Here is a 121,896-nt window from a genome sequence, read left to right as displayed (position 1 = left end):
TCAGTATACTGTTAGACATTTTATTGTATTTTTGCGGTAACTTACTGGCAGCACTATTGCCAGTAAGTTACTGTAATTGCCCCTTTACAGTAGCTTACCTGTAAATGTGTTTTACAGTATGATGCCCTTACCGTAATTTAATTTTACAGTATGATGCCCTTACCGTAATTTAATTTTACAGTATGATGCCCTTACCGTAATTTAATTTTACAGTATGATGCCCTTACCGTAATTTAATTTTACAGTATGATGCCCTTACTTCAATTTCATTTTACAGTATGATGCCCTTACTGCAATTTATTTTTACAGTATAATAATTTTTACAGTAATTTTACTGTAATTTATTTTACTTTTTATTTTACAAAATATGCATATGTTAATATGTTATTACTTTATTTTGAATATTTTACATGAATGCAATAAAATAAATAATACATTTAATAAATTCCAAATAAGAGACTTGAGTCCATGTACATCAGTATATTTTTTATTCACCGTCACAATCAATTACAAAAAACAGAAAAAAAATAGAGAACTGAATTCATTACAACAAATCAAAGCAGAGATCATGACGATATGGCAACAAAAAGTATGAACAAAATACCCCAGTTGGTCTTGGCTGGCCTCCCTACTGGTAAACTACTGATGGCTGATCTGAAACAAAACAGAGGGAAAATGTGTGAGAAATGGTTTATCTCATCTAAATTTGTTCATGGACAGATGAGGTAACAACTTGTGCAACAGCAGTTATTCATAGTTATACTTGTTATATTATTATTATTATTCATAGTTATACTTATATTATATATCTCTATCCCGAGGACAAGCGTGCGCGCTCTGGAGATTATCATGTGAAACGCAACAATACCCAATCAGAAAGCAAGCTGCTGACGGAAGACACCTCCCTCCAGCTCACGCTGGAACATGTAAAGGCCATGTTCACACCATCTCCATTACTTCATCTAAACATTTTCCTTTTCCCCCCCGCAAATTTTCTTTAAAAAGCATTCCATACACTATCAGGGTATATACAGAACTTCTTAAGTTGAATTTAATACCTTTTACTACCTTTTTTAATACCTTCAAAATATTTTTTAATACCAGCACGACTTCAAGCTGCAACTATAGTAGCGTAAATGAAATATCTTTCCAAATGGAATAACATATTGCATCACAATGTAACGAGGTCATTTTAACTTAACATCAACTGCCCACAGAGATGAGAATAGAAATAAAGACAGAAGAGGAAGGAGACATCTTCTTCATAGTTCGTGCAGTGTACAGAGGGAAACGACAAATTTTCACGGCGCAATATAGATTTTTTTTCTTTTTCGTTTTAAATCATGAAGGCGAGTCAGTGGATATCACACAAAAACGTAATGTGTGCGAGAGTCGGTGAAGTCTCAAACCTGGTCAATTATTCACTACTGAAAGTGAACGTAAAATCTGACAAGCTTTCGGCGCATATTCTCACAGAGACAAGAGATATCTCTTTATTTATATAAATCTGCTTTAACATATGCTGATAACGTATAGCCTATAACTGTCTGAATTTATATTCTTAATATTTCTCTTTTGGCCCATATTGTGAAACAAATTAGAAGAGAAGTATAGGCCCATTTAGTGTTAAACAAGTTTTTTTTTAAATAAAGCTGCTCTTACTTTCTGATAATACTGATATTATTGTAGTGTTCTGACATATTATAGACTGATAATCATTTTAATTATAGGCCTATAATTCCTTGTTTAATTGTGCAAAATGTATTTAAATAATGAGGAGTAAGCTAATCTATCTATTCTTTTATTATGCAGCATGTCGGTTGTGCATTGATGCATTATGAAATTATCACGGGGGCAAATTAAATGTATTATCAATTTAATAATAAAAGTAGGCCTACCCTAATAATAATAATAATCATTTATATTCATAAATAGTAAATGCTAAATCTTCACTCATACAGTGAGCAGACAAGTCGCGCTCGAGGATCCGAGCCATGGTGTGAGCACATAAACCGTGAGCTTTGGCTTTACATCGCATGCGATCGTACAGTGTGAGTAGGTAACCTTGCTGAAATCGCACAGAAATCGCACAGTGTATGCCAAGCTTTAAGCAACTTGCATATTTCGAAACAGCTCTTCAATGCCATAGATTCAAATTTAAAGAGTGGTGTTTAGTTGCAAGGTCTAAACACCACAGCACCTCAGCTCGCAATGTAGCGGTGGTGATAGGGCATAGCGTCTGCTGTCTGCCGTCTGTCACGCACTGTTGATGATGCTGCTAGACTAACGTTAGGCTACTGGCAGTGGTTTGAATCGGGAGAGCAGTCGGGGTTGAGGGCAAAGCAGTGGAGGTTGAGGTCGTTGATGCATCTGTAGCGCAGAACATTGGTATGGGAAGCTGCTCGCTACGTCCGCGCATCCTAGCTTGGTGGCTATTTGATTACATATGCGATTTGACGCCATTCACCCCCACCCAGGTTATATTAATTGTCTTCTTGCAGACGTGGCAATAAGCCTCGCGGCTGTTGCAAACTACTGGCCTAAGCCAGACTTTAAATCGTGAGTCCTCCAGCCAGAGGTCCGAAAACTTGCATTTCCCCATGCTTTAATTACTGAATGGAAGCGAGCTCGCGTACATGTTTGTCAGCAAGCCAGCCGCGGACCCAGTTTGTTTCAGCGCGCGCGAACGAACACCACCTCACACGATATCGCGCAGGTCCTACTCTAAACATATAAATAAATCCACGCGAATTTTAGAAAAAAAAGGCCTGTCCTTAACACAAATTGAAAATTTATCTAAAAAAAATTGGGCTCGAAAATTTAATACCTCGTCAGATGACGTTTAGTACTTTTTACTACTTTTTAATGCCCTTAATTTTGGCTAATTTCATTTACTACCTTTTACAACCCCGCGGACACCCTGACTATAAGAGCAATTTCATGATATGATATACTTCATATCACCTGTGGTGTGGTAGGCAAACGTCACCTCCTGCTCAACTGACATCTTATGCTGCCTTCACGTGCTATAGGAATTACTGAACTAGTTTCCTAGTTAAAAAATTGGACATGAACGCCCTCTCAAGTCAAAATCTGAATGTGATGAGCTCGTAATCACAACTTTAGAAGTAGGAAATTTCTAGCACATGAAGGCAGCATAAGACGAGGTTGGCTGAAAATTAAAAGATAAAAGTCTCTCAGAAATTGCAAATAATTAAATACTTGCACCTGTACATACTTGCATGATTAGTTTTTAGTTCAGGTTTTAGTTGTAGTCCAGCTTTGTCCGTTTCTCCGTCTATTCCTCAGTCTCTCTGTTTTCTGGTCACTGGTTGGATATGATCTGCATATAAAATAATGTATACATATTTTGGTAACACTTTACAATAAGGTTGTATTAGCTAACATTAGTTAAAGGGTTAGTTCACCCAAAAATGAAAATTCTGTCATTAATTACTCACCCTCATGTCGTTCGAGACCCGTGAGTCCTCCGTTCATATTTGGAACACAAATGAAGATATTTTAGTGTAAAGCTGATGCTGAGAAAGGCTTCAGATAGGCCTCCATTGGCATTCAGTACATTGACACTTCCAATATCCATGAAAGGCACTTAAAACGTTGTTACAAAGTCCATCTCACCACAGTGACTCTATAATAATTTTACGATGACGACAATAGTTTTTGTGCGCAAAAAAAAATCTAAATAACATCTTTATCCAACTTGTTCTCGACTTCCGTGTGTGCCTCCACGACGCATGCGCGAGAATATTACGCAGATCCGGCGTTCGGACACATGACCCAGAAGCGATTTGTTTACGAGCAGAGGAAGAAGCGCGTGTCTAAGATGTTGAATTCTACATTGATCGTGCTTTAGGTCTCGGCGTAGTTCTCAAAATGGGGCTTAAGTGTGTATTTCATGGATTCCCGAACGCCGGATCTACGTCATATTCTCGCGCATGCGTCGTGGAGGCACACACGGAAGTCGAGAACAAGTTGGATAAAGGTGTTATTTTGATTTTTTTTTTCACACAAAAACTATTGTCGTCGCATCGTAAAATTATTATAGAGTCACTGTGGTGAGATGGACTTTGTAACGACGTTTTAAGTGCCTTTCATGGATATTGGAAGTGTCAATGTACTGAATGCCAATGGAGGCCCATCTGAAGCCTTTCTCAGCATCAGCTTTACACTAAAATATCTTCATTTGTGTTCCGAATATGAACGGAGGTCTTACGGGTGTCCAACGACATGAGGGTGAGTAATTAATGACAGAATTTTCATTTTTGGGTGAACTAACCCTTTAAGGCATTAGTTAACATGAACTAACCATGAACAACACCTCAGTTCAGCATTAGTTAATCTTTGTTAACGTTAGTTCATAAAAATCCAGCTGTTCATATTAGTTCACAGTGCATTAACTAATGTTAGCAAGATTTTAATAATGCATTAGTAAATGTTGAAATTAACATTAACAAAGATAAATAAATGCTTTATAAGTGCAGTTCATTATTAGTTAATGTTAACTAATGTAGTTAACTAATGAACCGTATTGTAAAGTGTTACACAAATTTTTAAGTGCATACAATGAATCATTTTTAATTACTTTGTCATGTTATGCAGTGACATATCCCACATGAGACTAAACAGTCACAACAAGATAACAAATAGATGCCAAGTAGGAAATGTAGGCAACAAGTATTTTTGAAATAATAAAATGTTATGCATTAAAAGACGTTAATCACATAATGTTAGTCAAAATATATACTTACAAAGCCAAAGATGCTCAGTGCTGTGGCTCTTTCTGGGGTGTTGTTAGCTCCTGTTGACACAAGAGAGAAAAAGAAGAAATTTTCATTAATGTTTATTGACTAATGGTGCCTAAATGTTATGCACATGATAATTCACAGATATAGGATGACTGCTAGATTGACCACTTACACAATCAAATGACTATCAACACTGAAAAAAGAGAGAAGACAATAATAGAGCCTACAGTGGCATGTAAAAATGAATTCATATGAAATAATATAATAAATAAGAAGCCACAATGAACATACTTGAACTAATTATTATTTTACTTGAATATATATTAATCCTCTGGTGTATACACTGGCGTAAATGTTCTATTTTACGAGAGAGAGAGAGAGAGAGAGAGAGAGAGAGAGAGAGAGAGAGAGAGAGAGCGGGCGCGCGAGACAGCCTTTGACACCGCTCAGGCGCTAACGTTACTTCAAATGGCGTCACACACATTTAACTGTCAACGAAAATATGTAACTATAACTGGCCGTGAAAAGACGGAAACCATTGTTCGCGTAAATACAACATTTGGTACATAATGTACAATGCAGGTAACAGTTAGTCAATTGTATGCAAATTTAATGGGTTATGAAAGCGGTTCTTGAGGAAAACGAACAGTTCCCCGAGACTGTCATATAGTAATAGCAATTCGATATTATTATTTACTTTCTTCATGTATGTAGCTATATTTACTGGATATTGGTTTACGTTTTAAAAGTATCAAAGACATTTGTGATAAATTTGTCAAATAAAAACTTCTTACCTCAGGAAAGCTCGCAGCTGGTGTCTGGCGATCCGATCCACAGGCAGGGACGTCCGTTATGCGCGCACTCGACACAAACCTCATTTGCGCGGGCTTGGCACGCGAGTAAACAATTTAAATTGTGTGAGGTGTAAGCAAAGTTTATAAATATATTTTTTAAACATTTAAAAATTACATTTATATCACCACACTTGTACTGGTATTACTCTGGCATTAAAATAATAATAAATAAAATAAAATTACGGATCATGAGAAATAAAATGCTAACAGTAGGTGTGTGTGTGTGTGTGTGTGTGTGTGTGTGTGTGTGTGTGTGTGTGTGTGTGTGTGTAGCCTACCGTTAGCATTTTATATCTCATGATCCGTCATTTTATTTTGCAACGTACATTTATAGCCGAAAAATAAACAAGTAATGAAACTTAACTTTGCCCTCAGCCTAAACGATTTGCCAGGGAACAAATTATAGATCCATGAGAGCAAATATGGGCCGTTAAATCTCCACAAGACTAATTATAGCTGGAGACGCCACAGAGACATCAGAGCCAGCGGCAGACGTCAGAAGGACTGGCCGAGGAAAGTCTACTCTCGCCGGGTAAACAAGCGCTGAACGCCGCTGACTCACTGGAGCTCACATCTCCGAAAACACCAGATAAAATGTTAAAATAGGCACTCTTCTTATAAATAAACCACAGATTTGAGCTTTAAACAACTACATTACCGACTGAAAAAGTCTTAAAACTACGTTTTGTCACACATTAACAGTTTTAACACAAAAAGACGTGTAAACACAGCCCATGTCAGTCATTTCTCAACGAGACGAGCCGCTGGCAGAAGCTCCTCCCACTGCATGAAAACACTGAAATCCGGCACTATCCGGGCATGGTATACTCCTGTGTAATTTGATGTTTACCGGATGTATGTGGGAAAAAGCGGATCAGAGTAACACGGAACAGTATATTTCCAGAAAAACCCGGAAACCTCACGTATGCGGACGTATACAGGAATCCGTGAAATTTCACGGACATATACAGCTGAAACACTGCTGGGTGTGCTAGGACTGAAGACTGTTAGGTGTGAAGAAGACCTTTCATATGTTAATGACTGACACTTGTGCTGGCTGTTCTCAGAGGGAGGGGGGGCAGGGGAGGAATTCAGGATTGAAAATTATCTCTGGTCTACTGTAGGCTACAGCAAACAAGCTTTTTGCACAGAAAAAAGAATTCTTAAGGCCCTGAAACACTAAACTGAACTAGCAATGACTAAAGCCGACTGTGGGGTTGGTTCACGTTGCCTGGGTCTGGGCCAAACCATCAGAATGGTGTGTCAGGGCCTTAAAACCACTGCATGAAAAGAGTCTCTTAATCAAATATTTTTTATAAAAACAGTACAAAATAAAAACCCTGTCTGAACATATACGTTCACAAAAAAATCTGAATATGTAATGAAATAAACAAAGAAATGTAATGGAATTAACAAAGGATAATTAACCAAACATTTTAGACTATCCCCAAACAATTTTTGCAAAGTTTTACAAATTGTAGGCAATAATAGAATTAAATAAAGAGGAGATGAAATGTGGAAAATGAAAAAGTTTGTTTTAAAAACACCAAAAACTGATATGCTCAAAATAAAAATATGGAATAAAAAAGAGCAGGGATTCACTTGCTCAAGAAACACAGAAACACAAGCAGATCTTTCAGCTCTGCAACTGTTCACAAAAAGTGTCACTCCAAGATTCTTAACTTTAACACGCTGCAAAAGAGGGGCGTTTTGAGGTTTGAAATCCACCACTCACAATAGATGTAGGTGCAACCAATAAGGTTACCAATAAAAATAAGGCAACCAATAAAAATAATCCTAATTTTACAGAAAAAAACTTCAGTTTATTTACAGTATTTTCTTGTAATTTTGAATTATGTTTAAAACGATGTAAAATTACAAACAATATCTAAATAAACAACTTGACTGTTATTTTAAGGATTATATCATTAATGACAAACTACAGTAATTCTCATTTTTTTATACAGGAACATAACTGTATTATTTTTCTGTTTTCATAAATAACAAATTCATGCAAAATTACAAACAATATCTGTAAATTAACAACTGTAATACAATATTTAGCTCATTATATTAAAGATTTATGTTTATGTCCATACTAACAATTTAACATTATTCTTTGTCATTTTGAAGTAAATCTTATTAGTTTTATATTTACACTGTAAAAATAAAAACCTAAAAAAACAGCAGCTACAGCTGCAAAACAAAAACCGTAAAATTAAAGTCAAATATCTTAAGTCAAATAAAGTTAAAAAACTTCACAGAAATTTACATTAAACGTTTTAGAGAAAACACTATTAGTTTACAGATTTTTCCTTATTTAAATTAAGATATTTTAATTTAATTTTCTGTTTTACAGTGAAGGTGTATTTTTACATTCAATTCTGGATACAAATATAACAAAATATATAGCAAACTAAATATCAAACAATAATTGTTTTTAAAGAGTACAAATCTGCACTGCTCTCCAGGTTGAAACTTCTGCCCACACCACAAAACACCATTTGACCAATTAATTAAATATAACAGCAAATAAAAATAAATATACACATTTTCTAACTGTTGTTTAAAACAAGTTTTTTCTATATTTGCAAGGCTATTTGCTGTCTTTCCGTGTTCTTTTGAGCGTGATTGGTCAATCTGAACGTCATCCAGAAATCTGGCCAATGACAGTGCGCGCCTTCAGTTTGAATTATACACCCGTTGCCGTTGCCGTTGGAGTTGATCGTGGCTCGCGGGGACGCGACGCGATCGCGGCTTCTAATCTTCACGTCGGTCTATTAATGGCATTGCATGGACCATTTAAACCTGTTAAAATCTTATTTTGGACGAATTTTGATGGTGGGATGTCGACTGAGAACGAAAAAACATGAATACGAACAGACTAAGTTTCCAATGGCGGACAGCAGACGGCAGAAGGTAACGTAAATCCCTTTATATTGTTTCTACTGCTCATCAAGATATAACGTTAGTGCATTAAAGTCATATGCTAATCGTGATTAACTTACATATTCTGTTTCTGTGTTTTGTTTTGTTGTAATATTGTTAAGATAGGGCTGGGTGTTATGGCGATCTGATGATACTGACTATTGTTAGCGATTTTGCTGTAAACGTTAACATTACCTTTTTATATTGCGGAATGGGAATATAGCGTATATAACGCAGCACTGACTGTACTAAAACTTTTTGACATTTTGACAAGGAAACATGCATGAATGTAGAATAATGAACGGGACATGCATGTGTTTAAATAAGCCTCTCTCAGACAGCATGCGATCCCGAAATCAATTATCTTTCTGTAAAATGCACACAGTTATCTCAGTAAGCCTGTCATGTGAGGTATCCACTTGATTTAAACAGTCAGTTATGTCTTAAGTAAAGTCAAACAGTTCAAGTTAACTTGGGGAAACCCGGATGCGTGTCATTATGTGCATCCGTTCTTAAAGGGGCTGCAGCTTTGTCATCATTTTAATAAAACAAAAGAATAGAGAAGACCTTCTGCTTCTTTAAGAATCAAGTGATATTAATTAATTGAATATCATACAGTGAAGACTTTTAAAGCAGTATTATTCTGTAGCATTTTAATAAAATATCTATCAAAATAAATATATTGTGATATCGTTATTGTAAAATAAAATTTCTCATGTATGTATAATTATATGGTCATAATGCCCATCCCTACTGTCAGCTAGTTTTAAGATCAAGCTTGTCATAAAATGTAACAGAGTTTTGGAATGAGTAATCCGAAAACACTGTCATGTACACTTGTTCAACAGAGAGGACAGGAAACCACCATACTTGGACTCTGAAAAATTATAGGCAAACCAGGATTTTGGATCTACTGTGAAGTTTTTGTATGGGCCTGGTGAGTATGTTTTGCAAGTCCTTGTCCGTAAGTTGATAATTAATATTAATGTTTTATCAAACAAATTAATATTCATTTGTGTGTGTGCATGTTTCTTCCCCCCTCATGATCCAGAAGTTTTGGATCCATGATCCTGAAGAACTTTTACAGATGTTGACCCTGAATGTGTAAAAGGTAATCTTAAAAATTATTTTAATGTTCTCTGTTTTTTTCTGTAATGTAGACGCATGCATTTTCTGTGAAGTTGCTTTGAAACAATATCAGGGTTTTTCCTACATTGAAATTTTTTTGCCGGCCGCCAAAACAAATTTTTGTCCCGCCAAAGCCTTATTTGTTGAGTTATTGTGATTTATGATTGATGTAGTAGATGACTGCTGCGCTTGCGTTAACTGAGTGACAGAGAGAACGACCAGTGAGCTCATTCCTCGCTCGCACTCTCTCTGTCTTCAAAATAAGCATTCTTAGCTTTCTAATGTTTCACATATTACGTTAATCAAAATCAAAAGGTCGGAAGACCGAATCCATGTTGCACGTGGCGCTATCAGACGTCTTCCTTTAATTGCCGCTGGGTGTGAAATGCGCTCAAAAAACATTGACTGATGCTCTGACCAGCTGCATAAAGCATACTTTAAATAAACAGGAAACAAATCCTATCCGGTTATGTAGTGTTTTCTGTGTGTTGACAAATCTTTCGCGATGTTCTAAAGACGGGATTCACACACAACGCGTCTGCTAATGTCCGATTTTCCACCTAATGATTCCTTTGAACTGAATCATTTTAACAACTGGTTAGAACAACTGATCTGTCCAACACTGAACTCACGAATTAGTTTAATCATTTACTCAGAACAACACCTGAAATGAGAACACAAGTGTGCTTACCCACTTTAGCAAGAGTGGATAGTAAGAATTAGTTTTAATTATCAACAGTCTTTCAGCTTATTTATGTTTATAATGTGTAGTAAAATAAATCGCCTAAAATCATTTAGTTTAGACTGGAGTGAGGTGAACCCAGAACAAAGTTGTTGTTAGCTAGCTGATTGTATATGGCAGAAAATTAGGCTATTTGTTCATTTTTTTAATATTGATATGATTACCAAAACAAACAATTATCAGTAAATAGTGTAAAAATGAGGAAAACAAACAAACATCAAGGTATCAAAATAAGATAAGCAAAAGTTACAAACTTTCTTTGAATTTATTTCAAATTTATTGTCAGTTTTGTGCTTGCAGATCAAGTGGGTAGGGTATTTTTTTTTTAGTGTGTGTGTGTGTGTGTGTGTGTGTGTGTGTGTGTGTGTGTGTGTGTGTGTGTGTGTGTGTGTGTGTGTGTGTGTGTGTGTGTGTGTGTGTGTGTGTGTGTGTGTGTGTGTGTGTGTGTGTGTGTGTGTGTGTGTGTGTGTGTGTGTGTGTGTGTGTGTGTGTGTGGATGACCATGTCTGTCAGCCACCACCGAAGACCATTTTTGACCCAGGAAAAACCCTGAATATGTATTATGAAAAGCGCTATACAAATACATTTTAATTGAATTGTTTTACTTGCTTTTATTGGCATTAACTATATATTATTAATGTATTATTTGGCAGGTCGCAAGATGTATTTTATTTTGTGAGACTTTGCTGAGGAAGTATTCTTTGGCTCAGTCTGAAAAGGCCCAGAAAAGAAACACTATGAAGAACATCACACAGAACCGTCAGAGAAAGAGACGGGTAAGTTAAGAAACCGGTTAAGCTTTTTCCCTCCAGAATGTTACTATACTCCTCTCTGATTTTTAGTGGTTAATTTACTGTCATGTTTTGCAGTTGCTGGAGACCAGGTCCAGGGTTGCACAAACCAACACAGAACCTGTGGAAGACCGCAACTATAGACCTGATGTCTGAAGATGATGATGCTGTTGTTGATGGAAGGCCAGTGTGGATGGTTAGGCTAGCTACTACAAACCAGACTAGACTGACCCACGCTACGCATCACATCACCAGCCCATTATGCCAGTTTGAAAAAATGTTCAAAACTCAAACAACATTGTGTTAGAGTTGGTCACAATTATTTTATAATTATAATTTTAATATTCAATTGTTCCATTTTATATTTTCTTTATTCCTATGTTTATATACTTATACTTTTATTGGTTCCCATATATAGAACATTTACATATATTTTATATACACTTTTTAGTTTATAGATTTCTTTGTCTTGTTTTATAATGTATACTTTGTATGTTTGTTCCTTTTTAGATGTCCATGTTGCTTTTGATCTCCACGTTTTGTATTGTTGTTCCTCTTACGTCGCCTTCCTTTAGAAACATTTTGTTCACTTATCTTTTCCCCCATTCATTTGAATGTATGTTTATAATGCTCTTTGTTCTTTTTATTTGGTTATATTGTTTACTTGGAATATTTATGTGTATTTTATATACACTTTTTTTTGTCTTATAAATTTATTGTTCTCATTTTATATTGTTTAATTTGTATATTTATTCTTTTCCTTTTTATGTTCACTGTGTATTTTATTCCTTTACATCTGTCTTTTAAATGCATTTTGTTAATTTTTTTTCCCTTTTTGTTTCTTTACCAATTCAATTTAACGTATATTTATGTTCTTTGGACTGTTTATATTTTTACATTTGTTCCTTTACATTTTCATCCCTTTTAAATACATTTAGTTCACTTGTTTTTGTTTCACCATTGTTTTAATGTTCGTTTATAATGCTGTTAAGAATGTTTTTTTTTTTTTTTATATATATATACCTTTTTAATAAATATTTCAGACTTTCTCAAATTGTTTTGTGTGTATTTTTCTTTTGGGAGGGAGAGGGGATTATTTTTTATATATATATATTATATATTAATTAGCAAAATCTGCATAGCTGGCCTATAACCAATCAAGTCCCTATGCTACAAAACCTAGCCCACCCTTAGCCTTAGAAGTAACCAATAAAGTCACTTGACTGGGTTTTCAATGCGTCCTGTCCTCCAATAGCAGTCTGGGTTTTGGGAGTGGTTTTAAAAAAAACAACCAATCCAGTTTGAGATGAAGGACCAATAGGGGGTGGAAGGCAAAGCTGTTTAGAGGTGTGAAAATGTCTCCTGGGAAAAACTTGATGGGATTATTTGCCATGGCAACAAATGGCTGTAGCATGGGAGTATACGGCCACAACATACATCCGATTTGGTACCATTTCGGATGAATACGGACATATACGGATCCATGGAATTTGACCTATCCGGCCAGTATACTCCTGGATTCTTCCGAATTTCAGCAGTGTATACAGGAGTATCCTGGTCCGGATACACCTTTTTTCATGCAGTGTCCTATGAGGCGAATTCGAAATACATTTATAACACTAATACTTTACTCTATTTATTCTATACTCTATTTTTTCCTCTTTTTGAAAGTTGTGAAATCACTATTGTGGAGTTTTTCTTTTGCTATTTGAGCAATTGGGCACACAAAAAATATATAATTATTGTATTCTCTCATTCACCACTATACAATTTAAAGGGGCTATATGCAACTTTTCCCCCAAAATAAACGTAACAATAGCCTTTTTATTTTACCATTTATGACTCAAACATCTCCTGATGAGCATACTGACACCTTGTCCGCTCACAGTGGGTGCACCTATAAGCCTGTCTCCTATTTTTCCTATTTTCTGGCGGGTCGTCTTTTCCCGCGCTGTCTGCGGATGTGACGTCACCACCGCTGCGAGAGCGAGCAGAAAATGAGAGCAGTTCTGCTTTTTGGCCACAGGTGTCAGTCGCGAGTTTAAATTTCAGAAAAACGCATATAGCCCCTTTAACCCAACTATGACGACTTCCGCTCTGAGAAACCCGAAAATGTGAAAAGGGTAGGAGAAAATACTAAATATAAAAATTACTTCTTTGTCTCCCACAAAGAACTAATTTTACATCCTTCCATCCACATGTTTTTATTTAACTTTTAAACATCCAGTGTGTGTGTGTGTGTGTGTGTGTGTGTGTATTCTTTGTTTACAGTAGCACTACTGCTTTTACGTAAACAGTAAAATACTGCAAATTCCCATATACAGTAAGTTACTGTAAATTTCATTAAAAATACCCACAATGCAGTGCATATTACAGTAGCTAACCGTAAATAATATAAATGGTATTTTACTGGGCTTTTTTGCGGTAAGTAACTGTAAAATTGCGGTAAAGTCTAACAGTGTACATTAATCCTCCCAAGACCCAGAAAAGGCACTTAAAACGTTGTTACAAAGTCCATCTCACCACAGTGGCTCTACAATAATTTTATGATGCGACGACAATAGTTTTTGTGCGCAAAAAAAAATCAAAATACACATGACCCAGAAGCGATTTGTTTACAAGCAGAGGAAGACGCGCGTGTCTAAGCTGTTGAATTCTACATTGATCGTGCTTTAGGTCTCGGCGTAGTTCTCAAAATCGGGCTAAAGTGTGCATTTCATGGATTCCCGAACCCCGGCGCTACATCATATTCTCGCGCAGGCGTCGTGGAGGCACACACGGAAGACAATAACAAGTTGGATAAAGGTGTTATTTTGATTTTTTTTTGCACACAAAAACTATTGTCGTCGCATCCTGAAATTATTGTAGAGCCACTGTGAGATGGACTTTGTAACAACGTTTTAAGTGCCTTTTATGGGTCTTGGGAGTGTAAATGTACTGAATGCCAATGGAGGCCTATCTGAAGCCTTTCTCAGCCATCAGCTTTCAACAAAAATATCTTCATTTGTGTTCCGAATATGAACGGAGGTCTTGCGGGTGTCGAACAACATGAGGGTGAGTAATTAATGACAGAATTTTCATTTTTGGGTGAACTAACCCTTTAATGATTTAGTCAGAAATTAAGATCATCTTTTAAAATTAACCTATTTCCCTTTGTCATATAATGATCATTTACAATTGTATTGCTAACACTTACGTCATAGACACCTGTGGAAATTTTAATTGGGTTGACATAATCCCTCTATACTTGTAACAATATCTTGCAGCTGATCATGCTTGAGTCACACACAGACTTCAACATTCAGCATGCAAAACACAATGGTAACAACAATGGTAGCTATATTAAGTCAAGGGTAAACCTAAATTAAAAGATCAAGTACTCAAGTACTTCAAAGATCAAGTACTGGTCTTGTGTAAGTGAACTAACTAAGCATTTGTTAGCACAACATACTATTCCTATTTCACTTTACTTGTTTTTTTTAAGGCAATCGGTTTGCATGCTTTTTTCAAGTAAGTCTAAAGCAGCGTTTCCACCGCAGGAACTTTCCCCAGGAATTAGGAACTTTGGGATGGTACTCGGTGTGTTTCGACCGCAGGAACCAGGGTCTAAATGAAATTCCGGGTAAAGATTTCCCCCTCAAAAGGAACAATTTGTACCAGGAACTTTACAGGAACTTTTTTCCTCCCAGACCTGCTACTGTCTGCATTTTCACTGCGGTCTAAAGTACCGTGAAGATTAGGCAAATTAGTCCAGAGACGTGGGACTGCGCGTGACGGCTCCTCCCAGTCAGGGACGGACAATAATCATTTCTGTGCGATACTGTCTGCAACAATAACAAGTATGGAGGAGATGCAAGCAGCGGTGCTTTTACTAGTTATGTATTGGTTTACTAAAGATGTAATTAACAAAACGGCGGAAAAGAGACGAGCACTGATACTAAAGCGTATTCTGAAAGCTCGTAAAGCTAGATTTAAAATAAGACAACGTATGTTATTATCAGCTATTACAGACATTGACCGTGAGGTGGCTGAGACAACGTGTGCCATCGGACAGAAAGAGCAAGACTGATATTTACTGAATGCAGAACGAAAGACTTTCAAAAATGGCAGTTGAAATAAAATGCTGCGTGGAGTCAACCAATCCGCATGTTCAGCGCCCAAGTCCCACCCCTGAAAGTTCCGGAACTTTGAAAAAGTACAACCTCGGAGGCAGGGCCGTTTGGAGGGGGAAATATTTACCCAGAACTTCATTTAGACCCTGGTTCCTGCGGTCAAAACACACCGAGGACCACCCCAAAGTTCCTAGTTCCTGGGGAAAGTTCCTGCGGTGGAAATGCGGCTAAAACGGCCCTGCTCGTGAGGTAGTACTTTTTCAAAGTTCAGGAACTTTCGGGGGTGGGACTTGGGTGCTGAACATGCTGATTGGTTGAGCTCACGCAGCATTTTATTTCAACCGGCATTTTTAAAAGTATTTTGCGAGGTTCGTTCTGCGTTCAGTAAATAACATTCTTGCTCTTTCTGTCCGATGGTGCGCGTTGTCTCAGCCACCTCACGGTCAATGTCCGTAATAGCTGATAATAACATACGTTGTCTTATTTTAAATCTTTACAAGCTTTCAGAATACGCTTTAGTATCAGTGCGCGTCTCTATTCGGCCTCTTTAGTAAACCAATACATAACCAGCAAAAGCAGCGCTGCTTGAATCTCCTCCATACTTGTTATTGTTGCAGACAGTGTCACGCAAAAATGATTACTGTCCGTCGCTGACTGCGAGGAAAAAAAGTTCCTGGTACAAATTGTTCCGGGTAATTTCGGTGGAAACGGGGCTTAACTAATTAGATTTTACAGTGTATGTTGTTCTTTTGATGTTGTTGTTTTTTTAAAGTTTAGCTTTTTATTTGTTTTTTCCTGTTTTAACTCTTCCAGGTTTCCAAAAAACTTTTTCTCACGTATTTGTTGGCAAACTGGCGATCCTCGTCCCATCTTTGCTCCTAAAGGATTAGACCTTTCTTGGATGCTGCTTTTGTACCAAATCATAATTACAATCACCTGTTGACATCACCTGTTTCAAATCACATCATTATTTAATAATAATAAATAATAATATTATTATTATTACATCATTATTTAACCATTTTACCTCATTACTAGCCCTAAATTGCTCCTGTCCCAGCTTTTTTTGAAATGTGTTGCAGGTCTGAATGACAGGAAAGGATGCTGCATATTTACAAATGACATGAAGTTGACCAGACAAAACATGAAATATTTTGTGTTCATATTGTCTGCAATGAAATACAAGTCAAAGTAAATTTAGAAATCACTTTTTTTTTTTTTTTGCGTTTTCCATACTGTCCCAACTTTTTCTGATTTGGGGTTGTAAATACAATGTACTTCCCTTAGTTTTAAACAGATTCTTAAATTTGTAATCCCACAGGGACCTTGCATGGAGATTGTTGTCTTTTCACAGCGCCTGGGAATCCAGTTCACCTGAAAACGGTGACCGTGATTCTCGAGTTAACTGCTCACTGGAGAGGGAGATTATCAGTAAGTAAACATTGGTCTCTTACTCACAAAAAGCTACTAAATGACCAGAGAACACTTTGAATATAGTGTCATTTTTCACTGTTTTTATGGTCCTTTTGTGTCCTTTTTGAAAGCCTCAATCGATTCCCTGTCCCAAATCGAACCCTAAGTCCTTGCGATCCTCATCCAAGTCTACAATTACGTGACATAATGCCGCTTTGACTGTTGCTCACGGCCTTTGCAAAAGTGCGCGTTAAGGGCGCATCTCGGCCACAATGGGGGGGGGGGCCTTGTGAGCACTCTTCTAAAACCTAAAACCATAGCTTTCCTGTAGCTCAAACTGTAGAGCGTGGCGCTAGCAACGCCAAGGTCATGGGTTTGATTCCCAAGGAAAGCAAGAACTGACAAAATGTCAAATGTGTACTTTGAATGCAATGTAAGTCGCTTTGGATAAAAGCGTCTGCCAAATGTAAATGTAAAATGACAAATGGGACACTCTACGGTCTTCTCGACTTAACGAGCACTTAACGGTTTTGTAAGTGCACATGAAGTGTGCCATTTGGGACAGGCCCATTGTAATTGCATGGACTGACCAGACTTCACAGTTCCTCTATAGACCTCATGCGGCAGAGAAACAAGCATGTAGTCATCTTTCGAATTTCATGTTTGAATTTCTGTTTTTGCCTAGTTCTGTATATTTCTATGGCATCGCTGTCAAAGAGTAATTAGCTAGAAGTGGTTTTACTTATTGTAGAGTTAACAAAAGTTATCATGGGCATTGTAATGTTTGAAGCGGATGTCATAACAAATGTCAGTGTACCGGGGAGATTTTAAAATGAGCGGTTCGGTCATAGATCCGTAAGATCTTACCTTCATGCTGTGGAAATACAAACCGGAAGACCGAACACAACTAGCTCAGCGATGAAAAGGGGTGGGGCTACATAAGGTCCAGAGAGTATATGGATAGAGTAGATAAATAGATGGATAGATCCTTCCTTCCTTCCTTCCTTCCTTCCTTCCTTCCTTCCTTCCTTCCTTCCTTCCTTCATCTGCTAGGTAAATTCAAGTTTCCGGTAGCAACAATTAAAACAAACAAAACAAGACAAGCAGCCCAATATACATAAATAAATTAAGCCCTGCTCACAGGGATGACTTAAAAAGCTGTATCGCCTGAGGGACAAACAATGTCCTCAGTCTGTTATAATTTTTGCATGAACTATTTCTTTAGGAAGGTCTGAATATGCTGCTCTTAAGGCAGAGAGGCACAGCGGGCTCTGCGCTTGATGCCAGCTGACACAGTGTCACACCTAAACGTGTCCTCAGCGCCACAGGGTCTCTGTCCCTGAAGCTGACTCACACACAGGCTGTCCTTAATAAAATCCTGCACTTCTTGCACCATTCTCAGCCTGATTTTTTTATGTTAATAATTTGGTCATTAATTTAGTAATTTATTTAGCACTCAAAGCGCTTTACATATGGAAGCTGGAATCGCCTCAACCACCACCAATGTGCAGCATCCGCCTGGATGATGGGACGGCCCACCTTATTAGTGGAGAGGTGACGGAGTCAGTCAGTATATATGGGGATGATTAGGAGGCTATGATGATGGACAGATACCAATGGGCAAATTTGGCCAGGATGCAGGATGTTTAAACCCCTACTCTTTTTTCGAAGGACGTCCTGGGATTTTTAATGACCACAGAGAGTCGGGACCTCAGTATATCGTCTCATCCGAAGGACAGTGCTTTTTGATAGTATAGTGTCCCCATCACTATACTGGGGCGTTAGGACCCACACAGACCTCAGGGTGAGCACCCCCTGCTGGTCTCACTATCACCTCCTATTTTCCCAGGAGGTATCCCATCCAGGTACTGACCAGGTTTTACCCTGCTTAGCTTCAGTCTTGGGCTACAGGGTGAAATGGCTGCTGGCTTAATCAATCAAAACAAACCATTATTTTTTAAAAAAGCTATCAGGATTAGCCTATTATTGAAATTAGTGATATTTGCCTGATGCTTGGTATAAGAAGAAGTATTAGTATCGCCCATCCCTAACTCAGTTTCTGTTGTCATGCTATTAAGATGGCCTTGTTTTAACAAAGATACAGTGTGTCTTTAACACGTGTTGACACACACAGCGAGAGACCGGTAAAGCCTCAGTGAACAGAGCACCAGTTATTAACCAGTGTGTAATGGAGAGCTCAGAGACACACCTGTGTGTCATTTATCTTCTCTTCAGCCCAACACACGCCATATTCCATCCTTAGCTCAGACTTCCTTCCCTCGCAAATATTTTTATCCCTCAAATCCTTCAAAATAATACAATTTCCCTGTGAAAACGCAGCATGTTCCACCTGGTTGCCTTTAATTTTGCAGGGTATTAGCTTTGCATTATTTCCAGTGTTGGAAATGCTGTCATGAGTTTTGGGATATTGTGCATGAACAGTATGGCTAACTGGGTCAGCACTAGTAAATTTAAAGGGATAGTACATGATTTATTTAATCCACCTCGTGTCTTTCCAGACTGGCTAAGCTTTTGCTCCCTGTTCACTTTCATTGTATGGAAAAGAGCAGCAGGAACATTCTACAAAACATCTCTTTGTGCTCCTATCGCATACCTTTAAATATAAAGTTGGATATTTTGTATTAGCTTTGACATGCTGATTTTGAAAAGAAAAAAAGTTTCGTTTAACAACAGGCACTCTACATTTGTGTCTAAGTCTGCGCGCTAGCCGGAGCGTATCATGTTGCCCTACTTAGCTAATGAGAATGAATGAATCTCTTTTTTTAATTTCTTTCAAAGCATATTCACACACTCTGACACAGATTCACTTTGTGAAGCAAAATTGAGACGAGCGTTAAACCGGATAAAAATCTTCTCATCACTCTGCAGTTACTACATTTCCAGAGACAGGTAAAAAAAAAAAGCAAGTGTGTTTGGAACGGCTAACACTTCAGTAAATCTTCAATGCCGGTCTGACAGGAATAACACTGTGATTTCCTTATATCATAACCGGAGTCATTTTTCAGCTCCAATAAACTCTACCTTTAGCTGCTGTTTCCCAATTCAGCAGCGTAATATGACAGGTAATCCAGTATTAAAAATGTTCTCTCCATTTATGATTAGGATATCGCTAAAGTTTATGCTTTGCTTCGGAGGAAGTGCTTTTTCAAAGTGTCATCATCAATATCAGCCGGTTGTCAGGTTCATTTCGGGCTTAACTTTGAGGTCAGCTTATCCTGTGCTCGGCTTTGTGTGACTGATGTCTGGAGAAAAATCCCAGCATGCTCCACAAAGTGTGTGTGAGTCACTGATTCAGCCCCTGTGTGTGAGTCAGCTGGTGGAAGAATTTAGAGGACACTCAGGCCGAGAAATGAGGGGGATTTTAATTATCACATCATTATATCACTGTGTGTGCTGTGTGTGTGAGATCGAGTGAATTGGTTTCAGTTGCGTTGTGTTAGTTATGTGGTCCAATGTGATGGGTCATAACATGCTCAAGATGTTCACTGTGAAGAGGGAGCGTGCAGGGCTTAGAAATCTTTTGAACAGTCAGCTGACAATATCAGCTAATGGTAATTTTAAGCATAGATATGTATAGGTATAGGTGCCACATTCAACTGATCCAGACAGCTTGGCGCGCCCGCCATCTTGGAACGTCAGCATGTCACAGAATCAATAAGTGTGTTCGGCTTGAAGCGGCGCTGCGCAGACCGAACTGTGTAGGACATTAATGTACAACGAGAGCGTTTCGAAAGCATACAGAGCCGCCAGCTCTCTAAACACTTTGATGTCATACACCGATTGGCCTGTGCAGCGCCGCTTCAAGTTGAACACACCTAATGATGCCACAACTTTGCACAGCTTGTTGTTGTGAAACCACCAAGATTTAAATTCCCGAAGAAATGGGATAACTTTTAACATGTGAGAATGTGTTGGTTTGTGTTTATGTATTAACTCAATATTACAGGTTTTTATACTAGGGTGAATTCAGGGTGATTGGGACACTTTTTGCCATTGAGATCACTTAGAAATAGTATCCCAATCGCCCTGAATCAACCCTTTATGGTAACTTTTTAATGTTGTGTTAGCTGACGCCTTAGTCTTGTTGTATGGGTTAGTTTAGCAAAATCATCTGCTGATGTCTATTGCAGATATACACTCACCTAAAGGATTATTAGGAACACCTGTTCAATTTCTCATTAATGCATTAAGGTCAAGACAATCTCCTGAGCTCCAAACTAAATGTCAGAATGGGAAAGAAAGGTGATTTAAGCAATTTTGAGCGTGGCATGGTTGTTGGTGCCAGACGGGCCGGTCTGAGTATTTCACAATCTGCTCAGTTACTGGGATTTTCACGCACAACCATTTCTAGGGTTTACAAAGAATGGTGTGAAAAGGGAAAAACATCCAGTATGCGGCAGTCCTGTGGGCGAAAATGCCTTGTTGATGCTAGAGGTCAGAGGAGAATGGGCCGACTGATTCAAGCTGATAGAAGAGCAACTTTGACTGAAATAACCACTCGTTACAACCGAGGTATGCAGCAAAGCATTTGTGAAGCCACAACACGCACAACCTTGAGGCGGATGGGCTACAACAGCAGAAGACCCCACCGGGTACCACTCATCTCCACTACAAATAGGAAAAAGAGGCTACAATTTGCACAAGCTCACCAAAATTGGACAGTTGAAAACTGGAAAAATGTTTCGATTTCTGTTGAGACATTCAGATGGTAGAGTCAGAATTTGGCGTAAACAGAATGAGAACATGGATCCATCATGCCTTGTTACCACTGTGCAGGCTGTTGGTGGTGGTGTAATGGTGTGGGGGATCTTTTCTTGCCACACTTTAGGCCCCTTAGTGCCAATTGGGCATCATTTAAATGCCACGGCCTACATGAGCATTGTTTCTGACCATGTCCATCCCTTTATGACCACCATGTACCCATCCTCTGATGGCTACTTCCAGCAGGATAATGCACCATGTCACAAAGCTCGAATCGTTTCAAATTGGTTTCTTGAACATGACAATGAGTTCACTGTACTAAAATGGCCACCACAGTCACCAGATCTCAACCCAAAAGAGCATCTTTGGGATGTCGTGGAACGGGAGCTTCGATGTGCATCCCACAAATCTCCATCAACTGCAAGATGCTATCCTATCAATATGGGCCAACATTTCTAAAGAATGCTTTCAGCACCTTGTTGAATCAATGCCACGTAGAATTAAAGGGTTAGTTCACCCAAAAATGAAAATTCTGTCATTAATTACTCACCCTCATGTCGTTGGACACCCGTAAGACCTCCGTTCATATTCGGAACACAAATGAAGATATTTTAGTTGAAAGCTGATGGCTGAGAAAGGCTTCACACAGGCCTCCATTGGCATTCAGTACATTGACACTTCCAAGATCCATGAAAGGCACTTAAAACGTCGTTACAAAGTCTATCTCACCACAGTGGCTCTACAATAATCATACAATGCGACGACAATAGTTTTTGTGCGCAAAAAAAAATCAAAATAACACCTTTATCCAACTTGTTCTCGACTTCCGTGTATGCCTCCACGACGCATGCGCGAGAATATGACGCAGATCCGGCGTTCGGACATATGACCCAGAAGCGATTTGTTTACGAGCAGAGGAAGACGCGCGTGTCTAAGCTGTTGGATTCTACATTGATCGTGCTTTAGGTCTCGGCGTAGTGCTCAAAATGGGGCTTAAGTGTGTATTTCATCGATTCCCGAACACCGGCGCTACGTCATATTCTCGCGCATGCGTCGTGGAGGCACACACGGAAGTCGAGAACAAGTTGGATAAAGGTGTTATTTTGATTTTTTTTTTGCGCACAAAAACTATTGTCGTCGCATTGTATGATTATTGTAGAGCCACTGTGGTGAGATAGACTTTGTAACGACGTTTTAAGTGCCTTTCATGGATCTTGGAAGTGTCAATGTACTGAATGCCAATGGAGGCCTGTGTGAAGCCTTTCTCAGCCATCAGCTTTCAACTAAAATATCTTCATTTGTGTTCCGAATATGAACGGAGGTCTTACGGGTGTCCAACGACATGAGGGTGAGTAATTAATGACAGAATTTTCATTTTTGGGTGAACTAACCCTTTAAGGCAGTTCTGAAGGCGAAAGGGGGTCAAACACGGAATTAGTATGGTGTTCCTAATAATCCTTTAGGTGAGTGTAGATATTCATACATGCGTATAGCTATGGTTGCAGATGCTCAGTCAATTGCTTTCGAATGTTCACGGACCGGCTTTGATTGTTCCAATATGACGCCAGGCTTACGTATAGCATACGTATATGTTTATTTTATATAAGCACTTTTTAAAACTTTGTTTTAAAGTTGCCATGAACTGGAAATCCATACATTTTCAGAAAAAAAGGTACAGTGGAGGTACAATTTTGTTCCTTGGGGAACACAACGTATAACTGTACAACAACGTTTAAAGGTACACAATTGGTCCTTAGGGTACAATTATCCCTACAATTAATCATTGGCAGGCAAGTTCGGTCCTAGTGAGTCGCTGTCCTGCAGAGTTTGGCTCCAACCCTGAAAGACATCTATAGAAGCTCTTATTGAGAATTAACAGAGGTTTAGATGGTTGGTTTTATTGGAAATAATTGGTCACCATTATGGTGATCAGTGTTTCGTTTTGTTGGGCAGTTTGACTCTAGTTTGTGTTTTTTGTTACAGTGTTAACAAAACACATAATCTGTTCAAATCAAAAGAAGCCATAAACAAAAATTGTCATGAAGAAAAATGTTTGACTGAACTCATCACTGACTAAAACTATTAATAAAGAATATTCACCAACAATCCTTTCTTGCCACAGATCAGGCATTCTGAATTTTTTTAATTTTTTTTATACACATTCTAGGGGGGGGGGGGGGGAGTTTAGACGCACATAGATATCAAGAATCAGCATATGAATCTCAACAATGGTGACATACTTAATGCTGCAATGCATGCTGGGAGCCATGAGTTTTATACTGTGGTGGCTAAGTAGGGTTGGAGCTAAACTCTGCAGGACATCAGCTCTCTAGGACCGAACTTGCCTACCCCTGACTTGGAGGTACAAAAATGTACCCATAAGGGCACAGCCCCAGTGACAAGCCATTGTACCCCTAAAGGTACAATTGTGTACTTTATTTTCTGAGAGTGTATTATTGATCTTATTGTATTTCATCCATGCATAATTGCGTCATTGCATTTTTTTACTCGATCTTCAGTTGAAATCATTGATTTATCTCTGGTGACATAATCCAGACTCCTCCAATAATTTCATCCTCATAAACCCCGCCCTTTTCTTATAACTGACTGCAAGCTCACATTCAGATCTGGCTCCGTCCAATCAATAACCGATGGGTTTTATACAGGTCTCTGCTTTACTTTTTTTAATGCTTTACGTTTCAACTTGGATGTACGTCACAATACAGGAAAAAAGATCTGTCGCTATTTCAGTTACATTGTCATTTTAAAGGTGCTATGTAAATGAAGTTTTATCTTTTTACATTTATGCATGTAGCTACTGTAGCAGATGGTTTTATCCAAAGTGACTTACACCAGAGGAACAAAAGCAGTTTGTCACAGTGCTTCCACAGTTACTTGTAAATAATAGATGCACTACTTACTAGATGTTTAAAATTGTGATTTTTTCCAAAACTATGAGTGTTTTTCAAGCATGATCATTGTGTCTCAGGCTAACCATTCATTTTATCACGTCCGTGATTCAGAATCATGAAGCCCTCTTTTTGATTCATGAAAGTATACATGATCTCTGTGTGCTTTAATGAATGAATAGGCTCGCTTCTTTGTCAGTTTTCACCGAGTTATGCAGGTGTTCATATTGTGCTGATTGCTTTGCTGCTTACTGAAATGTTTTCCTGTGTGTTTGTGGTGGTGGTGTTCTCTGCCCATTTCCTTCTTTCTTATCACAACTCATTAAGTTTTCAGAGTTGAGGTGTGTGTTGGCTTTCCTCTTGTGCGCAAACATTTACATCTATCTTTGTGAGAACATTCATTGACACAATGTAATCTCTAGCTCCTTACCCTAACCCTAACCCTACCCCTAAACCTACCCATCATTTTTACATTTTCAAGCATTACTCGGTGATTTGTGAGCTGTTCTCTTAATGGGGTTCAATAAATGTCCCCACAAGGACAAGGATATTGACATCTTTGTGGAAGCCAACAGAGGCAGACAGTGTGGTGGATTAAGGGGTTGGTAAGACACTGGAAGTAGGAAAGACCGTAGCAAGCCGGGAAATTGCTACTAGTGTGTCTCATGACCCGAAGCTCTCTGACTCTTCCATTCAGACAGGGGCGAACTTAGTGTTATTTTTATTTCTTGTGCATGATATTTTTATTTCTTATGTTTATGATTATTCCTTTTCTATGTAAAGCACTTTGACATTTTGTCCCCAAAACTAGGGTTTACCAGGACCACACACACACAAGTACACACGTTGTGTTTTCATGTTTTATTGGGACTTTCCATAGACATAATGCTTTTTATACTGTACAATCTGTCAATTCTCCCCTACACTAACCCTACCCCTAAACCTACCCATCACAAAACAACTTTCTGCATTTTACATCCATGATATAGACCACCAAACCTTTGGATGTATAATGTAGAATTTAATATTATAATGCTAATGTAAGATTTTTTTTTTTCATGTGATTAATACAGGTTAGTGTGCATGTATATACAAAACAATAACATTTTCATACAACGAAAGGGTCTTTCTCTTGTCACTAAGTATCTATTAAATATTATTACTTGCATAGATGGATGGATTATTGGCTGATGGATTGGTGGATTGATGGATGCATGGATGGATAGATGCTTGGATTGCCACATGACCAGATGGATGGATGGACAAATAGGTGGATGGATGGATACATGGATGGATGGATGGATGGATGGATGGACAGATAGGTGGATGGATGGATGGATGCATGGATGGATTGATGGATGGATGCATGGTTGGACAGATAGGTGGATGGATGGATGCATAAATGCATGGATGGATTGATTATGGGCTAATGGATGGACAGCTAGGTAGATGGATGGATGCATGGTTGAACAGATAGGTGGATGGATGGATGCATAAATGCATGGATGGATGGATGCATAGATTGGTTATGGGCTGATGGATGGACAGATAAGTAGATGGATTGATGCATGGTTAAACAGATAGGTGGATGGATGGATGCATAAATGCATGGATGGATCAATGGATGGATGGATTCATAGATTGGTTATGGGCTGATGGATGGACAGATAGGCAGATGGATGGATGCATAGTTGGACAGATAGGTGGATGGATGGATGCATAAACGCATGGATGGATCAATGGATGGATACATGGATGGGTTATGGGCTGATGGATGGACAGATAGGTGGATGGATGGATGCATAAATGCATGGATGGATCAATGGATGGACGGATACATGGATGGGTTATGGGCTGATGGTTGGACAGACAGATAGATAGATGGATGGACGGTTGGATGGGCAGATAGATGGATGGATGCATCAGTGGGTTATGGGCTGATGGATGGGTGGATGGACAGATGGATTTACAGATAGTCAAGTCAAGTCAAGTCAACTTTATTTATATAGCGCTTTTAACAATGTAGATTGTTTCAAAGCAGCTTTACAGTGTTAAACAGGAAAATAATGCAGCATAATTTTATTCAGCTGTATAGCCATTCTGGAAAAATTTCAAGTATCATACAGTGACAGTGTGGGCTTTAGATTAATAATTTGATCAGTAATTTAGTTTAAATGGTTAATTTAGTTTATTATTTAGATGTATTTCGATGTTTAGTTGAAAAATTTAGTGTCCCCAACTGAGCACGCCAAGCCAGAGGCAACAGTGGCAAGGAAACCAAAACCCCATTAGGTGACCTAATGGAGAAAAATAAACCTTGGGAGAAACCAGGCTCAGTCGGGGTGCCAGTTCTCCTCTGGCCAATTAACAAACAGCGTATTATTATTATTATTCTGGCAGTTTTACAGCTCGGAGGTCATAATAGATCAGAATATTCGAGGGACCGGGGGCAACATGCTGGAGACAGGTTTATTGAGGATGATGTTGATTAAATAATTATTAAAGTGCAATATTCGAATGATCGGAGGCAACACGCAGGAGACGGGTTTATTGAGATGCCGTGTCGATGAGGCAGTTTCAGGGGGAGTCTAATCACGGTCTCCCAGACACTTCGGGGTCCTGTGTTGGTCTTCTCTGGGCGCAGGTCCACCATCTGATCTGGATACGGCCCGGATCCAGCTGACTGCAGTAAACCTCGGGATAAAACAGAGAGACTAACATTAGCGTAGATGCCATTCTTCTGATGATGTAACGAGTACATCAGGTGTTATGGGAAGTGTTCCCGGTTCCGGCTGACCTAGTTAATGCAGCCTAACAATCATTTCATTGAAAAAGTGTTTTATGTGTATGCCACAGTAAAGAGATGTGTTTTTAGTCTAGATTTAAACTGACAGAGTGTGTCTGCTTCCCGAACAATGTTAGGAAGACTGTTCCAGAGTTTAGGTGCTAAATAGGAAAACGATCGACCGCCTGCAGTTGATTTGGATATTCTCGGTATGATCAACTGGCCAGAATTTTGAGACCGCAGTAGACGTGATGGAGTATAATATGTTAAGAGCTCGCTCAAGTATTGGGGAGCTAAACCATTTAGTGCTTTGTAAGTAATAAGTAAGATTTTAAAATTTATGCGATGTTTAATAGGCAGCCAGTGCAGTGTTGACAGAACTGGGCTAATATGGTCATACTTCCTGGTTCTAGTAAGAACTCGAGCTGCTGCGTTTTGGACCAGCTGGAGTTTATTTATTAAGCGAGCAGGGCAACCACCCAGTAGAGCATTACAATAATCTAACCTTGAGGTCATGAACGCATGAACTAACTGTTCAGCATTTTGCATTGAGAGCATGTGCCGTAATTTAGATATATTTTTAAGATGGTAGAAAGCAGTTTTACAGATGCTAGAAACGTGGCTTTCAAACGAAAGATTGGTATCAAAGAGCACACCCAGGTTCCTCACTGACGACGAGGACTTGACAGAACAGCCATCAAGTGTTAGACAGTATTCTAGGTTACTACTTGTGGAGCTTTTTTGTCCAATAATTAAAAATTCAGTTTTTTCTGAATTGAGTTGCAGGAAATTACCAGTCATCCAATGTTTTATATCAGCTATGCATTCCGTTAATCTTGTGAATTGGTAAGTTTCTTTAGGGCGTGAAGAAATATAGAGCTGAGTATCGTCAGCATAACAATGAAAACTAACGCCATGCTTCCTAATGATATCTCCCAGTGGTAGCATGTACAGGGTGAAGAGTAGCGGTCCTAGCACTGAGCCTTGCGGTACTCCATACTGAACTTGCGATCGGTGTGACATATCTTCATTTACTACTACAAACTGATAACGGTCGCATAGGTATGATTTAAACCATGATAATGCAATTCCACTAATACCTACATAATTTTCGAGTCTATTCAAAAGAATGTTGTGGTCGATAGTATCAAATGCAGCGCTAAGATAGGAAGATCAATGGACGATTGGACGGGCAGATGGATGGATGGATGGATGAATTATGTGTTGATGGTTGGATGGGCAGATGGATGGATGGATGGATGGATGGATGGATGCATGGATGTTTGGATGGGGAATGAATGGATGGATGGATTTATGCATGAATGTTTGGATGGATGATTGATGCATTAATGTTTGGATGGTGAATGAATGGATGAATGAATGATTGATTGATGCATGAATGTATGTATGGATGTATGTATGGATGTATAGGTGGATGGATTATGAGCTGATGCATGGATGGGCAGATGGATAAATGTCTGAACAGATAGATAGAAAAGACAGACAGACAGACAGACAGACAGACAGACAGACAGACAGACAGACAGACAGACAGACAGACAGACAGACAGACAGACAGACAGACAGACAGACAGACAGACAGACAGACAGACAGACAGACAGACAGACAGACAGACAGATAGATAGATAGATAGATAGATAGATAGATAGATAGATAGATAGATAGATAGATAGATAGATAGATAGATAGATAGATAGATAGATAGATAGATAGATAGATAGATAGATAGATAGATAGATAGATAGATAGATAGATAGATAGATAGAAACTCTCATCATATGTAAAAATAGCAGACAGGTCGCATCCCTGCAATGAAATATTCCCCAACTCCACCTGATCCCAGCGCTCACCTGCGGGTGATTGACAGTATGAGCTGGTAGGCTGGACCCGCTGACTAATGACTCGAGCGCTCAGTCAGTCAGTGTGTGTTCAATGGGTTAATTCATCTTCTGTGAGGAATCTATCTGCTTCTTTCTCATAGGAACCTGCTAATTCTTGTTTTGTGGCCGTTAATGCCCGGCGACTGCTCGTGGACAACAATATCCAGCTGGACTGATGATTTGACAGCGATGTTTATTGATTGTTTTTCTGAGGCTCGTGCGTGTTTGTGTGTGGCAGTCGAAAATCTATGAGCAGCTTTTTGCGATGTGAATCAATTAAGGTCGGGAAACTATGAGCAGGAATTCGCTTAGATCATGGAAGTACTGAAACATCCAGGGGCTCATTAGAGCTGATTGGAGTTGGAGGAAAAGTCCAACTGGTTTTATTGCTTTTGGCTGGAAGTCGGACGCGTTTTTTTTTCGGATAACAACCAGGAAAAGGACCACTGTCCACTGCCATTCGCACCCGATGGCTACAAATAATTGTGCGTATAAGCGCGAATGAGATCTGGAGAATTTCCTCATAATTCAGCGACAATCTATGATCCAGATTTTAGCAGCGGGATAATCTGGATCCTGTAGCGACATCGGCTCGGATCATCAACCATCAAGATCTGAGGGATCACTTTCAAAGATCGCCCATCAGCACCACTAAAGGTAAGAGAGCTTGTGCTTGAGAGTTTATAAATCATGTCTGAAGTGGATTTGTGTGACACGGAGGCTTTGATGGGGAGCATATTTCATAAACTGCAGCATATTTCTACACTTTTGCACCTGTTGTCTTAATGGGTTTATACTGATCGATCGGACGGAAAATGTATGATTTATTTAGCCTACAGTCGAAATGGATAATGGCTTGCTTCATTTTTTGTTAACTTTTCTTTGAACATATATTGTTTAAATGATTAAAACATTATTATTATTATTATTATTATTATTATTATTGTTGTTGTTATTGATAATTGTATATGGCTCTTTACTTTTAAATATGTTTTTATTTAGAAATTATTATTTAATATAATAATAATAATAATAATAATAATAATAATAATAATAATAATAATAATAATATTTTTAAGCAACTTGTTTTAACATTTAAACAATAGGCTAGATGTTACAAATTATCTATCTATCTATCTATCTATCTATCTATCTATCTATCTATCTATCTATCTATCTATCTATCTATCTATCTATCTATCTATCTATGCATCATTATAATTTTATTATTATTATTTATTATTATTATTAAATTAGCATTTTAAATAAAGTTGTTATATATATATATATATATATATATATATATATATATATATATATATATATATATATATATATATATATATATATTTATTTATTTATATAAAATATGTGGATGTTTAGTTCTGCATTCCAAACAACACAAACAACATTATGTATAATTCATTGCTGGCAATCAGGTGGCAGTTTCTGGGCAAATTATCCACCCCTTAGTCTCATTTGACAAGTCAGGTGGTGCCCAGCCAACACCCCCTTCAGGGAAAAAAGTGATAGACATACTAATGATTAGAGAACCTGGAGGAGCGGTGTAGAGTGTGAGAGAGCAGGAGTGGCGCTGCGGTCCAGGGGGCTGGTCAGCTGTGTGTGTGTGTGTGTGTGTGTGTGTTCTCAACGGAGCTGCAGAGGCAGGACTACTTATGTCACCGAGCCACTATATGAGCCCACCGATGTCACCACTGCATCCCTCTCCAGAGTGTGACATGAGGGAGATGCTGACCTGCTGAAGGGATGTATGAACGGATGAATGAGTGACTACCTGCTCCAGGCTGCTGAAATATTAACTAGGGGTTTCTGGGCGCTCTATGCTGCTCGGAGAAAGGACCAGCGGTGGGACATAGTCAGGCTTTGGAACTGTGGGACAGCCTGCCCGCTGTGCTCCGAGCCGGGGTGTGCTGTCAGATGGAGGTCACTGAACTGGATCCGGACCCTCAGGCAGAGGGGTCTGAAGGAGGAGGGCTGTGCGTCCCGAGCAGTGGTGAAGGGAGTCCTGGGAAAGAGCCTGTTGGGCTTCAGTATCCTGTAGAGTTTGATCCGTACGGGTAAGCAACATAACTGCCATCCCTGGATCTTAACACTCTGGCATGCGGGAAACATGTTTGGCTTTTTATTTGTTGGTATATGTTCTGAATGTTAAACGTGTTTTCTTTGATGAGAGTATACGGTTAGAGATGTCCTGATTTGATGCTTCTGTTTTGGCTTGTGTGATCACTGGCTTGAAAGGAGTTGTATTGATTTTAATAACTTGAAATGTATTTATGCTCAGGTCTGTCCTTCGAACCATAGGTTGCCTTTGTAGGAGGGTAAGACGGAGAAAATTGAGTTATTTTGACATGATGTGGAATGACATTTTGACTTTTTTTCCCAGCGACTTTGTGAAGCACAGCTCGTTGTGATTTGATTTAAAGAATGACAACTTTTTCTTGTTCATTTAAAGTTTTCGACTCTTATGAACAACAAGATATGGCTAAACGCATCTCTTTTTTTGTAATTTAAGAAACGCATTTTATGCTTGTATTTCGAGGGAACTTAGAGGCACTGTTGGATTTGGAAAGTTTTGCCCACAGTTGAACACATTGTGATCAATGCTGCCTCCCCTTTACACTCTTCATGTCCATACACTCCATTATCCCTCATAAACATAACATCCTGTTTGTTTGTGATGGGTAGATGACATTTCAAACAGTGTCCCACAAGATGACACGTCGCACTCCACCCAAAACGATTTACTTAATCTATAAGATAAATTCTAATTCTTGTATAGTCATTATAAATGCAGGTTTTATGACCTTAATTTAGCGACTATATTGTACTTTTAACTATCTTCCATCACGTCAACGCATGCAGGACTATTTAACTGCATTAAATGGAGAGATGTGCTTTGATTGGTCACCATTTCTTTAACACAACTGTTAAAAAATGTGGGTCTTTAATTTTCATTTACAAGAATACTTTTATTTAATCAAAAATACAGTAAAAAACTGTAATATTGTTAAAAATTATAAAAATGTTCAGTTATATAATATATTTTAAAATGTCTTCTCTTCAGTGTCAGAAATCATTCTGATTTGTTGCTCAAGAAACTTCACATTTATTTATTAATGTTGAAATGAGTTGTGCTGCTTAATATTTTTGTGGAAACCATGATAGATTATTTTTTGATTAATAGAAAGATAAAAAAAAACAGCATTTATTTGAAATAGAAATATTTTGTAACATTGTTTTTACTGTCACTTTTGATCTATGTATGTATGAATGTATGTATGTATGTATGTATGCATGTATGTATGTATGTATTATTCACATCCATGCAGTTTTTCACATCCACGCAATATATATTGACATCCATGCAATTTTTCAGCTACCCATCTAAATTTCTTTAATCAAATCTTAGACAAACTACAGAGAAAGTTTTAGTCTTACAGAGTAAGATTAACTGATGCATTTAAAAAAAATTCTTCTACTTACTTTTGTCCCTTTGGCTTTATGCAGGTGTCATGTACACTTAACTTAACGTAATAGTGAGATTGCAGGTAAATTAGTCATACTTTCCCCCTGGACACACTCAGAATGTCAAGCTTTGTCCCAGTGAGTTGCACGGGTGTGGATCTAAAAAATGCATAGAGAGATGGAGACATGTTTTTGCAGACAAACTTTTTACACACCGTCGTAGAATGTTGTATGTAGTCAAAAGGAAACGGTTCATTTTGCTCAGCAATTTCTATACCACCATTTAAAGTGTGTATTCATAATTGGGATGTGTGTAGTAAGCCAGTAATAAAAATGAATTGCGTGTGTAGTATGAGTTTCCATGATTTATGAGTTATTTATTAGAAAGCAAAAAACGTGATTTGAGTGCTAATGAACCTGGAGGCAATGTGATAATTACTTTAATTAAAATTGCTCCCATAAACAGTTCATCTGTGATTATTTCCCTTTCAGGGACAATGATTTATTTGGCCAATTCAGCTCTACTTGTGCAAAGTGTTGACACATGGTGCTTTACAGCCTTTCACACAGTACCCTGTAAAGATGGAGAAATGGATTTCACTGGCATGAAACAACTCACCAAAGGCTCATTTAGAGTTGCATGATTAATTGTTAAAAGATCTCAATCTCGATTCAAACACCCATGCAATCTCATTCCTAAATGACAACGATTAGCCTGTTTAATTAACCAAAATCACAGCGGAACATTCAAATCTGTGTTTGCGCTGCCGCTGATCCAGAGAGAGCATATGAAACGGCTTCACAAACTGTCTTTTCAAACGCACTGTATCTTTATTTCTTGCTTACAGTAATTAAAATTATCACAGAAGTACCGGGATAAAAGTTTATAGTTCGTATATAAACACTGATGCTAATACAGTGATTCATCTTTTGAAATATTGTATCGCTTCAAATAACGATTGTGTCAATTACACCGTTACACCAGTAGGTGGCGACCAGTGAATGTATTTGTCATTGAATCATTTGTTCAAGAGATTCGTTCAAAAAAACGCTGATTCATCCAGTAATGAAAAATTAAGTATTTTTGAGTCGTTGAATCACTCATTCAAACCATAAAAAATGGATAAACTCAGAATTCAGAGTCATTCGACATTTTAAATAGACTGCCACAATTAACTAGCCTGACAAGCCAGACCCACATCAAGATGTTGGGTCTGGGAACACACCATTGGCAGGGTTTAATCGGAGTGGCGGGATAAACGGTTGTCTTTCAAATTCCCTCTGCACGCAATAGGATAGCGCTACAACCAACCAGAGCGCTATCAGTGGTGAGACAACAATCACAAGCGGGTTGTGGCTGAGTCCCATGCGTTTTCCCACCAGCGGAGCTAGTTGATAGATTAAACTTTTGCCGTATCTGGTCGGCAAAACTCCGAACACATCTTCCTTTTTTAAGAATGACTTCAGTGCCGTTCTTGGTTAGCAGGGAATTCACACGGAACCGTTGCAACTCTGCCATCATTATGTTAAGTCCGCCCACCGACTCTATACACGATGTGATTGGCCTGACCAGAATTTGGTTTTTCAAGTTCGCAAGCCAACGGAGAGTTGCTAGACGACCCTGGCTTTTTCTAGGCTTGCAATTAACTAGCCTGACGTCGTCATACTCAATTCTAGTCAGAATATGAGTCTGATGCTGCTCCGTTGGGCTGCGATTATGGGGCGTGTTTCAACCAAACCAGGAAAGACCTCAATTGGATAGACTTACAACCAATCAGAGCAGCAGAGCGACGCATAACGTTAGTTGTCAAATGTCAACAGAACTCAACTGCACAGTGTTGTCAAGTCCGTCTATTTTTCCATGTCTGCAGGTGTTGTAAATAAGAAGAGTACTTACCAACACAATCTTCATTTTTGAGAGAAATAGTGAAGGTGAATGCATATACTATAACAAGCTCTCTGTTTAGGATTAGAACAAATTCAACCCAAGCGCTCTTTGGTGACGTGGATGGTTACGTTACTGTTTATCATCTGTCCATCATCGTCTAAAGCCCGCCCTGACAATTTGATTGGTCCAAACAGCTTATGTTTGGGCATGGTTGCTCCACAACGGATCAAGTCCAGATCGAACTTCCCAAACTCAAATGTTGTGGGCGGGGCTAAGTTCGGATGGCATCCAGGCTAGCAATTAACATTTGTCTCTAGTAAATTACATTTTGTTTAGTTTAGTTTGTCTGATCAGAATCGCGATCTCTGTTTGAAAAAAAAGGTGATTCTCAATTGATCCAGAATCGTGCAGCTCTAGGCTAATTATATATATATATTATTCATAATTTCAGCCATTAATCTTTATTAAAGGTACACTATGTAACTTTTTGTTCAAAATTTAAAACAATACATTGTCAATCCTTCTTCCAAATCGTGTTACCCTGATTCACTGTGAGCCTGTTATAAGTGTTTTTATAACATGGTATGTCTGAATACTCGATTCTGATTGGCTGGAAGGTGTGCAATAAAACCGTTTAATACACATAATTGCCATTTTCACCCTTTATAAAAATATTATACTTTTTCTTTTTAAAGATTTTGTAATCATATGGCTTAGTTTTGCTTGTAGTCAATCATTTTATTTGTGATAGTGAAATTGTGTGGATATCATTTTTGGCCAGGCTGTCATGCAAAGAAATTATGAACCAACAAAATATTAAGAACTTATTGCTGTAGTCAATGCTTTTTGGTTGCTGCATAGTATAAAATCTGTAGCTGTAGTTTGCCTTTTTGCCAAATAATTCTGTCATTTTGATGTATACTTTTATTCAGCAAGAAGTACGCTTGGACATTTTGATTTAAAGTGAGAGTAAAGAGATTTATAATGTTACAAATGATTTCTTTTCCAAATAAATTGTTATATATATAAATATTTTTTGTTGAATAATTACAGATATTTATGCTGTAGCTGAAGTGTTAGAGTCCAATCTGAAGTGTTGAATTAAGGCATTTACATCTCCGCAATCGACAGAGAGATTCAGGACATGAACCAGACGCTCAGACCATTAAAGGCTTTGTATCCCAATCAGCTGCCCCATTAGAGCAAATCCCCTGTCTCCTACATTTGTCCTAAAGCAGCATTCATATTTTACAAGGGTCTGCCATCCATCATGGGCTATGTCCTTCAGCAGACTGCTACTACAGCCTCAAGCTGTATGTGTTTTCCTCTGCTTTGGTGACTGGCTGTAGCCCAGCACATACTGTGACTGTGGGCTCACATCCCAAAGCGTAGTCTGTGATCTGGAACCTCATGCCCCTTCATGCTGACTGCTACTTCAAGTGGCTTTTCTCTCTCTTGCTCTTTGCTGACGGTGTTGTGGTATTTAACCTGCTGGGTGACCACATTGTCCCCATGAGAGCTTTACGTTCCTGTACAGGACACCAGCAGTGCTGAAGGAAGGCCAACTTTTAGCTCTGCTGAAGGGAGGTCTGTCTGTAAATCAGCCGGAAAGAGACGAGAGAGAGATTTTAAAATTATTTTTAATGTCAACACAGTAACACATAAAGAAACGCATAACGAAAAAGTGTTTAAATCATCTACGCTCACATGAGATGAAGACTCCAGTTATAACATAAGGATGCTGAAAAGTCAGCCTTGCATCACAGGAATAAATTATAATTCAAATATAATAGTATTTCACAATATTGCTGATTTTACATGCAGGTAGTTATTACGGAACAGAAAAAAATACAACCTATATAGTTATTAGGGAAAGTCCATATACTTGCCATCAGTGTTGGGGTTAAAGGGATAGTTCACCCAAAAATGAAAATTAGCCCATAATTTACTCACCCTCAAGTCATCCTAGGTGTATATGACATTCTTCTTTCAGATGAATAAAATCTTCCAGGCTAGGCTAATCCAAGCATTAGAATTTGATTAATAGTTGCTCTGTTTTTGAAGTCCATAAAAAGTGCATCTGCCCATCATATAACTGCTCCATGCAGCTCTGGGGTGTTAATAAAGGCCTTCTGAAGCGAATCGATGTGTTTGTGTAAGAAAAATATCCATATTTAAATCTTTATAAAGTAAACTTTCAGTTAACGGGTGGGAAGTCACGGATTTGACTGCCGTTCCAGTGCACTTTCACTGGTAGAAGGTTGGAAAAACTGGTTACAGGTTGCCTGGAACGCGGCATTAACCGTCAGTCTTGCACATCTGCCATGTTTGTAGTTTTTTTTAAACATTTTTTATCCGTGTTTGTAGTTCTAATAGAATCCTCATACAACTCGCAATGGGTTGTGGGCAATATCAGCCGTTAGATCCAGGTATCTTTGGAAAACTCATTTCAACATGAGGGACGTACTACGGTAGGGGAGAACCGGGGTGAAAGTAACACGGGACGAAAGTAACAACGCGATTTTCTCCGAGCCCTGAATACATTTGCATTCCAAGCTATGACAGCACGTTCAGCACACAACCCATGACGGATCTGCCAAATATAATGTGATTCCGCCCTCGTTTCCCGCGGTTAGGTACGAAATACAGTTTTCAAGTACGGCAAGTAAATTAATGAAGCGTTACTTTTTTTTTTAATTACAAGTTGTGTTTCTTGTTTTATGTGTCACAGTAATGATCAATCTACGGGTTATTTAGTGCTGTTACACACCCTGAAGGTTTGTCTTTTCAGAGTTTTTCAGTATAAAAGTAAATCGTGTTTAAATCAGGACTTCCTGTCGGGACGAAAGTAACACTTGTCACTTTTGTCCCGCTATTATATATATATAATGCATATTATGCACATTTAATTTAATTTAATTTTTATATTGTTCATACTGTTGAAGAAAAAAACGTATCAAATAGATTGACATTGCAAATAAAAAATATTCTAAACAATTCAAGTTTGTACTGTCATATTTCATTTGAAACATTTGATGAACTTTAACATATAAAATGAAAATGTAATTTAATATTTTTTTTGCAAAGATAAAGGACAAAATATGTTTGCAGTTACATATTAACAAGGTCATAGTCAGGTATGTTTAATAAAAACAAGAGTAGCACCAAAAAATCTAGCTTGTATTGTTGTGTTACTTTCGTCCCACCTGATGGGGTCAAAAGTAACAATGTGCAGCTTATGTTCAAAGTGAAATTATACTGTAGTCGTTCTACATTTGTACAAAATACCACCTGCTATTGATAGACCACACTTGTGAGTTATTGACCACAGCAAAAATATATCTCGGTCTAAAACATTATCTTTTAAAATTACGATTTTCTGAAAAATTGTACTTTCGTCCCTGCTCTCCCCTACTATTTTTTCGAATACTATTTAGGATGGATCATATGTGAATTGGGAAGCATCGTTATTCTTCTGCAAATCAGAATGGCAGCACAGTTGATAGGTTTGAGCGGCGGCGCCCTCTACTGTACAGGTGTGAATTTGCATTTCCTTCTGCCTGAGGCTTATTCATTTAACTTATGGTGTGAAAGGGCAACAAAAAACAAGAAGCAAGCCCAGCCCACGTGAGAAAAAGTAACGCAAAAGTAACATAACAATTACTTTCCATAAAAAACAACTAAGCAATGCATTTAGTTACTTTTTAGGGAGTAACTCCATAGAGTAATTACTTTTAAAAGTAACTTTCCCCAACGCTGCTGGCCATGTACTGTATATCAGAATTAAATCGGGCACATTGCTCTCTAGATATCAGTAGCATCAGAAAAACACATATCAATTTCTTTTAAGGCTCAAGTTAAAAAGGTTTGTAAAGGGGTTAAATTTCATCTGTCAAATTTTAGATTTATACGATACTGTATGTCAACAGAGGCTGCTATGTTATATCTACATTCTATGATTATTTCTTATATCAAGCAAAAAGTTACGGACTGCAGCTTTTAAATGTAATCTAAGAAAATGGTTAGTTACTAATCAGCACTGTCAACATTAGTGTCTTACTAGTTTGCTCTTGTCGCTATCTTTCTCTTTTTACCTCCTTTTTTACATTTTAGACTTATTTAGCACAATATATGTTTAGACAAAAATGTCCTGTTAATGTTTCACGTGGGATCATGTACCTGTGCTTTTATGTGATACAACCCCAAATCAGAAAAAGTTGGGACAGTATGGAAAACGCAAAAAAAAAAAAGAAAAAAAGAAGTGATTTCTAAATTTACTTTGACTTGTATTTCATTGCAGACAATATGAACACAAAATATTTCATGTTTTGTCTGGTCAACTTCATGTCATTTGTAAATATGCATCCTTTCCTGTCATTCAGACCTGCAACACATTTCAAAAAAAGTTGGGACAGTAAAGCATTTACCACTTTGTAATGTTGCCATTCCTTTTCACAACACTTAAAAGAAGTTTAGGGACTGAAGACACCAAGTGATGAAGTGTTTCAGGTGTAATTTTGTCCCATTCTTCCTGTAAACAAGTCTTAAGGTGGGCAACAGTACGGGGTCTTCGTTGTCGCATACACATTCTCTATTGGAGACAGGTCGGGACTGCAGGCAGGCCAGTCAAGTACCCGTACCCTCTTCCTCCGCAGCCAGGACTTTGTAATGTGTGCAGAATGTGGTTTTGCATTGTCTTGTTGAAATATGCATGGACGTCTCTGGAAAAGATGTCTTCTTGAAGGCAGCATATTATGCTCCAAAATCTCTATGTACTTTTCAGCATTAATGGTGCCTTCACAGAAGTGCAAGTTACCTTTGCCAAGGGCACTGACACAACCCCATACCATGACAGACCCTGGCTTTTGGACTTGTTGCTGGTAACAGTCTGGATGATCCTTTTCTTCTTTGGTCCGGAGCACACGGCGTCAATTCCTCCCAAAAAATACCTGAAATACTGATTCATCTGACCACAGTACATGTTTCCACTGTGTGATGGTCCATCCCAGATGCCTCCGAGCCCAGAGAAGTCGACGGCGCTTCTGGACACTGTTAACATAGGGCTTCCTTTTGGCACAGTACAGTTTTAACTGGCATTTGTGGATGTAACTACGTATTGTGGTACTTGACAAAGGTTTGCCAAAGTAGTCTTGAGCCCATGTGGTGATATCGCTTATAGATGAATGACGATTCTTGATGCAGTGCCGCCTGAGGGATCGGAGATCACGGTTGTTCAGCTTAGGCTTGCGCCCTTGTCCTTTACGCACTGAAATTCCTCCAGATTTCTTGAATCTTTTAATTATGTTATGCACTGTTGAATGTGAAATATCCAAATCTCTTCCTATCTTTCTTTGAGGAACATAGTTTTTAAACATTTCAATAATTTTCTCACGTATTTGTTGGCAAACTGGCGATCCTCTGCCCATCTTTGCTCCTAAAGGATTAGACCTTTCTTGGATGCTGCTTTTGTACCAAATCATAATTACAATCACCTGTTGACATCACCTGTTTCAAATCACATCATTATTTAACCATTTTTCCTCATTACTAGCCCTAAATTGCTCCTGTCACAACTTTTTTTGAAATGTGTTGCAGGTCTGAATGACAGGAAAGGATGCATATTTACAAATGACATGAAGTTGACCAGACAAAACATTAAATATTTTGTGTTCATATTGTCTGCAATGAAATACAAGTCAAAGTAAATTTAGAAATCATTTTTTAATTTTTTTATTTGCGTTTTCCATACTGTCCCAACTTTTTCTGATTTGGGGTTGTATGTTTGTTCCAATTTTTGCTGTTTCTTTTTTCTCTCTCTTTCATTTTTCTCTTTTGTGTGTGTTATATATGATGCTCTGTTCTTGTTTTTAGGTTGACTTTTTAACATTTCTGTCAAGGGTCTACAGATGAAAAACATTTAGGCTAATTCTGGCACATTTACATTCATGTTTATTAATGTGCACATCTCCTGTAAACAAATAAAATAAAAAATGAACCAGTGCACTCAACCTCTTTAACTGGACTCAGTAGTGCTTTCTCTGGTACTTTAAATCTAAGGCTAATTTAGACAATCTTCTATTGTTGAAAGCTTGATTTATATTTATTTTTGGGTGTATTTTAATAATGGCTAGTGCATGGTTAGCGGCTGTCACATGGGCCATGAGCCAAAAACTACAGTAAAGCCTTCAGTGGGTTTGTTTGTGGGAGTACTTGGTATGCACCGAATCCATCTTGATCTCTGAAACGGCCTGCAGGATGAGTGCTGTGCATTTTGAGTGGGCTTTTGACACTCACGCCTTTTTTAAAACTCACGGTTTCGAAAGGCATTCACTTCATACTAATCAACATGGAGCCCAATTACAGAGAAACTCCGTCTCACATCTCTATCTGATGGAATTGTATTAAAATGATTCCCATGGCTTTGACTGTGCTGAATAATTAATAGAGAATTTTTGCTCATGCTAACCACGATATCTGAGAGATTTCCATATAAGGAGCAGTTCCAGTTTGATTTGTAATTATGTTGACTTCATGAACTCTGCATATTTTTGTTAAGTAAAATGACTGTTGCTTTGGGTATGCAGAATTGTTCTGTTTATTTGAGTGATATGATCAATATACTGTCCATTATTTAGCTATTTTGAGAATATTGCCTTGTAACTCTATCCGATTGAGTGATGAACAGAAAAGGCCATTCCACCTTGTGTCAGATACAAAATGTAATCTAGATTTATTTAATGATATATCATATTTCATTATTATTAATGTTTTCAAATATTTTTTCAGTTAATATTGTAAAAGTAATAAATGAATAATTAAGAAAATACATCTAAAAATCATACATCTTATTGGCTATATTACATTTTATTATACACTACCGTTCAGAAGTTTAGAGTTGGCAAGTCTTTTTCAATTTCAAATAAATACTTCAAATAAAAATAATATGAAGAAAAAATATGAAACAACTGTTTTCAACATTATTATTAATAATAATAAATGTTTCTTGAGCAGCTAATCATCATATTAGAATGATTTCTGAAGGATCATGTGACACTGAAGACTGGAGGAATGTTGGCTTTGCCATCACAGGAATACATTAAAATATATCAACATAGATATTTTAAATTGTAATATTTTAGATTAAATAAATGCAGCTTTGGTGAGTATAAGAAACTTTTAAAAGTATTTAAAAAAAATCTCACCTACCCCAAACTTTTGAACAGCAGTATATTATATATTTTATATCTGCATTAGATTGTCCATCATCCACTCTAGTCTCTCAATGTTGCTATCAGCCATTATACAGTGGGAAGAACAAGTATTTGATACACTGCCGATTTTGCAGGTTTGCCCACTTACAAAGCATGTAGAAGTCTGTCATTTTTATCATAGGTACTCTTCAACTGTGTGTGACGGAATCTAAAACAAAAATCCAGAAAATCACATTGTATGATTTTTAAGTAGTTAATTTGCATTTTATTGCATGACATAAGTATTTGATACATCAGAAAAGCAGAACTTAATATTTGGTACAGAAACCTTTGTTTGCAATTACAGAGATCATATGTTTCCTGTAGCTCTTGACCAGGTTTGCACACACTGCAGCAGGGATTTTGGCCCACTCCTCCATACAGACCTTCTCCAGATCCTTCAGGTTTCGGGGCTGTCGCTGGGCAATACGGACTTTCAGGTCCCTCCAAAGATTTTCTACACTCTTAAAAAAAAAGGTTCTATATGGCACCAAAAATGGTGCTTGACTCGTAATCATAGGGGAACCTTTTTAAGTGCTATATAGCACCAATTTTGTTTTTTCAGAGGTTCTTGACCGGTTCTTTGATTAAGGTGCTATATAGCACCGCTACCATATACAGAACATGTTAAGATATGGTGCTATATAGCACCAAAAGTGGTTCCTCTATGATTACGACGAAGAACAATTCTTGGTGCCATATAGAACCTTTTTTTTAGAGTGTATTGGGTTCAGGTCTGGAGACTGGCTAGGCCACTCCAGGACCTTGAGATGCTTCTAACGGAGCCACTCCTTAGTTGCCCTGGCTGTGTGTTTGGGGTCGTTGTCATGCTGGAAGACCCAGCCATGGCCCATCTTCAATGCTCTTACTGAGGGAAGGGGTTTGTTGGCCAAGATCTTGCGATACATGGCCCCATCCTCCCCTCAATACGGTGCAGTCGTCCTGTCTCCTTTGCAGAAAAGCATCCCCAAAGAATGATGTTTCCATCTCAATGCTTCACGGTTGGGATGGTGTTCTTGGGGTTGTACTCATCCTTCTTCTTCCTCCAAACAAGGCAGGTGGAGTTTAGACCAACAAGCTCTATTTTTGTCTCATCAGACCACATGACCTTCTCCCATTCCGCCTCTGGATCATCCAGATGGTCATTGGCAAACTTCAGACGGGGCTGGACATGCGCTGGCTTGAGCAGGGGGACCTTGCGATTTTAATCCATGACGGCGTAGTGTTACTAACGTTTTTTTTTTTGAGACTGTGGTCCCAGCTCTCTTCAGGTCATTGACCAGGTCTTGCATGGTGCCCCAGACCGAGGGAGATTGACCGTCATCTTGAACTTCTTCCGTTTTCTAATAATTGAACCAACAGTTGTTGCCTTCTCACCAAGCTGCTTACCTATTGTCCTGTAGCCCATCCCTGCCTTGTGCAGGTCTACAATTTTATCGCTGATGTCCTTACACAGCTCTCTGGTCTTGGCCATTGTGGAGAAGTTGGAGTCTGTTTGATTGAGTGTGTGGACAAGTGTCTTTTATACAGGAAACGAGTTCAAACAGGTGCAGTTAATACAGGTAATGATTGGAGAACAGGAGGGCTTCTTAACCCTCTGGTGCTCTTCGTTTAGGGGTTGCATTGGTTGTCTTCCCGGTCATAAGTGACCGGACACCTAAAAATTTAACTTCCTCCACCTCAGTAAAACCAATGCAATTTAGTTTTCTTCAATAATATTTTTTCTTTTTAATTTTGTATTTTGAGATTATTTGATGGTATTTTTTAATATCTATGCAATAATTATGGTCTATTTTTGCCATTGAAAATTATACAATTTTTTTTTTTTTTTTACTTTTTTTTTATTTTTATTATTGCAGTATTTCAGGTTAAAATAGAGAATAGGCCTTCAAAATATATATTTTTGAAGGCAAATTAGCACCCTCTTTTGGAATTATTTAAGAAATCATGTAACCATGGTTGTAATCACTAGAGGTCTCTATGGAGAATTCCCTAGTTCTGTTTTGAACACATTTAATGATTTTTTGTTGACGGATTTGAACATATATTTAAAAAATCTCAAAGACTTTTTATTATTAAGTTGTATTTTTTTGTTAGAAATATAGATTTTTTCTGTGAATTTGTGTTTTTGCAGATTTCCCATTCATTTCCTATGGTGTCATTTTTGTGGAAGTGGGAGTATATTTTTTTTACGACAACTTAGCATGCTCGAATCATGCCCTCAATTTTTTTGTGTGTTTACATACCTAATGCTAGAAAAGTAACCAAGATTCATATCATTTTGATGAAGCTGTGATTTTTTTAAATTCCAAATGTGGTTCATAGGTTCAGTTTTTACATAAATGTGTGTGTGTTTGTGTATAAGTGTGCGTGCGTGTGTGTGTGAGTGGATGTGTCAATATCACACTCTTGATGTTTTAGAGTGTCACCCCTTTACTGCTGTGTACTTTTTTCAGCATTTTGGCCGATTTGTAGATTGTACACAGTCTACACAAACAAATTCTGTGACTTTTTGTGTTTTTGCAGATTTCCCATTCATTTCCTATGGGTGTCATTTTTGACCAAAGAGCACAAGTGGGAGTCATTTTTTACGACCACTTAGCATGCTCGAATCATGCCCTCAATTTTTTTTTGTGTTAACATACCTAATGCTGGAAAAGTCACCAAGTTTCATATTTTTCCGATGAAGCTGTGATTTAAAAAAATTCCAAATGTGGTTCATAGGCTCAGTTTTTCATAGGTGTGTGTGTGTGAGCGGATGGGTCAATATCACACTCTTGATGTTTTAGAGTGTCATCCCTTTACAGCTGTGTACTTTTTTTCAGCATTGTGGCCGATTTGTAGATTGTACACACAAGTATTCTGTGAATTTTTGTGTTTTTGCCGATTTCCCATTAATTTCCTATGGTCGGTCATTGAACGACAATGAACGGTACTTTTTTTTTTACGACCAATTAACATGCTCGAATCATGACCCCAATTTGTTTGTGTGTTAACATACCTAATGCAAGAAAAGTCCAAATTTCACATCATTCCAATGAAGCTGTGATTTTTAACATTTCAAAACAGAAAATGTTCCTGTCAGAAATGACCAAAGAGCATCAGAGGGTTAAAGAAAAACTAACAGGTCTGTGAGAGCCGGAATTCTTACTGGTTGGTAGGTGATCAAATACTTATGTCATACAATAAATTGAAAAGTAATTATTTAAAAATCATACATTGCGATTTTCTGGATTTTTGTTTTAGATTCCGTGTCTCACAGTTGAAGTGTACCTATGATAAAATATTACAAACCTCTACCTGCTTTGTTCGTAGGAAAACCTGCAAAATTGGCAGTGTATCAAATACTTGTTCTCCCCACTGTAAAAGCACATATTGGTATAGACCACTATTTTATATGTGAGAAAATTCTGTTATTAAAGGGGAAATCTGCAACTGTCAGCAAGATTTTAATGACACTACAATAAACACCGGTGAACAATAACTGTTCTCTCATAGACACTGGAGACTCCACCCATATGTTCATAAACACAAGGGTAATTCAGAGGGACGGTGTACGCTTTCAGCTTTAATAGCTTGCCATTTTATGGCTATTTATTTCATTAATTATAATGCTTCATATGCATTGAAACTGCCTTCGCATCCTTTTATAACAAGTTTTTCACTTAATAGTGTAGCCGAACATATAAATATTCCAATGGTCTTTACTGAACAAAGTGATAACGAACGAGCCCTCTGTGGAGACATTTCCTGAGACATTACTGGTCATTTTCATATAATCATCTTAAGCATGCTCTATTATAGTTTAATATAGATCTTTAGCAATGTATGATTTGTAAAAACCATTGATGTGTCTTTTGGTCTGGTTGTTTCAGCATTTTCTTGTGCTCTCTCTCAGGGAGAAGATGCCGTTCCACCATGTGACGGCAGGATTGCTGTACAAGGGGAACTACTTGAGTCGCTCACTGTCCGAACACAGCAATAGCGAACAGCTCGCCAGCATCTCTGTGGAGGAGCTAGATGGTGAGTACTGACCTTACTGACAATATTTAATGAAGGTCAAACTTTTAAACATGGTTACTTCATAATTATTTTGATTAAAGGAATAGTTCACTCAAAAATGAATTGGCGTTCATCTTCGCACAGTTGTTTTTGTACAACAGCTCCAGAAATTAGGAAAGAAACACCATAAAAGGAGTCTACACAACTTGTGCATTATATTTTAAGTCTTCTGAAACTACATGATAGATTTTTTTTTGTGTGAGGAACAGACAGAAAAAAGAATAAATGGTAAGGGGGCCAAGGGGGAAAATTAATTTCAGAAGACTTTCTGTCTTACATCCATCCATCCATCCATCCACCTATCTGTCCAATCCAACCATCAGCCCATCCATCAGCCCATAATCCATCCATCAGCCCATAATCCATCCATCCACCTATTTGTCCAATCCATCCGCCCATTCATTCATCCATCTACCTATCTGTGCAATCCATCCTTCAGCCCATCCATCCATCCATTCACCTATCTGTCCGATCCATCTATCAGCCCATAATCCATCCATCCATCCATCCATCTGCCCATAATCCATCTGTCCGTCCATCCATCTGCCCATCCATCTGCCCATCCATCAGCCCATAACCCATCCATCCATCTATCTGTGCAATCCATCCTTCAGCCCATCCATCCATCCATTCACCTATCTGTCCGATCCATCCATCAGACCATAATCCATCCATCCATTCATCCATCTGCCCATCCATCCATCCATCTGCCCATCCATCAGCCCATAATTCATCTGTCCGTCCATCCATCCATCCATCTGCCCATCCATTAGCCCATAACCCATCCATCCATCTATCTGTCCAATCCATCCATCAGCCCATAATCCATCCATCTGCCCATCCATCCATCTGCCCATCCATCAGCCCATAATCCATCTGTCCGTCCATTCATCCATCCGTCCATCCGTCCATCTGCCCATCCATACATCAACCTATAACCCATCCATCCACCTATCTGTCCAATCCATCCGCCCATTCATTAATTCATCCATCTACCTATCTGTGCAGTCCATCCATCCATCCGTCCATCTGCCCACCCATCCATCCATCCATCAGCCAATAACCGATCCATGCATCCATCCATCTATCCATCCACCTATTTGTCCAATCCATCTGCCCATCCATCCATCTACCTATCTGTGCTATCCATCCGCCCATCCATCAATCAGCCCATAATCCACCCATCCATCTACCATTCTGTCCATCCATCCATCCGCCCATCCATCTGTCCAATCCATCCATCAGCCCATAATCCATCCATCAGCCCATAACCCATCCATCCTTGCATTTATGCATCCATCTATCCATATGCACATCCAACCAAAGTTTTTCCGTCCATCTTGGCAAATGTGCCAGCTATATTAATTATATTATATTATATTAATTCTATTAATTCTATTCTATTCTATTCTATTCTATTCTATTAATTCTATTATTTGTTTAATGGATAATAGTGTCATATAACTTAAATTCATATTATGTTCATGTTTATAAAATATTAATTTTTGAATGTGAATGAATTACGGATCCCTTAAGCATTATATATATAAATTTGTTATTAATAACTTTTTAATGAAGGCCTGAAGTGTTTTTGGCTTTTATGTATAAATCAGGCATTAAATCAAAATTTGAATAGAAATGAGGATCAAAGCAGCACACATCCCCCTAACACTTCATCATGATTCGGGGAGACAGATGCAGAGGGCTAATCAATTAAAGCTGCCTTTGTCAGCAGAAAGGAGCTCGTGAAGAGTAATACATTGAACCCTTGAGGCCTGAAAATGAATGTTTAAGTGACATATTAACACTGCGGGGCATCTGCAGATATACAGAGCTGCTACAAGTCATTGACTTTGTTGGTTTTGCTCTGAAACAGTCCAAACTGTGAATTACAGCTGCTGGAAGCCTGCTGATGTTGTATCAGGAGGGGTCAGCAAATATTCTGTATAGCATCTTAATCACAGAGATACTCTTGTGAAAGAGAAACACGGGAGACCCGCATGGAGGTTTCTGACTGTATTAAAATGCAGAACAAATCGAATTAAATTTGCATTTGATTTGGCAGCAAAAAGTTTCAGCAATAAGGTTTCCAATACACTAAGAGGAATGCTATGTTTATGCTCCCAGATGAAAAAAAAAATGTTTTTCAAAGTATCCATATGAAGAGCACATATAGATTTTTCTATTAACTATCTTAGCATTTAATCTCATCGCATCTTCAGGTGTCTTACCAGATCAAAAACATGATTATTATATCGATTGGATATGGCTGCCAGATTCATCTCTAAAATGAACAGTGCTTGTCAGACGAATAGTCAGAATTGAAAGGATGAAATGTTTTCAAAGAGGATTTACATCCATAACAGAATCCTTATGTATATATTCATGAGTTTGCCTCTACGCACGAAAACAAATCTAATGCCTTTACTGTGCACACATTTTGCTGCTTCCCCAAAATCTTTTTGCATGTGTGAGAGTGTGTTGAATAACAATTACGAGCCTCTTTTTCCTGGGACAGATGTTCTTAATTGGCTTTGAAACATAACTGTCAGTGCAAATAGCTGTTGATATAAATGCCATTTGTATGGCTATAATTGTGAGCTACAATGTGTGATAAATAGCTTTGTTTTGTGTTTTAATTTCCTCTTGACACTGATTGTTGTTACGTATCGGTACCTTCTTTGTGCTTGATTAATCTGATTTGGTTTGAGTTGTAGCTTGTCCATGTTTGACTAGCAACATGGTCAGACTCAGCGGGACGCTTTTAGCCAATAGATGGGGTTGAATTTTAATCCTATTAGCGGGTCCTCAGTCATGGAAAACCTGTTAATATAAGATAATTTTAATGTTTTCCACACCTGGAAAGGTCTTGGAAATGGATAAAAATTCAAAGGTCATGGAAAATAATAGGTGTTTCTATTTTCAGTATCGATTTTTCTCACTAGATATTGCATTTCATGAGCCCCCTTTTGTAGAGTGAAATTTGACAACCAATAACATCAGACTGTCTGTTGAGGATGACTGTTTCTGGGATTCATTGAGTGGCAGATATTACTAGTTAATTAGGTTTTTATATGGGACACAAAATGGTCTTAAGGACAAAGGAAGTACTGAACTGTCTACTGAGCAGCAATTCAATATCAGGGCCTTTTTTTGTCTTATCGGAGACATTTGTACTTCAGAAAGTACATTCGAAGAATGTACCTGGAATTTAAATGGAAATATTTCCCAGACATCTCTATAATATAGTCAGAAAACGGCTGAAAATATCATAGAAAATAAGGAAAACGAATTGTTTTTTTTTAACAAACAGTCACAACTCTCAATAGTCTTTAATCCACAATTAGATAAGAACAGGAGAATACAAACTCAAACCATGCTAAGGGGGCATTTACACGACACCTTTTTTAATGAGTTTTGGCTGTTCATTTACACGATATTTACGTTTTTTGGGCCTGAAAATGCAAAACAAGTTTCTTAGTGCAGGTTTTCAAAACGATACCATTATCGTCTCCGTGTAAATTACAAAACCACAAATTCATCATGCGCATGTGTATTACGTGTTCAGTCTATAGACCTTGTGTTGCCATGCCCATTTTTCCCGGTTTGTATTTCCACAGCATGAAAGCGAGAATTTACGGATTTACGATTAAACCGGTTGTTTTAAAATCTTCCCGGTTTACTGACATTCGTTATGACATCCGCTTCAAACATTACAATGCTCATAATAACTTTAGTTAACTCTACAATAAGTAAATCCACTTCATTAGCTAATTATTCTTTGACAGTGATGCCATAGAAATATACAGCTACAGCAAAAACAGAAGTTCAAAGACAGTATTCTAAAGATGGCACTTGTTTCTCTGGTGCATAAGGTCTATAGGCATGTGTGAGTACTTAACAACCAAAATAACAAAGTAACATCACCAACTACTGGCCTGGCATGCATAATACAGTGTTTTTACAGTTTTTTGCAGATCTGTGTGAACTGGGATCGTTTTGACAACATTGTCGTCTTTACACAGATCTTTTCAAAAATGCAAAGGAACATTTTTTTTAGCACAACTTTGTCATGTAAACTTTAACAGCGACGATAGCCGACGGAGGACTGAACTGAACAGGGAGTATATATGCAGGAGATAACCAGGGAACTAAACAAGACACAGGTGATTAAAGGGATAGTTCACCCAAAAATGAAAATTAGCCCATGATTTACTCACCTTCAAGTCATCCTAGGTGTATATGAAATTCTTCTTTCAGACGAATACAATCAGAGTTATATTTTAAAATGTTCTGGCTAATCCAAGCTATATAATAGCAGTAATAGTTGCTCTGTTTTTGAAGTCCATAAAAACTGCATCTGTCCGTCAAATAACTGCTCCACGCAGCTCTGAGGGGTTAATAGAGGCCTCCTGAAGCGAATCGATGCGTTCGTGTAAGAAAAAAATATTATAAAGTAAAGTTTCGGCCGACCACCAATTCAATTTATGAAAAAAGTGTTGAAAGTGCCTCTGCCGATCGAATGACAAACGCGACCAGGTACGCTCGTCATGACGTCACGTACGCATTTTGAATTGCGAGAAGGCACTTTCAACACTTTTCCAGGGAAGGCGATCAGCTGGAACTTTACTTGATAAAGTTTTAAATATGGATATTTTTCTTACACAAACGCATCAATTCGCTTCAGAAGGCCTTTATTAACACCCCAGAGCTGCGTGGAGCACGTTATTCGACGGACAGATGCATTTTTTTATGGACTTCAAAAACAGAGCAACTATTACTGTCATTATAAAGCTTGGATTAGCCTGGACTTTTTAAATATAACTCTGATTGTGTTCGTCTGAAAGAAGAATGTCATATACACTAGAGCCCTGCGCGGGACTGTTTTCTTAAACCCGCACCCGCCCGCTCCTGCTGAATTTAATTTATGACCAGGACCACCCGCTCCCGCAACCTATGTGTTCCACTCCCGCCCGCGCCCGCAATGTTTGTGTCCATTCCCGCCCGCCCTCTCACGCTGACTTTATCTCACAGCTTGTGAAAAATGTACACACTAAATAGGCTATTCGTTTAAGTTAACATCCAGAATAACAGACTTTAAACATGATTTCGTTTAAATAAGATGAAGTAACCAATGCTAAACCAAAGCACCACACACATGACAAAAACATTGGGTAGCCTATGTTTTTTTATTAGCGTTATAACATGAACCATTAAAACAAAACCGCAAATAGCGGCACCTCGGTTTTTAGGCTGCATACACACTCACCAAACGAGTAAGTTAACCCTAACCTAACACAGAGAACTTTGAAAAAAGGGCTATATAATTTTAACAAATTAAATACACAACGAAATAGATAAAATAAATAGAATTCTTCAACAACAAAAAAAGAAAATAATAGCCTTCTAAAAATAAAATAAAAATAACAGACTACTTAACAACCAAATTAATTTGATCACTGGGTTGATCACCTTGCTTTGTTTAGCCTACTCCATATTACTATGAAGGAAAAGTATATTGCTGACTGACTGCGGTCCCAGACTTGTGCGTCTTTCTTCGAAGATCCGCCCACACACACTGAATGCCCTCTCTGACGGCGCACTAGATGCGGGAATGCTCAAAATAAAACGCGCACATTTTGATAGGACAGGAAAGCGCTGTTTGCGGAACTTCCACCACTGAAGCACATTGTCTGGATCTGGTTTATCCGCAAGTCGGCTGCCAAGATATTCTGCCATTTCAGCGTCGATGGGCTTTGGTGCTGAAATGCAGAATACGTCTTCCCAGTCTGTGAATCGGTTAGCGTAGCTTTTTTTTCTACTACAGGCCAAATACCGCGGGTCTCCCGCTAAATTTTCTGACCGCCCACTCCCGCCTGCTCCCGCGAGATTTGCGTTGGGTCCCGCGGGAGCCCAAACCCAATGCAGCCCTCTAATATACACCTAGGATGACTTGAGGGTGAGTAAATCATGGGCTAATTTTCCTTTTTGGGTGAACTATCCCTTTAAGTAACCAACCATAGAAACAAACAAGGACATAATCATAAACCAAGGAAACCGAAGCTGAACAGAGTAGGGAAACAGGAACTAACTACAACAGAACTCAATGTCAAAATTAGAGCAAACATAACCGTGACAAGGATAAAGTATTGTTATAATTTATATATTTTTAATACTTTTCAGTTCAGTATCAATATTTTAACAGCACATTCTAATTTTAAAATAGCTTTTTATTTGATCAAATGAATAATTGAATATATGACACTGACAAAGAATTGGTACCCGAACATCAAGTGGAAATCTGCCACAGAAATCTCTGTAAAATGATGTTCAAAAATGTTATGGAAGTGTTATGGAACCCTAAATTATAAGATGACTCATATTTAAAAATATTATTATAATAGATAAAAAAACCACACAAAAAGAAAGTCAAAAAGAAAAGGCCAAATAATTGTCATTTATAAAATGTTGTTTTCAAATAGCTTTTTCCTCTTATCAAATGTATAAATTAATATATGACTGACAAAATTGCAGAACTTGTTGCATGAGTCTGTGCAGTCATAAGTCTTGATTTGGATGAGAATAGTGCAGCTTGTCGTCAAATCTCAGGAATCTTTTGTTTTCCCTGTGTTAATTCCCAGGTTGCTTGAATCCAACTGCCGTTAGTACATGGGCAAAATTACCCAATGTACTGATGTGTGCTCGAACATGCTGTGCCACCGTAGTGTTCTTAAGAGTTGTGACACTCAAGCTCTATTTTAAAACACGAATCCTTTGCTGCCGCGAGTTTTCTCCTCACAGAAGGATTGTTTATAAAATATGCATTTGATGGAGCTCGTCTCCGCAATTCGAGATATATATACATTTCAGAGGCAGAGTCCTCCTCTGTAGAGCAGATATCAAATGAATAAGCCAGGAAAAAGCCTGGCCTCAAGTCATGTTTCTGAGGCTGGTTAAAATTCAGACATTCACTGCTCTTTTTAGCTTTCCAAATGAACAGTAAAAAAAGAAGCTGACAAGCGTTTGAAGAGAAAACGGCGTAGCAGCGTGTGTCGCCACTGGTGTAATAGCAGGTGCAGAGAAGGTGGCAAATCACTGCAATCACTGCTCAGTGGAGGGCGACCAATGAGATGTCTTATGACGGGAAGCCACCTGAGGTGTTGAGTCGCGTGCTTGTTTGTCTTGGCAGAGATCCGTGAGGCGTTCAGGGTCCTGGATCGGGATGGCAATGGGTTCATCTCCAAGCAGGAGCTAGGCATGGCCATGCGCTCACTAGGGTACATGCCCAGTGAAGTGGAGCTGGCAATCATCATGCAGAGATTGGACATGGATGGTGAGTCCCCTTACTTACCGACACACACACATTTTTTCCTGATGGGAAGTGGCATTAACCGCACTAATGGTCTTTTCTATCCCTTATCCTTAAACCTCAAGGACAATATTTAGCATGTTTATTTAGCTGTTTTCCCATTGAGAACTGATAGCTGGACTCCACACTGTAGGAAAGACCTGACCCATACACATATACATAGATAGTATTCGTATTATTCTTGTTCACTCTACAATAAGTAAATAAGTAAGTCCCCTAGAGTTAAATAGTTCAGTTTTACCGTTTTTGAGTCCATTCAGCCGATCTTTGTATCTGGCGGTAGCACTTTTAGCATAGCTTAGCATACATTATTGATTCTAATCAGTCCATTAGCCTCTCATTCAAAAAATGACCAAAGACACTTTCAATATTTTTCCTATTTAAAACTTGACTCTTCTACAGTTACATTGTGTGCTAAGACCAACTGAAAATGAAAAGTTGCGATTTTCTACACCTATATGGCTAGGAACTACTTTCTCATTCCTGCGTAATAGTCGCGGATCTTCGCGGCAGTACCATGGCTGCAGCAGCACAATGATATTACAGCGCCTGAAAGTAGCCCCCAGCTAGGTAACTTTCAATGTGACTGGCACTAAGTTTGTGTAGTTGCAGAGAAAGTTTCAGGCTTGCAGCCGACAAATTGTGTTGTGGATTTACCGGTGTGATTAGCCATGGTTCTGTGTGTTGTAAAGGGCTGTGATAGTAAGTCGAAGGTGTATACTACCACCATGTTTCACAGAATACCAACGAATCATTGCACCGCTGCAGCCATGGTACGGCCGCGAAGATCCGCGACTATTACGCAGGAATGAGAAAGTAGTTCCTAGCCATATAGGTGTAGAAAATCGCAACTTTTCATTTTCAGTTGGTCTTAGCACACGAATTAACTGTAAAAGAGTCAAGTTTTAAATAGGAAAAATATTGAAAGTGTCTTTGGTCATTTTTTGAATGAGATGCTAATGGACTGATCAGAATCAATGATGTATGCTAAGCTATGCTAAAAGTGCTACCGACAGATACAAAGATCGGCTGAATGGATTCAAAAACGGTAAAACTCAACTATTTAACTCTAGGGGACTTGTAAAATGAGCCTATTTTCAAAAAAAGTGGAGTGTTCCTTTAATTACATTTACTAAAAGTTTGTAGTCTGTAAGATTTTGTAATGGTTTTTGAAAGAAATCTCATTTATTTGATCCAAAATACAGTAAAAATTTGTTCAAATAACTTTTTGAATTGTCATTTATTCCTGTGACGCAAAGCTGAATTTCAAAGCTGAATAAATTCAGCATCATTACTCATGAGTGTCACATGATCCTTCAGAAATTATTTTAATATATTTATAATACATTCTATATATTCACTGCTTAAGAAACATTTCTTATTATTTTTTTACTGCTTAAAGGATTAGTTCACTTTTAAATAAACTTTTGCTGATAATTTACTCACCCCCATGTCATCCAAGATGTCCATGTCTTTCTTTCTGCAGTCGAAAAGAAATTAAGGTTTTGGATGAAAACATTCCAGGGTTTTTCTCCATATAATGGACTTCAATGGGCTCCAAACGGTTCAGGGTGCAAATGACAGTTTCAGTACAGCAACAAAGGGCTTTAAACAATACCAAACGATACCAAGCGATGAATAAGGGTCTTATCTAGCGAAACGATCCGTTTCTGCGAGAAACCGAGCAGTATTTATGCTATTATTTTACTTCTTAACAGACAAGCGTGATCGTCTCTGAGCTCCTCCATAACTTCCGCTAAGTGAGGTCAAAATATGAGTGTGGTCATAGATGTATACGTAGATGCCTCATTAGCGCCTGCACGGATCAGTAGAATGAGGAATCTACGATTTTTTAAATCTATGACCACGCTCGTATTTTGACCTCACTTAGCGGAAGTTATGGCTGAGCTCAGAGATGATCACGTTTGTCTGTTAAGAGGTAAAATAATAACATAAATACTGCTCAGTTTCTCACAGAAACTGATCGTTTCGCTAGATAAGACCCTTATTCGTCGTCTGGTATGGTTTAAAGCTCTCTGAAGCTGTACTGAAACTGTCATTTGGACCTTGAACCGTTTGGAGCCCATTGAAGTCCATTATATGGAGAAAAACCCTGGAATGTTTTCATCCAAAATCTTAATTTCTTTTCGACTGCAGAAATAAAGACATGGACATCTTGGATGACATGGGGGTGAGTAAATTATCAGCAAAAGTTTATTTAAAAGTGAACTAATCCTTTAATATTTTTGTGGAAACTGATACATTTCTTATCAGGATTCTTTGATGAATATAAAGTTTGAAAGAACCGCATTTATTACATTATAATTTGGTTATGTGTGGGAATATAATCACAAATGTGACGATTTTTATGCTTGCAGATCTGATTATTTCAGTGAGTTGGACAGGAGTGTCCATGTGTATGTGGTGCTCTGATTGTAACTCATATTCATAAATTGAATTCAATTAATTGTAGGATCTGCTAGCTGTCAGTATGTTTATTTTACTGGGCTTATATTCTCAAAGCAATTTGCTTCACTTGCATCTCCTCTAAGCCAGCACAGCGGAACTAATCTACAGGCTTTTGGGCCTGACATATTATGTGTATCTTTAGAGAAGATTCTTTTTTGCATGAGGAGTTTAAGTGCAAATGGATTAATAAAGCTGTAATATTTTCCTGCTTCATTAGCATATGGTCATAAAACAGTTACTGGACATTACCTTTGAGCCATTTCAGGCTGTTCACCTTTGCTTAGATACTTTATGACTGCGAAATTCTGTTTTAATACAATTTTCATCACATTTTTATAGTTTTTTATTTTAATTTTCGTAAATCAGGGTCTTTGCCTAGTCGTCTTTATGCTGTTCAGCAAAAGACATCAGAAACACAAGACATTTCACCCCCCAATCCGGGAACTAGACTATTCTTCTTTGAACCTAAAGCCGTGAATCTGTAACATTAAACAGCATAAACCCAAGCTAAACATCAGTGACATATATAGTGTTTGAAAGATTGTTGAATAAAATAAAATGCATGTTGTTGTGAACTTCAGTTGTTTCTTGAAGTATGAAAACCAGGAGACGTCGGGATCAAACAGAAGTAATTCTTTTAATGAGAACTCTCTGTGCTGCAGGTCGCCCGAAAACAGTCTGATTTAACAGTACAAAATAAGGCAATTTATCTAGATGTTAGGGGGAGTGGTTATACAGCAGATGAGGAGACATTCAAACAAAGGAATGCATATGTTGTGTAGGTAAAGGACACACCCTACATAACTGTGTCCCTCGTCCAGATTCAAACAGCATAACAGTGCCATTCAACTGCATAGATGCTAATCCAATCACTCAGGCAGTATTGCTCTAAACTTGTCATGCTAAATAGTCAGGAAATTGCATAGAGACAAAAGACTTAATGTCTCAACCACTTACACAGCCTGAAATAATCTCCTTAGAATTTCCTCAAGTTTACTTCAAAATGTAAAACACAAATATAGATAATGTTTTCAGTTATATTCTATTACATTTGAACCTAGATATAACAATGTATAAATTTGTAATTCAACAATGTGCTCTTGGTTATGAGTACAAAGATATATACACAGTTGAACTATTGAGCTTGACAAGGCCAAGGTTAATAAAGGCCTTCTGAAGTGATCCATATTTAAAACTTTATAAACTAAAATAACTAGCTTACGACAGACAGCTGTACACATTGATTTTTCGGTGAACTATCCCTTTAATTGAGAATGTCACAGCATAACAGATTTGAACTACCTGTGCATTAAACGGTTTTATTGCACACCTTCCAGCCAATCAGAATAGAGTATTCAGACAGACCATGGTATACTTTTTTTGTGTGTTTAATTATGCAATTTTGGTTAATGGTGTCATCTGTAATTGGAGCGATTGGTGATTTGCCAAAAAGAAGTAAGCGGAGTAGCAGTCAGTGTTAAACTGTTACACTGGTGCCGGATGTCAAAGTATTTTACTGTCCGTTATTGTTTATTACGTTTTTGACCTTCTTTAGTATTCATAGCAAAAGGCTGCTTCTGAAGTTCATTAGATGCGACGGACTTCCATTTAAAAGCTGTGGGAAATAAAACCGTAATGACTCCAATTGACCTTCATCACTGTCAGCACATCTGTACATCCAAGGGCCACGATACCTGGCCATTGCTGCCTGACAGCAGATGGATTGCCAGCTGATATAATCAGATGAGCAGCAGCGCTTGATGATTCACATTAATGTTCAGAGTTCAGCTAAAGTTTGTCAGATTGAGTCATCTTCAGGAGTGCTACATTGTCTGAGGAAACCAATAAGTAGTTTTGCAAGCACAGGCCACGCTCATTCACTCATTGAAAGATGAAAACACATTGTGTTTGTTCATTTATAGGCTGATTGCTCATAACAGATGGTGTGTTTTGTGTTAGTGTGTGTGTCATATACAGGGAGTGCAGAATTATTAGGCACGTTGATTTTCTGATCATATTTTTTTTCCAGGCACATTTGACCAATTCCAAACCACAGTAATCCTAATAACTACTATTGATTTAGTATTTAATAATGTATAAGTGATATATAATTGTTCATGAAGGCTGGAAATGAAGGACCAGCACTCTTGAAGGACCAGCACCACATCCTCTAGTACCACTGTTTGAAGAATTCATCTTCCAGAATCTGGCAGTACGTTTTGGGAGTTCATTTTTAGTCCATCTCTGCAAAACGGACTTCAGGATGGACTAAAATGAACTCCCAAAACGTACTGCCAGATTCTGGAAGATGAATTCTTCAAACAGTGGTACTAGAGGATGTGGTGCTGGTCCTTCAAGAGTCATTCTCAACCTATCTGTCCATAAAGCCTATAAAAAAACCTTCTTCATGTATTTTACAACACTTCAGCTTGTGATTCTTATCTAGTGGGGGTCATTTTTTAGGATTCTTTACCTAACTGAAGTCTCTGAGATCCTGACACCTTGCACTTCTGGAGACTCCAGGTAGGTTGCAGCTCTGGAAAATGGTGGCGCTGGAGACTAAAGGGTTCCTGATGGTTTCACCCTTAATTCTTCACCTTAATTCTTAATTCTTTTGCAGTTAACAGGTGTCTTTTCTTCACCACCTGTTTTTGTCAGATCCTGCTGACCCAACGAGCATTTCACTGTCCAATGGTCATGCCTTAACTGCAATGTCTAGTATTGCATTAGTATTGCATCCTTCTCATGGGCATTTAATACTTTTTGACTTTTCAGTCTGAGTTAAATCTCTTTTTTGGCTCAATTTATCTGTAAAAGAAAACATGCCTAATAATTCTGCACACCTGAATATAAGGTGATTTTCATTTCCAGCCTTCATGAACAATTATATATCACTTATACATTATTAAATACTAAATCAATAGTAGTTATTAGGATTACTGTGGTTTGGAATTGGTCAAATGTGCCTGGAAAAAAATTATGATCAGAAAATCAACGTGCCTAATAATTCTGCACTCCCTGTATTTACTCTGTTAAAGGTGAAGTGACTAATTTTTGAATGTTCAAATATTTTCTCCATTCCAGTTTAATATGCTGAGACAACTATACGTAAGCCATATTTAGGTTGATGTGTGGCTCTGTGGTGTTCACAAAAGTCTGACATGTCAACTTCTGACTCAACCACTGTTTGGGCAAACAGGAACTATATTGGAAGAAGCAGTAGAAGTGTTTGGCAAGCATTTTTGTGGATAATCAATACCGATGATTGCTAGAACAACACCTACCAACTACGTTCGTATGCTATGTTCGTATACATTTTTTGTTAAAATGTTCTAAAGAAACTGAAAAATAGTCACACTTAGTTGTAAATTGAGAACTGTTTTTTTTAATGATTGATCTTTGCAATTGTATTGCTTACCATGTTTCATTCAGAGCTTGTTAATCCTGAATATAACTTTGTTAATAAAAATAAATCTTCATAATCATTTTTAAATACTGTTTAACAAATATTCTAACTATAAACAAAAAGCATAGTAACTCCAATTTTGGTTAAATGTAAAGTTCATGTATCTGCACAGCATGATAATTAGTTACCAAAAAAGTATGTTAAGAATCGTTTTGGGAATCGGATCGTTACTCACAGAATCGGAATCGGATCGGATCATTAAGTGCCTTAAGATTCCCACCCCTACTGTCTGTCATATTGGAGGAACATTCAAGAGGAAGTTGACTGTGCATCTGCAAAACGAAAATCTATATCTGCAATAGACTTCAGCAGATGATTTTGCTAAACTAACACAATAAAACAAAACGAAGGCGTCAGCTAACACAACATTAAAAAGTTACCTTAGTAAAAGTAAAAACATTAGAAAGTAGGCCTACCATAGTAAAAACGTATAATATTGAGTTAATACAAATAAAAACACAAACCAACACAGTCTCAAATGAGAAATGTTATCTTATTTCTTTGGGAATTTAAATCTCAGCGGTTTCACAACCAGAAGCTGCGCAATGTTGTGGCATCATTGATTCTTACTGTGAGTGACAGCACACTGACAGTTGCAGGAGCGTGTGCCGACGTGTCTAGACCATGTCTGGACGTGTATGAAATCTATGTATACGTATCTATGTTAGCAGCCACATACAGTAGCAATGTGCTAAAAACACTTTGGAGATCAACATGCTGGTTAGGTAGGCCTATGTTTTGAAGCATGGCAGCTGGTTTGAGCTGGTTTAAGCTGGTCTTTAGCTGGTCCTAAGAAACTAGCTCCAGCTCAGGACCAACTTATAACCAGCTCAGGACCAGCTTAAACCAGCTCAAACCAGCTGCCATGCTTCAAAACATACCTAAGCAGCATATGCTGTTTTTTTTTCAAAAGGGAACTGCATAGCACCTTGCTAAAAACCACATAGAACCCCTTAGCAACCACATACTGTTGCAACGACCCATAATATTCTGGTAAGTGCATTGCAACATGCTAAATAAGACACTTAGTAATACTTAAACTTTGTGGTCAAAGTTCAACTTTAGCAAACATGCTAAAACACGTCTTTGGTCATTGAATAGCTACATGCTAAACAGCCCTCAAAACATCTTAGCAAGTGCAAAGCAACATGCTAAAAAAAAACACTTGGTACTCCTTAGCAGTGGCAGTTGGCAGTTTTGTTTGGTAGCGCTAAAGGCACACCTTAAGGAAAATGTGCTTTTCATTACTTCCACAGTGTATGATTGCAGAAGAAAAAAATATATGTTTGTATTGAACATTGATGGAGCAACATATTTAGTGTGAAAATAAATCGTAAAAGTGGTTCATTTTGTTTAAAAATGTTATAAATGTATGAGGTGGCAAAGTTTTTATTTATTTTTTACCCCACGCACGGGGCAAAAGGCACAGTATTGAGACAAATACTTTAGCTAAAATAATGTTTTTAATAATGTCTAAGTTAATACTTGTTCTAAGCAATCACTTAAGCAAAGTTTGAACTATTTTCTGTTTATTTTGATAAATAAAATAATTTATTTTTGTTCAATATACAGTATATGCTGTCATTAAAATGTTAATATAGAAATATATTATAAAAATATAGAAACAAAATTATTTAAAAAAAGTAAAGATTCTGGGCCCCACTTTATATTAGGTGGCCTTAAGTACTATGTACTTACATCAAAAAATAAGTACAATGTACTTACTGTGTTCAAATTGTATTGCAAAACACCTTTGCTGATATCGAGGTGGGATACGGGTAGGGTTAGGGACAGGTGTGGTGGTATGGGTAAGTTTAAGGGTTGGGTTTGGTGTAAGGGAAGTGTCAACTGTGTAATTACAAATGTAACTACAGAACTTTGTACTTACATTCAAAAAAATACCTGCTTGTAATTAACTATGTAAAAACATGTATGTACACAATAAGTGCATTGTATCAAATGATTAATTAAAATGTCAGTACATAGTAGTTAAGGCCACCTAATATAAAGTGGGTCCATATGATTAATATCATATTTTTTAAATAGGATTGTTTCATTATAAATATAGTGATTATCTCTAAGGGGGACACGCAACTTAATATGATATTTCCCATCTGAATCTAATTTATCATGTGCCTTTTGCCTAAACAGCAGATGGCCTTTTTACCCCAAATACCATGCTTTTACATATTCTTCCGTTATTGATTCTCGATTATCATTTGCAACTTAAATGTACAACATTTTAAAAAACAAAAAATATTAGATCAAGTTAATGCAGAATCAACTTTGCTCAGATACATTTCCACGAGCATCCTGAAAAGCGGATGTTTTGGAAAGTGCCCCGTTGTACCCTACCAACAGTGGAGCAAATCTCACCTTTAATGCCTCCAGTCATAAAATAATTCCCTCAATTTTAAAATGAGCTTTTGGGATTTGTTCTGAGTCTGACTTTAATTTTTTTTACAGGTGATGGACAGGTGGACTTTGATGAGTTCATGACGATACTCGGACCTAAGCTCCTGTCCTCTGAAACACGAGAAGGCTTCCTTGGAAACACAATAGACAGCATATTCTGGCAGGTAAGAAGCCGTGGAGGAAAATTTACCGGTAGTTGTGCAGGACTAAGCTTCAAAGAGTCTTAAAATTGCAATATTACATAAGGCGTTTTATTTGTATGACAGGCTGAATAACAGGAATGGGAGACATCATTGAGTGTCTGAATGATGGTTTGTAAAGGGGTGCATTGTGTGGATAATGGTACATTAGTGAGATTTATGTGTTCAGGTTTGGATTCAGGTTTGTAAGAATCTTATTCAGCTGATTAGAGGTGAGTGATAGCAGTGTTTGGCATGGCCATGATCTGGCTGAGTGGAGAGGATCCCTGTGGGTTTAGTTAACTCTCAGGATTGTGATGGAGTGCTGTGTGATGAGGATGAAGCAGAGCCCATGCCAGCTCCACTTGGTTAAAGAGATAGTTCATCCAAAAATGAAAATTACCCCATGATTTACTCACCCTCAAGACATCCTAGGTGTATATGACATTCTTCTTTCAGACGAACACAATCAGAGTTATATTAAAAAATGCCCTGGCTCTTCCAAGCTTTATAATGGCAGTGAATGGAGCCCAAAAAAGTGCATCCATCCATAATAAAAGTAATCCACATGGCTCTGGGGGTTAATAAAAAGCTTCCACTACTCCTACATCCTACATAATACACTGCGTCAAGTGTTACTCTTTTGGCTTAAGTCGATTTGCGTTGGCCTTCTGCCAAAAGCCAGTTATTTTAGTTTATAAAGTTAAGTTTTTACAAAAACCCATCATTTCGCTTCAGAAGGCCTTTATTAACCCCCTGGAGTCGTGTGGGTTACTTTTATGATGGATGGACGCACTTTTTTGGACTTAAAAATCAGGACCGCCATTCACTACTAATATAACTGATTGTATTCGTCTGAAAGAAAAATGTCATATACACCTATATGGCTTGAGGATGAGTAAATAATGGGGTAATTTTCATTTTTGGGTGAACTAGTCAGGTGCTTGCGACCTTGGTTGGCATAGTTGGAGGGACTATCTCAGAGGATTCTGACATCTGAATGTTCACAGAGGGCAGATCACATACTCGCGGAACGATCAGGGAATTTTTTAATAGGCATTAACCCTAACCCTGACTTTTTATAAGCTATTATAAATGTCTGTGTGAAGAATTTGTCAGTAACTTGACAGGCATCTTTTCGGAATATTTTCAGAAACATTAAACAGCAACAAACACCTTCATAGCGTCACCTGTTTGTCATTATACACTGCAAAATTATTTGATATTAAATTTAAAAAATGCCGAAATATGTAGCTAGTGAGAATTGGAACGATCACAAGCCGTCAAAAGTTTGGCATCTGTAAGATTTTTAACATTTAAAAAGAAAAATAACTCTCTTTCTCACCAAGGCTGCATTTATTTAATCATAAATCAGCAAATTCATCAACAAATTAAAGGGCAACAGTGTTTATAAACTACAGCTCAGAAATGATAACCGCGTTGCACGTGAACATACGTTCAGCTGCGCATGCACGAAATGAAACACGCTTTCCAGCAGCAACATCTGTGGGGACCAGTAACACGACATTAAAGACCTTTTCATGTTATTATGAGAAGTTTATATATTTTCGGCCTGCCACAGTCTACTGAAATCTATTTGTGGTGCTCAATGCTGATATTGTGACAGGACGCCACAAATAAATAAATGTATGGGAAACACTAAGTTATTGGAGAGAGATTGATAGATTGCTTAAGCGTGTGTTAATTACTGTGTGTCTTTCAACAGTGTTTGGCAGCAGCGTCTCTACTAATAGCGAAGCTTTAAGTTTAACTGCTTCAGTTACAGGTAACAGTTACAGTATGTTACCACCTCAATACTGAGAAATGTCACATAGTTTTGCAGATGCTAATTTATTAATAAAGTTGTTGACAGCGCTGGGAACAAGTTTCTGTACGCATGTATGTTTGCATCTGTGTGTACTGTATGTGTATGTGTTTGTATGGGAGAGAGAGAAAGCTGAATAAAACAGCATGCTTTCCATAGACTGTTGTTTCTATAGATTATATTTATTTGCTTGGTCAGTGTGTTTGTGGGTTTTGGTTCTTTTGCGGTTGTAGACTGTAAGGACCTTTTGAAATAACTGAAATAATGTGGCGAAGGAATATGGAACTGTAATGCGGTCAAGAACTGCCTGGAGCTACTTTAACTGCGCGTTTAGCAAAAAATAATTGCACAGCTTACAAAGTTCATCAACCAATCAGAATCAAGCATTCACGACCCCGTAGTATTAATTGTGAGATAAATAGCCACTATGTTGGGTCTTCAGACTAAAAATACTCTTACATAGACACAAGTTGAATGCCCGAATGCCAATACATTTGTTTTGCACAGGTTTCCACACTACAGTTATTATATAGATCAATGTGTGAATATTTCTGTTCTGACATTGTAGCACATTAAACCATCGAAGGCTTAGTTTTAACATACTAAAACTAGTATAATACTGGAGTTCCTATGAAATATTGAGGTCATGAAATACCTAAAGTTATTAAGTAAACACAAAATTGCTGGTTAGTTTGAATATGTGTATAAGATAGGCTCAGTGTGACGATTCCTTTCACTGCTGATTTATGTGATACGTGTCCTTTTGTTGTTTGAGTGTTTGATCTTGCAGTGTTATCTGACTAAATTAATCTAGTCCCGAGAGTGGCTCATTCCCGCTGTGAGGGGAAAGAATCATTGAGACGCCCCATCCATCATCTGTGTGTGAAATAGGAGGAATCAACCTTCCTGTTATGAAGGACGTTTTCCCTGTTATATATCCAGTTCCAGCCAATTTCTGGTATAGGAGTGTCTTCCTGAGTGACTTCACTATTCCTGGTGTATGTCATTAGAGGACAGGACAGTTGCCCCGCAGCAGTGCGCCTCAAATGGTTTTTCTTTAGGACCAATGTTTTACATTGGACATGCAGTGACTAAAATATATGGGGAGTTTTTTCTTCTACCTATATATTATATATAAACTATCGTTCAAATGTTTGGGCTAAGTACGATTTAAAAAAAAAGCTATTAATAGTTTTATTCAACAATGATGCATTAAATTGATCAAAAGTGACAGTAGATATTTATAATAAAAAGAAAGATTTACATTTCAAATAAATGCTGCTCTTTTGAACTTTCTATTCATCAAAGAATCAACAAAGCAGATAGAGCAACCATTGACTACCATAGTATTTTTTTCCCTACTATGGTAGTCAATGGTTGCTCTTACAAACATTCTTCAAAATATCTTCTTTTGTGTTCAGCAGAACAAAGAAACTCATACAGGTTTGGAACAACTTGAGGGTGAGTAAATTATGACAGAACTTTCATTTTTGGGTGAACTATCCCTTTAATATATTCAAATAGAGAATAGTTATTTCCATTTTGATCAAATAAATGCAGCCTTGATGAGCATAAGAGACTTCTTTCAATACCATAAGAAAATCTGACCCACCCCAAATATTTGAATGGTAGTGTAAATATATATTTTTCTACCTGCCTATTTATTTTGCCATCTTAGCTTTGCGTGATAATTAGCAGCCTGTTATTTGCATTTAACTTTTTTACCATTGTTATTGACCTTATCAGAACAGACCTATGGTCCATTTTCAGGCCATGACCCACCGGTTGAGATCCACGTCTGTAAAGATGCTCCAAATATACCGTTCTGAGAATCCTGAGCTGGTCCCATCCTTGACTTTGGAAGGGGTTATTTCGGAGCATGCTGTTGCTGTCAGTGCTTTAATTATATTTTATGAATCATTCCCCAGACTACATGGAGGACTTTGCTCTAAAGTATTTATTTTCTGCTGCGCTGCGTCAGGCTTATTTCATCAATGCTACATCACTTCAGCGTTCTCGTGTGCTCAGAGTGGCTTTCCAGTCAAAGCTGGATCACACTTTACTTACCAGGGTCTCTTTTATAGCAGCTTGAAATAATATCAGTCCTACAGCAGCTTCTGTGCCTACAGCCCTTTGTTTTATTGTATGGATTTTTGTGTTTGTAATATGTGCTTTCTGATGTCCTTTCCAGAAAAAGGGTATACTTTTTTATTTTCTGGCATTGTGTCAGTGAAAATAGGTTCTTAAAAATACGGAGTGTCTATTTACACCAAGTGCAAATAGCGTGCCTTGTTGGCAAGTGCTATTCGCACTAACTCCGCCTTACAATGCTTGTTTGTGAAAAACAAGATGAATAAAATAACAGGCATATTTCAATGTTTTCAGTGGCGTAGTCAGTAAATCATAAGGCTTGAGGATCTAGGTTTTGCCTTAATCGACCCGGGTTTGAATCCGCCTTTTGCAGATTTGCTCTTCACCCTTTTCACCCATCACATATCACATCGGAAGGGCATTTACTTTCAATAAAAAATAAGAAAATGTTCTAAAAATGGAAATGAAGTGCCTAACGGAATTTTTTATAATAATAAAAGCATTTATTGGGTAGGGTTCGGGGTGTAGGGAGGGCTTTTATTGTCCCATTAAGGCGGCATCCATTTAATAATTTCAATATAATAATTTACACTATGTAATTATTGCATCCTGTTTATGTACAACAATACTGAGATGCAAATAGTATGTATCTGTCAAAATAAAGTATGAATAGCATCTAATTACTATTTACACATATTGCAAATAACTATTTTTACATGGTGTAAATAGAATATATCACTATTTTCACTTAGTAAATAGCATCTACAGCTATCTATCGCTTAGAACATATATTATTTTCACTTAGTGCTAATAGCCGCTGCCATAAAAAGATATATGAAAAAATATAAATATTGTATATATAAATGTGTGTATATTATACACACACGCGCACACATTTGGAAATGTAAACTTTTTTCATCCACTATTATGCAGTGATTTTGTTGAGGATATTCTGAAGATTATCTAAATAAGGTTTTTGACAACTTTGCACTAAGCAGACTATTTTTACTCTTTTTACATATAACACTGGATTGTACAATGGCATTGTATCAGACTTGGATAGCATATCCTCAGCAAATTCCTCAGTTTCCAGGCCACAGCTAAAAGCATCTAAAAAGGCAAATTGGCATAAATTGATATAAACACATGACTATTAATAAACTGATTCAGAGAGTAATAAAAACATTTGGAGAGTAAAAGAGTAAAACGCTTTTGTAGTACAGCGCCTACATTCTGCACTTCATCCAAATGTCCAAAATCTCCATCCAAATGTTGCACTTTGCATTTGACTGGATTAGTTAATCTAAAAATGGCAATTTTGTCAAAATGTACTCGCCCTCAAAGATTCTGTTTTCCATACAAGAAAAGTGTATAGTGACTTATACTGACAAGCAGTGTTAATTTTGACAGCAAATTTTGATTTAGTTTTAGTCATAGTCTTTTGACTAAAATGCCATTTAGTTTTAGTCATATTTTAGTCACCTGAATTGTTTTTAGTTTTAGTCTTGTTGTAGTCGACTAAATATCATAAGATTTTAGTTCAATTGTAATACATTAAGCATATAAGCCTTACATACAACCGACTGTCACTTGAACTGACATTGACATCATTTTGTTTTTTACATTAAAAATACACGAAACAGAGCTAAATTCACTTTTTTTTAATATTTTTTTTATATAGTTTTTATAACTTTGTATTTCTGCTTTAGTTATTAGGCCATATCAGTTTAAGCTAAAGCTTCAAATAAGTTTATTTATTTTTTTAATTTCAGTTAACATTTATTTAATTTCAAGTAATGAAGATTTTTAGTTAACTATTATAACCCTGATAATTTGATACTTTATTGAATATGTGTCAAATACTGGTCTTTCCTCCTGACTATGACTTAAATGGGAATTCAATTAAATACAGTTTATTGTGTAACCAAAAACGAATATATAATGCGTGACTTTTAATTACAAACGAGTTCAAAATACACATTGACTCTTATTTTGAAATGTCTGTGCCTTACAGTTGCAGGAGCTCATTCAAGTTCAGGAGATAAAATATTTGTTGTTACAACCGTCTAATATTACTATATAAACATGGTAAAGTAAACATTGTCATTATTCATCAGCATTAGTTCATAAACAATTGCCTGGCATAAAAGTGCGCTATTCATTGATTGTGAGCCGCTCTGGAGCGTTGTATTGGGGATGCGTGAGCATGTAGAGCGTGCAACAGTGGCGTGTTTTCCAGCGGTTAGATCAGCACATTCAAATCAAATGTGCGCATCTGTTACACAGGACATCAGTTCTGACTGGATCTCTTCCCTAATCGTCCCTCCCTAACATTTTCGTCTCGTTTTTATTTGTTGACGAAAATGACAGTTGATTTTCGTCATAGTTTTTGTCATCCAACACTAGTTTTTATTTAGTTATCGTCTCGTTTTCGTCAGTGAAAAAAGGTTGTAGACGAAAATTATGATAAATTATTCGTCAACGAAATTAACACTGCTGACAAGCTCAATTAAGACAAATAAAGCAACATAAAAGTAGTTCATATGACGCGTGTGCTATATTTCAAGTGTTCTGAAGTCAAATGATAACTTTAGTGAGAAACAAACTGAAATTTTATCTATATACCTCAAGTCCATGAGAAAAGTAGAGAATGAATGAGAATGAAAATGTACTCACCCTCAAGTCATCCTAGGTGTATATGGCATTCTTCTTTCAGACGAATACAATCAGAGTTATATTAAAAATGTCCTGGCTCTTCCAAGCTTTATAATGGCAGTGAATAGAGGATTTGATTTTGAAACCCCAAAAAGTTCATCCATCCATCATAAAAGTAACCCACACGGCTCTGGAGGGTTAATAAAGGCCTTCTGAAGTAAAGCGTTTGTGTAAGAAAAATATCCATATTTTAAACTTTAAAAACTAAAATAACTAGCTTTTGGCAGACGGCCTATGCAAGTCGACTTACGGCAGAAGAGTAACCCTGACACGATGTATGACGTAGGATGTAGGAGTATTGCAAACTTTGATCCCTCTCGCGGTTCAAACTAAAATGGCTGGGCAACGAACTCAAGCTTTTTGAAATCCTCCTACATTTCTCTTGAAAAATTCTAAATTTAGACTTCTAATTTTTGACTGGTGTTTTGTTTTGCTCTATTGTCTGCGCTTCCGCGTTCGTCAGTACATCATGTGTCAGGTCAGGGATCACTCTTTCGCCATAAATCGATGCGTAGGCCATCTGTCGGAAACTAGTTATTTTAGTTTATAACGTTTTAAATATGGATATTTTTCTCACACACACCCATTGCTGCGCTTCAGAAGGCCTTTATTAAACCCACAGATCCATGTGGAGCATTTTTATGATGGATGGATGCACTTTTTTTTTTTGCTTTAAAATCAAATCTCTATTCACTGCAATTATAAAGCTTGGAAGAGCCAGGACATTTTTTTTATAACTCTGATTGTATTCGTCTGAAAGAAGAATGTCATATACACCTAGGTTGGCTTGAGGTTGAGTAAATCATGGGGTAATTGTCAATTTTGGTTGGACTAACCCTTTAACTACGACTTTTTTTTTACCTCATAATAACCGCTTATTAATAGTTTAGTAAGGTAGTTGTTAAGTTTAGGTATTGGGTAGGATTAAGGGATGTAGAATATGGTCATGCAGAATAAGGCATTAATATGTGTTTTATGAGTATTAATAAACAGCCAATATCCTAGTAATATGCATGAGTTAATAGTGAGAATTGGACCCTAAAGTAAAGTGTTACCAATCATTCTTTTAAATCGGATTTGAATCTGGTTTTCAAGTTCAGCTCACTAACTCAGTGGTCCAGTTTGAACAGTTAACAGCTCACTGGAGGAGACAATTGTCAATAAAAAATAATTTAAATTTCAGTCCATTTCTCACACAAATCTATCATATGATTTCAGAGGACAATTGATGTATGATATTTCCCCTAGCGGAATTACAGAAATACAGCATATTTTGAAAACAGCCTTGCAAACGGCCTTTTCTGCCTAATGAACCCAGCATGCTGCCGTAGCCGCGCCCCAAACTCTTGTTATAGGTTGAGTTGGGAAGAGATTGACGGATATGAGCGGACCGCTCTCAATGTTTTGATGGTGCCTGGGGGCTCAATGTTTAATCTTTTGGGCGAAATAAACCCATGAATGGCATACTAATAGTAGTCAATGAACATTAAACTGAGTAAAGAAAATGTTCTAATATACAGTACTTCACCTTTAAAGCCAAAAACTTTGCTTTGTTCTCTGTACCTCTCTTTTCAATGGCATAAGAATCCTTTGCTTTGGAAGCATGAATGCAGACTCTGCTGTGTGACACAGCTTGACGCCTCAGAAGCTGAGGACATCTATCGAGACGAGAGTCTGAACTCAACCCCTTTATTCCTCACAGATCTGAGAGGATGAAACTGATATTCGCTCAGGGCTCACTCATAAACTGGCACACGCTCAAAGTAAAAAAAACCCTGAAATGTTCAAATCAAGCCCAGATTAACAAATTAATGCCCATGTCTGGCTTTTAATTACCTCTGTGTGTCATATTTGTTAATCTGCACCGGGGTGGGAGACCACACCGCATCTTGCTAATGAGACGAGGATTTTGTTTAAGAGATCCCGAAGGATAATAACGGATCATCGTGCGCACTCAGTTAGAAATGACGACGAAAATTAGAAGCATGAAATAATCTGTTCCCAAAGCCCAATTCAAATCATAACTACACAATTGCTCAGTGTGTCACAACTAATGTCCCGTTTGAAAGACTGAGGCGTTCAATTTCTGTTGGCAGCACACCAGCTGCAATCTTCAAATGTGATCAAGCGTTGCTATTATTGTGCAAGCAAATGATCAGTCACTCTTTATCCAATGTTGCTCATGTTAAAGCTTATATCAAGGGCTGTGAAAAATACTGTAGGCCAATGATGGACTTTTGTAGCATGACGTCATCTAGTCAGAATATGAGTCTGATACTGCTCCGTTTGGCTGTGATTATGGGGCGTGTTTCAACCGAACCAGGAAAGACCTGGATAGACCTACAACCAATCAGAGCAACAGAGCGACGCATAAAGTTAGTTGTCAAATGTCAACAGAACTCAACTGCACAGTGTTGCCAAGTCCGCGGGTTGTTTTCCATGTCCGCGGGTTGAAGCGATCCCAATTATGTGATATACAGACCCAGGAATGCGAATTTTAGCAGGCAGCCCTGCCAAAATAACACATATTTTACCTCCCAAATGCCTTTTTTTTCCCGGAATAAAATGGAAATAAAATAAGGTTATATCTTTTTTCAGATTCAGTGTTTTTTTACTCATCTGCACGATAATGCGATGTCTGAATTATTTTGATTAAAATGTGTAAGTGCTCGATGGCCCTACTTGTGTCATTATATCATATAATATTACTTATATTTATTTATTTATTTTTATTTAATTTTTTCACTGGATTCCTAAACTGCCAGACAAAATGTATGCACAATACATAAAACAGATCAAATACTTTATTCCTCAGAGATCTGAGCAGATGAAGCTGATATTCGCCCGAGGTCTTTGAGTGTTTCTGGGAAGCGTAACCAATTTTTTGGAGGGCTAAACCCCTGCCAAGCGTGCACGTTGACTTATGCCTGCTTTATTGCTATAATAATCAGAAAATTTAAATAATCGTATTGTTTATGCATGATGTGCTTTCTGGACCCTAATCTATTCTGAAATATTAAAATAAATGATCTATAGCTGTAACCGCAGGCACTTTGATTTAGTAGACGACATGATTTGTAAATGAAAGGGAAAAAGGGTTTCACATAAGCAAAATTGCTTATGATAAAGCCATATTCTTTCGTCAGAAGTAGAGTATGCATTTGATTCAGATTTGCTGATCCCTATTAAATATTAAGGAGATTTATCTTGCCAAATATTTGTGTGTTAGATTTTCCATCAAAATGGCGACAGCTTTGAAAAGCAGTCTAGACCAGGGGTTTTCAAACTTTATGATGCCAAGGACCCCCAAATATGATGAACATTTATGAGGGACCCCCTTCCTAAAATCCATCAACTGTTAGATGAATAGTAAGTGTGACGTTGGAAATACAAACTTAAATTAGCTATTAATGTTGTATGTATAAACCTGAAGAAGAACATTTTCTATGAAAAATTACTTGTATAAGCAACTTTCACAATAAATGTATGTAAGCAGCTTCCGTACTGCGTTAAGAATACTGCCTTACAACCCCAGTGAGCGAGACGGAGGGGACTATAGTGAGAAAAACTCACTAAAGATACAAACCAAACATATACAATTCTGGAAAGTATGTATATGGCAAGAAAAGAGAGAAACCATTATCCATTTTTGCTTTGTCTTTTAATTCTCTGAAATTTTCTGGACACTCCTTAGAACCTTCTGGAGGACCCCTGGGGGTACCCGGACCCCAGTTTGAAAACCCCTGGTCTAGACAGTAGACAGGATCAGTTGGTTGTTGGCATTTAGATTTTAGATTGCTTTGCTTTCAAATTCAGGTTGTGAATCATTGATGAAGGACACAAAGGTGCAAGAACTGAGTTCTTAAATAGTGTCTCGTACCAGTTGCATGTTGAAATATTTATTTTCTATATTATGATCTACTTTCACATTATGAGACTCATTTAGCTATTTTACATGCATTTATCTCACCAGCATTTCAAAATTATGCCATGATAAAATAAAGAAAAAGCTCATTAAAGATGCAGTAAGTGATTTCTGAGAAACACTGTTGAAAGTGAATCAGACTTAGCCTGGTCCTACCAGACTCTCGTACATTTCATTTGTACATAGAGTCTGGCCATTCTCCATTGACAAGCGTTAACTTCCTTGAAGGCGGGTACTCTGTTGAAGTTTTAAACTATTGGATCTGCCCAGAACCAGTCTGGATCTGCCATAACCAATCGCTAACGTTTAGTCGTGACGTATGTCATCTCAAAAAAGCGCACAACATCAACGTCATCGTTCTCAGCCGCTCCCTCTGTTCGCTGTTTGGACCGGTTAGAATTTGACCGGAGAAAACCAGAGAATATACCGCAATCCCAGACGGAGTACTGAAGGAAAATGAAAATTGAGCGGAAGTGCGTAGGAGGGCGGAGCCAGGCTAGATCAGACTGTGCACCAGTGTTAATTTCGTTGACGAATAATTTTCGTCATAATTTTCGTCAACGACCTTTTTTCCCTGACGAAAACGAGATGATAACTAAATAAAAAATAGTGTTAGATGACTAAAACTATAACGAAAATCAACTGTCATTTTCGTCAACAAATAAAAACGAGACGAAAATGTTAGGGAGGGACGATTAGGGAAGAGATCCAGTCAGAACTGATGTCCGCGCACATTTGATTTGGACGTGCTGATCTAACCGCTGGAGAACACGGCGCTGTTGCACGTTCTACAGGCTCACGCAAGCATCCCCAATCCAGCACTCCAGAGCGGCTCACAATCAATGAATAACACACATTTATGCCAGGCAATTGTTTATGAACTAATGCTGATGAATAAGGACAATGTTTACTTTACGATGTTTATATAGTAATGTGTTTTAGACGGTTGTAGCATATTTTATCGCCCTCATCTGAACTTGAATTAGCTCCTACAACTACAATAGAGGCTCAGGCATTTCAAAATAAGAGTCCCGGTGTATTTCCAGCTGGTTTATAATTAAAAGTCACGCATTATATATTCGTTTTTGCTTACACAATAAACTGTATTTAGTTTCATTCCCATTTAATTCATAGTCAGGAGGAAAGACCAGTATTTAACACATATTCAATAAAGTATCAGGGTTATAATAGTTCACTAAAACCATAAAAATAATAAATAATTAAATAAATGTTAACTGAAATTAAAAAAAATAAATAAAAAAAGTTATTTGAATCTTTAGCTTAACATGATATAGGCTACTAACTAAAACAGAAATACAAATTTTTTTCTGTTTTAGATACAAACTATATAGATGTTTTTAAAAACAAACAAAAAAGTGAATTGAGCTCTCTTTTGTGAATTTTTAATGTTAAAAACAAAATTATGTCAAAATGTCAGTTCAAGTGACAGTCGGTTATGTAATACTGTAATAAATGCTTAATGTATTACAATTTAACTAAACTCATTAGATTTTAGGAGACTAACTCTACTGTAGATTTAGTCGACTAAAAGCTTATGATATTTAGTCGACTAAAACTAGACTAAAACTAAAAACAATTCAGGTGACTAAAATATGACTAAAACTAAATGGCATTTTAGTCAAAAGACTATGACTAAAACTAAATCAAAATATGCTGTCAAAATTAACACTGCTGTGCACCACAACAAACTTGTAGCCAATCAGCAGTATGAGGGCGTATCCACTCATGATAGGGGATGAGAGAGAGTGAGCAAAGACTTTAGAAAAAAAAATGGCTGAGAGACATTACAAAAGAGAAAAGGTCAGATGAATATCACTGGAAAAAGAAGGATTATGCTGCGTTCACACCGAACGCGAATAGAGCGTCCGGCGCGAGTGATTTCCATGTTAAGTCAATGGAAAGGCGCGTTGACGCGAGGTCCTGCGGCGCGATACCGCCTCATTCGAATTGAGCGTCTTGCGCGTTATGTGTGAGTGGTGCTTTTTGTGCATTCACGTGTTTGAAGCAAATTTGCGTCTGACGCCCGAGTTGAAAAAACGGAACTTTGGCGTCAATCCGCGCCGCGTTGACCAATCAGGAGCCTGCTTGCTGCTGTCACGTGGTAAAGTGACGTGATGAGAAACCCTGCATAATTTAAAAATACTACTATTGTGTCACAAAATGTAGTTTTAAGACTTTTTCAGGTGGGAATGTAGTTGCTCAAATCTGTGGTTTATTTATAAAGAGAGCGCCTATTATAAAAAAACAACCTTGTGTTTGTGGAGTTGTGAGATCCAGGCAATCACCGGGCGCTCAGCTCTCATTAACCCCGGCGAGAGCAGGCTTTCCTCAGCTAGTCCTTCTGACGTTTGCCGCTGGCTCTGATGTCCTGTAGTGGTTCGTCTTGTGTGGATCTAATGGGCAATCTTTGGTGTCATGAATCTATCATTTGTTGTCTGCCAAATCGTCTTGACTGAGGGCAAAGAGAAGTTTCAAAACTTTTTTAAGGATATTCAAATATACATGCAGTGAAGATAATGTAGGAGTTGTCTGGACCACATTTTGTGGCTATTAATGTTTAATATATATTTTTTATGAAAATTAAAAGAGGCGTGGTGGTGTTTTTTGACACATTTCTCCTGGAGGGCCTTGAACGCGCGTCTATTTCACTTCAAACGCTCATTTTATACGATTATTATATTAATGGATGCAAAATGTTCAAGCGTCCAACTAGACGCGGTAGACGCGATTTTGACGCTATATTCGCGTCAAAATGTTGTATTTGTACCAATACAAAAAAGTATTGGTGTGAACGCAGTATTATGATCAGGCAAGAGCCATAAGGACCCACATTAATATTAGAAAAGCTTTCCAGAGCTGGAAACGGATGCAGAGGTTGTGTTGTTTCTACTCCATACTGATGCAAATACCAACAGTGTTTCTCAGAAATCGCTTACTACACCTTTAATAGAGAAAACAACAACCTTACTGTAACAAGGACAGTCTGAAACTTCATATTGTAGAATGTGCACACAGTCATGTAAACTATTATTTAGAATACCATTTACATTTGTAAGGATACAAAAAAGTTCTAGTTTTCCAATGACATTTAAAAAAAAAACGGCGAAAAACGAACATGTACCATTATTTTTTGCAAGACTGTTCAGTGCAGGAACTTATACATGAGATTTTTGTGTAGGTGGAATGAATTCTGAGAATCTGGAATAAAATATGAGAGGAGACGCAGCAGGCGGCAGGTGATTACAGTCCTTGTCACCATTTTTAACTCGACACTTATGACACACTCACCTTTCTCATACTCTCAGCCGCAGCTAATTGACCGACGGCGCTCGCTTTGGTGTAACGTGACTGTGTTTATACTGACAGCTATCGCAAATGATTTTTCTGGTATGAAATGCTGAAATGTTGGATATCAATAACCTCAAATGAGTCCTGCGGTACGAGTGCCATTTTATGTGCGCTTGGTTTATTCTCAGAGAAATGGCGAATGTTATAAAGCTGTCTGTCGTATTACCATGGTTTCGGTTCAGTGGGAAAGGTTGTCCTTGAAGGGATTTGATAAATAGAGTTCCAGGCTTGACTAAGGCCGAGTCGATGATTGGCTCTAAAGGCTGTTTCTTCGACTCACTGATGTGACATAAGAAGATGCATTGTGGTGCTTTCAAAAGTGTGATCTTGGAGGATAGGTGGGCTGTCTTCACTATCAGTGTCACATTTCTCACTCAGGCAACCTTTAAAAGTTGATATATAATAGATATAGTGTCCTCAAAAATGTTTTGGACACTTTCGGAGTATTAAGTCACATTTAAATTTGGCATGAAACAGAAGTTACAATAGTCTATTCGTCCCTATTGTGACATATATCAGAGTGAAAAAGCTTATCGAACAAGAAATAATGTAGGGCGGGACTAGATTTTGTCCATCAGAAATTGATTGAATCGTTGGATGGTTGTGGTTTGCTATTGGTCGATCTCATATGAGTGATAGGTTCTCCTGTCCTCGCTCCAGTAAACGCGTCACTTTAAGAGGGAGAGGAAAGTTATTTTGATTAGCGATTTCAAAGTCACATTCATTTTTACTAAATAATAATATGCACGGATAGGTCCTTTATAATACATATGGTAATATTTCATAAAAAATGGTGACCTTAACTCTTTCCCCACCCTTTACGGAAATTTACCACATTCAAGTGTTATAAAAAAGAATGCATGAAGCTAGACTAAAACAGCTTATTTTTAAAGCAGAGGGTCTCCTCTTTTTTATATATTGCATATTCAGATATTCATACAACAAAATATTGGGGGGGCCATGAAACTTTTGTGAAAATGATCAAAAACGCTGGCGGGGAAAGAGTAAAAATGCCAGAATGTCATTGTATTATATAACACAATATCGAACTAAGTGGCATCTGCAAACTAATGAAACCAGACTTTGGTGTGACTAAGAGTCCCTGGCCTGTACATTTGGGGCCACACAGGAAGGATTAAGTCCATTTCCATAAATCTTTTGAGTGAATCATTTAAAGGGGTCCTATTATGCTTTTTCACTTTTTCAACTTCAGTTAGTGTGTAATGTTGCTGTTTGAGCATAAAAATATCTGCAGGGTTACAAAGCTCAAAGTTCCCTCCAAAGGGGGAGATTTTATTTAACAGAATCCACTTTCCAAGAACTACAACGAACAACTCATTTGGACTACAACACGTTTTTTTCCGGGTTTTGTGAAGTCACAATGTTACTCATTTAAATAATCCCCGCCCATGAAAAAAGTGGGATGAGGCCTGTGTTGAGCTGCTGCTATGTCAAAGAGGGTTTTTTTCCCACCCTTTTTCCAAAACTCATTTTGTTTGACCTACCTAAGGCTGACGAACTGAGAGTGGTTAAAATTGATTATAAACCCTGTTCCTGAACATTATAACCCCAACGTTTATGTGTGTGCTGCACATTTTAAGGAGAACAGCTTCCAGTACAATGCAGGCTATGCACAAAAACTTCTCCTGAAATGGAGCAGTTGTCACTTTGTCGGGACAATCTGTTGTTTGTGGATCACAACTTGTAAGTATGTCTTATTATTCAAAGTTGCATTTTATATTAACAGTTCCAATTATACGTTTCATATTGTTGCTATGATGTAAACAAAAGGCAAAGCTTGCTGCTCGCCTGCTAGCCAATATCAGTGTTGATATACACCGATCAGGCATAACATTATGAATAAAATGAATAACACGGATTATCTTTTCATCACAGCAGCTGTTAGTGAGTGGGATATTTTAGGCAGCAAGTGAACATTTTGTACTCAAAGTTGATGTGTTAGAAGCAGCAAAAATGGGCAAGAGTAAGGATTTGAGTGAGTTTGACAAGGGCTAAATTGTGATGGCTAAACAACTGGGTCAGAGTCCCGGTCTGCAGTGGTCAGTGTCTATCAAAAACAGGGTCATAGGCGGCCAAGGCTCATTGATGCACGTGAGGAGCAAAGGCTGGCCCGTGTGGACCGATCAAACAGACGAGCTACTGTAGCTCAAATTACTCAAGAAGTTAATGCTGGTTCTGATAGAAAGGTGTCAGAATACACAGTGCATCACAGTTTGTTGCGTATGGGGCTGCATAGCCGCAGACCAGTCAGGGTGCCCATGCTGACCCCTGTCCACCGCCGAAAGTGCCAACAGTGGGCATGTGAGAATCAGAACTGGACCATGGTGCAATGGAAGAAGGCGGCCTGGTCTGATGAATCACGTTTTCTTTTACATCATGTGGATGGCCGGGTGCGTGTGTGTCGCTTACCTGGGGAACACATGACACCAGGATGCACTAATGGAAGAATGTTCTCGCTTTTGTAAAACTGTTCACCGCTCCTTAGGAAAATGAATCATGGTTTTGTGATCATTTACTGTTTGTATTACCATAGTTTTCCGACAAATATCATGTGGTTTTTTGAAACATACCACTCTGAAACGTCCTGTGAAATCCGTGCTTGCAAAGTCCATGCATGAAATCTGTTATAGACGATCCTCTTGTTTGTTAACATTCTTAAGTCTTAATCAAGCTTGAATTGGTTTGAAATTGACTCCATCCTTAATATTTATACCTGAGCAGATGATTTTTCCCAAACATGCCAGCTAACCAATCACAGCACAAGCATGAAAGCATATTTACACCCAAAAAACAAAATCAAGACTTCGTAAAAGGGCATAATAGGACCCCTTTAACTTTGATGGCAGCCACTGTACATGTCCCTTCTTTGTGCATTTAGCCTCTCTTGTCCCATCTAAAAGTGCTGATCTTGTTGCGCTGGAGTTGGCAGTGTGTGAACATGTTAATTTGCCAATGTAATTGTTTCGTGCTTGTACACAGACTCCACTTGTAAAGTTATACAAGTAGGTCACAGGCCATCAGCTGTAGTCGAGCTCAGCACGTTTGCAACACGCTGCTCATATAAAAATTTTGAATAACTCAAAGACCTGCTGTTTCATTATAACAACAGAGATTTCTGAGGCCCTTTTGGTTGATTTTCATAAATGAACAGCCATTTGTTTTTCACAATTTTTTTCTAATGTGTGTTAACTGTTTTTTTTTTTTTACTTTTGTTCCCTTAACTAATCAAATGAATTGAATAATGCACAAAGCACAAAGCTGGGTGTTCTAAGCCCACTCTTTTCACTGCCACCCCAGTAAGTGCAGGCTACAGGAAACAGGTATTCATTAGAACTTTATTATGATGAATGAGTTTGAAGTGACTTCACAGTAAATCGCAAATTTGAAGTATTTATTAAAAAGGGTATATAGCAGATTTTCATCTGCTCTGGTCTGCCTGAGCCACTAATTTTATTCATTATAGCTTACCCAGTGGCATGGAAATTAACAATTTCCGTTGGTGCCTAATAGTCATTGTGAGAGTTAAGTTACAAGAAGATGTCGACTTGAAGTTAGACAGAATTCATCAAATACAGTTTTTTGTTAAACTGTTTTCCTTTCATAACGATTCATAATCACTTCCTGTAGGTGATGAAACTATAGCTTTTATTTTTTAGAAAAGACTGACGCAATTCAAAGTATTATGGACACTGGAAAAATGTTTTATGCTAATATTATAATAATTTAACAGTGTATTTGCATGTTCATGGTTATCTGATGTCAGCTCACATGATGATATGCAGGTAAAACAATAAAATATTTTGTCTTTTTTTAGTAAGTGCATTATTTGGATTTTTTAAATATTAAATTATTTATTTTCATTTAGCAGTTTTATGATTTAATTAATAATTAATTTCCATCTCACAAAAGTCTGGGAAAACCTGGGGAAAAATTAAAATACACTTTTAAAATATTTTGACAAATATTTTGTCATAAATTGCCAGTGCATGACACATTGCAAAAATTGCATCAACTTAAACCAAAGTTTTGAAATGATTTAAAATGGCTGTTTCCTGTTTTTACTTAATCATGACATTGTGATGAGAAAACTAATGACATTTCCATCTTTGATTTCCAAAAGTGTGTATATGATATATAATATTAGCCTGACGTCGTCATACTCAATTCTAGTCAGAATATGAGTCTGAAACTGCTCCATTGGGCTGTGATTATGGGGCATGTTTCAACCAAACCAGGAAAGATATGCCTCTGCACTCAATTGGATAGACCTGCAACCAATCAGAGCAACGGAGCGACACATAGTCGTCAACAGAACTCAACTGCACACATGCTGGAAGAAGTAGAAGAAGATGAGTGTAAACTATCTTTGCCGGTGTTGTAAAAAAAGAATTTAAGGATACACAGAGAACTTACCAACACAATCTTCATTTTTGAGAGAAGTAGTGAAGGTGAATGCATATACGAACAAGTTCTCCGTTTAGGATTAGAACTAATTCAACCCAATCGCTCTTTTGTGACGTGCATGATTACGTTACTGTTGATCATCTGTCCATCATCGTATAAAGCCCGCCCTGACAATTTGATTGGTCCGAACAGCTCCTGTTCAGGCATAGTTGCTCCACAACGGATCAAGTCCAGACCGAATTTCCCGAACTCAAATGTTGTGGGCGAGGCTAAATTCGGCTGGCATCCAGGCTAATATAATATATGAATACATTTGAAAAGGTATTGAAAATGCACTGCATATCAAAAATGACCTTTCTGTAGTTTCATAGTCTGTATTGTTAACTAGGCGAACCATTGAAAGGTCTGTTGTTGGATTTTGTCAATACAAAATCATCTGTTTTGATATTTATCAGTACATTGACTTAAAGGCACAGCATGTAAGTTTTGCCGCTTGAAGGCGCTTTTCAAAACAAAGACGTAGCTTGATGATGCTGTGAATTAGCATGGAATCATGGGAGTTGTCGTCTTTACCGCCAAAGCCGATGGAAAGCTAATCAGGCAGAAATCATATTCATAGGTGAGCTAATGTATTAAAGTTTTATTAACGTTACTGTGGTATGAAGTAAGTGCCTGGGACATTTAACATTGATGTTTTTATTATGTTTATATGCCGCAGTCGGCTGCTGCGGCGCCTTTCGTTTTTTTGTTTATTTTATGATTTAAAGTATCTCTAGCAAAGTTCAGTTTAGGAAAGGAAGGAAGAAGACATGGTCGGCGTGACTGAGACTTGTGGTGTTCTCAAACTCAAACAAAACATAAACAACAGCTCAGTAACTTTGTATTTCTCTCAAAGTGCTCTCCAGAGCTTTCTCGGTCCATTCGTGCCACAAGTCTGCAGTCAGTCTCTCTCTCTCTCTCTCTCTCTCTCTCTCTCTCTCTCTCTCTCTCTCTCTCTCTCTCTCTCTCTCTCTCTCTCTCTCTCTCTCTCTCTCTCTCTCTCTCTCTCTCTCTCTCTCTCTCTCTCTCTCTCTCTCTCTCTCTGTCGCATGTCCTCTTCCAGGTGGCTTTATCCGGTCTCTCCATGCCCATTACTGGAACAAGACACAAGTGTTCATCATTTGCACTTGACCCACTTATGACCGTGCTCGTCTCCCAACTCTCTCTCCCGCCACAGTCCTCTCTAAACCACGCAGTATCCAAACAGTTGCTCACCTGTCTAATAAAACGCATAATAGGCTTTGTTAAAGTGTCTTTGGTGTTTCCATGGTTTCTACGGAAGTAAAAGGGAAATCAAGGGTAGCTGATATGATGTCATTGACACATGCACACTGGATAGCTGATTTCTCTGGATTTAAACATTGTCGGAAACGTTTAGGATAATGCAAGTACAAAAGTCGACAAAATATATACAATTTGTTTTAGTGGCTTTTGGTAATTTTAATCCTACATATCTTACATATTGTGCCTTTTAAATGGAGTTGAAAAGTTCTTTGTGTTTCAAATGCCTGTAGCTTTCAGCCCTTATTCAGACCCATACTTGGCTGTCAAGTGCTGACTTTGATAACAGTCAAGTGTAGCTTACAGAAAGACTGAGTTTGACCCCACCATCAAGTAAAAGAAAAAAAAGATTGCCGCATTATACACTACAAAATACTGAGAGATAACTGCCTCTTATACTATTTGCTTTTTGCTAACTAAACAAACCCTTAAAAGGTCCGTTCCACCGGTGTATCGCTATGAACAAAGGCAGCAAACTCAAAGGTATTGCACAGATGGAGCTTTTCTACCTTCATGATGCTCAACATCATATTCTTGTTGTGACAGTCTTTAAGAACAACATAAGCTGTGACAGTAAAGCAAGTACTGATATGGTGCCTCTTACTCTATATTCTTTGGGCCGTATTATGTTTTTATTTGAAAGGAGATTAACATATATTAGTACACTAGGGGTGGCACGGTTCACAAAACCCACGGTTCGGTTCTTATCACGGTTTTAGGGTCACGGTTTTCGGTTCTGTACGGTTCTTGTTGTTGTTGTTTTTTAATCGTTAACACTCTAGAAATGTACTTCAGCATATGATATATAGCTTAATCATCCACAATTTAGGATACAGTATTAAAAAATTGTTATATCATGTAGAAGTTGTTTCTTAACTGGCTGTCTACCGAGTCCGACACATTGGCGTAACATTTTTCATGTTAATCATGTCAATTTTGATCAGAACAATGCACTGTGGCTTTAATTCAGCTGACCTGATTAACAAATTTCACCATGGAGTGTTCCGTGTGTTTCACAATCACCATATGACATCCAGCGCTGTGAAAAAAAAATAAAAAATACACGAAAACACAACACTGCCAGAAGTTTTTGTCCAAACTTCAAAGGCATGTTTAAATTATTAAAACTATAAGCATATCTTAACTTTTAAATGTTACATTTATCATGTGAACTACTTATATACAACATGTTATATGCATGTGTGTATGAGACAGAGGGGAATACGGTCGCATTTGCAGCATATGCTGCCCATCATAAATCAAAGCACGAGACAGACAGGGGTCGGAGGAGAACACCGGAAAATGTGACAGAATGGACAATATTTGTCTGCATTTGCAATACACGAGCCGCGGTTCAGCTGCGAGAGACAAACACTGCCAGTGTGTGAATGCACAACGGGCGCGCGCGGCTCCCGCTCTCCGCACTGCATCTGCCCTGCCTGCTATACGTCGCTGGCGCATCCTCCATCTCCGGGCAGCCTTCCTTATCTCTCCCACTTGCATTTCCACACGTGACGTGACCTGCAGCACTCCACTTTTACTTTATTTTACAGTATGTCCACATGCACACACCTCTTATTTCGCGCGAAAATGACACCCACTGTCTGAGGTAACATACGGGCACGAGGATACATTGCGCATGCGTCAAACCGTGCAACGCACACGCTACATGTACCGTGCCACCCCTATAGTACACCATTCAAAATTTGAGGTCGGTAAGATTTTTTCATGTTTTTTGAAAGAAGTAGCTTATTCTAAATTTATTCTAGCTTAATGCATTATTTTTTATGGGTAAGTTGAAAAAAAAGCTGAGAAAATGGCCACTTCACATGTGCATGCGACAGGAAGTAAGTGTGCAAGACTGTCCCAAGTCTTCAAAATGCCAAAGTGCCCTTAATGCACACTAATTCCACACCCACCGATATTCGAGGCTAAGTTTATCCCATCATGCATTATGTTTGGGACTGGAGCTCACGTGCCCCGAAATTGCGAGATGTCGAGGAAAACGTTCCACTGTCAGTTAAATTAATTAGATATTACATATAATTTGGTAGTAAAACATAAATTGTTGCACATTTTATTGGTGCAAAGATGAGTAGGCTATATGGCTTGTTTCTGCTTCTTCTTTGCTGTGTTTTGTTTCTTTAGAAGATTCTGTACTCTTTCAGAAGATACGTAATAGCGCCCCCCTACCGTATAACAGTGAAAACAGTGAAATCCGTCTTTGGCTGGGAAGCGCTTTCTCAAAAAAGATAACTTGACAATGTCAGGGAATATCATGATTCTTTGATGAATAGAAAGTTCAAAAGAACAGCATTTATTTGAAATAGAATTTTTTATAACAATGTTAAAGTCATTATTGACACTTTTGAACAATTTAATTTGTCCTTGCTGAATAAAGGCCCGTTCATACCAAGGACGATAACGATAAATATATAGTTCAATATAAAAGTCCTTACCACAACTATAATCTAACGGCGATTCTTTCCAGCTGATGAAACATTGACAGCCAATCAGAATTCAGCCTGCTTTGAAGAGCTTGAGCATTTAAAGTGGCAGAGGACAAAACTACAGCATGCACTTGGAATAAACTGAAAGATATCATACTCTGATGTCGACACTAATATCCTTATAGTTATCTTTATAATTAGTGTTCTTAGTGCGAACGGGCCTTTAAAAGTATTAATTTTATTTAAAAAAAATAAAACAACAATTGGAACATGTTTTACTTCCATAATGTGACATTTTAAACGGGGTCAATATTGATTTCTTGTTGACTTTTATATAGTGATAATGCAGGTTTGCTCTGTATGAGAATTAAGATTATAACTTATAATTTTGAAACATGACAATGGGCTCCAGTGACTCATGCGCCAAGACGTGTTGCCCTCTGCTTCTTACTGGCCTCACAAGGGGTAATTGTGCTTCTGAACTGCCTACCTGCAACAAGAAAGGTCTTAGGAATAATCTTGTGTCTAACATACCCCACTTATGAATGTAAAATGTCATAAGTGACAAGCTTTGGCAGTCTTTCAGCTCTCCATGAGATGATGTAATGCCCCGGCTGCAATAATCATCTGCATAGTGTCTGAAGGGTTGATTATAGAAAAAGTGCATTGAAAGTGGAGTGAATAAAGTTCTATTCTTCTTTCTCAATGGTGTCAAATGGGGAGAAGTGACCTGGAATCAAAGCCCACATGGTTCTTTTTGAACTGCGACTCACATCTCACCCTAAAAACCATCGTAGCAGATCATTCATTATTATGTAACAGTTTTGTTTGGCTCACTTCATGATGCTTTATTGAGGATTTTGTGATGGGCTTGTCACAAAGTGCTTTTTGTATTGGAAAATTGTCAACCGCTACTGTCCATTCGTCTTTCTCTGGAGGAAGGAGGAAGAGATAAACCTTAAGGAACAATCCATACTACATGTTTTAAAGGGATATATATATATATATTCTTTTTTTTTTGTATATATATTTTGTATATTATGTATATTCCAAACCTGTATGACTCATTAAACACACAAAAAAAAAACAGATAATGCTGCTCTTTTCCATACAGTGAAACTTTTTACATAAAGCTATGATATGGCTTTAGAAGATTTGGAATACAGGAAGTCATATGGACTACTTTTGTAATGCTTTTATGGAGCTTTTTTGGATCACGATATCCCCAGTACCCATTCATTTTCTCTATGGAAAAAGAGAATCATAGAAACCTGCAAAATTATTTTGTCTTCCACAGAAGAAAGACAGTTGTATGGGTTTGAAATGACATGAGTAAATAATGATCACTGATGATTAGAATTTCTGGCAAGCAGCTTCGTATTTCAGGCCTGCTAAATGGTACCAGGAAGTTTTGTTTCTTTAAAGGTGCTGTATGTAAGTTTTTGACTGTATTAAAGCATAAAAATACCATAATATGTTTGCAGATATTTAGGTAACATGCTGGGATCACATACTCATTTCTCTGAAAAACAATGCTACAGCCAGTTATCCTACTTTGAAATGTGCGTTCCGTGTTTGAATGTCTGTTTTTGTTTTGGTCTGTGCGATAACGCACTTTGCCAGTTTACCCCAATAGTATTTCGACAGCACAGGTTGCCGGTTGGCGGAAAACACAACGTATTGCAACCATGGAAGCCAGCAAACAAACTTGGTCAGAGATTGCAAATTCAACCCGACCTAAAAAGCTTCTGCATCCATCTAAAAATCTAAAAAAGCACATTAAAACGCAGATAAATCAACTCCTCCACTTACAGTGTGTGAATCTCCTCGCCTTCCATTGTCAATTGGGCTCATTCCTATTACGTGTCCTCAAACTGGAAACATAGACTGTAAAGGACGTAGTGTCCGTGACCAGGCCCGTCGCAAGGGGGGTGCGAGGCCCTGTGCGAACGTGATGTGCGAGGCCCGGGAGTATAGCCTATTAACGGGGGTCTACTGTGGCTATAGTGAAGAACAATTTGTTGTTTATGTGGATATTTAAGAAAAAAATAGTGTACATACAGCACCTTTAATGCATTAATTCAGCTCAGAAATGTCTGATTATGTATAACGCTTTGATTCTAAATGCCATATTGAATGTCCGAATAAAAAAAAAAAAAACTCAACATCAATAGAGGTGGGTGCATCTTTCTATGCTTCATTATCTCCCTCTCACACAATGCTTTCCTATGGTGCACTTTTGCTCTCTTTATTATTTTTATTTCAAATACGTCCACGTCACCTCTTTAGTATTTTCTTTTTCATTCCTTCATTCTCTGAAATGGAGGCAAGTGTTGAGAATGGGCTGAGAGCTTTTCCTTCTGCAATCAGCAAACCTCTCCTACCTCTGCCTGTTTCCACAACCCCAGTGCGGCAGCTGTCACTCATATACACAGAGAAAATTACAGCACTGCACCTTTCTCTCACACACACACACACACAATCAGGTGCGCACAAACACAGACCTACACACTGCCTTCCCCAGCAGGACAGAGTGCATGGCGGAAATAATCACAATTTTAATTGGTTATTATTAGATACAATTATCTCCTTAAGTTGGAGAATGTTCCTATTCTAACATTTTAGTATTCTTTACAAGCTTGACAAAACCTGGGCATGTTGAATGCTGGGAATAGTGTGCCAGAGAAGTAAGGAAAATTTAGGGGGGGGGGGGGGGTTCTGTAAAAACGGACTGATCGAGTTGTTTCATCGCCAATATATGAATAATGTTCCAGCACTTTTGTGATGATCTACAGAGTTTATGAAATTCGTTGAAAGCTGAAAATTGTGTCATAATTTTCTCACCCTCGTGTCACTCCAAACCTGTATGACATTCTTTCTTCCTTGGGACACATAGGGAGAATGTGAGATGAAAATTACCATAAAAGTGGTCCATGTGAATAGACTGATATTTTAGTCATTATTCACTAAAATCTTCCATTCCAGAGAGCTGTCAGTGGTTGTGAATCATTGAGTTAGTAAGGTTTAGGTTTGTGATTAAATGGAGTTTTGGTTAAATAGAAAACATATTTTAAGTTACTACGTTTTTCTTGTTAAAACAAATGAATTCTTCTATTCGGCTAGGTTGCATTAAAATGATCAAAAGTAACTGTAAAGACATTTATAATGTTACAAAATATTTTTAAACATGCAACAAACAAATAGTGAGTGTGTGTGATATGTCTGGAGGGAATAACAGAAGGGAAGTATAGAATGTGGAAAAATGTCTAAGTGCTATCGGGATCGCGTGTGCACCCGCTATACCAATAGCGACATCAACAGGTAAGGGAGAGCGTGTGGTGGTTGAGTGTGTGTGTGTGTGTGTCAGTGCTGCCGCTTGCAGCGGTGAAGATCACTTCTTCACATCTGGTGGCAGCGGTGGGATACAAAATACAGAAGAGACTTATTCAAGTGTTGATAAAAAGGATGCATGAAGCTAGAATACAAAAATTTAAATGGAAAGAGTTAAAGTACAGTTAAATGTGTATTTCAACTATACAATTAATACCTAAATAGGAGCATAGTAGTATACTTGAAGTGCAAAAATAATATATAAATAGTAAACTATAAGTATGATGATATGTTCACTTAAAGAAAACTAGTAAACTTGTAGTATAAAACTACTAAACTAGTAGTTTACTGAATACAAACTGAAAACGTGCTACAAGTATTAAAATAGTAAACTAGTATACTTATTAGTTCACTTGAAGTACAGATGCAGTACAAATGAGAAACATCCCAGCAGGCACACAACGTCATAAGACGTTGACATTTGGTTACATTTTGGTTGCGACGTCAGGTGACCAACGTCAGCTCAACGTCTAATGCCAATGTTAATTTGACGTCCAATACCAACGTCAGCTGATGTTGATATTTATTTTAGGTTGTGTTGTAAAGTAACCAAAATCCAACATCGAGCCAACGTCTCAAGCCAACATCATATTGACGTCAGATTCTAACATCATTAGATGTTGATCCTTTGTTGGTTTTAGGTTGTGGTATTAACAAACCAAAATCTAACGTTGTACCAACGTCTCAAGCCAACATCATATTGACGTCAGATTCTAACATCATTAGACGTTGATATTTTATTAGTTTTAGGTTGTGAAAATCTAACATGAAACAGGAAACTCTAACATCATTAGACGCTGATATTTTGTTGGTTTTAACACATTTGTAGTGGAGTAGACCTCCCGAAACTATTAGTGTTGAGGAGCGGGCGTGTTACGGATAAGTGGTGTTGTCAGACGCGGCACGCAGTAGGCGGATGTTTGTATTGGTGCATTTCTACAGTGAGCTGAAATGACAAGAGTGCACATTTGGTAAATAAATATAAAACAAAATGTATTCATCACACAACTATTTACAACACAACCAAGGAGGCTTTGCTTGAGTTGTTTCTCCGGATTTTGTTGTTTTTAAGGAAAAAAAACTAATTTTGTCTTTTTAGTATTGTCACCTTTTCCGTTCTACATGGAGCTCACGCGTCCGTTGTATTTTGTTTTTTTTTAATTATAAGGACTCATTTTTTATATAAGGATTTTTTTCTACTTGCCCTGCCAAAATTTTCACTGGCCCCACCACAAAAAAAAAGTAATAAATAAAATAAAATAAGTATTGTTTTTGATCCATGTAACCTTAATAAATAAGTTTATGACTCCAAAAACTACTAGCCTAACTAATATATATTGTAAATATTGTTAAAGACAATCAGTAATAAAATAAGAACAAATAATCAAATTATGAGCAACAGCACAGCAGAACAAACATACAAATGATGTAGGTTAATATAGGTCTAAACTAGATTTTCAGGTACACAAATAGTATTCAAATGTAAAATATTACTGCATAGTCTGCATTAAATTATATATCACTGCATATAAATATAGATTAACCCTTATTAAAAGTTATTCCGTCAAGAGTCGTGAGTGATTTTTTTTCCCTGTCTTTTGTTATCTCTATGATATTTTCCACTTTCCATGTTATACGTTAGGGGGCGCTATTACACATCTCCTGAACGAGTACAGCATCTCTTGATTAAAACAAGCGAAGAAGAAGCAGCAGCAATGACAACGATTACAGACTGGTGATATCACTGAATTCATAGTGTGAAATATATTCTAAACCGTTGCTTTAGGTTCCATCTAATAATTGCTCAGTCAGTTGTTTGTTGTTTCTTCTCTTTTTTTGTGTATATATTCACAACAGACCTAAGTAAAGGTTTAGAGATTTTTAGGTTTTAGATTTTGGAATTGCATGTTATCCCATGTGTTGCCAGAAGATAAAAACCTAGCCCATGACCTTCCATCTAGCACCAGAGTAGAATCAGTGTGACATCTGCGTTAGATATAACGAACCTGACAAAAACTATGACAACCGGTTCATAATGTGTTACGTATTATTAATTATTTGGACATTTAAATCATTTTGGTTGAAAATGAAAATCGTCAGAACCCAACGTCAGATTGACGTCAACATCCAGGACGGACGTTGCATTTTGGTTGAAAATGAAAATTAGGTTGACGTCAGAACCCAACGTCAGATTGACGTCAACATCCAACGTTGGATGGACGTTGCATTTTGGTTGAAAATGAAAATCGGGTTGACGTCAGAACCCAACGTCAGTTTGATGTCAGAACCCGACGTCAGATTGACATCAACATCCAACGTTGGACGGACGTTGCATTTTGGTTGAAAATGAAAATCGGGTTGACGTCAGAACCCAACGTCAGATTGACGTCAACATCCAACGTTGGATGGACGTTGCATTTTGGTTGAAAATGAAAATCGGGTTGACGTCAGAACCCAACGTCAGTTTGATGTCAGAACCCGACGTCAGATTGACATCAACATCCAACGTTGGACGGACGTTGCATTTTGGTTGAAAATGAAAATCGGGTTGACGTCAGAACCCAATTTTAGATTGACGTCAGCATCCAACGTTGGACGGACGTTGCAATTTGGTTGAAAATGAAAATTGGGTTGACGTCAGAACCCAATGTTAGATTGACGTCAGCATCCAACGTTGGACGGACGTTGCATTTTGGTTGAAAATGAAAATCGGGTTGACGTCAGAACCCAACGTCAGTTTGATGTCAGAACCCGACGTCAGATTGACATCAACATCCAACGTTGGACAGACGTTGCATTTTGGTTGAAAATGAAAATCGGGTTGACGTCAGAACCCAATGTTAGATTGACGTCAGCATCCAACGTTGGACGGACGTTGCAATTTGGTTGAAAATGAAAATTGGGTTGACGTCAGAACCCAATGTTAGATTGACGTCAGCATCCAACGTTGGACGGACGTTGCATTTTGGTTGAAAATGAAAATCGGGTTGACGTCAGAACCCAACGTCAGTTTGATGTCAGAACCCGACGTCAGATTGACATCAACATCCAACGTTGGACGGACGTTGCATTTTGGTTGAAAATGAAAATCGGGTTGACGTCAGAACCCAACGTCAGATTGACGTCAACATCCAACGTTGGATGGACGTTGCATTTTGGTTGAAAATGAAAATCGGGTTGGCGTCAGAACCCAACGTCAGTTTGATGTCAGAACCCGACGTCAGATTGACATCAACATCCAACGTTGGACGGACGTTGCATTTTGGTTGAAAATGAAAATCGGGTTGACGTCAGAACCCAATGTTAGATTGACGTCAGCATCCAACGTTGGACGGACGTTGCAATTTGGTTGAAAATGAAAATTGGGTTGACGTCAGAACCCAATGTTAGATTGACGTCAGCATCCAACGTTGGACGGACGTTGCATTTTGGTTGAAAATGAAAATCGGGTTGACGTCAGAACCCAACGTCAGTTTGATGTCAGAACCCGACGTCAGATTGACATCAACATCCAACGTTGGACGGACGTTGCATTTTGGTTGAAAATGAAAATCGGGTTGACGTCAGAACCCAATGTTAGATTGACGTCAGCATCCAACGTTGGACGGACGTTGCAATTTGGTTGAAAATGAAAATTGGGTTGACGTCAGAACCCAATGTTAGATTGACGTCAGCATCCAACGTTGGACGGACGTTGCATTTTGGTTGAAAATGAAAATCGGGTTGACGTCAGAACCCAACGTCAGTTTGATGTCAGAACCCGACGTCAGATTGACATCAACATCCAACGTTGGACGGACGTTGCATTTTGGTTGAAAATGAAAATCGGGTTGACGTCAGAACCCAACGTCAGATTGACGTCAACATCCAATGTTGGATGGACGTTGCATTTTGGTTGAAAATGAAAATCGGGTTGACGTCAGAACCCAACGTCAGATTGACATCAAAATCCAACGTTGGACGGACGTTGCATTTTGGTTGAAAATGAAAATCGGGTTGACGTCAGAACCCAATGTTAGATTGACGTCAGCATCCAACGTTGGACGGACGTTGCAATTTGGTTGAAAATGAAAATTGGGTTGACGTCAGAACCCAACGTCAATCTGATGTTGTGTTCTGACGTTAACCCGATTTTCATTTTCAACCAAAATGCAACGTCTGTCCGACGTTGGGGTCCAACATCAATCTGACGTCATATTGACGTCCGGTTCCTGCTGGGATAGTTGTGCACTTAAAGTTTACTACTGTTAAAACTTAGTACACTTAAACATACATTGTATATAGTGGGCCAATTTAGCAGTATTGAAATAGTACACTTACAAGTTTACTACTAGTACATTGATGTTAGCATACTTACTACATAAAGCATACTTAAAAATATACTTGAACTTAAGTATACTTCATAAAATTAACTTGAAGTATACTTCTTTTTCGTAAGGGCAGGTCTTCTGGTTTGTTTATCACATAGTTTATTCTTTTTTAAATGCTGTTTATGCTGTTCGGTACACAAGAGGTGGACAGCGTGCGAGTGTACAGTGAGGAAAATAAGTATTTGAACACCCTGCTATTTTGCAAGTTCTCCCACTTAGAAATCATGGAGGGGTCTGAAATTGTCATCGTAGGTGCATGTCCACTGTGAGAGACATAATAAAAAAAAAAATCCAGAAATCACAATGTATGATTTTTTAACTATTTATTTGTATGATACAGCTGCAAATAAGTATTTGAACAGCTGAGAAAATCAATGTTAATATTTGGTACAGTAGCCTTTGTTTGCAATTACAGAGGTCAAACGTTTCCTGTAGTTTTTCACCTGGTTTGCACACACACACTGCAGGAGGGATTTTGGCCCACTCCTCCACACAGATCTTCTCTAGATCAGTCAGGTTTCTGGCCTGTCGCTGAGAAACACGGAGTTTGAGCTCCCTCCAAAGATTCTCTATTGGGTTTAGGTCTGGAGACTGGCTAGGCCACACCAGAACCTTGATATGCTTCTTACAGAGCCACTCCTTGGTTATCCAGGCGGTGTGCTTCGGGTCATTGTCATGTTGGAAGACCCAGCCTCGACCCATCTTCAATGCTCTAACTGAGGGAAGGAGGTTGTTCCCCAAAATCTCGCAATACATGGCCCCGGTCATCCTCTCCTTAATATAGTGCAGTCGCCCTGTCCCATGTGCAGAAAAACACCCCCAAAGCATGATGCTACCACCCCCATGTTACACAGTAGGGATGGTGTCCTTGGGATGGTACTCATCCTTCTTCTTCCTCCAAACACGTTTAGTGGAATTATGACCAAAAAGTTCTATTTTGGTCTCATCTGACCACATGACTTTCTCCCATGACTCCTCTGGATCATCCAAATGGTCATTGGCAAACTTAAGACGGGCCTGGACATGTGCTGGTTTAAGCGGGGGAACCTTCCGTGCCATGCATGATTTCAAACCATGACGTCTTAGTGTATTACCAACAGTAACCTTGGAAACGGTGGTCCCAGCTCTTTTCAGGTCATTGACCAGCTCCTCCTGTGTAGTTCTGGGCTGATTTCTCACCTTTCTTAGGATCATTGAGACCCCACGAGGAGAGATCTTGCATGGAGCCCCAGTCCGAGGGAGATTGACAGTCATGTTTAGCTTCTTCCATTGTCTAATGATTGCTCCAACAGTGGACCTTTTTTCACCAAGCTGCTTGGCAATTTCCCTGTAGCCCTTTCCAGCCTTGTGGAGGTGTACAATTTTGTCTCTAGTGTCTTTGGACAGCTCTTTGGTCTTGGCCATGTTAGTAGTTGGATTCTTACTGATTGTATGGGGTGGACAGGTGTCTTTATGCAGCTAACGACCTCAAACAGGTGCATCTAATTTAGGATATATGGAGTGGAGGTGGACATTTTAAAGGCAGACTAACAGGTCTTTGAGGGTCAGAACTCTAGCTGATAGACAGGTGTTCAAATACTTATTTGCAGCTGTATCATAAAAATAAATATATTGTGATTTCTGAATCGTTTTTTTTTAGATTATGTCTCTCACTGGGGACATGCACCTACGATGACAATTTCTGACCCCTCCATGATTTCCAAGTGGGAGAACTTGCAAAATAGCAGGGTGTTCAAATACTTATTTTCCTCACTGTATATAAATGTGTGTATTGCACTAGTAAAATGTATTTTATGGGCAGCATGTAGCAGTGTGTGCATATTAAAGCAGTGTGTCAAAGGAACACTGGTGTTTCTGCAGAGTCCATTTTAATTTCAGATATGGAAATGGGATGATTCTGCCACTCTGACAAATGCTTCTCTGCTGCTAGAGAGATGTGCTGAGACCTGGATCCGTTTGTAATTCTCCACCGAAAGATTCAGTTGGAAAGCAAGAGAAGCGACAGTTACATACTGTTTTCATATGCTTACAGTGTTTGTTTGTGTCTTTGACACTTTTATGGACATACACTTTGACATACAATTTGACATTATATGATGATCCTTATTTTTGATTGCAGTTGGTATTGGTAAATCTGAGCGCAGTTTGAGACATTGTTGAGGTCTTTTATGAAACTCTATAGGAGACAAATATGAGCAGGAGACTTAAAGGGATAGTTCACCCAACAATTAAAATTCTGCCATTATTTACTCACCTTCAAGTTGTTCCAAACCTGTATGAATGTCTTTCTTCTGCTGAACACAGAAGAATATATTTTGAAGAATGTGGGTAACCAAACATTTGACGGTAGCCAAAATACTATGGAAGTCATCTGTTTGGTTATTCACGTTCTTCAAAATATCTTCTTCTGTGTCCCTTTAAGTTCCTCAATTTGCTCTTTATCTTATTGCTATAGTAGAAGCAATTGAGATATTAAAGAGATTAAAGAGCCCTTGTACGGCTCATAACCATCTGAATAGTTGCACAGCACAAAGAAAAAGCAGTTTAGAGCCTTAATATGCTTTATAAGTGGCTTTTGTGTTGCTTTTGTGACATAAAGCTTTTCTTCTTCATTATGGTCCCACTGACAGCAGACATAATGAAACTGAATGAGAAAGATGATGATTCAATTACTCCATTGTATGGTACTTTGTGGGAGGCAACAATATGAATGCTATAGAAACCTCATTTTAGACAATAATACCACACAAAGGTCACAATCATATGCATTCTGGTCAGAAGACTGGATATCTGACAGGGAAACGGTCCGATGGCCAAGAAGAAAGCTAGAGGATATGCTTAAAACCTTGATTAATACATCTGGAGACTTTAAATGTGACGTCTTTGTCAACTTTTCCACCATCGACACAAACCATCTGTCCAGTCAATTCTGCACTGTGTGCAACAGCAGAACCGTAGGGATTCTGAGTACGGTCTTAACTAATGGCTGTCATAGGCTGAACAGTGTACACATCGAATGCGATCACATCATTTTACCCATCCACCAGTCGACAACAGGCTTAAAGTGTTGGCGCATCAGGTTTATTCGCACATGCTGTGTCTTTTAGAGCATATGAAGGCTGTTGCCTTTGATGTATCAATAAGATGTGCTTAATAGAAATCTAAATAACCAAAGCGGATCGCTCCTCTTTCATGGTCAGGCTGCTGATAGATCAGTAATGTTTGTTAAGCAGTTGTTTCAACAACAAGGACTATCTGATCTCTTTTACCCAACGCATGGCAGATTGTAACTCTTTTGTATCTATGGCTACTTTCAAGGCTTATATCAGATTGAAGTACCCCTCTGATATTATATACTTGCATTATGCATATACAACGTCTTATGGTTCAGTACGATATGCAATTTGTGCCATTTCCATTGTCAGAATTTGTGAATGGTACCCTAATTTCGAACCGTACCACTTTTTTGGCACTCTTCCGTTAGGGTACCACAGTAGTTCGGTACTAAAGGGTGGAGCTAGACTCATTGCAGAACGTTGATTGGTTGACAGAGAATCACTTGCGTGTGCTTTTTCGGCTTCTATGTGTTTTTCCTTGCAGCCTACAGCCTTGGCTCAAACAAAGCGTGTCTTCTTCTTCTTCTTCTTCTTCTTCTTCTTCTTCTTCTTCTTCTTCTTCTTCTTGTGACAACAGCCACATGCCGAAAAGTAAGAGCAAGATCTGCTGAATGTCGTCCATTGTTGTTTACTATGTCACGTTCTTCTTCGTGTGAGAATGTTGTTGACCGATACACTATGCCTGTCATGGTACTGTTGGCGGTGGAAACGCAAGCCGGATCAAGGTTTACAGTCCCGAATCGTACTGTACTCTACTGAACCGTACCGCACCACTTGGTGGAAATGAGCCATTATACTGAACAAAAGGGCCATTTTGAAGTCTTTGAGTAAATTTAGTACTTTAAGCTAGTATTCACTCTCATACTGTTCCAAACTGGTATGAATTTCTTCCTACTGCTGAACACAAAAGAAAATGTGTCATTTTTGTCCATACAATTAACCCTCTGGTGCTCTTCGGTCATTTCTGACCGGAAAATTTTCTGTTTTGAAATGTTTAAAATCACTGCTTCATCGGAATTATATGAAACTTGGTGACTTTTCTAGCATTAGGTATCCCAGCAAACATTGGTCCGACGGCAACGTCATGTCCCTGGCCAAAAATAGTCGCGGTAGGACGGCATAAATCGGTAAAAGTATGTAACACAGAACATTTCTTAAAAATGCACTCAGATACATTTGTACATGTCTACAGTTCTCACCGGTTGCATGTATAATAATTACTTTGACTTTTAGCTACGTGTAGTTCAATATATACCGTTGTGAATCCGTTCTGAGAGGACGTCACTATGGTGACGTCTTTTACACGTGCATTTACAGTCCATCATGACCCTCTATGAAATCATTGTGAAATATGCAGAAGCTGCTTACACCTTGCATGGTTAATACTGCAATAATTAATTTAAGTGCCCCAAGTAGTTTTTAAGAGGTTGTGAATAGACGTCCACTGACGTCCCATACACGTCCAGTCAAGACCCATAAAAAAAAAACCTTTATGAAATACAAGATTTAGCCTATATTTAATTTATTTTTAATATAGGCTAAATATATATTTAAAATCACAAAGTGCTCTGTGTGGTTAAGTGATTGTGAATGTGAACCCACTGCATTTTAGTCATTATTTCAACCCGTTTTATGTATTCGTTGTTATTATTTTTATGGAATGTATGCATATACATATGTAAAACAGTAATATATCCTATAACCATTAAGTCTGACTTGAACTGTGCTGCCAAGATGTAGTAACAAAAGATATTAATAAATCTAGCGATATTTCAAAATCCCGCAATATTATAGATTATCTCGCGAGATAGCGTTCTCCCGTTCCTGTCTACATTACAACCTCGAGGAGAAGAGGACTTGAGGAGAGAGTTTGATATATTATGAAAAATCTACTGTTGGGTAAGTACATTTTGTAGTATTTGATAAATTTACTTGAGTTTTACTTGTTTAACATGAAGGAACCGAAAGAAATGATGCCCACGTTGTCAACAGAGAATTACTTGAGTTTTGGCTAGAATTAGCTAATAGGCTAAACGTTACTTTCAACTTAAACACGTTTAATTATACAGTACAAGTTATTACTGTAACCTATTAATGTAGCCTTTTGAGGGTTTATTTCAGAAAGTAATGCTTCCATCCCCCACTACACCATTTAGATATAGAGTAAAATAAAATGTAATGCATGTTGATTACATTTTTCTAATGTTTAACTCATGATTCATTCATCTTGTTCCATGTTTTTTTTTTTATTGAGCTGTGAGATCATTTTTTCAATACATTTTGAAAATAAGTGCATGTCATTTACCTAAAAATTTTCCTGTTATTTTAAAAATAAATATATTTTCTTCCCTCAGATGCTGTGAATAGGTGGACTCTGAGATTGATGCAGCAATGGCAGAACACCTGAATCACTCTCCAGGAAGAGCTGTTGGTGATGGTTACAAAAAATTACAAACAAAATAACTACTTTAATGTGTTTACTCACCCTCGTGTTTCAAACCTGTATATCTTTCTATGTTCTGCTGATCATAAAGATGTTTAACCCTTGTTTAACCCTCTTCATTTGGGAATTACACTCAGGGTCTTTGGGGTCTCCACAGACCCCAGGCAACAAAATGTAATTTTGTAACAAAATTGTAATTTTACTCTGTTTATTAATGTTTTTACTCAACATCTGTGCAGTTTTTGGAGAATTTATAATAATTGTTAAATTTATATAAATAAATTAAAACACAAAATCAGTTTATGTAAAATTCACTTTATAAAAGACCCAAATTTCTAACTTTCATTCGTGGGGATAACATGGATAATTTGACATTGTTTAGTGTAAGATTGTTGCCCATCCTTTGGAAAATACAGTTTTATAATAATACAAAAAAAAACTTTTACCAGTAAATGGCTGCAAAGCTCCACTATTTGACTGACTGAAAGAGTATTTTTCAGTTGGATTCATATCTAAATGTTATGAAATCACAATTATAACAATTAAAATTAATTAATTTTGTCAAAGTTTAGTATTTTTTTTTGTACTGAATTTTTTTTTTCAATGTTACATTATGATTAGAATCAAACCAGAGTCTTTAGAATTTATCATTTTATTTCAAACATCTGATTTTCTTATAATTCTACAAATTGAATGTACACTTCAGTTACTAACTGTAACAGAACAAAAATTAACAGAAATTAAGTTATATTACATATTGAGTAAAAAATACACAACATGAACATCAAAATGCTATGAACTGAACAGCAATAACAAATTTAACAAATATTCCTGGATGTGTGTGTTTGAGCATGATCATTTTGCCTTGTGGATGTTTAATGCATTGTTGGAAGTGTGCCACTTCATTTCTGTATGCGTATTCTGTGTTGTTTTTGAGGATGAATTTTGTCCATTTTCTAAGCGGCCTGAGTGTGACTTTTTTTTGTCACACGAACATAAAAACAGATATCAATCCAATGATTTAGAGTGTTGACAACCGTACAAAGTCTCATGCCATTTGCACAAAGGGAACATTTTTTTTTTATTTGAGCAAACGTCCCTTGGGGTCAGAAAAGACCCTAGAAGAATGTTTGTAAGCAAGCAGTTCTCACCTCCCATTAACTACCATAATAATTTTTCCCTACAATGGTAGTTAATGGGAGGCGAGACCTGCTTGGTTACAAAAAATTTTTTAAACATCTTTGTGTTCAGCAGAACATAGAAATGTGGAATTCATAGGTTTGAAATGTGAGGGTGAGTAAATTAATTTAAATTTTTGGGTGAACTATCCCTTTATATAATGATAATTCAGTATTTTGTCATTGTTATTTTAGTTTGGTTAATGGATGTTAAACATTAATGAAAGAAAATCTGTGGCTGTTCAAAAACAATAAAATGTTTCGCTAAATCAGAACATGCTTCTTTTTGCTTATGTCCACAAATGTGTTCTTGTTTGTGATGTACACGTGATTAAAACGTTTCATGGACGTTCAGGTCTGACTGGACCGGTTTTGAACCTTTTTAGAACCTGTGAAAATGTGTAAACCAAGACATAATTGATTGCAGGCTTATATATGCACACTTAAATTATGCAACAACACATTTAAACATCCAGAAGACGACGCATTTAGACGTCCAGGGACGCGCAGAAAAGACGTGGTATTCACAGCCAGATGACGTCGAAGACGTCCGTTCAACTTTCATTTTGGAACAATTTTTCAACCATGACGGGACGTGTCGGAGGGACGTCTTTTCAACGGTCATTAAACGTCATAATGTTTGCTGGGATGTAAACACACCATAAAATGGGGGTCATGATTCTAGCATGCTAATTGGTCGTGAAAAAAAAGGGGGCGTTCATTGTCTTCGGTCATAAATGACCGACCATAGGAAATTAATGGGAAATCGGCAAAAACACAAAAATTCTCTGAATATTTGTGTGTACAATCTACAAATCGGCCACAATGCTGAAAAGAAGTACACAGCAGTAAAGGGGTGACACTCTAAAACATCAGGACTGTGATATTGACACATCCACTCACACACACACGCACACTTATACACACATACACACCTATGAAAAACGGAACCTATGAACCACATTTTGAATTTCTAAAAATCACAGCTTCATCAGAATGATATGAAACTTGGTGACTTTTCTAGCATTAGGTATGTAAACACACAAAAAATTAGGGCATGATTCGAGCATGCTAATTTGTCGTAAAAAAAATACTCCCACTTGTGCTCTAGAAAAAATCTATATTTCTAACAATAACATAAAATAATCTAAAACTTTATGATAAATAGTCTTTGAGATTTTTAAAATATATATTCAAATCCATCAAAAAATAAAATCATTAAATGTGTTCAAAAGAGAACTAGGGAATTCTCAAGCCTCTTCATAAAGACCTCTAGTGATTACACGGTTGCATGATTTCTTAAATAATTCCAAAAGAGGGCGCTAATCTGCTTTAAAAAAATATATTTTGAAAGTCTAGTCTCTTTTTTAACCTGAAATACTGCAATAATTAAAAAAAAAAATAATTTTCAATGGCAAAAATAGATCATAATTATTGCATAAATATTAAAAAATACCATAAAATCATCTCAAAATACAAAATTAAAAAGAAAAAATATTATTGAAGAAAAATAAACTGCATTGGTTTTACTGAGGTGGAGGAAGTTTAATTTTTAGGTGTCCGGTCACTTATGACCGGGAAGACAACCAATGCAACCCCTAAACGAAGAGCACCAGAGGGTTAAAATCAATTGGATCCAAATGTTGTTTTGGATCCCATTGACTTTCAAATAAGGACAAAAACATTGAATATGCAAAGAAAGTCTGAAGATAACCATGTAGTCCTGTGCACTGATGCAATGAGTACCCACACTTGTCCATTCCAAGAATGATGAAGCATCATTTTCTTTATTTTTGTCATCATGTCTCGAAGAAGACAGCCATTGTGTGATTTTCATGGACAAGTGTATGTGGTGCCAGAGCTGAAACTTTGACCATCTCAGTGAAGCGGATAGAAACCAAGTAGTAGGCTGGACATAAATCTACCGTTCTTCATTATATGATCAAAAATTCCCACTGGCTTAAGAACACGATTGTCATAATATTTTATTGACATTCTCTGAAGTGGCTGAGCAGTCAGACAAGGTCACAGTGCTGAGCAGTGAGTCTAAATGTAGATGGCTATGGTACGGCTATACAATAGAGTATTACAGAAGAATTTACAGACTAGTTTAATATATAGCCTATATGTGTGCGTATATGTATATACACTTACTGGCCAATTTATAGGTAAACCAGTTCACCCGCTCGTTAAAGCAAATATCTAACCAGCCAATAACATGGCAGCAACTGAATGCATTTAGTTTATTCAGTTCAGCCATCTGCTGAAGTTCAGTCTAAGCATCAGAGCGGGAAAGAAAGGTGATTTAAGTTACTTTGAATGTGGCATGGTTGTTGGTGCCAGACTGGCTGGTCTGAGTATTTCAGAAACTGCTAATCTGCTGGGATTTGCGTGCACAACGATCTCTAGGGTTTACAAAGGATGGTCCAAAAAAGAGAAAATATCCAGTGTGCAGCAGTTCTGTGGGCGATGTCAGAGATCAGAGGAGAATGGCCAGACTGGTTCGAGCTGATGGAAAGGCAACAGTAACTCAAATAACCGTCACAACCGAGATCTGCAGAAGGGCATCTCTGAACACACAACACATTGACCCTTGAAGCAGATGAGCTAAGAACAGGAAACTGAGGCTACAATTCACAAGCTCACAAATTGGACAATAGAAGATTGACTGGTCTCGATTTCTGCTGCGACATTCAGATGGTAGGGTCAGAATTTGAAAGCATGGATCCATCCTGCACCAATGGTTCAAGCTAATGGTGTATGGGGTGCCGTTTGTAAAGCGACTCACGCTGAAAATAACAGCAACATTGACACATTTAGCTTCAAACAATGTTTAAACTGGTATGAATTTTTGGGGGTCACTTTTTTAGCACATTTACAACAATATTTATCAACTTAGAGATATTTTAAATAGTTAAATCTAAATGTTAAATCTAAATGTTAAATCTAAATGCTAAATCTGTTGAATCTAAATCTAAATGCTAAATCTAAATGTTAAATCTAAACGTTAAATCTAAATGTTACATCTAAATCTAAATGTAAAATCTAAATGTTAAATCTAAATACAAAATCTAAATCTAAATTTAACTAATATGCAAATTCAGAATGCAGATAACCGGTTTTAAAATTTAGATTTAACATTTAGATTTTAGATTTAGATTTAGATTTAACATTTAGATTTAGATTTAACATTTAGATTTAGATTTAACATTTAGATTTAGATTTAACATTTAGATTTAGATTTAACATTTAGATTTAGATTTAACATTTAGATTTAGATTTAACATTTAGATTTAGATTTAACATTTAGATTTAGATTTAACATTTAGATTTAGATTTAACATTTAGATTTAGATTTAACATTTAGATTTAGCATTTAGATTTAGATTTAACATTTAGATTTAGATTTAGATTTAGATTTAACATTTAGATTTAGATTTAACATTTAGATTTAACAATTAACATTTAGATTTAACATTTAGATTTAACTATTTAAAATGTTGACAAATATTGTTGTAAATGTGCTAAAAAAGTGACCTCCAAAAATTCATACCAGTTTTTTAAACATTGTTTGAAGCTAAATGTGTCAAAATGTTGCTGTTATTTTCAGCGTGAGCCGCTTTACAAACGGCGCCCCATAATGGTGTGGGGGAGATTTTCTTGGCACACTTTTGGCCCCTTGTTTAAAAGCCACAACCTACCTGAGTACTGTTGTATTGTCAAATCATCTCCGACTGGTTTCTTGAACATGAAAATTAGTTACTCAAATGACCTCAGTCACAAGATCTCAATCCAGTGAAGATCCTATGGGATGTGGTGGAATGGGAGATTCGCATCATGGATGTGCAGCCAGCAAATCGGCATCAACTGTGTGATGCTGTCATGTCAATATGGACCAAAATCTCCATTCCATTTTGACTTTATTTTTGGTAAATAAATGATGACCCAGTGTAATTGGTTGTTGTTAATCTGAAATTGTATTTACCTCATTTAAAGACCTGCTACCGACCAGATTATTTTTATAGCCTGATACCGTAAAACCATAAAATTCTAAAGGGTGTCCTTTCTTTTTCACATGACTTTATATAGCAGAAATTGAGACCACACATGCATACATACACATACTGTAATGGAACTTCTCCGAGACACAAAGGCTGAGGATCCAAATGCCAGCTTTATGAAAGGGTAATCCACAATCGTAGTCAAAAACAGGCAAAAGGTCATACACAGGCAAGAAATCCAAGAGACATGAAACCTTGGCGAACGTTTAGAATTGCAGTGTTACACTAAACAAAACTTTGCAGTGAATGACAAGGTGAACATGGTTTATATAGGCAGAGGAAATGAGGTAAATGAGAAACAGGTGTGAACAATGAGTAATGATGAGTCCGAGCAAAGGATTATGGGTAATGTAGTCCTTGATGGAGTGACAGTCTGGGGTGGAGTGCCCTCTGGTGGTAATCAAGGGTGCTCTCACTGGTGAATCGTGATGAATCGTATTCATATTATGTGCATAAGTAATAAAATGATGAAAATGAATTCCCCTTCATTTTCATGCTGGATAATCAGTGGCAGAGCATGGCTTTAATGTTTTACTTTAATGTTATCAAAGTCAGCATCTCCTTATTAAACCATCAAACAAGTCAAACATTAGAACACAATTTGATTGTCTTTCACCACATCTCTCTTATCTCTCGGCATACTACAGTTCACACACTCTCATTCGCTTCATTTTGTCCATCTTTATGGAGAGGCTTCAGTATGTGGGGTTCTAGTGGAGCTGGAGCACAGGATCAATGACCACAGCTGTCAGTTTCCAGCAGCAGCAGGGGAGATTCCATTAATGTGTTACTAATTGCTGTTAAGCGACCTGATGTGTGGGGCGAACACAGAGGCTGTCGATACTCCTGCTCTTGGAATATAGGGACAACTTGATGTAGGCAGACACCCTGTCCCACCACAGGGCACATCGCCCTCATTTGCCATTTGATAGTTTACAGCTGCTTGTGTACCTAGTTTATTTTGTCTTTTGTTCTGTCTGTCTAGATTATACTTTCTTTTATATCCACCTTTAGTAAAACTCTTATTCTTACGGTACTTAATATTTCCAAGCTGTGGATGATTCTTTACCTACAGGTGACTTTTCCTACTTTAAAACAAAGATCTCAGGTGACCTATAGGTCAGCAGGTATCAGCCTGTCTGGAAATTGCCATCACACATACACACGCCATCTCGACAAAGATTACTCCTGACTTCAGCACAGCCAGTCATAACCTTGAAGGTCATTCTGGCCACCATTACTGATATATAAATACTCGCAGCCAAGAAAGAGTGTTCGAAAGAAAAGAAAATGGGATTTGTTATCTAGCACAAGGGCTCTTAATGAGCTGCTCTGCTGCCCACTCTCATGGCCTCCAATGAAAACAGATGGATCTGGTGTCCTCCGGCGACCCCGTCTCTGTGGCTGTGGGTTGTCCGAGGGTTACATCAATGCAGTTAGTGCCCACTCTTTCTCTTTGGCAAGCAGCAACACCCTAGTCTAGATGCTAAAGGGCTGTATGCATGAATGTCCCTAAATGACTTTCCCATTCAGTCCCATTTTTTTTAAAATCAGGAATCCAAGCTTTGAATGCTTATTATTTAAATTAAAATTAATATATGTAGTGTCTTCATATAACTCACCCTGCACAGTTTTAGATTTGCACAGGCCATTTGAGGTTTTCTTCAGAAACTGCAAATGCCAATAATAAATTCTGCAATACTTAGGTCACTTTTTCAAAGTCACAGTTCTCCGAACTAACTTTCAGCTTGGCACAGTAGTTAATTTCACATTCAAAATGCACTAAAACTATTAACACATTTCTCAAATCAAGTCATTCTTCCATAACACTGGCAAAGGTTTTCACCCAACAAACACACTCTGTCACTCATAAAACAGTGACCTAAAAAAACTCTAACAACAGGCAGCATTATACAATGTTTGTAAAGTTTCTTTATAAAACAAGTTTTCTGTATAATTCACTGCAGTATTTGTTACATAGTCGATGTTTACATTACAGTACAAAGTTTTCTCCTTTCGTATAGATGGTAATGAATGTGAAAGCTACATCTAATTCTTGTGATAGTATTACTTTTTTTTTTATTTAGAATATATTTCAATATGGTATTACTGTAGAAATGTAGCAAATTGCTGTCTTATTCAATTTTGTATTGAATAATACAAAACTAATAATACATAACTTGCGCTACATCCGACATCATCGCCGCGCCAGTTACGCTTAAGTTGAATACGGAAGGCGGTCTGGCGTAAGCTAGATATTTTACTTTATAACGTGTTAAATACGTACATTTGTGGATATCTTTTATAATGGATGGATACAATTTTTCAGGCTTCAAATTTTGGGCTGCCATTCAGTGCCATTATAATGCTTGGAAGAGCCAAGACATTTAGAGAAGATAGTCATATATACCTAGGATGGCTTGAGGGTGAGTAAATCATGGGGTAATATTCATTTTTGGGTGAACTATCCCTTTAAGTTGAACAAATTTGAGTAATTGGCCTGTAGGTATAGAGTTTAGGTGGTGTTTGTGTCTAAGTGACAAATGTTTCCATGTAATTTGAAAGATTTCGTCATTGAATGCATTTTGAGCCAAAACAACGATAAATGGTCCACAATGTGCTCACTGTGTTAAAGTGAAACTAAGTACTGAGAAATGTGTCCTAGCGATTGTATAAATAAATAAAGAACACTGGTTTGCAGCACAAATACATCAAGTTATTTACCCGTAGCTAATCAATAAGAAGTCTTAAAAAAAATTGCTTATTTCCATATTGCAAAATAATGTGGGTACATTATGTAATATACACTAAGATGAACACATATTGGACAACTAGGTCAACATTCATAGGCATAATATTAGAATATAATAGTTTCAGCCTGTGCGTTCTCAGGTTTACAAACACAAATATAAACTGATTTATAGGCCTATTCTGCAGCTTGCATGCAGTATTACAAAGCAGATTTTGCTCTCATTCTTTCTGACTTGCTGAAGTGGAGGGAAATGACAAGTTACTGTGGAGGTGAGCATAGCATAGTGAGGCTGTAATACTTAATGGCTTGTCAGATTTATTAGCTTGCCAGCTATTGTAATATCCTGCTGTCTCTCCTCATGAGCTGCAATGGCCTGTCAAGTGCCTTTCTCCAGAGCCACAGAACTGCACTGTGAGCTTCCTGTCGCAAAGTTGGAGGTTTCCATTCTGTATTGTATCACTGTGCTTATGAATGTTTTAATAAAAAGTGCCGTTAGATTTAAACTATTTAAACATGTAGTGCCATGTATATCATAATAGGATGTTTTTTTGGACGTTTACCATATTGTTATCGTGAATATATCATCGTATATGTATGTCAACCAGATAACCTTAGTATTACCATCACTGTACTGTTTTGTTAGGGAAGGCTGAATGATTTAGTGGTGTATTAACATGTAGCCGACTGTATAGCGGTTCTCCCAGCGTCCCTAATGACTGTTTGTTCTCTAACCTGACAGCTTTGCAAATAAGGCATTAAGCTGCTGCGCCACCGTTTCATTTACATCCTCCTGAAAAATCGATCTGCTGGGCTAATGTTGCCCGGCTAATTAAAGGGATGGAGCTCATAAACGGCCTCTGGATATGAGTAATAAAAATCAACTTTCAATACTGAACCTGAGTTACAGTCCCCATGACAGTTTTCCTCAGATGTCCTTTGAATTTATTGCAGTTAATTGTGTTATGTCCCTGTACTGATCAATTTCTCCTCAATTACAAAGACTGTATTGATTTTTTTCCTTCCCTGTGCTGTTTTAATGTCACATTTGAAAGCTGAATAAAGTATATTTTAAAATATATAGCTATATGATTAAAATAGTCAAATTAAAATTTTGGGGTGAACTATCCCTTTAGCAAAAATAAAGCAAAACACACAACACAAAGATCTCTGAGTTTTTGAAGAGCTTGAGTTTGGGTGAGTAACTACTCCTGTGTTATTTGTCTTTGCAGTTTGACATGCAGCGGATAACACTGGAGGAGCTGAAACACATCCTTTTCCATGCCTTCCGGGACCACCTGACGATGAAGGACATCGAGAACATCATCATCAATGAGGAAGAGAGCTTGAACGAGAACTCGGGGAACTGTCAAACAGAGTTTGAGGGAGGTGAGTGTAAACATGGCTGCCTTGCGCGTGTGAATGCGTTTTAAGTCCGATTCTCACTGCACCGTCAGGCGCCGACCAACGTGGACATTTACTAGATTACAGTACGTCACGTCTCAGACGTTCCACGACCCAACAAATGCAGATTGAACATGTTCAGTTGGTGAAAACAAGCGCCGACCAACACCAACAGATGCTAGGTAACACTGATCTGACATAACCTGATGAGCATGTTTGTTGCCGTTGGTCGGCATCTGTCAGTGCAGTGGGAACTGACCGTTCGCAAAGACCCGCCCCCTTTAGTTACTGTTGCTATGCCCGACAAGCCACACTCTCACACCACACACACGTTCTCACGCAGTGGAAAAACTCATTGCAGAGCTAAGAGAATACTGACAACGCAGGACAGAGTAGGTTACTTTTAATATGAAACAGTCTCAATCCTAAAATTGTCATTTTTTAAAGAAATGTAAACTATAAATACCATTTTGTGGCTCTTTAATGTGTGGTGACAGGTCGCTGTAGCGCCTCAGTTGAACCGATCATCTCTTCCTTCTAGTTAATTTATCGTATCAAATAAACATGAATGAACATCAGAAGAAATGTTGTTTTAACTGCGTAAAGACGTCAGTACACACGGTTTTTCAAGTTCATGTCCTCCGACGTTAATCTACGAACTCTCTTGACTGCTTTGTCGGACAAAAATGGCGGATTCGGCAGATGGTGGGTTGTGATTGGTCTGATCGCCTGTCAATCAAACTCTCGACGAAGGGTGAATTGACCTTTAGGCGGTGTGTCCACCAAAGCTATTTTTCACGCGGCTGGCTGGCGTATTCAATTGTTTTCAATGGGAGCACCGCATTTTTAGAACTGTGAGTTTAGATACTGGAGTGAGTATTTCACGCTCAAGCGCTGAGCATTCAGCGTTTTTTTTCTGGTTGCCAAAAGTTGAAGAATGTTCAACTTTGAGTAAAACGCAGCGCTCATCACTGTCACTTTTCACCCAGCCATCCAATCACAGTGGAGGAGGGGCGGGACAAATACAACACAGACCAACCGCCACATTTTGCTTGTACAATGCCAACTGATGAAAACAAGCAGCATAATAACGGAACAAAATAATTGAAAACAATAGCCAGAGCAAAAACTTTACATTGTATCGGCATTTTTATATAGACTCAATACAGTAACAAACTATCTGTGAAATTAGATACTAGTAACACTTACTTTTCAGCTGGCTAAAAATGCTTTGGTGGACATGCAGCCTTAGAGTGGGCCATGTTGTGATGATGTCACTGTACGGAAAGCTGACCTCATTAATATTAATTAGGCCTAAATAATCTCCTTGACTGTCACACTACATCAATTCTAAAATATTCAAACCTTAAACGGATCGTAATTGATCCGTGATCTGTATGGACCAGGTCCCATGTGCTTCACGGATTAAGTTTCACACAATTTGGTACTCACACTCTTTTATCTGTGCACACAGCCGCACACACAGAGAGGTGAGGAAGAAATTGGATGTATCAGTATATTGGATCCATGCATTTGGTCTTAAAGTGACAGTATAGCCTCTGATTTTGAGGTCCAAAAAAGTGCATCTATCTATCATTAAAGTAATCCACACGAATCCAGGGGGTTAATAAAGGCCTTCTGAAGCAAAGCGATGGGTTTTTGTAAGAAAAATATCCATATTTAAAACTTTATAAACTAAAATAACTAGCTTCCGGCAGACGGAGTACACAAGTCGACTTACGCCAAAAGAGGAACCCCTGATGCGATGTAGGATGTAGGAGTAGCAAATACAAATAGGGCTGGGCAACAAACTCAAGCTCCTCTTCTCTTATATCCAAATCATCTGACATTTCTCTCTAAAAATTCTCGTTTTAGACTTCAATTTTGTGACCTGGTGTTTTGTTTTTCATGGGGTAATTTTCATTTTTGGGTGAACTATCCCTTTAATGTTAATCAAACAACAAAAAACAGCTTAAACAAAGATTAATCTATAAATAATTTATACTGTGAACACTATGGTGTTATTTTACATTTAGGCCTAATTATTACACGTCTGTACTAGAATATACTACAGTTAAACCTTACTTTATTTGTAACTTTGTTATATTGTAGTTATTGTATTTATCTATGCTTGTAATTAGTGTATTTGCTCTTATTTTTTTACTGACTTTAATAATGTTTGAACGTTAGTTAAAAGGAGATTTTGCTAATGTGCTTAAGTGTTTTAAGTAATAAATGGTAAGCAAAAATTGCTGATCCAAAAAATGATCTCATCAAAAACTGTAATATGATACGAACTGTTGGTTTTGTGATCCATTGAACCACTAATATAAAGATAATTTCAAATAAATTTGAGTATTAAATAGGGTTTTCCGCAATATTCATGATTTTAGTCAATATTTTTAATAATTGAGTAAACGACAGATGTTTGCGCAAAATAACTAGTGTATGTAGAGAAGGAAAAAAAAGACATAAAAGGAAGTACAATAAATAGAAAAGCCCATAATACACAACCAATTTGCTTCAGTCTGTTTGTTCCATTAAACTAATATGGGCTGATGTTAATGTTGTTGTTTCATGCATAATAATTCTGCACCTGATGAATAACACAATGTTCCTCATGGTAATACACAGGGTTAACGCTCTTTTCCAGTATGTGATATGCACAGCCAATTGACATGAGGTGCAATTTTTAGAAGCGTATTTGTTGGTTATTAAAATCAGAGGAGTGAACTGAAAATGCTAGTTTGGTTTTTGAGTAGGCAGCTCATTTCCAGATTCATGAGTGGGTGTCGTCACTGCATCTACAGGGTCACAAGAGCTCACTGTCGCATATGCTACACTACATTATGAGATCTCCCGAAACAAACTATAATCATCTTATGAAACTTGTGAAAATTAGTTTTGGAATTATGACGCAAACATACTATATTAAGCCTATTTAACACTTTGAGCGCCTCAGACTAATTAAAATGATTTTTGTCCTACTTAAAAAGATTTGAAACCTAGTGAATGAAGTGAGTACTTTCAACATGGTGGCCACCATGTTAAGATCATGACCAGCTCTATCTTGTATGGAGCCCTGATGTGATAACAAAAGATATTGTGGCCACGAATTAAGAATTCATTCACACAACTTGTTAATTTGTGGGAATTCACTCATCTTTTTGTTAAATTGTGGCAACAACTTGTTAATTTGCTCCCTCGTTTTAGGTCAATTGTGCAACATTGTACTAAATAATTCCCTCTTTTTAATTTAATTAAATCATAGTAACAATTAAGGGATCATGTTAGTACAACAGTCAGTGTCATGATTTACCCAAAATGAGGAATTAATAAGTTTTGGGAACAAAAATTTTAATATTGGCCATGATATGTTGCTTAGTTACATGCATCCTGCCACCATAAACAGCCCTGTCAATCATCTTGTCACAGTTAAAACCCTCCACATTCAATTTACTTTAATTTCTTACCGTATCGGAGACATTGTAGTAGCATGTTGATTGTATTTCATGCTGAGACTCTCCATGTGTTTGCAATTTGAATATGATGATCCGTTTAAAAGTTAATGGCCTAATATATTACAAAAGTTCTCAATGCTGTTGCAGATGAAATATAATGTGGATAACATTGAATAATTATCTTTTTGTCAAGTTAAATACTGATTATTAATCACTCAAACCCTCTCTACTTAACTGTCGGACTCGCACGTCCGCCATGTTTGTAGTTTTTTTGACACTTTTTATTCATGTTTGTAGTTCTACGATTTGGGACGCACTAATTCAAATTTTGAATACTTTTTAGGACGGAATTTAGACGCAGTATAAGTTTTAAAAGTTAACAAACATAACTTCATGCATCCACACCAGTAGGTGTCAGTATAAAATGCAAAATCACTTTTCTTAGAAGTAGGTATCAGCTATTTGGACTTTTTGGAATTGTATTAAGCTTTGTGTTTTTGAGGTTTGTTTTGGTATCTTGTATGTGTGTATGTCAAGCTGATGGCTGAATTCTGAATAGAATTAACATCCTTCTCTTACTGTTTCTGCCATATAATTCATCTTTATATATCTTTGTAGTATCAGTTTTTAATTATTTTAAATAGTACAAATGAGTATAAATTTTGCAACAGTTAACATTAGAAAGAATTGAATGCCACATTGTGTTTCATTCAGAAAGTGGGATAGTTATCTCTATAAATGGAAGGTCAAGTTGAGCACATTGCATTGTGCGATTTAAAGGGATAGTTCACCACAAAATAAGATATTTTGAAGAATGTGGATGGGCTCCATTGACTTCCATAGCATTTCTGTCCCCATACTATGGACGTCAATGGGGACCGGCAACTGTTTGGTTACCCATTCTCCTCAAATTATCTTCTTTTGTGTTCAGCGGAACAAAGAAACTCATACAGGTTTGGAACAACTTGAGGGTGAGTAAATGATGACAGAATTTCCATTTTTGGGTGAACTATCCCTTTAAGTATATTTTTTTTGTTTTTATTGCTGAATAAAATACTTTCTTCTCCTGTGTCATTTCACTTTTGGAGTGAAAGGGTCTTTACATTTAGAACTTTTGTATTAGCACAGCACATTTCCATTAAAAAGTTAATAAGTAACACAATCAGTTACCTTTTTAGGGAGAGTAACACAATATTGTAATACATTACATTTAAAAGTAACTTGGCGTATGGACCACCACGCTAGCACAGTGTTACCATTGCAGGGGGGGTCAAGCACATCCCTTATGCCAATGCCGCAAGTCTCTGTCCTACCAGCAGTAACAGATGTCCACAGCGCTAAAGCAACATTCATGCACACCTTCTGTTGTGCCCTCTGAGTCTTTATGAATCATTCATGGAGGCACCTGAGCCGAGCTTAGGTGTTGTCAACAGACCACACGCTGAGACTATGTTAATGTATCCAGAGACACAAGTGTCTTTCTTTAACACAAAAAATATATATGATATGTATTAGAACTAGCTAAACAACTGACGAACAGGAACTGTTACTTTTAAAAAGAGTTACGGAAATAATATACTTTAAAAGAATATACCAAGTATGAATGGTAATTGCAAATAAATGAAAATGTATTATAGATCAAATGTATATTAAAGGGGTCATCGGATGCAAAATTCACTTTTATATGGTGTTTGCATATAAGTGTCTTTGCAGTGTGTGGACACAACCACCCTACAATGATAAAAATCCATTCACTCCTTTTCTTAACCCTCAAAAAGCTTAAACAGTAAACACTCTCAATAAACAAGCCGTTTTAATTTTCTGAGCAATATTGCTCATGACCCGCCCACGACCGCTGACGGACTGTCCCATATTAGCATATTTCCACCCTATGTTTCCTTGCCACTGTTGCCTCTGGCTTGGCGTGCTCAGTTGGGGACACTACATTTTTCAACTAAACATCGAAATAAATCTAATTAATAAACTAAATTAACCATTTAAACTAAATTACTGATCGAATTATTGATCTAAAGCCCACACTGTCACTGTATGATAATTGAAATGAACTGATGACATCAGCGTTTTTTCCAGAATGGCTATACAGCTGAATAAAATTATGCTCCATTATTTTCCTGTTTTACTCTGTAAAGCTGCTTTGAAACAATCTACATTGTTAAAAGCGCTATATAAATAAAGTTGACTTGACTTCACTTGACTCAGCCAGTTGTACACTGTCCGCCAAGGCAGCACTTCACGTGTCTACATGCCCCACGGAAGAGAGGGGTGAGGTGAGCAGTGGCTCATTATCATTTAAAGAGACATGCACCTAAACGGGTCACTGTGAACAGAGCTGTTTTTGAGGAGGTAAAAGGGCTGTTGTTTTACATAAACATACAGGAATTTTAACCAAGGTATGTTACAGACTTTACACTTACAGAATCATACCAACTTGTGGAAAATGGGCATCCAATGACCCCTTTAAATGCAGTTATGGCTGAGCTTTAGAGTGCTTTTTTGACCCACTTAAGTAGGACTTAAGTACATCTTAGTAATTTCATAATTACTTCTATTGTTTTTATTAATTGCAAATAAAGTTTACTTCTGAATGTACTGATACGAATTCATGGTAAACTAAAATATACTTTAATGTAATCCCTTTTGAAATGTTTGTAATTTGTTTAAATATACAATGCCTGGCCAAAAAAGTTGCTTCCAAAAGTTTGGATTTAAACAGGCAAATGCTTAAGAGTCAATGATTGGATCATTATTGCGCTGATTATTATGTTTCTCGCATGTTACATGTTTGGCAACAGTTCTTCTAACCCTAATTGACTCGTGTAGCTTTTCATTTCTTAAACAACCATGTAGGAAGACACATCATGGCCATATTCCTGGATGACAGTAGCTGTTTCCATCACTATGTTTTTATGTGCATTTTGAAGTATCGCATCAGAAACGAGTGATGGAAATGCCAAATTTTCGGGGGAAAAATCCCATAATTTGCAAAAAAGTTTTATGCTTGCTTGAGGTGCGTAAAGTAGCATTTGTGGGTTTTTTTGCAACTTTGAAAAGCTTTGCTTCACGTTTGGATGGAAACCCAGCTAATGTCAAGATGCATCAGGCTCAAATTGTGAATTTTCACACATGAATTGGCACCTCTGATTCCAGACCTAAATTCACGAAAGTCTTTGGGATGTGCTGGAGGAGACTTTATGGAGGGCTCGACTCTTGCATTGTCAATACAAGATCTTGACCAAAAATTGATGCACCTCTTGATGGAAATAACATCACAACATTTATTACTATCAAGAGGTGCATTCATTTTTGGTCAAGATCTTGTATTGACAATGCAAGAGTCCAGCACTCTGTAAAGTCTCCTCCAGCACATCCCAAAGACTTTCAATGAATTGAATTATTCATGGTTTTTAATGCTGTTCCCAACTATTCTTTCCAAATTTGAGCCTGATGAATCTTGACATTGTCATCCTGGAATATGGCCACGGTGTGTCTTCCTACATGGTTGTTTAAGAAATGAAAAGCTACACACTCCATCAATTAGGGTTGGCAGAACTGTACCAAACATATAACATGCTAGAAAGATAATAATCATTGCAATAATTATCCAATCATAGACTCTTAAGCACTTGCCAATTTAAATCCAATTAAATTTTTTTGGCCAGGCAGTGTAGGCCTATTTGTAATTAGATTTGTAATAAGGAAGTGCAATTTAAAATATATTAACCGTGAGGTGAACGTGGTTTTACCAAGTAGAACATGTTCCTGTATCTACATACTTGTTGATCCTAGAACAACATTCTAATCAACCAATCAAATTTGAGGTATAGGTTTACAGTTAATGTGAAGTTTAGGCTTACAACAAGGGTAACATTCAACACAATTGAGCGCACTTTTTTCACAAGGGGGTTGCAGTGCTGTCGAGATTTTTTGAAGTTCAAAACATGCTGAATACGCTGCGAGACATTTTATCTTGACTTTTATCTGCTGCCATTTAGAAAGGCAAGAGTGGGGCTAAATGGAAAGTTCTCTTTAGCAAAACACACTCAGGCAGAAGAGCACCTACGTTTGCTCATTATCGTGCCTCAGCTCTGCCGTAACCAGGCCAGGGATTGGCTGCAGGGGGCAGGACTTGCTGACTAGCGCTCTGTGCCGGAAGGAGGACTGGAGCGGAAAATGATATCACGGGGTGAGGCTGGCACACAATCTGTCTCGCTGTGTGTTCCAGAAGCACCTAATAACTGGCTCTATTCTCAGCCCAAACCCCACTGTCACCCCACGCTTGCGAGCCGAGCAGCCACATGTGCTCAGGTGAAGCTCAAGCCCCAGCGAAACGTCTCCAGCTCGCAGCTGCTCAGGAAACGCTGCTTTATTTAGACGGGTCAGATTGGCAGATGAAAGGCGGTCGGCTCGAATGCAAATCGACACCTACGCATTCAGACACAAGTAGAAAATGCATTCAGATTAGCAGATATGCTAATCGCTAGCTGTTTCTGTTGTTTTCCTGAGGATCCCAAGACTAAATCGTTTGTTTTTGTGTCCTTGCAGTTCACCCCAAAAAGAAGAATCGACAGACGTGCGTGCGCAAGAGCCTGATATGCGCTTTCGCCATGGCCTTCATCATCAGCGTCATGCTCATCGCGGCCAATCAGATGCTGCGCAACGGCATGGAGTAGCGACACCACTGTGAGCGGGGCCGAGCCTGCATGTGCATGTCTGTCGATGAAGTCGTTGAAACTAACAAATAGACACTCGAGAAACAAAACCAAACACCTCACTACTGAAAGGAGGAGCTTTTTATTCTTTTTTTATTTGTATTCTCCTGTTACTTTTCCACGCGGACCAAGTGACACAGGAAGTGCACGGCGAGCCAAGCCCAGCATGTTACACGGGGCCTCATCTCTCAGGCAGGGACTTTAAAGGGCTGACTTTCTGCTTTTCGTGCCACCTCTGTTCCCTAATGCAATAACACGCAGGAGTTCATAAGCACCTCTCCTGCATCGCTGACTCCTCCGTGGCTCCAGATATTTCAGCCGGGATTCGCTGATGAGCTTCTGCTGGGTTTCGGGCCTGCTGTCGATGTAGGAAGGCAAAAGTAATTGGCAACTCATTACACCTTTGTGGAGGGAGAGTTACAGCATCCACTCCGGAGACTATTTATGTCTGCTCTTGCCAGAGTTCTTTTCTGGCTTAGGGGATGGTGGGAGGCTGAGGAAGGAGCGCTCGTTGTAGTCCATAATTAAATTCATAGTCGTCAGCTCCAAAAAATCCATGAGCCTGACTCATAGTTTTGATCATTTCGAATATGTTCTGCTATTTGATTGTGCGATCTTACCATGTCTAATGCTTTTTCTGAAGTGGTTTGTAATGAGCACGCCAACGCAACATATTGAAGCGCCACAGAAAGTTGCACAGATTTCCACAGAATTTCCGTCATTCAGAAGTTCTACACATTCCCCACCATTTCCATGTTTGTTCCAACAGTTGTTTTGTACACACTGGTAGAGCATGACACTAGAAATAGGTTTGATCCCTTGGGAATGCACATAATTGTGCATTGTGGGTTGCTTTGGATAAAAGAGTCTACCAAATGCAAGAGTATTTTACTTTGTTTTCTAAAAAAAATCTAAACATTATTAGCAAAATGGCATACAATATGGAGAAACGTTATTTGCGAAACTGCAAAAAATATTAAGATTTATATAGTTTAAAGAATATACACTGCCCGGCCAAAAAAAGTCGCTGTTTGGATTTAAATAGGCAAATGCTTAAGAGTCAATAGCTGCGTCCGAAATCGAATACTTCTCTATTATATTGTATGCGAAAAACAGTACGCCAACAGAGTAGTATGTCCGAATTCATAGTATTCGAAAAACAGTAGGCGAAAAGTCCCCGGATGACCTACTACTTCCGGCGAGATTCTGAAGTGTGCATACGATGGACACTTTACTATCCCATGAGGCCACGGGAGACGATTTATGAATGGAGGTGAAGCAACTGACGCTGGTAGGTCACATGATCATGACAACATGGTGGTTGTAGTACGTCCGGATTACATTCATACTACATTCATTCATACTATACAGAACATACTTTTTTAACGTTCGCAAAGTTCGTTCAAATTCAAATGTAGTACCTACTCACATAGTACGCAATTGTGGACGCAGCCAATGATTGGATCATTATTGCAGTGATTATTATGTTTCTAGCATGTTATATGTTTGGCAACAGTTCTTCCAACCTTAATTTATGGAGTTTGTAGCTTTTCATTTCTTAAACAACCATGTAGGAAGACACATCATGCCCATATTCCATTGACAATATTGACAATGTCAAGATTCATCAGGCTCAAATTGTGAAAGAATGAAGCATGAAGAATCATGATCTTGACCAAAAATGTATGCACCTCTGAATGGAAATAAATGTTGTGATGCTATTTCCATCAAGAGGTGCATACATTTTTGGTCAGGATCTTGTATTGACAGTGCAAGAGTCCAGCACTCTGTTAAGTCTCCTCCAGCACATCCCAAAGACTTTCAATTAATTTAATTATTCATGATTCTTCACATATTCTTTCACAACCTGAGCCTGATGAATCTTGACATTGTCATCCTGGAATATGGGCATGATGTGTCTTCCTACATGGTTGTTTAAAAATGAAAAGCTACATATTCCTTTCTCACGACCAATTCATATACGTATGTTATGAGGTGGCTTATTCGTACAAATTCGGACGACCTCACGCGGTTTAGGTTTAGGGGCGGGGTTAGGGGTAGGTAATTGGGCAACTCGTAAAAAACTTACTATTTTGCACAAATCGTATGAATTTGTACGAGTGAAGTTGTACGAATTCCTACGAATTAGCCACATCATAAAATACATACGAATTTCTGTGAGATTGGGTTGCACAATCCATTAATTAGGGTTAGAAGAACTGTTGCCAAACATTTAACATGCTAGAAACATAATAATCACTATAATAATGATCCAATCATAAACTCTTAACCATTTGCCAATTTAAATCCAAACAGCGACTTTTTTTTTGTCAGAGCAGTGTATATTATATAAACAATTGTTACACATTCTTACACAACTATGATCTTTTACACCTTGCACTTTTCCTTCGTTTCAGTTTTTATTTTATTTATTTATTTATTTATTTTCTTTTGTTTTAATGGAAAACTACGGAGCCCCACACATGACATGCAGGGGGGAAAAAATGTGTATTGTGGTTACGAATTTAACAATTCATTCCTATGACTTAATAATATATGTCAGCATGTTTTACTAATTCGTTCCATCCAACAAAATGTTACCATGATTTGTTCCCTCGTTTTACTAAATTGGGGGCATGTTTTAATAATTCAGTTCCTTTTTAGTTAAATCAAAATAAGGGTATGAATTAGTTAAGCATGGCCACAATTTACTAAAATCACACTGTAAAAAATAAATCCCTAAAATTTCAGAAAAAATACTGGCAGCTCATTACCTGGACATTATCCAGTAATGTTACGGACATTTCCGTTAACCCTAAAACAATGAAGTTCAAAATTCAAAATACAGGTAAAATACCTGCAAAAATTAAATATGGAAAATTCAGTCAAATTAATACAGTACATTGTATCCTATTTTTATGGATTTTTTTTTTTTCATGGAGTGCGGGGAACAAATTAAGTTGTGGGAATTAATTCTTAATTCATGGCCAGGATTTTAATATACAAGTAAAAAAAAATGTTAATCAAGGCCACGATTATCTAAAATAAGAGAACAAATTCTTCATTCGTGGCCCCGATATTTATAGAAGACAACAAAAATACTGCTAAAATGGGTTAAAAGAAGTTTACTTGAGAGGCTAATTTAGAAAAAGAAAAAAAAATTCTACAGTTATTGCAATTATATATACGTTATCCAATTTATCTTGTATTAAGTAAATTTATCTTGTATTATTAAAATGTATTATTATGTATTAAGAGTATTTATTTTACCAAAATTTACAAACATGATGAAAGAAAGCAACTTTAGCTCATTTGATTATGCTTTCAGCTGCCAATAAGACTGTAGTCTACTCTCAGGTCTGTTTTAACACATTTTACCATATTTAAATCCATTCCGAATTTTTTTCTGCCAAAATTAGGTCCGAAAATGTCGGCAGGTTCTCAACCTAATGTTGGGGTTTGCAGTACTTCAAGGCGCTTAATGCGGCTTAATGGTACTTGATGGCCAGTTATTGCTGTTTCAAAGGTTATACTTGTTGAGACGCACATTTTCAGCATTTCTAAAAGGTTTAGGATGGCTCTCAGATTGATCTAGTGGATAAGCTTAGGTTGTTTCACTAGAGGCATCAGAAAAATCTTTCATTAACTTTCTTTTTATTTGGCAAGTGTGCTTTTTTGACCTTTCACTTTACCATGAGCTAAGTTATGTCTATGTACATGTTCATATTGCATCTCAGTCTCTTGTGTCTGCATTAAAGCCACGGTAGCATTGCATCGTTGATGTTTCGAGAGATGTGTACAGCCACAGAAATGTAATGAAGATGCTCCAAGTCTTCAAAAACGGGATTGTAAAAAGAAAAAGAACGACAATGGGAGACGATTGTATCTTTCGCATAGGTGTGATGGCTAAAACTCTGTGCCTGATGCAGTTCTTTGTGTTTCATGAATGTCAACCTCCTCTGGACACCTGTAGAAAACACACTGGTATATGTTCTCCACCATGTTTCCTGAGGTCTGCTTCTGCTTTATAATGCATGTGAATGAGCAGAACTATGTAAATAGAGCTTTACATGTGTGTTTTCTGTTTTGTGCATGATGGTTTAAAACGGTACATTCTGCACAGATCTTGTCAGCCCTAATGAGGGGCCGGCTGAAAACAATACATGTCTGCCAGCTCTCCGCTCGGACTAAAGCCATAATTGTCTGCACAGGTGTTCTGAAGAGAATAAAGCTGCATACACTGAAATTATAAGGGTATTATGTTAGTCCAACCCTTTTTTCCTCACTCAAATGTTGGTCCATGTGCAGTTGAAGCAAGTGGACATTTCATTTTGGTACAATGGCGACACCTGGTGGTTAATGTTTGAACTGATGAATTCATTGTGTTTGTCCTCATATTGTCCTTGTGTGATCCAGAATGTAACATTAGCTTGTAGCATTCAACTGAAGTTCTGGATGGGTTGATAAAATAATATATACTATGTGTTTGCATATTTCGATTATTTTGATCTCCACAATTATGTGGTGAATGTAAAAATAAGTTGGCGGACCGGGTTAGGGTTTTAGAAATGTAGGAATGTTGTACCAAAACAATGTTAACAATAATCATTATTTTATTTCGGTTAAAGACAATATTGTGAAATGGCCTTTTTTTTAATAAATTAGGACAACAATGTTGTAAAGAAAATATCCCAAGCAATTCGACTGAACATATACATGAATTATGTGTTTAAAGTGGGTTTTATTTTAGGGTTTGGAAAACAAGGGTGATAATGTGGTACATTCAATTTGATAAAATAAAAAAAATTAATAAATGTATATAACCATATTCACTTAATGATAGATCTGTACACTTTGCATGCAGAATATTTAGCTATGTAGTTTGAGACTAGCTTGTTGCAAGCTGCCCATAGATGATTTTAATATACATAATCAAATATGTACAGGACAAATGCATAGAGTTTATGCAATAAAAAGCATTTTTGTAATATTTGTGGCATCTTCACTGATTCACTACGTTTCCTAAAAAAAAAGGTATTGCACCGTTAACACGCTATTGATCAGGCTGTATTAACTGCACTGTGTATCATCATAAAAACAAATGGTCCGCTTTATTATGAGTGCATGATTTGAATACACGGACATAAGCATTGTAGCAAAATCAATATTGTTCCAGGTTAGTTAATACTAACTTACATTTTAAACCCAACATTGCCAATTACTTTACAATTGTCTAATTTTGAAATCGCCCCCTACTTTAGTTCACTAATACAGTTCACTTGAAGGAGTGAATGAAAAAGAGTGAGTGAATTCGGACAGCCACTGTGTGTACATCGGCTGCACACTCTTTATTGCGGTGCAATGTGGAATACAATGAGTGCACTCAATAACGTCCACTATGGTTTCGGACAGCACTACAAATGGCTGTCCCCTCAAATAGTGCCCTATTTAAGGGTATAGGGGACGATTTCGGATTCAGCCTTAGTGTTTTGAAAGAATTCGGTGAGTGAATGATTCAGTGACTCATTCATAAAGACAGTCAATTGTCGCCATCTGTTGCATAACGATGTAACCTGTCCTGCTGAAACAGTCAATGCAAATCCCCACCACTAGCCCTAGGGCACCCCTGCCTACCACTAAATGCTGGAACAAGTGGAGGAAAGGTGCGGTCAAACAGTGAAAAGTCCAAGTGCAGGTGAGGCGGTCGCACACCGGACGAGAAAAATTTAAAAACTGTCTTTAAAATTCGGACACATTGTTTTCTGTGAGTGTACGCACACTGACTGCACCAATCAGGACACTGTTCAAAATCCTACCTCCACTAACATAGTTTTTTATTAAATTACGTCTTATTTCGCCCAAATCATCATAAATGTATACTGACTTGACTCCACCCTGCGCTGCAAGATACATTTCAACCCTTTATGCACACCGTGGCAACAGAATCGCCATTGGCTAGTAAATTGTTTAGTTTACTCGCCAGACTGATATAAAAATGTATATAGGCTATATATACACTCACCTAAAGGATTATTAGGAACACCATACTTATACTGTGTTTGACCCCCTTTCGCCTTCAGAACTGCCTTAATTCTACGTGGCATTGATTCAACAAGGTGCTGAAAGCATTCTTTAGAAATGTTGGCCCATATTGATAGGATAGCATCTTGCAGTTGATGGAGATTTGTGGGATGCACATCCAGGGCACGAAGCTCCCGTTCCACGACATCCCAAAGATGCTCTATTGGGTTGAGATCTGGTGACTGTGGGGGCCATTTTAGTACAGTGAACTCATTGTCATGTTCAAGAAACCAATTTGAAACGATTCGAGCTTTGTGACATGGAGCATTATCCTGCTGGAAGTAGCCATCAGAGGATGGGTGGTCATAAAGGGATGGACATGGTCAGAAACGATGCTCAGGTAGGCCGTGGCATTTAAACGATGCCCAATTGGCACTAAGGGGCCTAAAGTGTGCCAAGAAAACATCCCCCACACCATTACACCACCACCACCAGCCTGCACAGTGGTAACAAGGCATGATGGATCCATGTTCTCGTTCTGTTTACGCCAAATTCTGACTCTACCATCTGAATGTCTCAACAGAAATCGAGACTCATCAGACCAGGCAACATTTTTCCAGTCTTCAACTGTCCAATTTTGTTGAGCTTGTGCAAATTGTAGCCTCTTTTTCCTATTTATAGTGGGGATGAGTGGTACCCGGTTGGGTCTTCTGCTGTTGTAGCCCATCCGCCTCAAGGTTGTGCGTGTTGTGGCTTCACAAATGCTTTGCTGCATACCTCGGTTGTAACGAGTGGTTATTTCAGTCAAAGTTGCTCTTCTATCAGCTTGAATCAGTCGGCCCATTCTCCTCTGACCTCTAGCATCAACAAGGCATTTTCGCCCACAGGACTGCCGCATACTGGATGTTTTTCCCTTTTCACACCATTCTTTATAAACCCTAGAAATGGTTGTGCATGAAAATCCCAGTAACTGAGCAGATTGTGAAATACTCAGACCGGCCCGTCTGGCACCAACAACCATGCCACGCTCAAAATTGCTTAAATCACCTTTCTTTCCCATTCTGACATTCAGTTTGGACTTCAGGAGATCGTCTTGACCAGGACCACACCCCTAAATGCATTGAAGCAACTGCCATGTGATTGGTTGATTAGATAATTGCATTAATGAGAAATTGAACAGGTGTTCCTAGTAATCCTTTAGGTGAGTGTATATAGTA

The 121,896-nt window shown here is 37.8% G+C and overlaps 1 protein-coding gene and 2 long non-coding RNA genes across 3 annotated transcripts; 2 read left to right on the top strand and 1 right to left on the bottom strand.

Annotated features, from left to right (window-relative positions):
• Positions 1–533: 533 nt before the first annotated feature.
• LOC307130741 lies at positions 534–5,671 on the bottom strand. The gene is made up of 4 exons (XR_013817082.1): positions 5,561–5,671; positions 4,770–4,819; positions 3,239–3,343; positions 534–654 (listed from the first exon to the last, which is right to left on the bottom strand). It is a non-coding gene; the product is annotated as an uncharacterized lncRNA (long non-coding RNA).
• A 3,636-nt stretch (positions 5,672–9,307) lies between these two features.
• LOC307130990 lies at positions 9,308–11,182 on the top strand. Its single transcript, XR_013817108.1, has 3 exons — positions 9,308–9,485; positions 9,600–9,659; positions 11,072–11,182. It is a non-coding gene; the product is annotated as an uncharacterized lncRNA (long non-coding RNA).
• Positions 11,183–30,619: 19,437 nt separating this feature from the next.
• Positions 30,620–115,626, top strand: caln1 (calneuron 1). The gene is made up of 6 exons (XM_079823419.1): positions 30,620–31,130; positions 45,575–45,699; positions 52,928–53,071; positions 61,509–61,621; positions 106,296–106,452; positions 114,492–115,626. Exons 1-6 carry the CDS (start codon positions 30,991–30,993, stop codon positions 114,617–114,619), a joined length of 807 nt encoding a protein of 268 aa, XP_079679545.1. The 5' UTR covers positions 30,620–30,990; the 3' UTR covers positions 114,620–115,626.
• The last annotated feature ends 6,270 nt before the right edge of the window (positions 115,627–121,896 follow it).

Source organism: Gobio gobio (assembly GCF_949357685.1).
Source record: "Gobio gobio genome assembly, chromosome: 8".
NCBI lineage: Eukaryota > Metazoa > Chordata > Actinopteri > Cypriniformes > Gobionidae > Gobio > Gobio gobio.
Note: the sequence above shows the minus strand (reverse complement) of the source record. Positions and strands in the feature narration are given on the sequence as shown.

Excerpts from the sequence above, each read along its gene's own strand:
- caln1 (XM_079823419.1), top strand. The coding sequence starts at position 30,991 with ATGGAGGTCACTGAACTGGATCCGGACCCTCAGGCAGAGGGGTCTGAA. Across the intron at positions 31,131-45,574 it reads GTAGAGTTTGATCCGTACGG|GGAGAAGATGCCGTTCCACC; the intron begins GTAAGCAACATA and ends GCTCTCTCTCAG. Across the intron at positions 61,622-106,295 it reads TAGACAGCATATTCTGGCAG|TTTGACATGCAGCGGATAAC; the intron begins GTAAGAAGCCGT and ends TTGTCTTTGCAG.